The 144,179-nt window shown below is 44.0% G+C and overlaps 1 long non-coding RNA gene across 1 annotated transcript; it reads right to left on the bottom strand.

Annotated features, from left to right (window-relative positions):
• Positions 1 to 79,187: 79,187 nt before the first annotated feature.
• On the bottom strand, positions 79,188 to 141,985 carry LOC141059004 (uncharacterized). The gene is made up of 3 exons (XR_012222364.1): positions 141,810 to 141,985; positions 82,472 to 82,617; positions 79,188 to 80,301 (listed from the first exon to the last, which is right to left on the bottom strand). It is a non-coding gene; the product is annotated as an uncharacterized lncRNA (long non-coding RNA).
• Between the last annotated feature and the right edge of the window lie 2,194 nt (positions 141,986 to 144,179).

Genomic DNA, 144,179 nt, shown 5'->3' with positions numbered 1-144,179 from the left:
GCATGAGCTCTCACACAGCCCCTTTATATACAGTATGACCCCCACATATCTCTCTATATATACCGTATGACCGGTCTCATAGCCTCCTTTTATGAGCCCCACATAGCCTCCTATATACAGTTTGAGCCCTCACATAGTTTCTCATATACAATGTGAGCCCTCATATAGACCCCTATACACAGTATGAGTCCCTACATAGCCCCTACATACTGTGTGAGCCCCCATATAGCCTCCTATATACATGCAAACATCTCATATACATATGTTAATAAAACCAATGTATGCTCACCTTGCTTCCATTACCCCGGCTCTTTGCTCTGATCCCTGAGGATCCACTTCATCTTGTGGCCAGTTGATGATGTCATCCTGCTGGCAGACCACAGAAGAGACGAGAGCTCCCCTGGAACTGTGCTGCCATTCTGTAATGCCGGCAGCATAGCTAAAAAAAGCTCCCTGCCTGAAGATGTCTGCCGCCAATGGCAGTGGACAAAACGTTATAATGGAAGTAGTTTGGCTAGGGGCACCCACGGAGGCCCGAGACCTTGGCGGTAGCAAAGATTTCCCTTGTTATAATACTCCTATGAACTGACCAAACTCTAATGAAACTCTGATCAAAAACACTGATGAAATCAAGATGATTGTGGAGTACAAGAAAATGAGGTGAGAAGGAGCCCTTGTATATACAGGATTGTTGGTGGCAGATTTTTTGCTGAAATTATTTCTCTGTTCTAAAGGCAATTTCTCTTAACAGGGTCAAGTGCTCTGGGTGTGGCATAAAACTGATTTCAGACAGATGGAGTGTGAGGCTGAGTTCACATTGTTCTTGCCACCTCGTTTAGTGGCGTAACTTGAAGGTTATTGAGCCAAATGCAAAAACCCCAACAGTACCCCAGCCGCCACAAGTTTGTATTAGTATTGGTCTTCTCTTATGGACCAAAGGGAGTTTTTGAACCACTCTTCCACTATATTCCCAGGCGCATTAGGTATGACTGCAACCTCTGTACTTACTATGTTATATAAGGGGGTGACCGGGACGGTCACAAACCTGTTCTTCTGTAAATCAACTGATGCAGAATGTTCAGACATGTGATTATATTGTATTTGCATAACTGTGGTTTCATTGTATTTTTTATAGTAAGTTGAAATATCGAGGTGTGTGGCGCCCCTGAGGGTTCAGCCGCCACAGAGGTACCGCACCTCCTCCTGAGGTGTGGTACCCCACCATTCAGGTAAGGTGGAGACACCTGACCACACTCCAACACCTGCATCCCACACAACATAGTAGTATAGCAAAGCACCTTTGGTGGCTCCCTGCTTGGAACACGAAGAGTGCTGGGAGGTGGGTTGAGCTTAGCTTGCACCAAAAGAGCGGGAAGACATTAGGATTCGGGGAGTCTGACTCAGTGAGTGTGTGAGAGAAGATCCCCTGAGTGGGATGGATTGAAGAGAGTGCTGCAGCAGACCTCAGTGACCTGGGTCTGCTGGCACAGGAAAGAGATATTCAGAAAGCCTAATTCTCCATAAGAAAGATTGATTTGTACAGAACATAAGGAGAAGAAGAGAACTAAGGATTAGGGTTAGAGCAGAGCCCTTCCTCAAGTTCTCAGCGCATGGTCGGGGTCCGGTCCCCGAGGTTGTATGGATACTAATGGTCCTGCGACAGACACCAGAGGAATAGAAGTTGTCACCACTTTATTCCCACACAAGACTTGGGGGCACAACAGCAACAAGAGTGAGCCGGGACTTAGTAGCAGGGAGTCCCCGAAGCAGGCTACAGCTGTCTGCCATACAAGCAGAGTTCTAAGAACATCTGAAAGGAGGAACTCCAGTGTAACTCAGTACTGTGAGCACTTCAAATAGGTGCTAGAAGGGAGACATTCAGAAAAGGCACATATGTTGGCGAAGTGTTGGAACGGAGTACTTCATCTTGCCTGGAGGTTGACTGAGTTCCTGACCCGGAGGACACAGCATGGATGCGGGCACCTGTATGCACAACAGACTGTGAGTAAAGCTTTGGAACTACATGCCCTGGTGTCCTCCGCTTATTCCTGCGCCAACTCACTCAGCACTGCTACATCTCTGTGCTTAACACTGCACCATTACGCTCTCCTCACTAGCTCTCCATCTACACTGCCCTGGGACTACAGCCCTGCCTGTGGAGGGCTACACCATCAATGCTGCACCACACCATATGTCCCGGAGGATCTTTCTGCAGCGTCGGCTTAGCATCAACAATGCCAAACACCACAGGTGGCATCACGAATCATTCACTTATAAACTTTAAACATCATCATCCACTCTACTCCCCTTTTACAATGGACGCCCAGGGCCACGGACCGGGTCACAGCTACAGTGACATCCCCCAGTGAAATCAACGGGCCCGGCTCCGAGTACCCCACGGCCCTTGCCGCACTCGGTGGTGATCCATGTGCATATGACCATATAGGCACCAATGTTATATGATTAATGTTCAAGATTATTTATGTATATTGTATAAGGAAAATACAGTCGTGGTCAGAATAAGAAGCAGTGTTTAGACTAGAGATAGACAGTTACTGTAGGTACAGTAGAACAAGGTACGTTTAATATGTTTGGGACCAGCCCAGCATGAGAGTGTATATGGTCAGCTTACAAGAAAAGGCATTTCCTGGATTAGGCAGCTAAAGTGAGAGTGAGTGACTAAGACAGTGAGAGGTTCAAGTGGAAGTTTGTGTGCAATCTGCAGCGGGCAACACAAGCACATATCGTTCTGGCAGCATGAGGACACACTATAGTTCTTGCGGAAATCCCTGTGAGATCTGGGGTCTGTGGCCTGGAGTGGACACTGTAATGTGTGCGCCATCCTATTCGATGTGGAAGAGGTCTGATGGGGAAAAGTGAGAGGGAACAGTGATGAATCTCAGAGAAGCTGCGTTGTCGAATGGTCCCTAAGACCAACAGAGTCTGTTGATATAGGGGTTGTCCGGGCAGAACAGAAGCTGCGCCTCACGATGTATTGTGTGAAGGGAAGCACAATTAGAGGGTATTGTGTCTGATACCACATAGTGCATACTAGTGCATCTGAACAGTTCAGTAAAGCGAACTTTGTTGAAACGAACCAAGAGTCTCCCAATGTTTGTGTGACTGATCCCAGACCCATGGACATGGATGAAATGGAGGCCTCCGGCCTACAAGTGAGTACAAAGCAAACCTTACAGCACATGGAATAGGACACTGTTTGTTAGTGGGGTGCCAGGGAGCGGATAGGCAGCAGCAGGCCGCAAATACTGAACAGTTTAAACTGATATTGATCAGATTAAGAGCAAAAGATAGATATTAATTATGTCAAGGGTTTAACTATAAGGGGTGCAGAAGTGGTACCCAAACCTTAACCCTGGTGTCTTAGGGGAACTAAAGGCAACATAATAAGACAACAGTATTATAAATGCCATTTGTTAAGTGGGATCTTTGGTATAGGTTTTCAACTGAGAAATAGGAGCTTCAGTTATGGTTAAAAAAATGTATAACTGTGGCAACAAAATATTTTACCCTTAACTACCTAGAAAATATATTAGTTATGTCATTTTGGGTAATTTACACCCTGCTGTGTAATATTGTCTCTTTTTTTTACTCTTCCACAATGATGGTATTTGCAGTCCTTTTTTTCCCACTGTAATAGGAGCCAGAACCCACTGCTGGGAGTATTTAAATAGTTAATAAAAAAGTGCCCAAATCCATCAGTCTGTTGGCAGCCTCTGCAAGTCTGAAGCAGCAGTTTCAAGCAAGAACTATAACAAATCTTCCCCTTTGGGTTTTTCTGGAGAGGAAATGACACATTATAAATCCAGAAGAAAAAGATCTTTTTTGCACCTCCTCCTTCTTTCTTCCTCATCCTTCCATGTAACCCCCTCAATACATCCCCCATAAGACTGCTGGCACAAGATTTAACATCTAATTCAATATCTGACGAGCCAATTTATCACTGAGCCATCCGCTGGCCCTGGCCTTGAGTAGAATAAACTGTGCAGGATGAGAGAAGCACATGGGTACGGCCCGTATAGGCAAACCAATTCACACTAGCACTGGACCACACGTGAAGCAACCGGACAGGATATGGTTATGATCGATGTTTCCTGAAACCCATAATAGCACCAAAATATGCATTGTTTTACAAAAGGTAAATTCTTCCTGCTCATCCCTTCTACTTTGTGTCATCATTCACTGAACGGATGGCATTTTATTCATTGACCAGGAAGCTCAAAATGGACATTGTTGGGTAATTAAATAGCGCTAAAATAGATAAAGGTGTCTTAAAATTAGGAATTTAATGTCAATATGATGAAATAAAACCTATTTCTATGCAATGTGAATGTCATTTTTTTTTGACTCCTTCATAATTGAGCACGCTAGTAAAGAGCCTTTTATATGGGGTGAAAAACATCTGTGAATAAACCCCTAGATCAGACGTTCCAAATCATTGACAGGTGGGTAGTGATCAAACGATCAGTGATCACTCGATTGTCATTGATCGCATCTTCTGATGAGCTACAAATAATTATTTGTCAGTATTATATCTACAGGTGTAAAAATGAGAAGAGGAAAGATGGTGAGCTCACAAACGATCTCTGTATGGAAAAACAAGCATATTGTACCATATGAATGCAAGTATAACGATCGGTACAGAGTTCCTATATCATTAATCGACACTCATTTCAATAATTAAATCAATGTATAATGTTTATATTATTTTCTTTAAAAATGCTCAAAATAATATATAAACTGCAGAACATGTTCTCTTCCTCAGCACTATTTAGACATATCATCAATACATTTATTGGAGGCCGTAATGTATTCACTGGAAGACTGTCAACCAATGATATTTCTGTGAAAGCATTTTCTGCTATGGGACATGGAGATACGGGACCCCCAGAGAAACCAGGATGGGATTTTACCAACCTTGACTAAGAAGTGACCCAGGCCTTTTTGTTTTAGTAAAGTTCAATGAGATTTTTTATGATACCTTTTAATTTTGTTTATAGTGCTGCAAAAAATTAGAGGTGCAGTGTGAAAATCTTAGGCCAGATGAAAAATCTGTACGATTACATGGTAAGAATATTAGATAACGTGTGTTGTTATCCCCTATTTGTGCAGTTATAATATGTGGTCACAACCTTTGCACTGGCCATAAAAAATGGTGCTGTCATCTAATGGGGCAGAGGTGATTTTGTGCCTCCTTAGACCTCAATACCTTGGTGTGTGTAAACAGTGTGTATCTTATAGCTTATTTTGACTTAAAAAAAAGCAGTCTTCTGCAAAGCACTTTCTGAAAAAAAGAAAGGACCCTCAACAAACTCTCAAGAATAGAAGGCCACAGTAGTTAGTAGCCTGCCTTTCCCAAAGTTTAGGGACAGCTCATCTTCCTTCCAGCTTCTACCTGGACATCCATCCATACTTTCACATTGTAGAGGAACAAGGAGTTGCAGAGGAGTGAGGAACCTGATGACCACACACAGCCTCCTTAGACTTTCACATTGTAGGAGAACAAGGGGTTGCAGAGGAGTGAGGAACCTGATGACCACACACAGCCTCCTTAGACTTTCACATTGTAGGGGAACAAGGGGTTGCAGAGGAGTGAGGAACCTGATGACCACACACAGCCTCCTTAGACTTTCACATTGTAGGGGAACAAGGGTTTGCAGAGGAGTGAGGAACCTGATGACCACACACAGCCTCCTTAGACTTTCACATTGTAGGGGAACAAGGGTTTGCAGAGGAGTGAGGAACCTGATGACCACACACAGCCTCCTTAGGCTTTCACATTGTAGGGGAACAAGGGGTTGCAGAGGAGTGAGGAACCTGATGACCACACACAGCCTCCTTAGACTTTCACATTGTAGGGGAACAAGGGGTTGCAGAGGAGTGAGGAACCTGATGACCACACACAGCCTCCTTAGACTTTCAGGAAGAACAACTCTATAATAGAAAGAAGAATCCTTGTGACAAAAACCGTGGACAGTGAACGCACATAAAAATGCAAAATATTGGACTAGGCAAGATGCTCAGCAAATAGAGGTGAGAATGCTCAAAGGTAAGAAACTGAACTAAGTACAAAACTATACACCAATAAATGTATATTAGACTAGCTATATAAATGATGCTGTATTATGGGATCATGCAGATGCATAGCTTGTCACAGGGTAAGGCCATGTGTAGCAGATGCAGTCCAGGTGATGTATGATCATATTGTGTGGAAATAGATCTGTGCAGTTTTGTAATACTGTAGTAGCACTTTTTTACAGGTGAAAAAAAAATGAAAACATGTATTGATCTGTATATATGGGGCACTGTTCATGGAGTTCTGGCAACTTCACAGACAGCCTTGGCAGGTAACAGGAAATACTTCATTCTGCTGTGCTCTAGCTGCTGGCCGGTGTTGTGAGTAGGCTGCATAATGATCAGGTCAAAGACAAAGGAACAACAACAAGGATAAAATTGGAAGAAAACAGTGTTCTACTATTTTATTAGAATAAAAGGACCTAGAGCACATGTAAGGCTATGCTCACACATTGCTTTTGCTGCTGCTTTTTGTGCAGCCAAATCCTGATCTCCTGGCAATAAAAAAGCTGCAGACAAAAAGCAGGTTTTGCTGGCTTTTTTGCTGCTTTTCTTACTGCATTTTTGCTGCAGTGTTTGGCCACCAATGCAAGACATGTGAAACCATAAAATATTTTTCAAAAAAGGGCAATTTAATCAAATTATTTAGTTGAAAAATAGTTTGTTATGTCTGAACAAATAAATTAATATGAGTTCATGAAAAAATATCCAATTACAAATGTAAAAACAGTGGCTGGAGTTGAATTGGTTGGCATGGTTTACCTAACACATTGGCAGTGCATTGAGATGGCAGGCACTGTATACAGTGCCACACTGTATATTACACACATTGTAGGGCCATTGAGTTGGACAGGTACTGTTCAATTTCACACATTAGTCAATGTAAATACTTATGTCACAAAAAGCAATTTTTTGGGACATAAGTATTTATATCGATTTTTCTGGCTAACACAGTACCACAATATTATTTTGTATTGTACATCAAAACACATTAGTCAGGAATTGTTTTCCTTAACACATTGGTTGGGCAATGAGTTGGTCACAGGTTTTGTTTAGTTCAACCCCTTACTGACATCGGACGTACTAATACACCGATTTCAGTATCCACCTCTTTAATGTGGGCTCCAGCGGTGAGCCAACCTCAAAGCTGGGACAAGTCAGCTGTTTTGAACAACTGACATGTGCCCGTAATAGTCGCGGGTGGAATCGCGATCCTCCCATGGCTATTAGCTAGTTAAATGCCGCTGTCAAACTCTGACAGCGAGATTTAACAAGCGCTTCCAGCCATCTGGCCAGATGGCTGCTGGATCATGCGGCCAGGAGAGCTGTGTAATCACTGCTAGTGATGAGCGAGTATACTCGTTGCTCTGGTCTCCCTGAGCATGCTCGGGTGGTCTCCGAGTATTTTGGCATGCTCGGAGATTTCGTTTTTGTCGCCTCAGATACATGATTTGCGACTGCTAGGCAGCTTGAATACATGTGAGCAATATCTCTTTGTTAGGGAATTCCCACATGTATTCGGCCTGTCTACAAGTCGGAAATCATGCAGCTGAGACTATGAAAACGAAATCTCCGAGCACGCCAAAATACTCGGAGGACACCCGAGAAACGATGCTACTCACCCATCACTAATCACTGCTGAAGGTAGCAGTGAAGAAAGTGCTAATTGAAAAAAGTGAGGGTGTCCTCTCCCTCCTGCACTTCTGTGTCAGCTGTTGTCGGCACTAACAGGAGGGGGAGGGGAGGCTCTGGGGAACACAGTGCTGACCTGAAGTGAGTACTGGATCTTCCTGTATTATGTCTCTAGCCTCACTACTCCCTCCTGTCCTCCACTCCCAACAAAAGCTGTTTTTTCCTGTTTTCCCCCCACAGCTGCACTCTCCCTGCCCCCTCTGCCCTTTTTGCCCTATGTTGATATCACAATGTGTCCCCCCACTGCAGTTCTGTGATGGAGACAGAGGGCCCCCTTCCTCTTTATGGTGCTTCTTGTCAGATATAATGCCATCTTATTTCTGTGTGTGTATAAATTTATACACAAATGTATCCATATATATACACTATATAAATAAACTAGCTGAAGAGCCCGGCGTTGCCTGGACATAGTAACCAACTGTCCTTAGTTATAACAAATTATAATGATTATATTGCACATGAAAACATTTCACATCATATATTCAACATTACAGATTTGCAACACAAATTAACTAAACGATTACCCAAGGACTGATAGTATTTTATTTTCAACTCTTTCAAGAGCCTTTTGATAAACAACATGTGTATCTGTGTATCTAACCCTATCCTGTGTGATAATGTCTGCTGAGCTGTGTACCTTATCCTCTCCTGTGTGATACTTTCTGCTGAGCTGTGTATCTAATCCTATCCTGTGTGATACTGACTGATGAGCTGTGTATCTAATCCTCTCCTGTGTAATACTGACTGCTGAGCCATTTACCTAATCCTATCATGTGTGTTACTGACTGCTCAGCCGTGTATCTAATCCTATATCGTATGATACTGCCTGCTGAGCTGTGTATCTAATCCGATCCTGTGTGATACTGACTGCAGAGCTGTGTATCTAATCCGATCCTGTGTGATACTGACTGCAGAGCTGTGTATCTAATCTTATTCTGTGTGATACTGTCTGCTGAGCCGTGTATCTAATCTTATTCTGTGTGATACTGTCTGCTGAGCCGTGTATCTAATCCTATCCTGTGTGATACTGTCTGCTGAGCCGTGTATCTAATCCTATCATGTGTGATACTGTCTGCTGAGCCGTGTATCTATTCCTATCCTGTGTGATACTGACTGCTGAGCTGTGTATCTAATTCTATCCTGTGTGATACTGACTGCTGAGCCGTGTATCTAATACTATCCTGTGTGATACTGTGTGCTGAGCCGTGTGTCTAATCCTCTCCTGTGTGATGCAGACTGCTGAGCCGTGTGTCTAATCCTCTCCTGTGTGATACTGACAGCTGAGCTGTGTATCTAATCCTATCCGGTGTGATACTGACTGCTGAGCAGTGTATCTAATCCTATCCTGTGTGATACACTGTCTGCTGAGCCGTGTTTCTAACCCTATCCTGTGTGATAATGACTGCTGAGCCGTGTACCTAATCCTATCATGTGTGTTACTGACTGCTCAGCCGTGTATCTAATCCTATCCTGTGTGATACTGACTGCTGAGCCATGTATCTAATCCTATCCTGTGTGATACTGACTGATGAGCCATGTGTCTAATCCTCTCCTGTGTGATACTGACTGCTGAGCTGTGTATCTAATCCTATCCTGTGTGATACTGACTGCTGAGCCGTGTATCTAATCCTATCCTGTGTGATACCGTCTGCTGAGCCGTGTATCTATTCCTATCCTGTGTGATACTGACTGCTGAGCTGTGTATCTAATCCTATCCTGTGTGATACTGACTGCTGAGCCGTGTATCTAATCCTATCCTGTGTGATACTGGGCTCCCCCTGCAGTCTGTGTCAGAGGGTGGTCTGTGTTGGCACGGTAATAAATTGTGTTATTTCCAGCTTTACAGGAGGATGATAACACCATAGAAATGATAAGAATAATAGGCCAAATTGTTTCGTGAATTGGAACGCGCGGGGTTAAAATTTCGCCTCACAACATAGCCTATGACGCTCTCGGGGTCCAGACGTGTGACTGTGACAAATTTTATGGCTGTAGCTGCAGTGGTGCAGATGCCAATCCCGGACATACACACATACATACATATACTTTTTCCCCATTATGTACTGTACATAGGGGCAAAATTGTTTGGTGAATTGGAACGCGCGGGGTTAAAATTTCGCCTCACAACATAGCCTATGACACTCTTGGGGTCCAGACATGTGACTGTGCAAAATTTGTGGCTGTAGCTACGACGGTGCAGATGCCAATCCCGGACATACACACACACACACACACACACACACACACACACACACACAGTTAGGTCCATATATATTCGGACAGAGACAACATTTTTCTAATTTTGGCTCTAGACATTACCACAATGAATTTTAAACAAAACAATTCAGATGCAGTTGAAGTTCAGACTTTCAGCTTTCATTTGAGGGTACCCACATTAAAATTGGATGAAGGGTTTAGAAGTTTCAGCTCCTTAACATGTGCCACCCTGTTTTTAAAGGGATCAAAAGTAATTGGACAGATTAAATAATTGTAAATAAAATGTTCATTTCTAGTACTTGGTTGAAAACCCTTTGTTGACAATGACTGCCTGAAGTCTTGAACTCATGGACATCACCAGACGCTGTGTTTCCTCCTTTTTGATGCTCTGCCAGGCCTTCACTGCGGTGGTTTTCAGTTGCTGTTTGTTTGTGGGCCTTTCTGTCTGAAGTTTAGTCTTTAACAAGTTAAATGCATGCTCAATTGGGTTGAGATCAGGTGACTGACTTGGCCATTCAAGAATATTCCACTTCTTTCCTTTAATAAACTCCTGGGTTGCTTTGGCTTTATGTTTGGGTCATTGTCCATCTGTAGTATGAAACGACCACCAATCAGTTTGGCTGCATTTGGCTGGATCTGAGCACACAGTATGGCTCTGAATACCTCAGAATTAATTCGGCTGCTTCTGTCCTGTGTCACATCATCAATAAACACTAGTGACCCAGTGCCACTGGCAGCCATGCATGCCCAAGCCATCACACTGCCTCCACCGTGTTTTACAGATGATGTGGTATGCTTTGGATCATGAGCTGTACCACGCCTTCGCCATACTTTTCTCTTTCTATCATTCTGGTAGAGGTTGATCTTAGTTTCATCTGTCCAAAGAATGTTCTTCCAGAACTGTGCTGGCTTTTTTAGATGTTTTTTAGCAAAGTCCAGTCTAGCCTTTTGATTCTTGATGCTTATGAATGGCTTGCACCATGCAGTGAACCCTCTGTATTTACTTTCATGCAGTCTTCTCTTTATGGTAGATTTGGATATTGATACGCCCAGGGGTGAACCTAGCCTCTCTGCTGCCTGAGGCGAACAGCAAAATGACGCTCCCCCCTCCCCCTCCGCACACAAAGTAGATTTTCATATCTATACTGTAAAACAGAGTACAATAGTGGACATTCTGATTTAGATAAATAGAAAAAAAGGTGTCCAAACACAAGGATGTCAGCGGCATCACACGCACATACAAGAACAACACGTAAGTATCTAGAACAAGGGTCAATAATGGCAATGGTAGGCCTGGCACAGGGCCGGACTGGGACAAAAATGCAGCCCTGCCACACAAATCCCACCAGCCCACAAACTATAGCACGCATCACCCCGATCAGTGAATTTTTGCTATACTTTGTCGTCCCCTCATCACTCTCTTTAAGGAGTTATTTGAAGAGCCACATGTGAATGGCGACAGAGTGCGTATGATTGACCACAGCCCCATTTACATGATGCTCTTCAAAGCTACGTTTCCCAGGATCATGGTGGTCCCAGCGGTCTGATCCACAACAAACAGAAAGTCATCCCCTATACCCACATAATGCTCCATACAGTATTATGGGCCCCATATATTACTGCTTTCAGTATATTGGGCCCCAAATATTATTTCATACAGTATAATGGGCCCCATATATTACTTCATACAGTATAATGGGCCCCATATATGACTTCATACAGTATAATGGGCCCCATATATGACTTCATACAACATAATAAGAACCATTTATTACTTAATACAGTTTAATGGGCCCCATATATGACTTTATACAGTATAATGGGCCCCACATATTACTTCATACAGTATATTGGGCCCCAAATATTATTTCATACAGTATAATGGGCCCAATATATTACTTCATACAGTATAATGGGCCCCATATATGACTTCATACAACATAATAGGAACCATATATTACTTAATACAGTTTAATGGGCCCCATATATGACTTTATACAGTATAATGGGCCCCATATATGACTTCATACAGTATAATGGGCCCCATATATTACTTCATACAACATAATAGGAACCATATATTACTTAATACAGTTTAATGGGCCCCATATATGACTTCATACAGTATAATGGGCACCATATATTACTTCATACAGTATAATGGGCCCCATATATTACTTCATACAGCATAATAGGCACCATATATTACTTCATACAGTATAATGGGCCCCATATATTACTGCATACAGTATAATGGGCCCCATATATTACTGCTACAACATAATGGGCCCCATATATGACTTCATACAGCATAATGGGCCACATATATTACTTCATACAGTATAATGGGCCCCATATATGACTTCATACAGTATAATGGGCCCCATATATTACTTCATACAGAATAATAGGCACCATATATTACTTCGTACAGTATAATGGGCCCCATATATTACTTCATACAGAATAATAGGCACCATATATTACTTCGTACAGCATAATGGGCCCCATATATTACTTCATACAGTATAATGGGCACCATATATTACTTCATACAGCATAATGGGCCCCATATATTACTTCATACAGTATAATGGGCCCCATATATTACTTCATAATATACTTACATATATTACTTACATATATTACTTCACGAGAAGTGGTGAGTTCTCCTTCAATGGAAGTCTTCAAACAGAGGCTGGACAGACATCTGACTGGGATGATTTAGCGAATCCTGCTTTGAGCAGGGGGTTGGACCAGATGGCCCAGGAGGTCCCTTCCAACTCTACGATTCTATGATTCTATGATTCATACAGTATAATGGGCCCCATATATTACTTCATACAGTATAATGGGCACCATATATTACTTCATACAGTATAATGGGCCTCATATATTATTTCATACAGCATAATGGGCCCCATATATTACTTCATATAGCATAATGGGCACCATATATTACTTCGTACAGCATAATAGGCTCCATATATTACTGCATACAGTATAATGGGCACCATATATTACTTCATACAGTATAATGGGCCCCATATATTACTTCAAAGAGCAAATGGGCACCATATATTACTTCATACAGCATAATGGGCCCCATATATTACTTCATACAGTATAATGGGCCCCATATATTACTTCATAATATACTTACATATATTACTTACATATATTACTTCACGAGAAGTGGTGAGTTCTCCTTCAATGGAAGTCTTCAAACAGAGGCTGGACAGACATCTGACTGGGATGATTTAGCAAATCCTGCTTTGAGCATGGGGTTGGACCAGATGGCCCAGGAGGGCCCTTCCAACTCTGCGATTCTATGATTCTATGATTCATACAGTATAATGGGCACCATATATTACTTCATAAAGTATAATGGGCCCCATATATTACTTCATACAGTATAATGGGCCCCATATATTACTTCATATAGCATAATGGGCACCATATATTACTTCGTACAGCATAATAGGCACCATATATTACTGCATACAGTATAATGGGCACCATATATTACTTCATACAGTATAATGGGCACCATACATTACTTCATACAGCATAATGGGCACCATATATTACTTCATACAGTGTAATGGGCCCCATATAATTCTTCTACCCAAGCCCCGCTGTTCTTGTCTCCTCCGTGTATTCTGATCAACCGCAGTGCTTCACACAGGGACATCATTAACTTTACCTATATAATTGTCCACTTGGACTGATTGTAATAATGATTTGCTTGTACCCTGTTGTCTGGCACTGGCCCACTTTATGGGGGTGCTCAGGGCATATGATTATACACCAGTAAAAAGTATGAGAGGCTCAATGTGACCAGTGCCACCTAGTTTCCTACCCCTCTTATTCGACTGGTGCTGTGGGCACACTGACTTGTACTGAGGAAAAGAAAGAAAGAACAGAGAGAAAAAGAAAACAGAGAGAGAAAGAAGGAAAGAAAGAAGAGAGAGAGAAAGAAAGAAAGAGGGGAAAGAAAGAAGAGAGAGAGAAAGAAAGAGGGGAAAGAAAGAAATAACAGAGAAAGAAAGAAAGAAAGAAAGAAAGAAAGAAAGAAAGAAAGAAAGAAAGAAAGAAAGATTCTATAAAGATACTACAGCAGCCCGGCTCCCACTGTAGTGCCCACCTGAGCCTCCTGATGCAGGACATATCATGATCCGCTCACATGGCCGGCATCCCGAGTCCACGGCGATCCTGCTGTCCGCGCTGTTGGGGGAGGATACGGTGATGGATCTGAAGCACTCCCTGAAGTGCCTCCATGGTTCCGTCACAATCTCCTCCCGAAATTACCTAATTTCCAGTCAGTTTCTAGCATGTCACTTCCGATGGAGCGTCACGTGCGAATTTTAAAGTGCTCCTCGCGGCTCCGCCGTGTACTCCTGTGTCCGTGGGAAAAGTAAGCTCCCAGCCGGGGCAGTGGGGCAGAATATCACTCAAAATCGGGACTGTCCCGCTGGAAGGTATGAATGCTCCCCACCATACACCTTGTACACGTATGGCTCCGCATACGTCATACACACACGGTTCTCCTTTTTATGCCTCCTACACACACGGCTCCACTCAGTACACACATGGCTCCACTCCGTAAACCTCGTACACATGCGGCTCTGCTCCGCACACCTTGTACACACATGGCCATGCTCTGTAAACCTTGTACACAAATGGCTCCACTCCATAAACCTTGTACACATGCATTTTTGCTCCATACACCTTGTACACACGCGGTTCCGCTCCATACACCTCACACATGCGACTCTGCTCCGTACACCTCGTACACGTGCTGCTCTGCTCCGTACACGTGCGGCTCCGCTCTGTACACCTCGCACATGCGCTACTCCGCTCCATACACCTCGCACATGCGCTGCTCCGCTCTGTACACCTCGCACACGCGCTGCTCCGCTCCATACACCTCGCACATGCGCTGCTCCGCTCCGTACACCTCGCACATGCGCTGCTCCGCTCCGTACACACGGCTCTGCTCCGTACACATCTCTGCTCCTTACACCTCGCACACACGTGGCTCCGCTCTGTACACCTCGCACACACACAGCTCCGCACACCCCACACACTCGCGGCTCTGCTCCTTACACCTCGTACACACACACGGCTCTGCTCCGTGTACACACACAGCTCCACTCCGTACACATCTCTGCTCCGTACACGTCGTACACACACCCAGCTCCACTCCGTACACACACACAGCTCCACTCCGTACACATCTCTACAACGTACACTTCGTACACGTGCAGCTCTGCTCCGTGCACCTCCCACACACGCGGCTCCGCTCCGTACACCTCCTATACACACGGCTCTGCTCCTTACACCTCGTACACACGCGACTCTGCTCCTTACACCTCGTACACACGCGGCTCCGCTCCTTACGCCTTGTACACACGCGGCTCGGCTCCTTACATCTCGTACACACGCGGCTCTGCTCCTTACACCTCATACACACAGCTCCGTTCCGTACACACTCGCGGCTCTGCTCCGTACACCTCGTACACACACACGGCTCCACTCCGTGTACATACACAGCTCCACTCCGTACACATCTCTGCTCCGTACACCTCGTACACACATACAGCTCCACTCCGTACACATCTCGGCTCCGTACACCTCGCACACTTGCAGCTCTGTTCCGTACACCTCACACACTCGCGGCTCTGCTACATACACCCTGTAACCCCCCTGACCCCACAAATAAACTTCCTTCATCCAGGACGATGACAGCCAGCACAGACAGTAGAGTCCTGCATAAAACAAGGGCTGATGTGCACAGGACCTGTGATGAGGTCACAGGAGGGGAGGAGTCAGGGGTCACATGATCAGGGGGCCCCTGACTCCTTCCCTCCTTGATCTCCTCAATTACAGCCTCTTGCACGACCGCAGCACCAGCATGCAGAGGCTAAATTGTAGGTGCTGCAGGTAGAGGAGCGCATAATGCCGCCCCCTGCTGCCTGCCGCTTCAGCACCTGGCTCAACTTGGCTCATTATAGCTGCGGCCCTGGGTACGCCTACCTCCTGGAGAGTGTTGTTCATTTGGTTGGCTGTTGTGAAGGGGTTTCTCTTCACCATGGAGACTATTCTGCGATCATCCACCACTGTTGTCTTCCGTGGGTGCCCAGGTCTTTTTGCATTGATGAGTTCACCAATGCTTTCTTTCTTTCTCAGGATGTACTAAACTGTAGATTTTGCCAGTCCTAATGTTGTAGCAATTTCTCAGATTTTTTTTTCTGTTTTTGCAGCTTAATGATGGCTTGTTTCACCTGCATGGAGAGCTCCTTTGACCGCATGTTTCCTTCACAGCAAAACCTTCCAAATGCAAGCACCACACCTCAAATCAACTCCAGGCCTTTTATCTGCTTAACTGAGAATGACATAACGAAGGGATTGCCCACACCTGTCCATGAAATAGCCTTGGAGTCAATTGTCCAATTACTTTTGGTCCCTTTAAAAACAGGGTGGCACATGTTAAGGAGCTGAAACTCCTAAACCCTTCATCCAATTTTAATGTGGATACCCTCAAATGAAAGCTGAAAGTCTGAACTTCCACTGCATCTGAAGTGTTTTGTTTAAAATTCATTGTGGTAATATCTAGAACCAAAATTAGAAAAATGTTGTCTCTGTCCAAATATATATGGACCTAACTGTAAATACACACACACATTGAGCTTTATATATTAGATACAATGTATATGTCTGCATGTATGTGACTGAATGTGTATACGGGTGACATTTTTAGAGATAATCAGATATTAAAAAGCATATACACTTTAGCTACAAGCGCCCCTCCCCCCCAAAAAAGCTAAAGCACATATACTTTAAGAAAAAAAACTGGCATTTTTATGCAGACTATAATGTTGTTTATACCAAATGTAATAGGAAAAAAAATTACCACCTCCCACGCCCCAAGAAAGTTAATAAAAGTAGATCATTAAAAGGGTTGTCCCATTTCAAAAAATAATCCATAGGGTCAGGGGTATAAAAAAAACTGAGGTTTTACTCTTTTTATCTTTGTTGATTGGCTGCAGCTGTGAAGTGGTCTGCAGCACTGTAGTCAGTCACTGAACTCAGAGTCTGATGTAGACGTCACAACAAGCCACTGAGCTCGGTGCTAGATTACAGCACTGTAGGCATGAAATCACTGCTGCAGCCAATCAACAAAGGCGACAACAGTGGCATTGTTGGAGCCGGATAGCATAAGGTCCTGTACAAATTGTGTCCTTTTCAGGGTTATTTTGTTTGGAAAACACCTGAAAAAGTACAAAAAAAACCTGCAAATGATGAGCAATGTAAAGATGACTTGTGCATAAGTTCACTCATTTTCAGCTTCTTCTACGGGTACCGTCACACCTGGCGACGCACCAACGATCCCGACAACGATGCAACCTGGTAGGGATCGCTGGTGTGTCGCTACGTGGTCTCTGCTGAGATGTCAAACAGTCAGATCTCAACAGCGACGCAGTAATGATACGGAACAATACGACGGTCGTTGGGACCCTGTCTCTCACACCTGTAGTATTGAGGTCGTTCGTCATTGTCCCTGTCAAACACAGCGATGCATGCTGGCCAGCGGGACACCAGCGATCAAAAAATGGCCCAGGACATTCGAGCACGATCAGCGACATCGCAGCAGGGGCCTGATTGCCGCTATGTGTCACACGTAGCGAGATCGCAGGTGAGATCGCTGTTGCGGGGGCTTAACTGCTTTAGGTTTTCAAAGATGAAAAATGGTTAAAAAAAAGTCAGCAAGAAGCTCACTATTAACACACACAATATAGAGAAAAAGAAGATACATATATACAAAACAATCTAAAAAGATGCTTCAAGAAAAACACCTCTCTTGTTGTCCTGAAAACTCTTCCCATAGCCAAAACAAAGTGGGTAGGTCAGCGTCTAAATGTCGTGTGGGCCATCCATAGAAGCTCAATTGTTATGGGTTTTTTTGTGTCCTGAGTCTACTGGTAAGGCTGGAGTCACACACAACGTATAAAAGTATGGTCCGTATTTTACGGTCGAAATATGCAGAAATGTTCCCTGAACGGTGATTCGTAAGTCATCCGTTGGCAATGAGAGGATGCGATTTTTGCGCATGTAAGCATCCATATGACTTCCGGATGGCATCCGTATATCGTTTTTTTTCTCGCAACCTTGAGGCCTGAAAATAATTTAAGTCATCATCAGCAACACTATTTATTTCCTCTATATCAGGTGGCAGCCTCCAATCTGGCCATTTTGGTGCTGTGCTTGTGTTGGTGTATTTGTGGTTTGTGTGAAAATGTCAGACAGACTTAGTTTCAACCCAACTGAGTCGGTGCTTTACAACTGGGTTTTGTCATGCCGCTTTGGCCAGCCATACCCAGTGATTATGGACCCGTGGAGGAGGAGACGAATGTGGGTCTGTCCGTTTTTGAGGCAATGCCTCACTAAAGGCCATTTCCACCATCTCTATGCATCTCTGTGGACCCATCCCAACAAGTTTTACCAATATTGTCGCATGAGCCTTGCCACCTTTGATATTTTGCTGGAGACAGTGCACCCTGGGATCACCTTTCAGGGCACCAGGATGCGCAAATGTATATCTGCTGAGGAGAGCCTTCTCCTTACGCTACGATATGTATTCCTCCACCTCATACTCTATGTAGATGATGTTTCTAAATGTAGTATATATTTCTGTTCAAAATTTTTAGTGTATTTTGCTTGAATTAAATTCAAAATTTCAAACTCTCATTAATCATAACATTTAGTTGTTTTTAATATCACATAGCCATTGGAACTCTTTTAATGTTGTTATGGCATGGCTTGAAAGGTAGACACTGTAACTTTGAGTAATGTGATTTTGTTTTAACCTTGAAAATGTTATCTAATTTTTTTCTTTTTTTTTCTTTTAGCTCCCTCACAACTGGTCTTTCATATGCAGCACTGCATCATGAATTTTGAATTGGGAAATCCACATTATCAGGTATAGGCACTCTACCTGTTCAGAAATATGGTCACGACTTCATCAAGTGGTCATGCCTGAGCCAAAGATGGAAGACTGGTTGCAGATTTCCCATGGATTTGAGGAGACCTACCAGTTTCCAAATTGTATTGGAGCCCTGGATGGGAAGCACATCTGTGTGCATAAGCCGCCCAACTCAGGGTCCCACTTCTATAATTATAAACAGTATTTTTCTGTAGTTTTGTTGGCCCTGGTCGACAGTCACTACAGGTTTATAATTGTAGATATTGGGGCCTATGTAAGAACTGAAGACTCCAGAGTCTTCAATTCTTCCATTATGGGTCGGCGGCTGCGCAATAATCAGTTGGACCTAACACCACCACGTCAGCTCCCAGGGTCTACAATGTTATGGTTGGAGATGAGGTGTTCCAATTAGCTAGTAACTTCATGAGGCCCTATCCCTGTAGAGCCCTGAACCACCGGCACAGAATATTTAACTTACGCCTATCCCACGCACGACGACTGGTGGTGTGTGCCTTTGGCATTCTTTGCGCAAAATGGTGAGTCCTGCAGTCAGCCATTCAGCTGAATGAAGACAATGTGATAAAAGCGTGTGTGATCCTTCACAATTTCACTAGAACACATGACTGCTCCTCATCTGATGCTGATGAAGTTGTGTTACCAAATGTTGTGCTCCCTATTCCACATGTAATTCCTCTCCGTCGTCAGCCATTTGCCAGAAATTATATACAACATAAAAGTTAAATAATAGACCACAAAAATATAAGCCAGTCACAATGCTAGAGAAAAAAATTCTAACCTACAAGTGATGGTAGGTCGGGGGTGGGGAAGGTGGGAGTCCTGCTTGGGTGTTTGCCCTTGGTTGTTGGGCAACCTCACTGTCACCCAGTGTGCTGGCAGAAGTTGCTTGTGGCTGTTGCATCATGGCAGGATCCTGTTGTGGGTTAGAGTAGGGGTAACCTGCATATTGTTGTGGGTATTCCTGACTGTAGGGCTGCCCAATTTGAGCATAACCACCAATATGGCCATGTCGACCATACCCATGTTGGGACCAGCCTCCAACATTGGGTCTGGTAAATTGGCCATATTGGGCAGGTGCTCTCTGAGCCATATATTGGACCTGTTGAAGCCAATTTTGGGTTGGGGCGGGCTGTGACGGAGGTGTAGGCATCCGGGGAGGAGGAGGCTCAGAGCCTGATTGACCCTGCACTTCTTGTCTTCCCAGCATTTGTATTTGGTTATTACTGGAAAGCTGCCACCTTTCCAAAAATGCAAATACTGGGTTGAGATTATAGGGTGGTGTGCAGGCGTCAATCACTATCTGGATTGCCCCTCTGGCACACAGCCTTAACTCACGGGGAATTGGCCTGAGGTACCGTGCCAGACAGCGGGCATAAGGCTCCTCCCCATCATCATGAGCAGCTCTCGCAAAGTAGTCCAAGACACCACTGTCCATCTGCCTCCTGGTTCCAGTAGCTGCTCCTTCTCTCCTGCGCTGGCCACATCGTGGGATGGCTGGAGCCTGTGGAGAGGTATCCAGAGACAAGGTGGGGCTACTACTGTTGCCCTGGTCCTCTAGATTTGCATCCTTGGTTGCAGATGCCGGTGGTGGTGGTGGTTGGGTGCAGCTTGACGGTGCTGAAGATGGGCCATCCCCTTCAGCACCATCACCCACTGGATCTATCTGACCCTTGGAGTCGAAACCTGTCTCCCTCTCCGTAAGGTTTGACTCCGTGCTTTATTAAAAAAAAAAATACTATTTGAGCAGAACCGCATGACTAGAATGCTGTTTAAAGGCATGCACTTATGGTCTCAGATCCATAACAGGTGCTAGGAAATTGAGCCTGTCAAAGTATATATATTTGCGCTTTGTGGGTGCAGCATCTCCACTCCTGGTCCACAGCTGTTTCTCCCACCTATATTGGTCCCTACAGCTGTGCCAACGTCTTGTCACATCAGCCACTGCAATGTAACACAAAACACAAGTGTTCAGTCAAACAATGTGATTATATTGCCTAAATATTCAGACATTACAATGTGGCGTAATACTTTGTGTTCTGTCCCTACATGAGGCAAATGGAGGTGTAGTTGATTGGGGCTGGGAGAGATTCCTACCTTCCAATACCTCAATGCAGAGCAGACAGGACCAATGCTGTTTGGCGTCCAGAGAAATGATGCACATCAGGGCAAGTCCGGACATACAACATATGATTGGTAATACAGTACTTCTCCAGAAATGCAGGTGTAACAACCAAGGTGGTACAGCAAAGTGGTCGAAAACTGATGCTCGGTACAAGCATGTCTCTCCCAGAGAAAGTGAAACTAAGAATGACTGCTTGGAGGAAGAAGAAGGCGTGACCACTGAACCGGAAGTGAAAGGCATGTACAAGAATTAATTAACTGCAAGTTGCTATATAGAAAAAAGACCAGCAGATGGCAGCAGAGCATATGCAAGGCTAGATTATAAACAGCATGGAAAATAATACAATCTATGGAAACCAAAGAAGCATAACTTAGATGAAACAGCACACTTTGCAAGTGTTAACTGTAAAGGAGGCCACATATTTTGTTTACAATATACCATAGGAAGAGTTTGAATGTTATTTTGCTGTTACATTTGATAATTTTACTTTACACATTTTAGCATTATTGTACTTACTAATTTGCTCTTGCCTCATAATCCCGGAACATCTGGGTAGAGATTCGTCTCCACGCTGCCTCCTTGCGTGCCCGGTCCGCATAGGGGTCGTCCCTCTGATCTCATAGTTCTGGCCTCTCTTGGACCAGAACTATGAGCATCTCTACATTTATAAGTGTGGACATGATGGAGGAATCCGTGGAGGCGTTCTTCTTGGTTTTTTGTACTGGTTGACAGTGAAATTTGCATGCCAAAGCTTCCTGACAATGCCTGATTCAATTTACTGTCACCTGGAGAAGTTTTTCGTATTTCTCGCAAGTCACACTTGTGGTCCGTGTGTAATCCGTTTTTTTCTCGCACCCATAGACTTGCATTGGCGAGTCTCGGCCAAAAATCGCTGACAATCACAGCATACTGCGATTTTCTCAGCCCATTTAAAACAGGCGAGAAAAAAAATCCAATGATGGGAACTGCCACATAGATTAACATTAGTCCGAGTGCTATGCGGCCTCAATAGTAAAAGATAGAATGTTAAAAATGATAAAAAAATAAAAAATCGGGGTATATTTACCTTCCGACGTCCCGCGCTGCCATCCCGGACCTCAGCGTTCCCAGCGATGCCTTGCGAGACCTGTGATGACGTTGGTCTCGCGTTACTATAGCGATCTCGTGAGACCGCTAGAGTCTCGCGAGACCACGTCATCACAGGACCTTGCCGCAAGGCATTACTGGGAACGCTGTGGCCCGGGATGGCAGCGCGGGACGTCGGAAGGTAAATATACCCCGATTTTTTATTTTTTATTCTTTTTTTTACAGGGGTATGGTACCCAGGGCCTGGAGGACAGTCTCCTCTCCTCCACACCGTGGGTACCAACCGCACATGAGACGCTTAACTTCCCGCATGGTGGGCATAGCCACATGCGGGAAGTAAGCGATTCTCATGCATTCCTATGGGTGCGGAATCGCGGCAATTCTTTGCGATTCCGCACAAAAGAATGATCATGCTGCGATTTTTTCCGCAATGCGATTCCGCCGCGAAAAAAAGCGCAGCATTAGCACAGCATGTGCGGAATGCCATAGGAATGCATGGGGGGCATTCTGTACACGATTTTTAAACGTTTTTGCGCCGAAAATCGCGGCAAAAATGCTTAAAAATCGCATCGTGGGCACACAGCCTTAATGAGGCGACAAATACATTTTGGATTAAACTTGGGGAAAATAACAAAAATAAATGGGTTTCACATCCTTCTGTACCTGCTCGTTTTCCACTAAAAACGAAGCAAAAACTGATGGCAATGTTTTATTGCACTTACTAATTGCTGAAAAAACAGGGCAAAAAGTCTGAAAGAAGTGACATGCTGCAGTTTTCAAAAATGCAGCAGTTTTCCAACTCAGTCAGGATAAAAAAAACAAGCACGTGCATGAGATTTCTGAAATGTCATATCTTTTGCTGGTACTGTTAAAGAAAAGGAGCTTTTAATTTGCTTAAAAAAAACAAAAAGTGTGAACATAGCCTAACACAGGCATAATGACTAGGACTCCATACTGGCATGTGCATCATATGCTATTGCCGAATATCCTTGAGACATATCTCTGTTACATTGCACTACACCACCAATAATACAAAAGAAAAATAAATCTTAAAACCGGACATCAAATCTGTCAAATTTGTTGAGCAGTCTCTCATCACCTGTCATCCAGTCTGAAGCCTTGACAGTGAATAGTTCTCATTACCTTGAATTTAGTGCTATGGCTTCAAAACTTTGTACAACCATGCGAATTCTTCAAAGAAATAACTGAGCAACTTATTCAAAATATCCATTTAAAGTTTTTTTCTTCTGGTGAAGTTACAAGACAATATCATTATGAACATGATAAACGATTGCTGAATTTAAAGATCATGTTTCATTATATCTGGACTGAAACTTATCCGGACAGGATCAGCAGACATTGGTGTAAAGATCATGCCTCTTTTAATGCATCCCGTTATTTTATTTGCCTTTGCAGCAGCTGCCTGACACTGGCCACTAAATGTGAGTTTGTCGTCCACCCATACACCCAGGTCTTTTTCAGTGACAGTTTTGCCCAGTGTACAAAACTTATTTCTTCTACCCAAGTGCATAACCTTACATTTATCCCCATTAAAGCTCATTTGCCATTTATCAGCCCAAGCTTCTAGTTAACATAAATCTTCCTGTAATATTAAAATGTTCTCCTCTGTATTGATTACCCTGCAGAGTTTAGTGTCATCTGCAAATATTGAAATTTTACTCTGTATGCCCCATACAAGGTCATTAATAAATATGTTAAAAAGAAGCGGGCCCAAAACTGACCCCTGCGGTACCCCACTGCTAACCGTGACCCAGTCCGAGCATGCTCCATTAATAACCACCTTTTGTTTCCTATCCCTGAGCCAGCTCTTAGCCCACTTACACATAGTTTCCTCTATCCCCATTGTTTTCATTTTATGTATCAACCATTTGTGTGCACCGTATCAAAAGCTTTTGAAAAGTCCATGTACACCACGTCCACATCGTTCCCTTGGTCCAGTCCAGAACTTACCTCTTCATAGAAGCTTATCAGATTAGTCTGACAGGAATGGTCCCTCGTAAACCCATGTTGATATTGGGTCATGAGGTTATTCTTCTTCAGATACTCCAGTATAGAGTTGAGCGACTTTTGTTTTTTTAGGGTCGCGTTTCGTTTCGTGAAACCCGACTTTTCCAAAAGTTGGGTCGAGCAAGATCGTCCGATTATAGGGAAAAGTCGGGGTCGTCCCGAAACACGAAACCCAATGTAAGTCAATGGGGAATAAAAGTCGGCAGTGAGAGGAGGACAGGAAACACACCTACAGTGCCCATTTGAATGCCAAAAGCATCAATTCTTCTTACTTAAGCTTGTCAACCTTAATTAACTTCATAATACAAGTTACGCACTGAAAAATGGGGGTTATTTGGCTACAGTTGTGGGGGGGGAGGGCTGGATCCAGGTTTTCATGTGCCCTGGGCGAAAGAGCTCCCCTTTAACACATACCACAACTCATCATGCTCCGATACGGCAGAGAAATAGCGGTATAGTACAATGAAAAATACTTCACTTTTTACATCTCATGACGAGGCCCATCTATTTCTCCATACAGAATCATTGGTCCCATATAATGTTTGAAACAGTATATGATGAGCTCCACATAATGCTACAGTATATGTTGGTCCCCATGGATGAAGCTCCACTGTCTTATGGGCCCAAATAATGCTCCAAACATAATGGGCCCCATTTCTAATGCTCTAGTGTATAATGGGCCCTGTAAATGCTGCTCCAGTGTCTGATGTCCACCTTTGGAATGTTCCAGTGTATGGAGGGCCCCATCTATCATTCTCCAGAGTATAGTGCTCCCCAAAAATTGCTGTCCCAACATTGAAAACAATCAAATAAGTCTCCTCGCTAGGGAATCCCTGTACTTGTCTGGACTCCTCGTCGTCCCCATCTTCCATCTCACTGCACAGTATTTCAACTTTGCAAGTGCTGTGATCCTGAGCAAGCAGGGGGGGGCCCACTCGTTGGCGACGGCACTGGCACAGGGCCCCTGATAGTACGGTGGTGTGTCTGATGGCGGGTGGGCCGAACCTGCACTTTCATCTGCAGCTTCCTATTTGTCACCGTGTAAGATGGAACTGTATATGGGAAGGGTAACCTGAGTTTCATCAGGGTCAGATTCAGGCCGTGTAGTGTGCGAGGGGAATGTAGTGGTCTGGGTCAATGTACCAGCAGATTCATCGAGCAGTGGCTGGGCATCAGTGCACTTGTGTCGCCCCCAGGAGTACGGTCACCACAGTGGCATTACCTTCCTCCTAGGGAGTGTGATGTCATGCTTGGGAGCAACGAACGACCTCTCTAGCAGGTTAACTGATTGGGCGGCGTTATTCCCACGAGTCATGACCCTCCAAACAGCATTCATGAAGGCAAAGTGTTTGTTTTACGTGGGCAGTATGGTTGCAAAGCTGAACCTTAAAGGAATGTCCAGAAGGGCACCACCAGGAGTGGAGCCTACGGTTAAATTCGACTCCACCTGGGAAACCTCAAACATGCCAGCTACAGAACAGATGCACACATTGCAAGCTTAATTCCGTTAACGAACGAGACTCCGTCATGCCCCGCGGTCCGAGTCCGGCTTACTAGAGGGACACGTGAGGCTCTGGCACATGAGATTGGCCAATAACTGGTGTGTCATGCCCTTACATGTCCGTGGCTGCATGTGCGCTACACTGAAAAGGCCAGCATTTGTTGCTTACAGGTGCAGATAACCCGCTGAACAACGTTAGTGATGGGGATCACTGATTACAATTATTACCCGCGAACAATGATTTCCCAGTAAGTGCAGGTCAACCGCAGTTCCGGAATTAGGCCTAATCGTCATTCCTGAAAAAATGAAAAACTTACGTGTGCAAACCACAGGTGCTGTAGCTTGCTTAACAACTCGCCAGCCGTTCTCACGCCCAGTATGGATTACACGTGATTGCACAAAGGTGAGAAAGGGTACCGTATCCCCAGATAACATGTATGGATAGCGTACACATTCAAAATATATGTCTATACATCAGGAGGCAGGCTCAAACGGTGTCAGGCCCAGTATGGATTGCACGTGATTGCACAAAGGTTAGAAAGGGTACCGTATCCCCGGATAACATGTATGGATAGCGTAGACATTCAAAATATATGTCTATACATCAGGAGGCAGGCTCAGATGGTGTTAGGCCCAGTATGGATTGCACATGATTGCACAAAGGTTAGAAAGGGTACCGTATCCCCAGATAACATGTATGGATAGCGTACACACTCAAAATATATGTCTATACATCAGGAGGCAGGCTCAGATGGTGTTAGGCCCAGTATGGATTGCACAAAGGTTAGAAAGGGTACTGTATCCCCGGATAACATGTATGGATAGCACAGTGTACACATTCAAAATATATGTCTATACATCAGGAGGCAGGCTCAGACGGTGTTAGGCCCAGTATGGATTGCACGTGATTGCACAAAGGTTAGAAAGGGTACCGTATCCCCGGATAACATGTATGGATAGCGTACACATTCAAAATATATGTCTATACATCAGGATGAAGGCTCAAACGGTGTCAGGCACAGTATGGACTTAACGGCCCAGACTACACAGCGGAGGAGCAGGGAGAGGTAAAGATTGCAAATGCTGGGGCCCTGCCCAAGCAAGGGGGGCCCACTCGTGGGCGTCGGTACTGGCACTGGGCCCCTCATAGTACGGCGGTGTGTCTGACGGCGGGTGTGCACCACCACCGTCAGAGACACTTGATTGCACTATGAGGGACCCTGTGCCAGTGCCCGCGCCCAAGAGTCGGCCTACCCACCTGTCCAGGGCAACGGCACTCGCACGGTGTCGTGCGCTAGGTGGTGACCCCGGCCATGGGGGGGGCAGTACAGTTAGGGAGTTTTAGAAAGTGGCATATGTTGATGTTGGACATTCAGCTGATGCAAAAGGTGAAATAGGTCAAGTCCCAGGAAGAGGTGGACCAAAGCAAGCCATTTTTCTGTCACCCTATGTGTCATCAGGGGAAGGTGGGACAAAATCCTTGGAAACCCATGCGTGGTTCATTTTAATGAAGGTTAGATCATCCACATTTTGGGTTGACAGACGGGTCCTTTTTTCTGTCAGGATTGATCCAGCTGCACTGAAGACTCTTTCCGATAGCACACTTGCAGCTGGGCAAGCGAGCTCCTGTAAGGCATATTGTGCCAATTCAGGCCAGGTGTCCAGTTTAGCGGCCCAATAGTCAAAGGGGAATGACCTGTGTGGGAGAACATCGATATGGGAGGAAAAGTAGTTTGTAACCATAGTTGACAACTGCTGTCTCCTGTCACTTTCCATCGATGCAGTATTACCAGTTGTGTGAGCGGTACTTGAAAAATCAGTCCACAACATTGTCATGAAACCCCTGTTTCCAACGCCACTTCTGCTGTGTGCACCACGAACACCTCTGCCAAGCTGCCCTCGGCCCGTACGGCTCGTGTGAGAACCATCACCGCTGCTGTGTGCTGGGAATGCCTCAAGCAACCGATTTACCAGAGTTGCTTGTTTATTAGCCAATATTAGGTCAAGGTTCTCCTGTGGCATGATGTTTTGTAATTTGCCTTTATAGCGTGGATCCAGGATGCTGGCCAACCAGTAGTCGTCATCATTCATCATTTTGGCAATGCGGGGGTCCCTTTTTAGGATCAGCAAGGCATAATCTGACATGTGGGCAAATGTTCCCGGTGTCAATGATGCACTGCGAGTGCTGGGTGGAGGAGCACTTTCTGGCAAATCCACATCCCTCCAGTCACGCACAAACCCTGTACCAGACCTTGCCACGCCAACATTTTCACTTGCCCCACGAGATGCATCCTCCTCCCCTAAGTAATCATCCCCATCATCCTCCTCCTCCTCCTCCTCTTCTTCCTCCCCCTCGTCCAGGAGAGGTCCCTGAGCAGACAATGGCTGAATGTCATCAAGAATTCCCTCCTCCTCTTCCTCCTCATCAACATTGGCTGCAGAAGCCTGCTCCTTAAGGTGCGTCAAAGTTTGCATGAGCAGACGCATAAGTGGGATGCTCATGCTTAGGATGGCGTCGTCTGCGCTTACCAGCCGTGTGCATTAGAGTTGAGCGAAACGGGTCGAAAAAATTCAAAAGTCGCCGACTTTTGGCAAAGTCGGGTTTCATAAAACGAAACCCGACCCTAGGATGAGGTCGGCCACGAGGTCGGCGACTTACGCGCCAAAGTCGCGTTTCAAAAGTTTGTTTTGCGCTCTTTTTCAGCCAATCAGGATCCACGGACACTGTGGGCAACGTGATGACATAGGCACGGGTCACCACCATCTTTCAGAAGGGCATGCAAGTGATTGGCTTGCTTTGGTGGGCGTCACAGGGGGTATAAAAGGGCGTGCACGCCGACCGCCATCTTACTTCTGCCGATCTTAGTATAGGGAGAGGTTGCTGCTGATTCTGTAGGGAGAGCGTTAGGCAGGGAAGAAGACAAAAAAACTGCTTCTGCTGCTAGCGATTTGGCCTGCACAACACACCAGTCACTGTGTGTGCAGTGCAAGGGGAGGCTATATAGTGGTGTATCAGTGGTGTTGGTTGTTGGGCTGCCTTTTAAGGCTTCCTGACAGGCTGGCATTGCTGTTTACCCACTGCTCCGCAAACTGCTTTTTTAAAAGCAATCCCAATTTTTTTTTTTGTCCTGCTGAGAAGAAAAAAAAACTGCTTCTGCTGCTAGCAATTTGGCCTGCACAACACACCAGTCAATGTGTGTGCAGTGCAAGGGGAGGCTATATAGTGGTGTATCAGTGGTGTTGGTTGTTGGGCTGCCTTCTAAGGCTTCCTGACAGGCTGGCATTGCTGTTTACCCACTGCTCCGCAAACTGCTTTTTTAAAAGCAATCCAATCTCCCTTATCCTCTAGTCACTTTTGTCACAGCTGTGCCATCGAGCCTGTCACATAGCGCTCAGATATTCATTGGGCCTCACACAATCCAAAAGTGTCCAGTGTCCAAAAGTGTGTGCAGAGATTCAAAATCTCCATTATCCTCTAGTCACTTTTGTCACAGCAGTGCCATCGAGCCTGTCACATAGCGCTCAGATATCAGTGGGCCTCACACAATCCAAAAGTGTCCAGTGTCCAAAAGTGTGTGCAGAGATTCAAAATCTCCCTTATCCTCTAGTCACTTTTGTCACAGCAGTGAAATCGAGCCTGTCACATAGCGCTCAGATATCAGTGGGCCTCACACAATCCAAAAGTGTCCAGTGTCCAAAAGTGTGTGCAGATATTCAAAATCTCCCTTATCCTCTAGTCACTATTGTCACAGCAGTGCCATCGAGCCTGTCACATAGCGCTCAGATATCAGTGGGCCTCACACAATCCAAAAGTGTCCACTGTCCACAAGTGTGTGCAGAAATTCAAAATCTCCCTTATCCTCTAGTCACTTTTGTCACAGCTGTGCCATCGAGCCTGTCACATAGCGCTCAGATATCAGTGGGCCTCACACAATCCAAAAGTGTCCCAGTGTCCAAAAGTGTGTGCAGATATTCAAAATGTCCCTTATCCTCTAGTCACTTTTGTCACAGCAGTGCCATCGAGCCTGTCACATAGCGCTCAGATATCAGTGGGCCTCACACAATCCAAAAGTGTCCAGTGTCCAAAAGTGTGTGCAGATATTCAAAATCTCCCTTATCCTCTAGTCACTTTTGTCACAGCAGTGCCATCGAGCCTGTCACATAGCGCTCAGATATCAGTGGGCCTCACACAATCCAAAAGTGTCCAGTGTCCAAAAGTGTGTGCAGATATTCAAAATCTCCCTTATCCTCTAGTCACTTTTGTCACAGCAGTGCCATCGAGCCTGTCACATAGCGCTCAGATATCAGTGGGCCTCACACAATCCAAAAGTGTCCACTGTCCACCAGTGTGTGCAGAAATTCAAAATCTCCCTTATCCTCTAGTCACTTTTGTCACAGCTGTGCCATCGAGCCTGTCACATAGCGCTCAGATATCAGTGGGCCTCACACAATCCAAAAGTGTCCAGTGTCCAAAAGTGTGTGCAGATATTCAAAATCTCCCTTATCCTCTAGTCACTTTTGTCACAGCAGTGCCATCGAGTCTGTCACATAGCGCTCAGATATCAGTGGGCCTCACACAATCCAAAAGTGTCCAGTGTCCAAAAGTGTGTGCAGATATTCAAAATCTCCCTTATCCTCTAGTCACTTTTGTCACAGCAGTGCCATCGAGCCTGTCACATAGCGCTCAGATATCAGTGGGCCTCACACAATCCAAAAGTGTCCAGTGTCCAAAAGTGTGTGCAGATATTCAAAATCTCCCTTATCCTCTAGTCACTTTTGTCACAGCAGTGCCATCGAGCCTGTCACATAGCGCTCAGATATCAGTGGGCCTCACACAATCCAAAAGTGTCCAGTGTCCAAAAGTGTGTGCAGATATTCAAAATCTCCCTTATCCTCTAGTCACTTTTGTCACAGCAGTGCCATCGAGCCTGTCACATAGCGCACAGATATCAGTGGGCCTCACACAATCCAAAAGTGTCCAGTGTCCAAAAGTGTATGCAGATATTCAAATTCTCCCTTATCCTCTAGTCACTTTTGTCACAGCAGTGCCATCGAGCCTGTCACATAGCGCTCAGATATCAGTGGGCCTCACACAATCCAAAAGTGTCCAGTGTCCAAAAGTGTGTGCAGATATTCAAAATCTCCCTCATCCTCTAGTCACTTTTGTCACAGCAGTGCCATCGAGCCTGTCACATAGCGCTCAGATATCGGTGGGCCTCACACAATCCAAAAGTGTCCACTGTCCACAAGTGTGTGCAGAAATTCAAAATCTCCCTTATCCTCTAGTCACTTTTGTCACAGCTGTGCCATCGAGCCTGTCACATAGCGCTCAGATATCAGTGGGCCTCACACAATCCAAAAGTGTCCAGTGTCCAAAAGTGTGTGCAGATGTTCAAAATGTCCCTTATCCTCTAGTCACTTTTGTCACAGCAGTGCCATCGAGCCTGTCACATAGCGCTCAGATATCAGTGGGCCTCACACAATCCAAAAGTGTCCAGTGTCCAAAAGTGTGTGCAGATATTCAAAATCTCCCTTATCCTCTAGTCACTTTTGTCACAGCAGTGCCATCGAGCCTGTCACATAGCGCTCAGATATCAGTGGGCCTCACACAATCCAAAAGTGTCCACTGTCCACAAGTGTGTGCAGAAATTCAAAATCTCCCCTGCCCTATAGACACCTTGTACCTTGTTTTACATTACTATTTAGTTTGTTGGATTTTGTCTACATTTCTACCAAAAATGAGGAAGGCTGGTGGAAGAGGCCGTGGAATTGGGCGGGGGTTGGTAGCTGGTAATGATGGTGTTGGTGGTGGATCTGATGGTAGTGGCAAGAGCAAAATAGGACCGAATGCAGGAGGTGCTGACCCTGCGTCATCGTCTGGCTACATAAGGCCTCGAACGCTTAGTTTTCTAGGAGTTGGCAAACCGCTTTTAAAGCCAGAGCATCAGGAAAAAGTTTTGTCTTACATTGCTGACTCAGCCTCCAGCTCTATCGCCTCCTCTTCTTCAGTTGTAAAAAGTAAAAGCACTGAGTCGTCATTGGAGGCTCATGTTCATGAACCACACCTTTCCTTGTGTCCTTCACCCCAACCAAGATTGAAGGATGGCGCAGGCCATACTACTGATTACTCCATGGAGCTGTTTTCACATACCATGCCTGGATTATCAAGTGAAATGGTGAATTACCCAGGCCAAGATGAATCTGACATGGAGTGCACTGATGCACAGCCGCTGATGGATGATTCTGCTGGTACATTCACTCAGAGCACTACATTGTCCTCGCAGTGTACAGAGCCAGATTCTGACCCTGATGAGACTCAGGTGCCCCTTCCCGCACACTATACCACCATACACGGTGACACAGAGGAAGGTGCACATGACATAGAAGAGGAGGTGATGAATGACCCAGTTGTTGATCCAGATTGGCATCCATTGGGGGAAGAGGGTGCTGCTTCCAATAGCTCAGATGAGGAGCATCCACAGCAGACATCGACATCGCAACAGCTGTTATCTGGCAGGCCCGGAGCACTCCAAAGACAGGTTCCAAACATCAAAAGAGTTGCTGGACAGCTTGTCCAGAGGGTCAAAAGATCACAGCGTGCTAGGCCGCAAAATGTCTGCCAAAGTAGGAAGAGTGCAGTGTGGCACTTTTTTGAACAAAATCCTCATGATCAGGCCAAGGTTATCTGTAAGAAGTGCGCAAAGACCTTTAGCCGAGGGAAAAATCTGAAAAATTTGAATACCAGTTGCATGCTTAGACATTTAACCAGCATGCACTTGCAAGCGTGGACACAACACCAAACCTCAAGTGCCACATGTGCAACTGATCACAACGAAGGTAGTCAGCAACGCTACATTGTTTCCCCCACTGTAAGCCCACCGGTTAGCACAGCAGCAAATGTTGAGGTGTCGTTGCAAGACCACAGCAGTCAGGGAATCCCACTGTTATATCAACGAAATACTGATTCTAGGCCATCAGAAAGAACACCAACTCCATCACCATCATCAACCCTCTCTCAGTCCGCCCTGTCCACCGCTACTTCCACCATATGCAGCTCTCAAGTCCAGCTCACCCTCCCAGACACTATGAGTAGGTCAAGAAAGTACTCAGTCTCTCATCCGCGTACACTGGGTTTGAACGCCCACATTGCCAAACTAATCTCGTTTGAGATGATGCCCTTTCGGTTGGTGGAAAGCACAGCTTTCCGTGAACTCATGGCCTATGCAGTACCACGCTATGACCTACCCAGTCGCCACTTCTTCTCTCGCAAAGCCATCCCAGCCCTCCACCATCATGTGAAAGACCGCATTGTCCATGCACTCAAGCAGTCAGTGAGCGGAAAGGTGCACCTCACAACTGATGCATGGTCCAGTCGGCATGGCCAGGGCCGTTACGTGTCCATCACTTCGCACTGGGTTAATGTGGTGGATGCAGGGTCCACAGGGGACAGCGGTGGTGGGACAGTGCTGCCTAGCCCACGGTATAGGAAACAGTTGGCTGTAGGCGTTCGACCCTCCTCCTCCTCCTCCTCCTCCAGAAGCGAAAGCTCGTCCACAGAGCGCAGTCGTACGAGCACTCCATCTGCAGCTGCCACTGTTGCACACGATGTGTCCCCCTATCGAGCAGCTAGTGGAAAGCGTCAGCAGGCTGTGTTGCAGATGATGTGTTTGGGCGACAGACACACCGCCGAGGTGCTGGCCGAGTACTTGAAGCGACAAACTGAGTCATGGCTGGGCAGTGTACATCTTGAGGCAGGCAAGGTAGTTAGTGATAACGGCCGTAATTTTGTGGCAGCCATAGCCCTTTCAAAACTCAGCCACATACCTTGCTTGGCTCACACCTTGAACCTGGTGGTGCAGTGCTTCCTCAAAAATTATCCGGAGTTAACAGCCCTGCTGCAGAAGGTGCGAAGACTGTGCGCGCACATCCGCCGGTCGCCTGTACGCTCCGTTCGTATGCAGAAGCTGCAGCGATTGCTCCACCTTCCCAACCACCGCCTCATTATCGACATTGCAACAAGGTGGAACTCCACCCTGCACATGGTGGAGCGGCTGTGCGAGCAGAGGCAGGCCATAATGCATTTGTGGGAGGATACACGGCCAGGCACTTTGAGAGCAGACATGGAGTTGACAGGTGTGCAGTGGTCGAAGCTGAAAGACCTTTGTAAAGTCCTTCAGTGTTTTGAGGAATGCACACAGCTGGTAAGCGCAGACGACGCCATCCTAAGCATGAGCATCCCACTTATGCGTCTGCTCATGCAAACTTTGACGCACCTTAAGGAGCAGGCGTCTGCAGCCAATGTTGATGAGGAGGAAGAGGAGGAGGGAATCCTTGATGACATTCAGCCATTGTCTGCTCAGGGACCTCTCCTGGACGAGGTGGAGGAAGAAGAGGAGGAGGAGGAGGATGATGGGGATGATTACTTAGGGGAGGAGGATGCATCTCGTGGGGCAAGTGAAAATGTTGGCGTGGCAAGGTCTGGTACAGGGTTTGTGCGTGACTGGAGGGATGTGGATTTGCCAGAAAGTGCTCCTCCACCCAGCACTCGCAGTGCATCATTGACACCGGGAACATTGGCCCACATGTCAGATTATGCCTTGCGGATCCTAAAAAGGGACCCCCGCATTGCCAAAATGATGAACGATGACGACTACTGGTTGGCCAGCATCCTGGATCCACGCTATAAAGGCAAATTACAAAACATCATGCCACAGGAGAACCTTGACCTAATATTGGCTAATAAACAAGCAACTCTGGTAAATCGGTTGCTTTAGGCATTCCCAGCACACAGCAGCGGTGATGGTTCTCACACGAGCCGTACGGGCCGGGGGCAGCTTGGCAGAGGTGTTCGTGGTGCACACAGCAGAAGTGGCGTTGGAGACAGGGGTTTCATGACAATGTTGTGGACTGATTTTTCAAATACCGCTCACACAACTGGTAATACTGCATCGATGGAAAGTGACAGGAGACAGCAGTTGTCAACTATGGTAACAAACTACTTTTCCTCCCATATCAATGTTCTCCCACACAGGTCATTCCCCTTTGACTATTGGGCCGCTAAACTGGACGCCTGGCCTGAATTGGCCCAATATGCCTTACAGGAGCTCGCTTGCCCAGCTGCAAGTGTGCTATCCGAAAGAGTCTTCAGTGCAGCTGGATCAATCCTGACAGAAAAAAGGACCCGTCTGTCAACCCAAAATGTGGATGATCTAACCTTCATTAAAATGAACCACGCATGGGTTTCCAAGGATTTTGTCCCACCTTCCCCTGATAACACATAGGGTGACAGAAAAAATGGCTTGCTTTGGTCCACCTCTTCCTGGTACTTCACCTATTTCGCCTTTTGCATCAGCTGAATGTCCAACATCAACATATGCCACTTTCTAAAACTCCCTAACTGTGCTGCCTCCCCCCCCATGGCCGGGGTCACCACCTACCGCACGACACAGTGCGAGTGCCGTTGCCCTGGACAGGTGGGTAGGCCGACTCTTGGGCGCGGGCACTGGCACAGGGTCCCTCATAGTGCAATCAAGTGTCTCTGACTGTGGTGGTGCACACCCGCCGTCAGACACACTGCTGTACTATGAGGGGCCCAGTGCCAGTACCGACGCCCACGAGTGGGCCCCCCTTGCTTGGGCAGGGCCCCAGCATTTGCAATCTTTACCTCTCCCTGCTCCTCCGCTGTGTAATCTGGGCCGTCAAATCCATACTGTGCCTGACACCGTCTGAGCCTGCCTCCTGAGACATATATTTTGAATGTGTACGCTATCCATACATGTTATCCAGGGATACGGTACCCTTTCTAACCTTTGTGCAATCACGTGCAATCCATACTGGGCCTAACACCGTCTGAGCCTGCCTCCTGAGACATATATTTTGAATGTGTACGCTATCCATACATGTTATCCAGGGATACGGTACCCTTTCTAACCTTTGTGCAATCACGTGCAATCCATACTGGGCCTAACACCGTCTGAGCCTGCCTCATGCTGTATAGACATATATTTTGAATGTGTACGCTATCCATACATGTTATCCAGGGATACGGTACCCTTTCTAACCTTTGTGCAATCACGTGCAATCCATACTGGGCCTAACACCGTCTGAGCCTGCCTCATGCTGTATAGACATATATTTTGAATGTGTACGCTATCCATACCTGTTATCCAGGGATACGGTAACCTTTCTAACCTTTGTGCAATCACGTGCAATCCATACTGGGCCTAACACCGTCTGAGCCTACCTCATGCTGTATAGACATATATTTTGAATGTGTACGCTATCCATACATGTTATCCGGGGATACGGTACCCTTTCTAACCTTTGTGCAATCACGTGCAATCCATACTGGGCCTAACACCGTCTGAGCCTGCCTCCTGAGACATATATTTTGAATGTGTACGCTATCCATACATGTTATCCAGGGATACGGTACCCTTTCTAACCTTTGTGCAATTACGTGCAATCCATACTGGGCCTAACACCGTCTGAGCCTGCCTCCTGAGACATATATTTTGAATGTGTACGCTATCCATACATGTTATCCAGGGATACGGTACCCTTTCTAACCTTTGTGCAATCACGTGCAATCCATACTGGGCCTAACACCGTCTGAGCCTGCCTCATGCTGTATAGACATATATTTTGAATGAGTACGCTATCCATACATGTTATCCGGGGATACGGTACCCTTTCTAACCTTTGTGCAATCACGTGCAATCCATACTGGGCCTAACACCGTCTGAGCCTGCCTCCTGAGACATATATTTTGAATGTGTACGCTATCCATACATGTTATCCAGGGATACGGTACCCTTTCTAACCTTTGTGCAATCACGTGCAATCCATACTGGGCCTACCACCGTCTGAGCCTGCCTCATGCTGTATAGACATATATTTTGAATGTGTACGCTATCCATACATGTTATCCAGGGATACGGTACCCTTTCTAACCTTTGTGCAATCACGTGCAATCCATACTGGGCCTAACACCGTCTGAGCCTGCCTCATGCTGTATAGACATATATTTTGAATGTGTACGCTATCCATACATGTTATCCAGGGATACGGTACCCTTTCTAACCTTTGTGCAATCACGTGCAATCCATACTGGGCCTAACACCGTCTGAGCCTGCCTCATGCTGTATAGACATATATTTTGAATGTGTACGCTATCCATACATGTTATCCGGGGATACGGTACCCTTTCTAACCTTTGTGCAATCACGTGCAATCCATACTGGGCCTAACACCGTCTGAGCCTGCCTCCTGAGACATATATTTTGAATGTGTACGCTATCCATACATGTTATCCAGGGATACGGTACCCTTTCTAACCTTTGTGCAATCACGTGCAATCCATACTGGGCCTAACACCGTCTGAGCCTGCCTCATGCTGTATAGACATATATTTTGAATGTGTACGCTATCCATACATGTTATCCAGGGATACGGTACCCTTTCTAACCTTTGTGCAATCACGTACAATCCATACTGGGCCTAACACCGTCTGAGCCTGCCTCATGCTGTATAGACATATATTTTGAATGTGTACGCTATCCATACATGTTATCCAGGGATACGGTACCCTTTCTAACCTTTGTGCAATCACGTGCAATCCATACTGGGCCTAACACCGTCTGAGCCTGCCTCATGCTGTATAGACATATATTTTGAATGTGTACGCTATCCATACATGTTATCCGGGGATACGGTACCCTTTCTAACCTTTGTGCAATAACGTGCAATCCATACTGGGCCTAACACCATCTGAGCCTGCCTCCTGAGACATATATTTTGAATGTGTACGCTATCCATACATGTTATCCAGGGATACGGTACCCTTTCTAACCTTTGTGCAATCACGTGCAATCCATACTGGGCCTAACACCGTCTGAGCCTGCCTCATGCTGTATAGACATATATTTTGAATGTGTACGCTATCCATACATGTTATCCAGGGATACGGTACCCTTTCTAACCTTTGTGCAATCACGTGCAATCCATACTGGGCCTAACACCGTCTGAGCCTGCCTCATGCTGTATAGACATATATTTTGAATGTGTACGCTATCCATACATGTTATCCAGGGATACGGTACCCTTTCTAACCTTTGTGCAATCACGTGCAATCCATACTGGGCCTAACACCGTCTGAGCCTGCCTCATGCTGTATAGACATATATTTTGAATGTGTACGCTATCCATACATGTTATCCGGGGATACGGTACCCTTTCTAACCTTTGTGCAATCACGTGCAATCCATACTGGGCCTAACACCGTCTGAGCCTGCCTCCTGAGACATATATTTTGAATGTGTACGCTATCCATACATGTTATCTGGGGATACGGTACCCTTTCTCACCTTTGTGCAATCACGTGTAATCCATACTGGGCGTGAGAACGGCTGGCGAGCTGTTAAGCAAGCGATAGCACCTGTCCAGACAAGTACAGGGATTCCCTAGCGAGGAGACTTATTTCATTGTTTTCAATGTTGGGACAGCAATTTTTGGGGAGCACTATACTCTGGAGAATGATAGATGGGGCCCACCATACACTGGAACATTCCAAAGGTGGACATCAGACACTGGAGCAGCATTTACAGGGCCCATTATACACTAGAGCATTAGAAATGGGGCCCATTATGTTTGGAGCATTATTTGGGCCCATAAGACAGTGGAGCTTCATCCATGGGGACCAACATATACTGTAGCATTATGTGGAGCTCATCATATACTGTTTCAAACATTATATGGGACCAATGATTCTGTATGGAGAAATAGATGGGCCTCGTCATGAGATGTAAAAAGTGAGGTATTTTTCATTGTACTATACCGCTATTTCTCTGCCGTATCGGAGCATGATGAGTTGTGGTATGTGTTAAAGGGGCGCTCTTTCGCCCAGGGCACATTAAAACCTGGATCCAGCCCTCCCACCCCACAGTTTGTAGCCAAATAACCCCCATTTTTCAGTGCGTAACTTGTATTATGAAGTTAATTAAGGTTGACAAGCTTAAGAAAGAAGAATTGATGCTTTTGGCATTCAAATGGGCACTGTAGGTGTGTTTCCTGTCCTCCTCTCACTGCCGACTTTTATTCCCCATTGACTTACATTGGGTTTCGTGTTTCGGGACGACCCCGACTTTTCCCTATAATCGGACGATCTTGCTCGACCCGACTTTTGGAAAAGTCGGGTTTCACGAAACGAAACGAGACCCTAAAAAAACAAAAGTCGCTCAACTCTAGTGTGCATTCCTCAAAACACTGAATGACTTTACAGAGGTCTTTCAGCTTCAACCACTGCACACCTGTCAACTCCATGTCTGCTCTCAAAGTGCCTGGCCGTGTATCCTCCCACAAATGCATTATGGCCTGCCTCTGCTCGCACAGCCGCTCCACCATGTGCAGGGTGGAGTTCCACCTTGTTGCAATGTCGATAATGAGGCGGTGGTTGGGAAGGTGGAGCAATCGCTGCAGCTTCTGCATACAAACGGAGTGTACAGCCGACCGGCGGATGTGCGCGCACAGTCTTCGCACCTTCTGGAGCAGGGCTGTTAACTCCGGATAATTTTTGAGGAAGCACTGCACCACCAGGTTCAAGGTGTGAGCCAAGCAAGGTATGTGGCTGAGTTTTGAAAGGGCTATGGCTGCCACAAAATTACGGCAGTTATCACTAACTACCTTGCCTGCCTCAAGATGTACACTGCCCAGTCATGACTCAGTTTGTCGCTTCAAGTACTCAGCCAGCACCTCGGCGGTGTGTCCGTCGCCCAAACACATCATCTGCAACACAGCCTGCTGACGCTTTCCACTAGCTGCTCGATAGGGGGACACCTCGTGTGCAACAGTGGCAGCTGCAGATGGAGTGCTCATACGACTGCGCTCTGTGGACGAGCTTTCGCTTCTGGAGGAGGAGGAGGAGGGTCGAACGCCTACAGCCAACTGTTTCCTATACCGTGGGCTAGGCAGCACTGTCCCACCACCGCTGTCCCCTGTGTACCCTGCATCCACCACATTAACCCAGTGCGCAGTGATGGACACGTAACGGCCCTGGCCATGCCGACTGGACCATGCATCAGTTGTGAGGTGCACCTTTCCGCTCACTGACTGCTTGAGTGCATGGACAATGCGGTCTTTCACTTGATGGTGGAGGGCTGGGATGGCTTTGCGAGAGAAGAAGTGGCGACTGGGTAGGTCATAGCGTGGTACTGCATAGGCCATGAGTTCGCGGAAAGCTGCGCTTTCCACCAACCGAAAGGGCATCATCTCAAACGAGATTAGTTTGGCAATGTGGGCGTTCAAACCCAGTGTACGCGGATGAGAGACTGAGTACTTTCTTGACCTACTCATAGTGCCTGGGAGGGTGAGCTGGACTTGAGAGCTGCATATGGTGGAAGTAGCGGTGGACAGGGCGGACTGAGAGAGGGTTGATGATGGTGATGGAGTTGGTGTTCTTTCTGATGGCCTAGAATCAGTCTTTCGTTGATATAACAGTGGGATTCCCTGACTGCTGTGGCCTTGCAACGACACCTCCACATTTGCTGCTGTGCTAACCGGTGGGCTTACAGTGGGGGAAACAATGTAGCGTTGCTGACTACCTTCGTTGTGATCAGTTGCACATGTGGCACTTGAGGTTTGGTGTTGTGTCCACGCTTGCAAGTGCATGGTGTTTAAATGTCTAAGCATGCAACTGGTATTCAAATTTTTCAGATTTTTCCCTCGGCTAAAGGTCTTTGCGCACTTCTTACAGATAACCTTGGCCTGATCATGAGGATTTTGTTCAAAAAAATGCCACACTGCACTCTTCCTACTTTGGCAGACATTTTGCGGCCTAGCACGCTTTGATCTTTTGACCCTCTGGACAAGCTGTCCAGCAACTCTTTTGATTTTTGGAACCTGTCTTTGGAGTGCTCCGGGCCTGCCAGATAACAGCTGTTGCGATGTCGATGTCTGCTGTGGATGCTCCTCATCTGAGCTATTGTAAGCAGCACCCTCTTCCCCCAATGGATGCCAATCTGGGTCAACAACTGGGTCATCCATCACCTCCTCTTCAATGTCATGTGCACCTTCCTCTGTATCACCGTGTATGGTGGTATAGTGTGCGGGAAGGGGCACCTGAGTCTCATCAGGGTCAGAATCTGGCTCTGTACACTGCGAGGACAATGTAGTGCTCTGAGTGAATGTACCAGCAGAATCATCCATCAGCGGCTGTGCATCAGTGCACTCCATGTCAGATTCATCTTGGTCTGGGTAATTCACCATTTGACTTGATAATCCAGGCATGGTATGTGAAAACAGCTCCATGGAGTAATCAGTAGTATGGCCTGCGTCATCCTTCAATCTTGGTTGGGGTGAAGGACACAAGGAAAGGTGTGGTTCATGAACATGAGCCTCCAATGACGACTCAGTGCTTTTACTTTTTACAACTGAAGAAGAGGAGGCGATAGAGCTGGAGGCTGAGTCAGCAATGTAAGACAAAACTTTTTCCTGATGCTCTGGCTTTAAAAGCGGTTTGCCAACTCCTAGAAAACTAAGCCTTCGAATCCTTATGGAGCCAGATGATGACGCAGGCTCAACACCTCCTGCATTCGGTCCTATTTTGCTCTTGCCACTACCATCAGATCCACAACCAACACCATCATTACCAGCTGCCAACCCCCGCCCAATTCCACAGCCTCTTCCACCAGCCTTCCTCATTTTTGGTAGAAATGTAGACAAAATCCAACAAACTATATAGTAATGTAAAACATGGTACAAGGTGTCTATAGGACAGGGGAGATTTTGAATTTCTGCTCACACTAGTGGACACTGGACACTTTTGGATTGTGTGAGGCCCACTGAATATCTGAGCGCTATGTCACAGGCTCGATGGCACAGCTGTGACCAAAGTGACTAGAGGATAAGTGAGATTTTAAATTTCTGCAGACACTGGACACTTTTGGATTGTGTGAGGCCCACTGAATATCTGAGCGCTATGTCACAGGCTCGATGGCACAGCTGTGACCAAAGTGACTAGAGGATAAGTGAGATTTTGAATTTCTGCAGACACTGGACACTTTTGGATTGTGTGAGGCCCACTGAATATATGAGCGCTATGTCACAGGCTCGATGGCATAGCTGTGACCAAAGTGACTAGAGGATAAGTGAGATTTTGAATTTCTGCAGACACTGGACACTTTTGGATTGTGTGAGGCCCACTGAATATATGAGCGCTATGTCACAGGCTCGATGGCACAGCTGTGACCAAAGTGACTAGAGGATAATTGAGATTTTGAATTTCTGCAGACACTGGACACTTTTGGATTGTGTGAGGCCCACTGAATATATGAGCGCTATGTCATAGGCTCGATGGCACAGCTGTGACCAAAGTGACTAGAGGATAAGGGAGATTTTGAATTTCTGCAGACACTGGACACTTTTGGATTGTGTGAGGCCCACTGAATATCTGAGCGCTATGTCACAGGCTCGATGGCACAGCTGAGACCAAAGTGACTAGAGGATAAGTGAGATTTTGAATTTCTGCAGACGCTGGACACTTTTGGATTGTGTGAGGCCCACTGAATATCTGAGCGCTATGTCACAGGCTCGATGGCACAGCTGTGACCAAAGTGACTAGAGGATAAGGGAGATTTTGAATTTCTGCAGACACTGGACACTTTTGGATTGTGTGAGGCCCACTGAATATCTGAGCGCTATGTCACAGGCTCGATGGCACAGCTCTGACCAAAGTGACTAGAGGATAAGTGAGATTTTGAATTTCTGCAGACACTTGTGGACACTGGACACTTTTGGATTGTGTGAGGCCCACTGAATATCTGAGCGCTATGTCACAGGCTCGATGGCACAGCTGTGACCAAAGTGACTAGAGGATAAGGGAGATTTTGAATTTCTGCAGACACTTGTGGACACTGGACACTTTTGGATTGTGTGAGGCCCACTGAATATCACAGCGCTATGTCACAGGCAGAAATTGGCTAGTGTATCACAAACTACAAGGTGTATGTAGAATTGGGCAGAGTAGGAATCTCCCTAGAGTGCAGGTCTGTAAGAACGGAACATGTCCTCGACTTATTCTCACAGAGTGACACAGATACAGTCATATGTAAAAGTTTGTGCACCCCTATTAATGTTAACCTTTTTTCTTTATAACAATTTTGGTTTTTGCAACAGCTATTTCAGTTTCATATATCTAATAACTGATGGACTCAGTTACATTTCTGGATTCAAATGAGGTTTATTGTACTAACAGAAAATGTGCAATCTGCATTTAAACAAAATTTGACCGGTGCAAAAGTATGGGCACCCTTATCATTTTCTTCATTTGAACACTCCTAACTACTTTTTACTGACTTCCTGAAGCACTAAATTGGTTTTGTAACCTCATTGAGCTTTGAACTTCATAGCCAGGTGTATCAAATCATGAGAAAAGGTATTTAAGGTGGCCACTTGCAATTAGTTCTCCTATTTGATTCTCCCATGAAGAGTGGCATCATCGGCTCCTCAAAACAACTCTCAAATGATCTGAAAACAAAGATTATTCAACATAGCTTTTCAGGGGAAGGATACAAAAAGTTGTCTCAGAGATTTAACCTGTCAGTTTCCACTGTGAGGAACATAGTAAGGAAATGGAAGAACACAGGTACAGTTCTTGTTAAGCCCAGAAGTGGCAGGCCAAGAAAAATATCAGAAAGGCAGAGAAGAGGAATGGTGAGAACAGTCAAGGACAATCCACAGACCACCTCCAAAGACCTGCAGCATCATCTTGCTGCAGATGGTGTCACTGTGTCACATCGGTCAACAATACAGCGCACTTTGCACAAGGAGAAGCTGTATGGGAGAGTGATGCGAAAGAAGCCATTTCTGCAAGCACGCCACAAACAGAGTCGCCTGAGGTATGCAAAAGCACATTTGGACAAGCCAGTTACATTTTGGAAGAAGGTCCTGTGGACTGATGAAACAAAGATTGAGTTGTTTGGTCATACAAAAAGGTGTTATGCATGCGCTGTATTGTTGACCGATGCACAGTGACACCATCTGCAGCAAGATGATGCTGCAGGTCTTTGGAGGTGGTCTGTGGATTGTCCTTGACTGTTCTCACCATTCTTCTTCTCTTTCTTTCTGATATTTTTCTTGGCCTGCCACTTCTGGGCTTAACAAGAACTGTACCTGTGTTCTTCCATTTCCTTACTATGTTCCTCTCAGTGGAAACTGACAGGTTAAATCTCTGAGACAACTTTTTGTATCCTTCCCCTGAAAAGCTATGTTGAATAATCTTTGTTTTCAGATCATTTGAGAGTTGTTTTGAGGAGCCCATGATGCCACTCTTCATAGGAGAACTACTTGCAAGTGGCCACCTTAAATACCTTTTCTCATGATTTGATACACCTGGCTATGAAGTTCAAAGCTCAATGAGGTTACAAAACCAATTTAGTGCTTCAGGAAGTCAGTAAAAAGTAGTTAGGAGTGTTCAAATCAAGAAAATGATAAGGGTGCCCATACTTTTGCACCGGTCAAATTTTGTTTAAATGCAGATTGCACATTTTCTGTTAGTACAATAAACCTCATTTGAATCCAGAAATATAACTGAGTCCATCAGTTATTAGATATATGAAACTGAAATAGCTGTTGCAAAAGCCAAAATTGTTATAAAGAAAAAAGTTTTACATTAATAGGGGTGCCCAAACTTTTACATGTGACTGTAGCTTCACTGTGGCTGTGATAACAGCCGTTACACGGTACTGTGTGAGGAGCGTACACCGCTGTATGGTGTGAATAAATGCACGCTCAGTACCTCAGCAGGACAAAAAAAAAAAATTGGGATTGCTTTTAAAAAAGCAGTTTGCAGAGCAGTGGGTAAACAGCAATGCTGCTGTCAGGAAGCCTTAGAAGGCAGCCCAACAACCAACACCACTGATACACCACTATATAGCCTCCCCTTGCACTGCACACACAGTGACTGGTGTGTTGTACAGGCAAAATCGCTAGCAGCAGAAGCAGTTTTTTTTTCTTCTTCCCTGCCTAACGCTCTCCCTACAGAATCAGCAGCAACCTCTCCCTATGCTAAGATCGGCAGAAGTAAGATGGCGGTCGGCGTGCACGCCCTTTTATACCCCCTGTGACGCCCACCAAAGCAAGCCAATCACTTGCATGCCCTTCTGAAAGATGGTGGTGACCCGTGCCTATGTCATCACGTTGCCCACAGTGTCCGTGGATCCTGATTGGCTGAAAAAGAGCGCAAAACAAACTTTTGAAACGCGACTTTGGCGCGTAAGTCGCCGACCTCGTGGCCGACCTCATCCTAGGGTCGGGTTTCGTTTCATGAAACCCGACTTTGCCAAAAGTCGGGGACTTTTGAAATTTTTCGACCCGTTTCGCTCAACTCTACTCCAGTATAGTATCTCTTAGAAAACCCTCCAGGATTTTACCCACAGTAGAGATTAAGCTTACTGGCATATAAATTCCAAGTTCAGTTTTTGTCCCCTTTTTGAATATTGGCAGCACATTTGCTATACGCCAGTTCTGGGGTACAGACCCTGTTATTATGGAATCTTTAAAGATTAAAGATAATGGTCTATCTATGACTGTACTTAATTCCTGCAGTACTCGGCGGTATATCCCATCCGGGTCCGGGGATTTGTCAATTTTAGTGATTTTTAGATGTCACCAGGCTTCCTGCTGGGTTAAGCAGGTGACATTTAATGGAGAATTTTTGTTATCACTGATCATGCTGTCTGTCATGGGATTTTCTTGTTTAAATACTGTTGAAAAAAAGTCATTAATCATACTGAATTTTTCCTCATCCTCATCCACCATTTCACCCAGACTATTTTTAAGGGGTCCAACACTATCATTTTTAGTTTTTACTTTTTATGTAGTTAAAGAATATTTTGGGATTATTTTTACTTTCCCTGGCAATGAGTCTCTCTGTCTCAATCTTTGCTGCCTTGATTTGCATGTTACAGAATACATTTAATTTTCTGTATTTATTTAATGTCTCATCACTACCTACTTGCTTTAATTCTCTAAATGCTTTATTTTTGCCACTTATTGCTCCCCTTAGGTTAGTTTCACACTAGCGTTACCAAGCACAGTGCAGGGCCGCCACTAAGCTTCGCCTCCGGCCGCGCCCCCTCCAGTCAGCTTCTCCTCTGGGCGCATGACACTGCATGCAACCAGCGTACCCTATATATAGCGTTGGGTACGCTGGCCATGCACTGGTATGGTTTTGCCAGCGCATGCGCCCTTTTTGTGCTTCACCAAGCACACAAAAATGCAACAAAGTGCGTTTGGTGCACGTCGGCACAGCGCAAAAAAGGTGCACGCGCTGGCAAAACCATACCAGCGCACGGCCAGCGTACCCAGCGCTAAATATAGGGTACGCTGATTGCATGCAGCACAATGCGCCCAGAGGAAGAGCTGACTGAAGGAGGTGCGGCCGGGGGTGGAGCTTAGCGGTGGCCCTTCGCTGCGCTTGGTAATGCTAGTGTGAAACTAGCCTTACAGCTTAATTTTGCCATAGTGGTTTCCTCGTATTTCTAGACGTTTATTCGGATAGGGTATACTGTATATTGTGCACAGGTCCCATTCAGGATGCTAATAAACGTCTCCCATTTTCCTTGTGTACTTTTATGACTCAGGATATCATTCCAGTTAATTGCACCAAGATCATCTCTCATCCGTTGGAAATTTGCCTTCCTGAAGTTTAGTGTCCTTGTAAACCCTCTTCTACGCATCTTACTAAAGGATACATGAAAACTTTTTATTTTGTGATCACTATTACCCAAGTGACCCCAACCCTTACAGTATATTCGTTATGCGGTCTGACCTGTTGGTTAATATTAGGTCTAGCAGTGCCCCCCTTCTTGTTGGTTCCTGAACTAGTTGTGAAAGGTAATTGTCTCTCATAGTTGTCAAAAACCCATTACCTTTGCTGGAAATGCAGGTTTCGGTTCCCCAATGTATTTCGGGGTAGTTGAAGTCCCCCATAATAATGACTTCTCCTTGAGTCGCTGCTTCATCTCTTTGCTTTACGATTATAGTCTCCATTGCTTCCATTATTTTTGGAGATTTATAACAAACCCCTATCAGTAATTTATTATTTTTCCCCTTCCCCTTATTTCCACCCACAGCGACTCTGCATTTTCATTAGATTCACATATATTATCACGCAAGATGGGTTTTAATGATGATTTTAAATGTAAACACCCCCCTTGCTTATTTGTACGGTCATTTCTGAACAAACTAATTAAATTAACAGTCCAGTCATGGCTCTCGTCAGCCATGTCTCAGATATCCCCACCATGTCATAATTATGTTCCAACAAAGTTAATTCTAATTCCTCCATTTTGTTGGTGCGGCTTCTGGCATTAGTATACATGCACTTTATGTATCTCTCATTACCTCTATTCTTCCCTAAAATCTTAACTGTTCTAACCCCACCCCCCACACCACCCCCAATTTCTTTATTTGTGCCCAGGGCACAATCTGCACTATCATCCCTGTTATGAATGGGTCACCGAGGAGGAACAACAAAAAGCCAAGTCCCAGAAAACCAGAGAGGTTGGCCACTATGCAGATTGCAGATCCCTGATCTTAACCACACAACTAACAGTAGCAGTGGAGCGTTCCTACATTGTTCCTAGACGCCTCGTCACTGCCGGAGGACTACATAAACCTAAAGCAAGAAAAGGGAAAACTAACTGCCCCAGAGCAGACCCCAAAGGAAAAGACAGCCCCCACACATGTATTGACGATGAAGCAAGATGAAAACACATACACAGGCAGGAAAATAGGCTGAGCAAACGATGGGGCTCGACTACCAACTAGAAAGGACAGGAAAGGAAAGCCACTGTCTGCAATCAGCCAAAAAACCCTACCAAAAATAATGTCCAACACGTCTGATAGCAAAATTAACCCTGAAGTCACTAGACTTCTCCCACTATATCAGCACTCTGAAATATTCTGAAACAGAGCAAAAAGAGGCCAATCTAATAAGGGACAAAAAGGCAAATTGGCAAACACAGATAAATAGGAGTGGAAGTTCAGCATAGCCCCAGCAGGGGCAAGCTGACCACACAAGAAACTGAATTGACCAACAAGCACAAGTGTGAACATTAGCAAAAAACAAACTTAACTTAAGAAGACTGGAAGAGAGCTGAAGTCCAAGACCTGAGAAGCAGACTGAATCACCAGCAGCAGGATAGGGCGTCGGCTGTCTTATATCCAGTCTGATACTCCAGAGATCCAATCGTTATCCTTCTCATCAGGTGGCAGATCACTACCACTTAAACCAACCTCACTACCTCCTGTCACCACCAGAGGGAGAACGGAAGGAGAACTCTCAACTGGAGGAGCAGAAAATGAGCTCATAACACATCCCCTCCTATAAATTGAATACCCTCCCCCCACCCTCCATAGTTTAAACATTAATCCAACCTCTCTAACCATTTTCTCCCACGGCACAGCTGCACCCTCCCCACTGAGGTGCAGCACTCTCTCACTTCCTCTAGATTAGAGATGAGCAAACCCGAACTTCACCTGGAAGTCCAATTTACAATTCGGGGAGGAGAGAAGGAAACAAGTATTTTCCAGCTCCAAAGTTCGGGTCTTCATTGATTTCTATGAGGTTTGGGATTAAGTTAGAGTACAGTTTTGGTACCCGAACAGAACTTTGGACTAAAGTTTGGTCACACCCAAAGAAACCGAACTTCCACAGGTCTACTTACCCCCAATCTGGATGCATGTGATTTGTCCAAAGGCAGGGATAATGAAGCCAGTAGTGACTGGCCACAGGGATCGCCGGGAGAGCCAAGCACCTACACCGCTTGAACAGAGGTGAGCATAGGTGTTTTTATTTTACAAGGGGGAAACAGGAATTAAGAATAGGTTGTCCAAGTAGTGGACATCCTCTTTAATCCTGCATATAGATGTTTACTAGCATGGATCTGATAAATTGCTCCTGGAAAAAGGCAACAAATCTTAAGGCCCCATCTCACATAGCGAGATCGCTAGCGAGATCGCTGATGTGTCACCGATTTTGTGACGCAACAGCGATCTCGCCAGCGATCTCGCTAATTGTGACACATAGCAGCGACCGGCCCCCCCCGCTGGATATTGCTGATCGTGCTCGAATGTCCTGGGCCATTTTTTCATCCCTGGCGACCTCATTGGCGATGCAGAACTCAGGGATGCTGGCTGGAATCGTTCAGAATAGCTGCTGTGTGACAACGCACCAGCGATCCTTACCAGCTCATATCGTTTTCGGGATCGCTGGTGCGTCGTTGAAGAGATCTGCCTGTTTGACAGCTTACTAGCGACCATGTAGTGACGCAGCAGCGATCCCTACCAGGTCGTATCGTTGTCGGGATCGCTGGTGCATCGTTATGTGAAACGGGACCCTTAAGGTTTGTTAGGTATGGCGTGGCTGTTTTTATCAGTAGTTTGCACCTGAGCTTCCCCTTTCCTCGATTCGTGGAGGCCAGCTGCATCCTGCTATATGTGCATTTGTCATCAGACATGGTTCTGGTAAGGCCATATCTTGTTGTGTGAGGTTTTTTGCATCGCTAAATGGTCGCTAGTGAGCTGCCAAACAGGCAGATCTCACCAGTGACATAGCAGTGGTTGGCGGTCGCTGCTTACCTGTCAGACGCGGCGATGAAGACGCCCGCCCGCATCCATGCGTCGCTCGTCACCACAGCAGGAAGCCTAGCAGGAAGCAGCTGACGAGAAATGGGCCAGGCCGTTCTCGCGTGATCAGCGATAACCAGCGGGGGAGCCGGTCGGAGGTAAGTATCACACATAGCAATAGCACTAGCAATACTGCTGCTGCGTCACAAAACCAGTGACATTATAGTGATATTGCTAGCGATATCGCTTAGTGTGACGGGCCCTTTAGGCTCCAGGAAGAGTTTGCAAATTTCTGGCAGCCAGAGATGCCTCCCTGAACCTCCCAGAAAGCAGCATTACCTGTTGTTTATAGTGCCAGTCTGTTAATACTTTATTATCAGACTGAACCACAGCATCCAGACATACATTCAGAGGTCAGGAAAAGGTGTTAGACAAAAGAGCGAAAAAGTAAATTGGAACTGGACTCCCCACGTTTATTTTGTTAATGGAGTAATTTTTATTGAAGGATTGCTTTTTAATGGAGGGATCTATAAAGAAGTACTTTCCACATATATCCCACTCAAAGCCTGAGAAAGGGTGCATTACCTCACCTTGCATAACATATAAATTGTAAGGTAGCGCTGTCTTTCAAGGTTGGGGACACTCGCTTGGCTGCCAAATAATCATGTTCGGCACGGGTATTCCATAAAACAATAACAATCCATGCGGTTTATTCAGGCATCATAAACCCACAGCAGCAACATAAAGTTCTTATAATCAGCATAGCGTTCATGACAGAGCTTCCCTCTGTTAAGCCTGTGGTCACACAGGTTACGCAATGTCCAGTACTCAGGCTCTTCAGCCTCACAGATATCTCACCCCGTCAGGGTTACCTCATGGCTGCATCAGCTCACTGCAGACGTTCATTCCCTTTCCCTAGGAACTATCAGACGCTTGCAGCCATTATTCAAAGCATTCACGTACTGTCAGGCAGGAAGCACCATCTCCCAGCGGGACCTTCCACAACGGACCAACCGGGTCCAAGCATTCACTCATGTGACCTACCCTGGTCATCTTATATGGTCCGTAGCCACGCCCACCGGGTCACATGGCTATGACCTCATCACAGGTCCTACAAGCATTCATACATTCTTTAGTATGGCATTCTAGACACACCCCTGGGTCGATTTGTAGGTAGCTCTCCCTAACACATTGGCACAAAAGATCAGCTCTGCTGATCAGCACATAATCAAACCTTCATCCCAGGGCCACCCATCTTGAGATACATTACGATCATTCAGCATCCTACTCTTATCAGGACACTGGAAATGCTTATAGGCCTGTCCTGGGACAACCACACAGTGCCCCCTAGCGGACACAGTGGTCAATACACCACATACCTCCCCCCTCTGTTCAAACTTGTGGGGTTAAACACACAACATTACCTCGGGATCTCGAGACCGGGCACCCATGTCACCTTGTCCAACAGGTCGAGAGAACCGTCTCTGTCTGTTTCATCTGTCATATGGCCTCAGCTCTACGTTAGGCCTCCCCTGCTCCCAGCGGTCAGAATATCGGACTTGATCTTTGGCCCTCCAGTCACAGTCTGTCTGTGTCATCAAACACTGTTTAGTCACCATCCTTTCTCTATCTATGCATCTTGTAACAAATGGTAGCCCACCACGTCTAAGTTTGCTTTTCAGTGCATTAACCTCATGGTTCATTGCATCTGTTGTCTCTGTAGCATCCTCCAGTTCACGCTGTAATCTACGGTACAACGTATTGGCACGTTGAGCCTCTTTCTTTGCTTCTTCCACCTGGTGCTTCAACTGTTTCAGACGCACATTATTTCCCTCCACCAGGCCTTTGTACTGCTCAGAATTACGCCTTTCATCATCCATTTGCATTAGTACATCCTTCAGTTTTTTCTCGGTACGACGTAGTTGTTTGCTTGCAGATTGTCGCTCTTTAGTTTCCGCATCAAGCTGTTCCTCCAGTTGTGCAACCTTTGCTTTTAACTCCCTATTCTGGCGATCTAATTGCTGACGGGCATTCTCGTTCTTCTGAGCCTTATTACATTCTGCATTCAGATCAGCATTCATCTGGTCAACCTGAAGTGTGGCCTTTCTCAGCCTGTCATTAGCTAATTCAACGTTGCCTTGTTCTTCCTCCAATTCTTCTTCAAGCTGTGCAATGCGAGACTCTAGATGCCTCCTTTCTTCCAAAGCCAGAGCATCTTTACCACTGTTGTTGGCAATGACATCAGCCAGTTCATCTCTTTCCTGCTGTGCTTGCCTTTTAGCACACTCCGCAGCCGCAAGCTTCTTCTGCATATGGATCATTTCTGCTTCCATACTCTACAGTTTCTTCTTGTCTTCACACTGTTCATCACTCGGGCCTGGCCACTGTAAGTCTTCGGCCCACTTCTTCTCCCACAGAAGACCTCTTACAGTTTCTGTTAGTACTCCTACTTCTTCTCTGAGGGACTTATTCAGACCTTGCCACGATACCAGGTGACCTTTGAGCTCAGAGACTTCTTTCTCTAGCTCTTCTAGTCTGTGCTCCCTTTCTCTCTCAGAGTCACAGTAACCCCTAGAGTCTGAGTCACGCCGATCATCCAAGAGAACCCTCCAGTTACCCTCTGACCGTGTGTCCACTCCAGTCATCTCATCTGCCAGCCCATCATCCGTCATGTCATGAGACGTCAGGTCCATAAGTTGAGCAGATGTACCCTTTCCTCCAGTCACTTCTACAACTGACCTGTCCAGCTTAGCAGGCGTCACCGTCACAATGTCTGCTAAAGCAACAGTAGGAAGGTCTCCATCCTCCTGCCATATAACATCAAACAAGACAAAGTCCCGGTCCCTCTCAAAGGGATGCACTAAGTTTGGTGGCATACTACCACCTTGACACTTAACTCCCTTTGTCATCTCAATCATGACTCTGTCCACTGTATAGTTCACAATGACCCCATGGTCGCAGCGAATCCTGACGTTTTTCTCGGTCAGAGATAAAATGAGAGGAGTTCATGTCAGAGTCACCTGACTCTTTGAGTCCAGCCTACCAGAGACTCCTTCACAGTGCAGCATCATGGTACACACCTGTGGCCCGTCGTTATCTGGAAAATACATGCCGCACTCCTCAAAAGACATACACACACACTGTGGTTCCCCACACATGTCCACTGAGGTACCCAGTGCTGCCCCTTTTGCAAACTCGGCCCCTTTCTGGATCACCATCCCAATTTGGGCCACCGCCTCCCTCTGGGACTCCACCTCTCTTTGGGTTACCACCCCAATTTGGGTCACTGCCCCCTTCTGGGACCACACCCCTTTTTGGGTTACTTCCCATATTTGGGTCACCGCCCCCTTTTGGGATTTCCCCATGTCCTTTTTACAGGTCTCCTTAGACCACAGTTCACACAACACAGTTTATGTCTCTTTAACGATACCACACAAGTTCTTGTTGGCACCACCACAGCTCCTGCTGTCACCGATCTCCGACACCTCCGGCTGCCGTTCACACACAGCTGCTGGTGTCACCTTGGTAACCCCGCCGAGTTACAGCAAGTCGCTTGTCACCTTCGTAACCCCGCGGAGTAACAGCAAGCCGCTTGTCACTTTTTTGACTCCCCTGAGCCTCCGCAAGCTGAGTTGAGAAAAGAGAAAAAAAACACACCACACAAAACTCACGTGTCCTGTCAGCACGTCCGTCACCTCCTGAGACCGTCCAACACACAGGGCGCACCGGGTGCTATTCAGGGAGCCGACCCTCCTCCCAGGGTTTCCCAACACACTGGCTTCACCAGGTCCAGGGGCTTGGCGGGTGCTATTCAGGACATCCGTCTCCACCTGAGACTGTCCAACACTTACGCCTCACCAGGCCAAGGTCATACCACATGCTCCAGGGATCCGATTCTTCTCCCAGAACCTCCCAACACTGACCCTCCAGGACCTTGCTCACTGAACCCTCCAGGTACACAATCTTTCACTGACCCAGGTCAGCACAACATGAACACCTGTCCATTACCTGTGTCAGCTACACAGGTCCTCGGGTCCCTCTTATCCACAGAGGCACCCTATCACAATCCACAGTCTCTTTCTCTGACCCCGGTCAGCATATCACACTGTTTTCACGACCGTCACCTGCTGGCCGCGCAGGTTCTTGGACCCCTCTACCTCAGAGGTATCCTATACGTCTCTTCCACAGACTCCGGTCAGTATATCACATGGCTTTCAAGACCGTCAGCCCTCCTGGCTGAGCGTTGCCGGCACTGCACCATGTGCCTTTGGAAACCGTTGCCCTTAGTAATCGAATTTCGCAGTCCTCTTCCATTGCTCCTAGCAACAAGGCTACAACCCTGCCAATAGCACTCCACCAATTGTAAGGTAGCGCTGTCATTCAAGGTTGGGGACACTCGTTTGACAGCCAAATAATCACATCTGGCACGGGTATTCCATAAAACAATAACAATCCATGCCGTTTTTTTCAGGCATCATAAACCCACAGCAGCAACATAAAGTTCATATAATCAGCATAGCGTTCATGACAGAGCTTCCCTCTGTTAAGCCTGTGGTCACACAGGATACGCAATGTCCAGTACTCAGGCTCTTCAGCAACACAGATATCTCACCCCGTCAGGGTTACCTCATGGCTGCTTCAGCTCACTGCAGACGTTCATTCCCTCTCGCTGGGAACTGTCAGATGCTTGCAGTCATTACTCAAAGCATTCACGTGCTGTCAGGCAGGAAGCCCCATCTCCCAGCGGGACCTTCCACAACGGACCAACCGGGTCCAAGCATTCACTCATGTGACCTACCCTGGCCACCTTATATGGTCCGTAGCCACGCCTGCCGGGTCACATGACTGACCTCATCACAGGTCCTACAAGCATTCATACATTCTTTAGTATGGAGTTCTAGACACACCCCTGGGTGGATTTGTAGGTAGCTCTCCCTAACACATTGGCACGAAAGATCAGCTCTGCTGATCAGCACATAATCAAGCCTTCATCCCAAGGCCATCCACCTTGAGATACATTACGATCATTCAGCATCCTACTCCTATCAGGACACTGAAAATGCTTATACGCCTGTCCTGGGACACCCACACAGCGCCCCCTAGCGGACACAGTGGTCACTACACCACAATATATATATATATTGAACCCAATCGAGATGGTTTGGCAAAAGGGCCATCAAGTGCTAAGCATCTCTGGGAACTCCTTCAAGACTGTTGGAAGACCATTTCCGGTGACTACCTCTTGAAGCTCATCAAGAGAATGCCAAGAGTGTGCAAAGCATTAATCGAAGCAAAAGGTGGTTACTCTGAAGATCCTAGAATATAAGACATATTTTCAGTTGTTTCACACTTTTTTGTTAATTCTATAATTCCACATGTGTTAATTAATAGTTTTGATGACTTCAGAGTGAATCTACAATATTCATAGTCATGAAAATAAAGAAAACGCTTTGAATGAGAAGGTGTGTCCAAACTTTTGGTCTGTACTATATATATATATATATATATATATATATATATATGTATAAAGCATTCCAAGAAATGATCCTTTTTGTGTCTATACATGGTATGCTATTGCTTTATACACTATCAATTTTCTGGGAAAAGGGTGTTGACAGAGTGTGGTCTGTAAAATGAGCTTGGCTATGAAAACATTTTGTTAGGGCACTTCACACTATGCAATCTCCCATTTTTTTTTTTTTTTTTAAATACCAAGTATATTCATGAGAAAAACTATGTACACCAACTTTGAATTTTTTGATTTTACATATCAATAAATAACGAAAAATCATCAGTTTTTTAGAACGTATTAAAATTAGATAAGTACAATCTCAGATGAACAATTGACAAATTACAATGTGACTTTATTTATTTCTGAAAAACTAATCCATAGGGCAGAAGCAGTGTGTATAAAATTAAGTACACCCCATAAATCTGTACGCAGAACCAGCAATAGCAGCAATAACTTGAAGCAATCATTTTCTGTATGACTACCAGTCTCTCTCATCATTCTGGAGGAATTTTGTCCCACTCTTCTTTACAACATTACTCAAGTTCATTAAGATTGTAAGCATTCACTTAGGCACAGTTGTCCTAAGGTCCGCAGCATTTCAATTGGGTTGAGGTTTTGATTATGGCATCATGAAATGTGAAAATTCCCACAGGATTATGGGTCACAATCAGGCCCGGATTGGTAATATAACCAACCGGGCATTTTCCCACTGGGCCGCTGACATGTGGGCCGGGGACGGCAGTGCCTGCTCATCTGACCGCTTGCCAGCTGGCTGGTGTTCCTGCCGCCGGCCCTCTGCAGGCACGGCGGTTATAGTTTCCAAACCTCCCACACTGCAGGGAGATAAGCCACCACGCCTCCCCTCGCTCCCCATCCTCACCCTAGCTTGAGACCTCACCAGCCCCCCTCCGCAGCCACTCACAGCGTCGCTTACCTGCTCTCTTCTCTGTACACAGGACCTGTGAAGAGGTCACAGGAGGGGAGGAGTCAGGGGGTCTCATGATCAGGAGCCTTTGTCCAGACCCCTGATCATGTGACCCCGGACTCCGCCCCTCCTATGACCTCATCACAGGTCCTGTGCGCTCAACCTTGCCTCTTGGTGTCTGCCGGACTCTGCTGTGCTGGTTGTCATGGTGCTGGATGAGGTAAGTATGTGTGGGGTCAGGAGGGGCTTACAGGGTAAATGTGGCAGAGCCGCGCGTGTACTAGGTGTACGGAGAGGAGCCGCGCGTGTACGAGGTGTACGGAGAGGAGCCGCGCGTGTACGAGGTGTACGGAGAGGAGCCGCGCGTGTACGAGGTGTACGGAGAGGAGCCACGCGTGTACGAGGTGTACGGAGAGGAGCCGTGCGTGTACGAGGTGTACGGAGCGGAGCCGGATGTGTACAGAGAAAAGCCGCGCGTGTATGAGGTGTACGGAGCAGAGCCGGATGTGTACGGAGTGGAGCTATGTGTGTATGAGGTGTACAGAATGGAGCCGCGCGTGTACGAGGTGTACGGAGACGAGCCGCATGTGTACGAGGTGGAGCCGTGTGTGTACGGGGTGTGCGGAGAGGAGCCGTGTGTATACGAGGTGTATGGAGCAGAGCCGTGGGTGTACGGAGAGAAGCCGCGTGTGCACGAGGTGTACGGAGCAGAGCCGCATGTGTACGGGGTGTACGGAGAGGAGCCGCGTGTGTACGAGGTGTACGGAGAGGAGCCGTGTGTGTGCGGAGCTGGATGTGTACGAGGTGTACGGAGCGGAGCCGCGTGTGTACGGGGTGTACGAAGAGGAGCCACGTGTGTATGAGGTGTACGGAGAGGAGCTGCGTGTGTACGAGGTGTACGGACCAGAGCCGTGTGTGTACTTGGTGTACGGAGCGGAGCCGCATGTGTACGGGGTGTACGGAGAGGAGCCGCGTGTGTACGAGGTGTACGGAGAGGAGCCGTGTGTGTGCGGAGCTGGATGTGTACGAGGTGTACGGAGCGGAGCTGCGTGTGTACGAGGTGTACGGACCAGAGCCGTGTGTGTACTTGGTGTACGGAGCGGAGCCGCATGTGTATGGGGTATACAGAGCGGAGCCATGTGTGTACGGAGCGGAGCCATATGTGTATGAAGCATACAAAGCGGGATTTTCCCACGGACACAGGAGTATGCGGCGGAGCCCCGAGGAGCATTTTAAAACTCACACATGACGTTCCACCGGAAGTGATATGCTGGAAGCTGACCGGAAATTAGATAATTTCATGAGGAGATTGTGACGGAACTAGGAATGCTTCAGTTTCGTCACCATGTCCTCCGACAGCGCGGACAGCGGGATTGCCTTGGAGTCAGGGATGCCGGCCATGTGAGCGGATCATGATATGTCCTGCATTGGGAGGCTCAGGTGGGCACTACAATGGGAGCCGGGCTGCTATAGTATCTTTATAGAATCTTTCTTTATTTCTTTCTCTCTTTTTCTTTCTTTCTCCGTTTTTTCTTTCTCATTCTCTGTTCTGTCTTTCCCTCATTTTCTTTCTCTCTCTCTGTTCTTTCTTTCTCTCTCTAATCTTTCTTTTTTCTCTCTCTCTCTCTCTCTCTGTTCTTTTTTCCCCTCTTTCTTTCCTCTCTTTCTTTCTCTGTTCTCTTTCTTTCTTTTCTTTACTTCTTTCTTTCTCTGTCTCTGTTCTTTCTTTCCCCTCTTTCTTTCTCTCTCTGTTCTTTCTTCTTTCTCTGTTCTTTCTTTCTCTCTCACTCTCATTTCTTTCTCTCTCTCTCTCTCTCTCTCCGTTTTCTTTTTTCTCTCTCTCTGTTTTCTCTCTTCCTTAGTACCAGTCAGTGTGCCCATAATGCCAGCCACTGTGCCCTCAGTACCAGTCAGTGTGATCAGCAGTGCTAAATGGGTGCGGTTGGGCATGGACATGGGTGTGACTAGTTGCGAAATGGATGTGGCTGGGGCGTGGACTAAAATTTGCAGCTGCGCGCACCGCTGTCTTTCTCCCTCTTTCCCTTCTTCAAAAGTTGGGAGGTATGATAGGGGCGGCTATGACCAGGGGGTCTGGTTGCCCAATGGATAACAGTTCTGCCAGGAATTCTGTCACCGTGCGTACAAAAGGGGACAGAGCTTTGGGAGGAGTACTGCAACTAAAAGCAATAAATAGGACAGAGCTGAAATACTGGGCACAGCTCTGACTACATGTTATACAGTCGTGTTAATCTCCTCTCACTTCTTGTAACCTACAAGTGTACAAAGATATGACCATGTGACTAGTGGGCTTGTGTAACTTGAAATGCCAGGGCTGAATTTTAGTCCCAGGCCGGCCCTGGTCACAATGTGGTCTGAAAGCTGGGTTTGTATCCTAGGTCATGGGTCTTCCAGCAGGAGAATGAGCATACTTAACCCCTTTCCTACATTAGACATACTATTCCGTCCATGTGACCTGGGACCTAAGTCCCAAGGACGGAATAGTACGTCTAATGCGATCAGCTGCGCTCACGGAGGGAGCGCAGCTGATCGCGGCCAGGTGTCAGCTGATTATCACAGCTGACACCCGGCACAATGTGTCAGGGGCTGTCACGGACTGCCCACGACACGTTAATCCCTGGCACACCACGATCAAACATGATCGCGGTGTACCGGGGGTTAACTGAAGCATCGGCAGGGAGGGGGCTCCCTCCGTGCTTCCCTGCGACCCCCACAGCAGCGCAATTTGCAGCGCCGCTGCGGGGGTCGCCTTCCCTGCAGGTCCCCGGATCCAATATGGCAACGGGGACCTTCGGGGGCCTGCAGGGAGCTGGCTTCCTCACTGCCCGCAGAGCTCAGGCATGAGGAAGCCTGCAGCATTGCCTGTGACAGATCGCTGATCTGTCACAGCGATCTGTGATGTGACAGATCAGCGATCTGTCACAGGACAGTGATGTCCCCCGTGAGACATTATAATAAAGTAAAAAAAAAAAAAAGTGTAAAAATAATTTTAAAAAGATCGCTACATAAATAAAAAAAAAATATATTCCCTAATAAATTCATTTTTTGAAAATAAAAAAACAAAAAAACAATAAAAGTACACATACTTGGCATCACCGCGTCCGTAATGACCCACCCTATAAAACTGTCCCGTTAGTTAACCCCTTTAGCAAACCCCTTAAAAAATAAAAATAAAAAACGAAGCAAAAAATAATGATTTATTATCATACTGACGAACAAAAAGTGCAATAACGCACGATCAAAAAGACACATATAAATATCCATGGTACCGCTGAAAATGTCATATTGTCCCGCAGAAAACGAGTCACCACACAGCATCATCAGTGAAAAAATAAAAAAGTTATAGCTCGCAGAATAAAGCAATGCAAAAATAATTATTTTTTATATAAAATTGTTTTCATTGCATAAAACCGCCAAAACATAAAAAATTACATAAATGAGGTATCGCTGTAACCGTACTGACCCGAAGAATAAAACCGCTTTATCAATTTTACCGCACGCGGAACGGTGTAAACGCACCCCTCAAAAGAAATTCATGAAACGCTGGTTTTTGTTCATTCTGCGTCCCAAAAATCGGAATAAAAAGCGATCAAAAACTGTCACGTGCCCAAAAATGGTACCAATAGAAATGTCAACTCGTCCCGCAAAAAATAAGACCTCACATGACTTGGTGGGTCAAAATATGGAAAAATTATAGCTCTCAATATGTGGTGATGCATAAACTATTTTTACAATAAAAAGCGTCTTTTAGCATATGACAGCTGCCAAAAATAAAAACCTGCCATATATAGTAAATCAACCCCCCCCCCCCGTTATCACCGCCTTAGTTAGGGAAAAATAATAAAATAAAAAAATTGTATTTATTTCCATTTTCCCATTAGGGCTAGGGCTAGGGCTAGGGGGTTAGGGTTAAGGCTAGGGCTAGTGTAAGAGTTGGAGTTAGAATTGGGGTGTTTCCACTGTTTTGGCACATCAGGGGCTTTCCAAACGCTACATGGTGTCCGATCTCAATTCCAGCCAAAAAAGTTAAATGGCGCTGTTTCCGAGCTCTGCCATGTGCCCAAATAGTGGTTTACCCCCATATGTAGGGTATCAGCGTACTCAGGACAAATTGGACAACTTTTGGGGTCCAATTTCTCCTGCTACCTTTGGGAGAATAAAAAATTGGGGACTAAACGATCATGTTTGTGGAAAAAATATGATTTTTTATTTTCACACCCGAGCATTATAAACGTCTGTGAAGCCCTAGGGGGTTCAAGGTGCTCACCATACATCTAGATAAGTTCCTTAGGGTGTCTAGTTTTCAAAATGGATATGAAAAATAATCTGGCACTCAAATGATTGCTACAGCAAAAAAGTTTTTTATTTATTTCTCACAATCCAAAATATAACGTTTCGGTCTGTTCAGCGACCTTCATCAGACTGGAATAAGCAAACAAAATAGAACAATAAAGTCAATGCATGACCTATATCCAAAGAATATACAAGAACAAAACCATATATATATATATATATATATATAAAAAAATAAGCAGTACACAATTATGACTGTATATGTGAATGTCAAGAAAAGATGCACTAAGAAATAAATAAACAAAAAATAGATCCATCACATGATGTTAACATAGACCCTTATAGAGATTCAGTTCATATTAGAATATTCAAAATTTACATAAACACATAGTAATAGAAATTCCGCTTGGAACTTGTTATCAAACTGCAGTATCAAAGAAATAACCTCGCTTACCAGTTTATGCAAATGTGAATGAGCTCCATAAACATAATGAACTGGAGCATCTAGAAATAATAAGACCGCCTGTGAGAATACCATCCAATATAAGTAACAAACCACAAGAAAAAACGGCCCAGAAAGCGTCTTACCAGTGGAGAATCATATGAAGAAAACCCTGTAAACGGAGCGCTGTGTGGTAGCGGTATAAGCCGGTGAGAAATGCGCCCTGCAATAACGGTGCCGGTGATGCTCTCAAATAGCGGTATACCCGGAAGTGCGATACCGGAAGACTCGTGCGCCATGTTAGTGAGACGCTATATGAAAGCGCCGAAGGACAAACCGGAAGTGCGTCACTGGGACCTTTCTGAAAGGAAGTGTTCAGTGAAATACACTGGTGAAACGCAAACAGGAAGAAGGTAGTGCAGGAGGCAGTCCAGGAATCTCAATGAAAGATGACTCATCGCTGGAAAATGTGTAAACAGAGAAACAAAGGATATCAAGACGGGACCTAGGAAATATCAAAAAGGATCACATTAAATTAGTCATAAGTACACAAGATTGTTACACATATATCTCCAAAGTCAAAGTCGGTTCAGAATAGACCTGTGACATCATATTCTCTACTATATTCATTACTTACAGAGTCTTGAACCTATGGGATTAAATAGAGAATATGATGTCACCGACTTTGACTTTGGAGATATATGTGTAACAATCTTGTGTACTTATGACTTATTTAATGTGATCCTTTTTGATATTTCCTAGGTCCCGTCTTGATATCCTTTGTTTCTCTGTTTACACATTTTCCAGCGATGAGTCATCTTTCATTGAGATTCCTGGACTGCCTCCTGCACTACCTTCTTCCTGTTTGCGTTTCACCAGTGTATTTCACTGAACACTTCCTTTCAGAGAGGTCCCAGTGACGCACTTCCTTTTTGTCCTTCGGCGCTTTCATACAGCGTCTCACTAACATGGCGCACGAGTCTTCCGGTATCGCACTTCCGGGTATACCGCTATTTGAGAGCGTCACCGGCACCGTTATTGCAGGGCGCATTTCTCACCGGCTTATACCGCTACCACACAGCGCTCCGTTTACAGGGTTTTCTTCATATGATTCTCCACTGGTAAGACGCTTTCTGGGCCGCTTTTTCTTGTGGTCTGTTACTTATATTGGATGGTATTCTCACAGGCGGTCTTATTATTTCTAGATGCTCCAGTTCATTATGTTTATGGAGCTCATTCACATTTGCATAAACTGGTAAGCGAGGTTATTTCCTTGATACTGCAGTTTGATAACAAGTTCCAAGCGGAATTTCTATTACTATGTGTTTATGTAAATGTTGAATATTCTAATATGCACTGAATCTCTATAAGGGTCTATGTTAACATCATGTGATGGATCTATTTTTTGTTTATTTATTTCTTAGTGCATCTTTTCTTGACATTCACATATACAGTCATAATTGTGTACTGCTTATTTTTTTATATATATATGGTTTTGTTCTTGTATATTCTTTGGATAGAGGTCATGCATTGACTTTATTATTCTATTTTGTTTGCTTATTCCAGTCTGATGAAGGTCGCTGAACAGACCGAAACGTTATATTTTGGATTGTGAGAAATAAATAAAAAAATTTTTTGCTGTAGCAATCATTTGAGTGCCAGATTATTTTTCATATTTATTATAAGGGAGTGGTAACCCTTATCTGAGCACCTGAAAAAACAAGGAGTGACGTGTTACTCTTATTTATTAAGTTTACCTTTTTCGCGAGCACCCTTGATTCAACCTATTTCTTTCAATTTTTTCAAAAAAATTTTCTCTATAGTGCATAAGAGATGTCCACTGTTGGCTTCTCATATAGTGATACACAAGTGGCTGAAATGATATCACAAGTCACAACATCAGGTGATTTTTTGCAAATTTCGGGAAGTGAATTTAAATCTCGTGATCTTGAATGAGAATCTCGCCATCTGGTGAGTCTGGAACTTCATAGCATTACCATTGCCGAGTATATTAAAACTCAGAGGATCCGAAGAGGCCTTCGTGTATCCCTAAGACCTACATTGTTTCAAGAGAATACGGATTTTTGTCAGAAGTTTGAACAGATTCTAAATAAATGTTCACTGGATTTAATGACTTTGACATTGGAGCATCTGAATAAAGAAATTAAAAGTAGTCAAGAAAAAGTATCTAGTGTGGAAACACAATTGAAAGATTCTCTGTCAAAAGAAGAATTTGATACAGTAAAATCTCGTACCAAAGAAAATATAGATATTTTCAGAAAAGAAACTGAAAAACGGAAGAGACAGAAATTCATCCGTGATACTCAGGACTATTTATACAAAAGGGTATACAAATGGCAAGGCTCCTTCTCTCGTCCGAACTATCGATATCACAGAAATATGGAAGGATCTTCAGCTTCCAGCTCAGACAGCGAACGTACAGATTCCAACAGGTCTTTTTTAGGCTTCGGCAGGAGATTCCATCAAAGAAAAGGACGAGGAGGGGTGGGCAATGTTTCAGAAACCAATCGGCACGGGATGTACACCAGATCCCAGGTAATGCCAATTTAGTGGTCAATATTTCTTCTAAAAGTTTAAATTCTTCTCAAATACGTTTATTGCAAAAAGGTTTATCGTTCTGCCCTACTTACAGATTTAATACTTTTTAGCTAGATATTGACCTGCAGAGATTCTATAGAAATCTAAGATTGAAGGCTCATTTTAGTAATCCTAATATTCTAACAGTATCTGAGACGCACTCAACACCAATAAATTTGACTGATCTAGGTTTGAAACTACGTAGTACTTTTACACCACCTAAAAATAGCCACCCGATTGAGACTTTTATTACATTAATCAACAGAGAAGTATCTGATTATTGTAAGAGTATTATTAGAGGTGATTTCATGGTTCGTTCTAATCTTGATCATACAGATCAAGTAGCCTTAAGAACATTAACAGAGGATAAGGATATAATAATAAAGCCTGCCGACAAAGGGGGAGCTACTGTTATCATGGACCGTTCATATTATATTAATGAAATTCTGTCTCAATTATCCAATTTGGATGTGTATCGACCCCTTCTCAATAATCCCACCACATCGATCAGAGAGAAGGTCAAGGAAATTGTAGATAAAGCATTTGCATCACATATTATAGATAACAAAACCAGAGATTTCCTGATCAAAAAGAATCCATTGATTCCAGTCTTTTATGTATTACCCAAAATACATAAAAGACTGGACAGGCCCCCTGGCAGACCTATTGTTGCATCAACAGACTCAATTCTTTCTCCTCTAACACCCCTCATCAAAGATACTCCATCTTTTCTTCTTGACACAGGGTCTTTTTTAAAACTTATACAAGGGTGTGGTAGATTACCGGAAGGTACTTAGCTAGTGACCTTTGATGTGGATAATTTATATACGTCAATTCAACATCAAAAGGGCATGGAAGCTACGAAAAGATTATTGGAAGGTTCTTCCTTTGATCCGATAGTAATTTCATTTCTCATGGAACTATTGGAACGTGTTCTTAAAGAAATTTTTTTTAATTTTGAAGATAATTTTTATCTTCAAGTTCAGGGTACAACGATGGGGTCCAATGTGGCCCCCCCATACGCAAATTGTTTTATGTCATTTTTTTGAATTAGATCACATTTATCCTAATATATTATATCAGTCCCATTGTCTATTATGGCGTCGCTACATTGATGACGTTTTTTGCTTATGGCAAGGCACCAGTGATAGTTTACAACAATTCTTTGCAGAAATTAATCAAGTTTGGCCCGAACTAACCTTCTCCTTAAATTTTGACAAACGTGAGATCAATGTTTTAGATACCAAAGTTTTACAGGATGACGAGGGAAATTTGACATTAGACCTCTACGTGAAAGACACGGATCGCAATAATTTATTGCTTTATCAAAGTTGCCATCCGAAAGCTACTAAAAAATCGGTTCCACTCTCTCAGTTTGAGAGAGTACGTAGGATAGTTAGTGATCCTGTAGTCCGTACACAAAGAATGAACGAGATGGAAGAAAAATTTATAGAGAGAGGTTATCCTCGACAACTACTCCGACAATGTCGTTATAAAACAAACATGTCTAAAAAACTTTCTACTTCACGGAGAGTCCCTTTTATTCATACATTTCATCCTTTGATGTATAAAATACATAATAAAATACGTAAACATTGGCATATTTTGCGGGATAGTTTTCCAAATATTGAAGAATTTCAAGTTCCATTTCTTCCTTGCTTTCGTCGACCGAGTAACTTGAGGAATAAGATTATTAGGGCTGATATTGGTTCCACTCTTATAGTTCCTAGACAACCTTTCCTTCAAACTCAATGAAGGGGTACACTCCCATGCCTTCAATGCGCTCAATGCGAAAACGTTCTTAAAGGTCCAAAAGTTTCCCATCCACTCACAGGCTTGGATATCCCGATTCAGGGTTTCCACACCTGTGAGTCCAAATCTGTTATATATGCCATAAAATGCCCTTGTGGCAAAATCTATGTAGGGGAGACTACCCAGGCAATTAAGGATCAGATATCACACCATAAATCGGATATACGTTGTAAACGAAATCACCTTCCGGTACCATATCATTTTAATACTACAGGACATATAGTAGCACAGTTACGTTTCTTGGTGTTAGAGCAAGTCAATATTAACAAAAGTGGCGGGGACCTAGTAAAAAAGCTTCAACTAAGAGAAGCATATTGGATTCATTACTTACAGAGTCTTGAACCTATGGGATTAAATAGAGAATATGATGTCACAGGTCTATTCTGAACCGACTTTGACTTTGGAGATATATGTGTAACAATCTTGTGTACTTATGACTATTTGTAATTATTTGTTATGATTTGGTCTGCAATCGCTGTAATACGTTGTTATATTAATATGGCGGTTTATTTGCCGCTTGTAAGGTAATTATCTTTGGCTCTTATTGTTTTACTTTTAGACACATCAAAATAATATTTCTTTATAATATGTTTTTATTTAATGTGATTCTTTTTGATATTTCCTAGGTCCCGTCTTGATATCCTTTGTTTCTCTGTTTACACATTTTCCAGCGATGAGTCATCTTTCATTGAGATTCCTGGACTGCCTCCTGCACTACCTTCTTCCTGTTTGCGTTTCACCAGTGCATTTCACTGAACACTTCCTTTCAGAGAGGTCCCAGTGACGCACTTCCGGTTTGTCCTTCGGCGCTTTCATACAGCGTCTCACTAACATGGCGCACGAGTCTTCCGGTATCGCACTTCCGGGTATACCGCTATTTGAGAGCGTCACCGGCACCGTTATTGCAGGGCGCATTTCTCACCGGCTTATACCGCTACCACACAGCGCTCCGTTTACAGGGTTTTCTTCATATGATTCTCCACTGGTAAGACGCTTTCTGGGCCGCTTTTTCTTGTGGTCTGTTACTTATATTGGATGGTATTCTCACAGGCGGTCTTATTATTTCTAGATGCTCCAGTTCATTATGTTTATGGAGCTCATTCACATTTGCATAAACTGGTAAGCGAGGTTATTTCTTTGATACTGCAGTTTGATAACAAGTTCCAAGCGGAATTTCTATTACTATGTGTTTATGTAAATTTTGAATATTCTAATATGCACTGAATCTCTATAAGGGTCTATGTTAACATCATGTGATGGATCTATTTTTTGTTTATTTATTTCTTAGTGCATCTTTTCTTGACATTCACATATACAGTCATAATTGTGTACTGCTTATTTTTTTTATATATATACTGTATATGGTTTTGTTCTTGTATATTCTTTGGATATAGGTCATGCATTGACTTTATTGTTCTATTTTGTTTGCTTATTCCAGTCTGATGAAGGTCGCTGAACAGACCGAAACGTTATATTTTGGATTGTGAGAAATAAATAAAAAAATTTTTTGCTGTAGCAATCATTTGAGTGCCAGATTATTTTTCATATTTATTATAAGGGAGTGGTAACCCTTATCTGAGCACCTGAAAAAACAAGGAGTGACGTGTTACTCTTATGTATTTAGTTTCCAAAATGGGGTCACTTGTGGTGGGTTTCCACTGTTTGGGCACATTGGAGGCTTGTCAAACGCAACATGGCGTCCAATCTCAATTCCAGCTAATTTTAGGTTGAAAAAGTCAAATGGCGCTGCTTCCCTTCCGAGCTCTGCCATCTGCCCAAATAGTGGTTTACCCACATATATGGGGTATCAGCCTACTGAGGACAAATTGGACAACAACTTTTTTGGTCCAATTTCTCCTGTTACCCTTGGGAAAATTAAAAAATTGTTGCTAACAGATCATTTTTGTGACTAAAAAGTTAAATGTTAATTTTTTCCTTCCATGTTGCTTCTGCTCCTGTGAAACATCTGAATGGTTAATAATCTTCTTGAATGTAGTTTTGAGTAGCTTGAGGGGTGCAGTTTTTAGAATTCTGTCACTTTTGGGTATTTTCTGCCATATAGACCCCTCAAAGTGACTTCAAATGTGAGGTGGTCCCTAAAAAAATGGTTTTGTAAATTTTGTTGTAAAAATTAGAAATCGCTGGTCAACTTTTAACCCTTATAACTTCCTAACAAAAACAAAATTTGTTTCCAAAATTGTGCTGATGTAAAGTAGACATGTGGGAAATGTTATTTATTAACTATTTTGTTTCATGTAACTCTCTGGTTTAAGGAAATAAAAATTCAAAGTTTGAAAATTGCAAAATTTTCTAAATTTTCGCCATATTTCCATTTTTTTCATAAATAAACGCAAGTTATAGTGAAGAAATTTTATCACTATAGTGAAGTACAATATGTCACGAGAAAACAATGTCAGAATCGCCTAGATCCATTGAAGCGTTCCAGAGTTATTACCTCATAAAGGGACAGTGGTCAGAATTGTAAAAATTGGCCGGGAGTTAACGTGCAAACCACCCTTGGTAGTAAAAGGGTTAAAGAAGCACCAAGAAATAAATGGAAACAAAACATTCGAGAGTTCATACGTGGCAATTCCAGCTCCAGTAGTGTGGTGTCCCATCACTACCTCTTACATACAGATGCTAGAGATAAACTAGTTAATTTTGCTTGCTTGAGAAATTTCTGAGAACATAACACCATAAAATCTTAAATCGGTCAATGAGTCCATGGAAAAAGTAGCAGCAAGGCTTAGAATTAAAGGCCCCATCACACTAAGCGACGCACCAGCGATCACGACAACGACACGACCTGGCAAAGATCGTTTGTGCATCGCTACATGGTCGCTAGTTAGTGCCAAACAGACAGACCTCCTAAACAATGCAGCAGCGATCAGCGATCTGTATAACGACCTTGTCACACAGCATGTAGTGTTTTAATGATTCAACCTAGTCCCGCCTGCGCCGCAGAGATATAAGTCGCAAGCGAGGTCGCTCATCGTTTATAAAGGGTGTCAAACTCAGCGATTCAGGCGCACCAGCGGGACACCAACGATCAAAAAATGGCCCAAGACGTTCGAGCACGATCGGCGACATTGCAGCGAGGGCCACATCGCTTCTGCATGTCACACATAGCGACATCGCTGACGATGTCGCTGTTGCGTCATCAAATCGGCGTCGCTTAAGCGATATCGCTAGCGATATCGCTTTGTGTGACGGGCCTTAAGGCTATAGTCCCTGACTAGATGCCTGTCATACACCATACCTACAGTGAAACACCTCACCGTAGATGAACTGTAGATAAGGGAGGTATTATTGTAGATAATAGTAGGGATTTGAACTGGTCCTGAAAATATTTTTTCATGTAAGTTGCAGCAACAAACTGGAAGGACGCAAGTAATACTGGCAGCTTTGATGAATTTCTGAGTAAAGATCACTGCAAAAAAAATGAATCAGTCAATAAGTCCATGGAAAAAAGCAACAGCAAGGCTTAAAATTTACGAGGCAATAATCCCTGACTAGATGCCTGTCATACGTTTTACCTACTGCAACACCTCAGCGTAGATGAAGTGAAGATAAGAGTGATATTATTATAACAGCCTAGAATCTATTTGAATTAGCACTGAAAAAAGCAATTAATTTAATGTAGCAGCATCAAGGACTGTTATTTCATCATCCCTACTGGGGAATATAGTGGAGCGATTAGCATCTACTCAGCCTGATATGGAGGATACCGTGATCTTCTGTGTTACTGTGCAAATTCTTCTGTCCCGGCTGTGAAATCCTGTATGCACTGTGAGAACTCCCTATGAGATGACCGCCTGACAGCCAATAACAAGGCACTGGATCATAAACAAGTACAACTAACCGGCTCTTTTGGTTTAAAAAAAATTTCCCTCAACTAGAAGGTGGATCCTCAGAAATGCATTTTTCCCATTACTAAGGAGTGGGCCTCCTAGACTCGTAAAACATATGCACTAAGTGCAAGGGATGCCAAAAATTAGAAGGAGGCACTCCAATAACCCTATAACCCTTTGAAGAGACATAGTGGAGGACCTCAAAAAAAATTCCCAATATTAAGAAGTGGGTATGCTCGACTGGTAATGCCCATGCAAAAACATTTACCCCTGGGGGGGTATACATATATATATATATATATATATATACACACACACACACAGTTGTGGCCAAAAGTATTGACACCTCTGCAATTTTGTCAGATAATACTCAGTTTCTTCCTGAAAATTATTGCAAACACAAATTCTTTGGTATTATTATCTTCATTTAATTTGTCTTAAATGAAAAAACACAAAAAAGAATGAAGCAAAAAGCAAAGCATTGATCATTTCACAGAAAACACCAAAAATGGGCCAGACAAAAGTATTGGCACCCTCAGCCTAATACTATACTCTTTGATATATACTCGTATATATCAAAGAATGTTCGAACTAGACCTCTAAAAATTGTTAATGCAGCATCATAAACACTCAAAATTTATAGAGAGGATAGTATGATCACCATGTTTATATGGGGTGTAGGAGGAGGGGTATGACGACCCAAAAAGACAAAATCCTGAAGCGTATATCAGTGTTTGGGTGGGAAGGGGTGCATGGGAATACACCAGAAAAAAACAAGAAAATACGGCATTTGAGTTTATGTTCCACTGCAGTCATCTGGTGGTGTAGAGAAGTATGACTCAATCCAGCCCTTGTTCATTTTGATAAGTCAGCCTGTCAGCATTTTCAGTTGACAAGCAGATGCGCCTATCGGTTAAAATATCCCCATGGCACTAAAAACCCGCTCTGACAAAACGCTAGCGGCAGGGCAGCTCAGAACCTCCAAGGCATAGAGAGACAGTTCATGCCACATGTCGAGCTTGGATACCCAATAGTTGTAAGGCATGGAGGATGCTGGTATGGTCAGCAAGGTACTCCTTCAGCATCTTCCAAAAATGTTCCCTCTTTGTCAGAGTACCCAGTGCATCAGGGTCTGGGTGATGGGAAGGTCTGAGAAAACTGTCCCAGACCTTTGATAGTGTTCCCCTGCCTCTGGTGCATCTTGTGTCTCACTAGTATCTACTCCTTGGTTGTCCAAGGAACTGTGACCTCTGCCGCCGTGTTGTCAGATGGAAATGTTTTTCATAATTATTCAACTACGGCCTTCTGGTACTTCAACATTTTATTAGACCTCTCTACCACGGGAAGGAGAGATGTAAAGTTCTCCTTGTAGCGTGCATCTGGATGGGTAACCATCCAGTAATTAGTGTTGGCCAAAAGGCATACAATATGAGGGTCACGGACATTGGAAAATAAAATATTTTCCAAGACATTGGAAAATAAATTCAGCCATGTGTGACAGACTGCCAACAGCCAAGACTTCCTATCTCCACCAAGAAGATGACTGTCCATGTTGTCCTCCTCCTTGTCCTCTCTCTCCTCCTCATTTTTAGGCCATCCATGCTGAACAGTTGGGATGAAAGTGGTGTGGGTACTACAATCTGTAATGCAGGCAACCAGCTCCTGTTCCTCCTCCTCATCATCACCCAATTCACATTGAGAAGATATGAGGCTGGGCTGTGTAGCATCACCCAGTATAGTTTCTTGCTCCATCTCAACTTGCTCTGCCTGCAAAGCCTCCTCTTTAACTGTGAGCAGCGAGAGCTTCAGTAGACAAAGAAGAGGGATGGTGATGCTGATTATGGAGTCATCACCACTCATCATCTTGGTCGAGTCCTCAAAGTTTTGGAGGACAACACAGATGTCAGACATCCATGCCCATTCATCAGCTATTATGTATGGAAGCTGACTGGATTACTGCAGACAAGGTGTAGCTGCTATTCATCTACTGCCCTCTGCTGCTCACAAAGCCTTGCCAACATATGTAATGTTGTGTTCCCACATGGTTATATTGCAAACCAGTCAGTGAGCTGGAAGTTGCAAACACTGCTGCAGCACTACCAGGGCAGTGACAGCTGTGGCCATCTTGCAGAAATGTGTACACATACGGTATACTATCACAAGTACTACAGGCAGATATGGGTAGATAGTGAGAAACCGCTGAACCACTAAGTTGAGCACATGGGCCAGGCATGGCCCGTGTGTGAGGTTGCCAAGTTTCAGAACTGTCACCAGGTTATGGCCTTTGTCACACACGACCATGCCTGATTTTAGGTTCAGGGGTGAGAGCCACAGATCATTCTGGTTTGTTAGATTTTTCAATTCCATGGCAGTTTGCCGCTTGCCCTAGGCAGTGCTGCAGTGCTTCCAACTTGCGACTGATGTTGACATTTCTGAGGAGGTGCAGGAACTGCTGTAGAAGGTGAGGAGGGCAACCCTGATTTAACCAGGGCCCACATTCCTTGGTGTTGCTAGCACGTGTTCCGTCCGACTGTCCCGTCTTCCAGAATATTCACCCAGTGTGCCATCAGGAAAATGTAGTGTCCCTGACCACAAACACTTGTCCAGGTATCTGTGGTTAAGTGGACCTTCCCAGTCACAGCATTGGTCAGGGCAAGACTAATGTTATGGGACATGTGCTTGTGTAAGGCGGGGATGGCATATCGGGAGAAATAGCGGTGGCTGGGGACCGAGTACTAAGGGATGCCTGCCACCATGAGGTTGCTGAAAGGTGATAGAGAAGAGGGATGGTGAAGCTGATTATGGCATCATTGCCATTTACCATCTTAGTCGAGCCCTCAAAGTTTTGAAGAACCGCACAGATGTCAGACGTCCTTGCCCACTCATCAGCTTTTTTGTACGGAGGTTGACCAGAATACTGAGGTGCTTATTGTAGCTGGTATTTAACTACTGCCCTCTACTGCTAATAAAGCCTTGCCAACATGTGTTACTTTGAGTTTCAACACATGACATCACACACCAGTCGGTGAGCTTGAAATTGCAAACACTGCTGCAGCACTGCAAGGGCAGTGGCAGGGGCAGCCAACTTGCGGAAATGGGCACACAAGTAGATAGTCAGATCTGGGTAGGTTTTGAGAAATCACTGAACCATTAAGTTGAGCACGTGGGCCAGGCATGTTACATGTGTAAGGTTACTAAGCGTCAGAGTTGCCACCAGGTTACGGCCATTGTCACACACGACGATGCCTGTTTGTAGATTCAGAGGTGATAGCCATAGATCAGTCTTGCCTGTTAGACATTTCAACAACTCCACGGCATATTCGGTTTGTCACTTAAACAGATTTGTTTCGGCACAGCTTGTTGTCTGGCCGAGGCAGTGCTGAAGTGCTTCCAGTTTGCAATTAATGTGGATGTTTGTGAGATGGAGTGTGAGGAAGAGGTGCAAGAACTGCTGTAGAAGGTGGAGGCAATGCTAATTCAACCAGGGCCCACATTCCTCGGTGTCAGTAGCACGTGTTCCGTCCCAGGATGCTACTGGGTCCTGGCTTCCATAATGTATATCAGTGTTTGGGTGGGAAGGGGTGCATAGGAATACACCAGAAAAAAACAAGAAAACACGGCATTTGAGTTCATGTTCCACTGCAGTCATCTGGTGTAGAGAAGTATGACTCAATCCAGCCCTTGTTCATTTGATAAGAAACCAGATGTTTACGTTGGTAACCAACGTGCAGTGTCGCTCATCGCTGGCTCCCGCTGCCACACGCAGCGATGCGCGCTGGCCAGCAGGAGACCAGCAATGAAAAAACGGGCCAGGACGATCCAGCATGATCAGCGATACCCCACGGGGGGGCCAATCGCTGCTGGATGTATACAGCGATCTCGCTGGAGAGATCACTGATGTGTCACAAAATCAGCGATCTCGCTAGCAAGATCGCTGTGTGTAACGGTCCCTTCAGCCGTAATAAATTCTTGCTAATCTAATCAGATTTTGTGATAGGGGTTTGTTATTAATAGATATTTCCGATAAGGGAATTATACGATCACCCCCCCACCAGTGAGGTCGCCGGAGGAAGTTTATGAATCAGGGAAAGAACTTTTCTCAAAAACTTAATCTGACCAGAATTTGGTTCATATAAATTACATAGGATGATAGATCGGCCCCTCAGAGAAGCCTCCAAAATGATGAATCGACCCCCAGAATCAATGCACGATTTATTTAACTGTAAAGGGCAACCTGATGCAACTAAAATGTCTACTCCCCCTCTCTTATGATTGGTAAAAGCAGAATAAGAGACAGGGAAAGAGTTGAGTGCAAACTTGAAAGTACCTGTCCCATCGTAATGTGTATCCTGAAGGAATGCAATGTCGGCCCTCTGGGATTTCAGTTCCTGAAGGGTAAGCCTCCTTTTTCTAGGGGAATTAAGCCCCTTAACATTCAAAGATATTAATGTATGTCATTTTGCATTATTTAGTTTACTCATACACATATGACCCCCAGAGGCTCTCTCCCTCCTCACTTCTTTTAGGATAGAGCAATGAGTCATCTCTTCAGGGATAATCTGTATTTGTTGATCTTGTTGATTCACCCAGATAAATGGAAGGGAAAGAAACATTAAGGTACCGTCACACATAGCGACTCACCAGTGATCCCGACAACGATATCAGGCATCGTAGGGAAAACAGAATGATATGCTATCACAAGGATGTGGTTGCTGATGGTGATTGAAAGTGTGCAATGACAGGTGCAGCGTGGGAGGCATCTTCACCTACGTCATGGACAGGGGATTGACGTGTACGTACAACAGAGGAAGAGGCAGTGGTGTCATCCACAGACACTGTTTCTGGACCCTGTCATTCGGCATAATAGTTGTGTATTTTGCTTGCATGTGCCTGAGCATGCTGTTGGTGGTCAGGCTGGTAGTTAGTTGTGCTGCCCTTACTGATGCTGACATGGCAGATGTTGCAAATGGCCTTTTTTTGGGTTAACTGGACTGTCTTTAAAAAAGCACCAAACTTGGGAACACTGAACCTGTGGCTTGGCAACTTCACCTGGGTTGGTGCTCTGGGGAGCAGTTGCCCGCCTTGTGTCTCTTCCTGCCTGTTGTACTGCAGAGCCCTCCCCCTGTGCGCTGCTGTCCTATCTCTGCATGTCACCTTCCCATGTTGGGTCAATGACTTCATCGTCCACCACCTCATCTTCCACTTCCGCACCCTGGTCCTCCTCCTGACTTCTGGATGTCAAAACACCACTTGTTGGCAATTATGTCTCATCATCATCCAGTAATTGAATTTTCCCATCATCACCTTCTTGAGAGCGTAGGTGCCCAAATATTTGGGCATCACTACATGCGATTTCCTCATGTATCGCTTGAAACGGGCAGGCAAGAGGCCATAATCTATAAATGGAAATTTTAACAGCTCTTTGGGTCTAATGTTGGATCAAGTGTGGGATCACTTGTCTTCCGGCACTCAGCATGATAGGAAGAAAAAGGATCAGGGTGAAAACTATGTGGTCCAGAATCACAGCTAGACTGGACCATGTGGAAGATAGGCTGGTGCTACCCAAGTGACTGGAAACATTATCTGCTATCCATCCAACAACCTTTTTACACTGGTCTGACTTCAAGAGTAGTGTTTTGTCAGCCCCCCCCCCGTATTAAAGAATAAAATATAAAGGGGGGGGTCCCATGGCCATACAGGCCGTAGATGGAGTATTACAATTATTTATTTTAAGTCAGATTTTCTCCTCATAAAGTTATAATTTTGTTGTGGTAATCGGATTTTATGCAAGGTTTCTGAGAGGAATTCTTGGCGCCGTTTTTACGGGCCCTGATTGGTGGATTCAGATTTCAGGTGTATTTTCATTGATTGATTTTGCTTTGACAGCTGTGGTGATAATATATAAATCCCTGTTTGGCAGTTTTTTCCTCACACAGCATTTCTCTGAAGAAAAAGAAGATTCCTGAGACGATATGGATGTGCTACTTCAGCAGCTAATGGCAAGAGCAAATGAAGAGGGGGGCATGGAGTGGCTTAAGAATTGTTTATCTATGAACCCAAGCACTGCACTTTTGGACGCTACCCACAGTGCCTCTTTTCCTCACTCTCAGCCACAGAATCCGGGTCCACCGTCAACTTCCACTTTTGAAGCGGCTCCCGGCGGAAGAATTAGGAAACCTCCAGCGGCCTACTCTCCCTCTCCTTCTCCCAGAAGCCGGAGGACCACGGGACGCGAGATTAACAGGAAGCCTCGCCGCCTTCCGGTGAGCAAATCCCGCAGCCCTGCCCAAGATTACGGGCGACGTCATCACCGCAAGATGCCCTCTTCAGCTGGGGAGGCTGACAAGGCACAAGGGCGTTGCGGTCGTAAAAGCACCGCAGTGGCCGCAAGTGGGATTAACCCAGCGCCTCTTGCATCAGTGCCTCCACCTCAGCAAGAAATCACCTCTGAAGAGGAAGAAGTCAGCTGACTCCTTATCGTTTTCTTTCTCAGTTCACGATTCGGCAGCTTGTGCATTGATTTTTGACTCACATTGGACTGTGCAAGTTCTTCCTTTGCCTTGGATGTCGATCGAGGTAAAGAAGAATAGATTTGTACTTGAATTACTTTCAGTCTTTATGGGTATTTATATTTGGGGCTCTTTTTTTAAGAACTCTAGAATCAATTTGCTATCCGAAAACCAAGGCTTCCTTATGTCAATCAACACTTTGTCTTCAAAAAACAAATGGGCTGCACATGTTTTGAGGCATCTGACGTTACTATGCTTGAAATTGAACATTTTACTTAAAGTGAGTTTTGGTTCCAGCCGTTTGAAATTAGCTACAGATTCATTATTTTCAAGCCAACGATTAATTTTTTCCCAACAGGTTCCAAATGTAGACATCGAGGCAACCCATTGTCCACAAGACTTCTAAGACTTGATATCAGTTTGATACCATACTTTATTGAGCAATCTTTGTCGGAGAGATCATGGGCCGATTATTTGGCAGCATTGGCTTTAATGGTTTAATTTTTGTAACTTATCGAATATTGATCAGAAAACATCGAGCTCTTCATCTGGTCTAAGATTTGCGGAATATTTACCTTATTCGGCTGTAATGAAATTTCAGGTGTTTCATTTTTTCAAAAATGTTTTGAGTGCCAACCTCTAACGTCATTTTTTCCACTAAAACAGTTTTTAAAAGGTTTTAAAAGAGCTAATTTTAAACCGGACTCTAGATGTCCGATTTCTCACACTTTACTAAAGGACCTTTATGCTTTTCTTCATAAGGTTTGCGTAAATCATTATGAAGCTTGTTTGTTTTCTTCTGCCTTTGTAATTGCCTTTTTTGGTGCTCTAAGAATAGGCGAGTTAATTTCCTCAAGAAAATCGATGCCATCCGGTTTAATGGTATCTGATATTGAATTGCACGACAATTTCTTAATTTTGTCGGTGAGAAGATCAAAGACTGACCAAAGCGGTTCCGGGGCTAGACTTAAGATTGCCGCTTTTCATGACACAGATATTTGTCCGGTTAGAATGTTAAGAAATTGGATTAAGTTACGTCCTGTTGTTCAAGGCCCTTTGTTCTTGCATGCTGACTTGTCTCCTGCTATGATTTTTCAGCTCAATTTTTTATTAAGAAAATGTTTGAAATTTCTGGGCAAGGATCATCTGAATATTACCTCACACTCTTTTAGAATAGGGGCCGCCACAGAGGCAGCCAGAGCTGGCCTTTCAGATTATAAAATTCAGAAATTGGGTAGATGGAATTCTAAAAGATTTAAGATTTATATTCGTCATAATCTATACAAATACTAATATTTTATTTATTTCCAAGACCCGTAGTCGTTTGGATTATCGGCCATTCTTTTGTATATTGGGCCCAGAAGAGGGCTAGGATGCGAAATTATTCAGAGAACTTATCTTTTTGCCCTGAGCTAATCCAAATATTCTGGCACGGTATACGTGGAATGTACTGGTCAAACTTTATCTTATAGTTTAAAAAATGTGCTAAGTTTTTTCCTCTTCCAAACCTAGTTATATTTCATGTGGGAGGTAATGATATTGGGAAGATGAAAACTCTTGACTTGATAGCTCTGATGAGAGTAGACATTTCGACTTTAAAACAATCTTTTCCTAGTACTGATTTCATCTTCTCAGAAATCATTCCTAGATTGTTATGGAAGGAGACCAAGTCTCATTTTATGAATAGAATACGCATAAGGGTTAATCGGGGTTTACAGAAGTTTTTACCTTTAGTCAACGGTTTTTCTTTCAGACATTTGGACCTTGAAGATTTTATCCCGGGTCTTTACAGAAAAGATTTGGTCCATTTGTCTGACATAGATCTCGACATTTTTAATATAAATTTGCAAAATATGGTTGAAAAATGGCTGTGTGTGGAAGGGCGGGGCCAGGTCTTTATGAGCCCTGGCTCGTGGGAAAATCGCCCGTTAAGGGGAGCATTATTTCTTCTGTGTCATTATTTTGGGTATTTAATATGGATTTATTTATGAATGGATTGGTTAATATTTATTTATTTAACCCAAAATAAACTCACGGCCATTTCTCATCCACTATTGTTGTGTCTGTGTTATTCATTTTAGTTATTTAATTAAATCGGTCTTGCATGGCCATGTCAGCCCCCCCCCCGTAATAAAGAATAAAATATAAAGGGGGGGTCCCATGGCCATACAGGCCGTAGATGGAGTATTAAAATTATTTATTTTAAGTCAGATTTTCTCCTCATAAAGTTATAATTTTGTTGTGGTAATCGGATTTTATGCAAGGTTTCTGAGAGTAATTCTTGGCGTTGTTTTTACGAGCCCTGATTGGTGGATTCAGATTTCAGGTGTATTTTCATTGGTTGATTTTGCTTTGACAGCTGTGGTGATAATATATAAATCCCAGTTTGGCAGTTTTTTCCTCACACAGCATTTCTCTGAAGAACAAGATTCCCCTCCCTCCCTCCCCTACTGTTCAAATCGAATGTCGTGAGGCTTATTTGTGGGAAAATCACCCGCTAAGGGGCGGGTTGTTTCTTCTGTGTAATTATTTTGGGTATTTAATATGGATTTATTTATGAATGGATTGGTTAATATTTATTTATTTATTTAACCCAAAATAAACTCACGACCATTTTTCATCCACTATTGTTGTGTCTGTGTTATTCATTTTAGTTATTTAATTAAATCGGTCTTGTATGGCCATGCACCCCTACAAAGTGGGACAGGAAGCTAAATCAACATGATATCTGTATTTGTTGTGCTCCCACATTTTCACCTTGCCCACAGCCTCGGCCTCTGTGCTCACCATCAGCATCACGTCCATTTCCCCTTCCCTTACCACGCGCCCAGGGGTGAACCTAGCCTCTCTGCTGCCTGAGGCAAACTGCAAAATGACGCCCCCCTCCCCGTATTAAAATCAGTACAAGTAAATCTGGTTTAAACTTTACTAGCCTAAACGTACATGTAAAATACATACACTTTTAAATAGGAATAAATTTGAAACATCGATCTTTGCACTTGTCTTCAGGGACTCAATGATTCCTGAGGCGAAGTGATTCAACTTTAATTTTAGGTGCACCCCTGGTCAGGGGTACTGATGCGGCACACCGTTGCCATACGTATTACACACACGGACACGGATATCTCCATTACAGGTTTTTCCAGTACCGGAAATATCAGGATGTGTGAAACCAGCCTAAATCCACATTCTCACGTTCAGTATTTGGTCAGTATTTTACATCAGTATTTGTAAGGCCAAATCAGGAGTGGGTGATAAATCCAGAAGTGGTGACGTGTTTCTATTATATTTTTCCTCTGATTGTTCCTCTCATGGTTTTACAAATACTGAGGTAACATACTGAACATGTGAACGTGGCCTGATAGTGTGTTTCTGTTACTTCTGACTTCCAGCAGACAGAAGTTGCAGTCATAAGATGGCACCGATAATAGGTGAAGACGGCAGCAGGAAGTATAAGAGCAGGACAGGGACTATAGGTTAGAAGCACCATGCCAGGGCAGCCCCCCCCCCAAATAAACACAAAGTGGTGCTTAGAGTGCAGAATCCCAGCATTAAAATCTACATCAAAAATACATACACTGGGAAACCAAAAAAATACAGCAATGACCCAATAATCGGAGCAGATTGTTAAGAACAATATATAGATATATATATTAAAGGCGAAATGTGGAAAAACACAGTGTTTCTGCATTTAGGACCATGGCACAGGGGCAGACAACCTGGATATTTTGTATTACACAGAGAGAAATGGAGTACGAGTCCAATATCATAAAAAATGACAAGATTTATTTAACATGTAGTACTGACAAATTACATACATATATGACAAAAATGAAGGATCAGATAATGTCCGCTGCTTTTAGTCCTACAGATTTCAATATAAAGTGCTTAGTGCTTATGACTGTAAGCTTGCGAGCAGGGCCCTCACTGCTCTTGTTATTTGTTATAATCTACTGTATGTGATTATTGTTATGCTGTAATGTCTATTGTCTGTACAAATCCCCTCTGAAATGTAAAGTGCTGCGGAATATGTCGGCGCTATAAAAATAAAATTTATTATTATTATTATTATTATGATGGATATGGGCCATACATTAGGGATAAAGAAGTATGGAGAGATCCAAACAGGTGCGCATCCTGATAAAATCCCACTATCCCATGCAATAGTGCTTACCCATATTAAACTCCACCAGGACAACAGGCAGCGCTGCCACCGACGCGCATTTCGCCTCTTTCTCAAGGTGCCGTGATGTGTTGTGTAAGGGACCGGGTTATATATCCTGTTAGCAGGTGCTCAATCATGCGGCACGTGTGTCCAGTATCCTGCCCCGGAAACTGCATCACCACCGGCGACAGCGTGGCGCCGCGCATCAGAAGACGTCACTGTGAAGTCACTGAACCGCAAGCGTCACTGGTGCGCCTCAGCAATGCTCCACGGGCACACACCGCAGACATGCGCACTAGAGCCACAATCTAAGCAATACATCTAAGGAGGGGGAAATGGATCCTAAGAGTGGTGACTGTGCAAAATGAATATGTGTATGTACGAATGCTAAAATATTGCATGAACACAATCTGATAACATCTATACCATTATTAATAAATGTGAACATTAGTGATCAATAAAATATTAATCCATTATAATAGACATTTATGTGATTGCACTATCCACTATGTCATTTTTTATATATATAAAAGAGTGCATGTGAAGTACTTCATGGAAGTACACACATAATAAAACAAGACATATGTGACATATATATGTGAATAATATGATACACCAACGTGAATATTATGAATATTATTTTTTATCTTCTTTTCTTTTTTGTCTTTTTTTCTTTTTTCCTTATTGACTTATACTCCCATTCACCCAACTTGATATGATGTTCTTGAGCCAGGATATAACACCAAGGGTCCCTCCAGATCTTCCCCACTCAAACGTCCTAGAAATTACGGTGTCCAATTAAAGATAACTGAATAGGGAAACAAACCAATACAATAAACATACGTATACATATATGAATAAAAACACAAAAAACTCATATCACAACACAAAATTTACAAATATGAGCTAAAACTCAACTGCTCATTGAGTCCAGCCGGTGTAATGGTATCCAGAACCGTAATCCACTGGCATTCCCTTTGAGCTAACGCACGTTTCATGTCACCCCCTCTTATTCCCGCACGGATCCTGTCAATACCCCACGCTTGTAGCCCATTCGGATCACATTTGTGTTTCAACCGAAAGTGTCTAGGAATGGGTTTGAGAACATTAATATCCTCCACTTCACGGGCGGACATTATATCTCTCACATGTTCTCTTATGCGGACACGTAGTTCGCGTGTAGTTAGTCCAACATATATTAGCCCACACGGGCAAACTGCATAATAAACCACATATGTGGTATTACATGTGATATAACCTCTAATTTTAAATTCTCGACGGCCATCCGATGAAGTGAATGATGATGATCTCCTAAGATTCTTACATGCTAGGCACCCACCACATGGAAAAAATCTATTTATGGGTGTGCCAGCCTGAAAGAAGTCTGTACTTTTAGTGGTATAATGACTTCTAACTAACATATTCTTAAGGGTGTTACACCTCCGCGCAGTCATAAGGGGACGTTCAGAAAGGCACTCACGTAGAATTGGATCAGTCCTCAGAACCGCCCAATGTCGATTCAAAATGGATCTCATCAGGTCCCATTTATGATTGTACGTTGATATATATCTTACTTCTCCATCCGTTTTGGGTGTGGATTTTTTCCACCTGTTTCCCAAGAGATCAGCCCTAGAAGACTTTTTGGCCCGCCAGTAACCTCTCCTAATACATTTCCCACTATATCCTCTTTGGACAAATCTTTCCCCAAGGTCCACCGCTTGTGTCTCAAATAAGGCTTCAGTTGAGCAAATCCTCCTGGCACGCAGAAATTGTCCGACTGGAATGGACCTGATCGTGGAATGCGGATGTGACGAGGATGCGTGCAAAAGGGCATTCACAGAAGTCTCCTTTCTATATAAGTCAGTATGAATAAAACCATCATCCTGTACTTTTAACATAACATCAAGAAATGTAATTTGACGATGGTGAAAGACATACGTGAGATGGATGTTGAAGCTGTTCTGGTTCAGAACACCCACAAAGTCATGTAATTCAGAGACAGGGCCTTGCCAGATGAATAAAGCATCATCAATATATCTGAACCATCCTGCAATCTGGGGAGCGGCCTGTGCGCCATCCAAGAAAATCTCCCTCTCCCAATAACCCAAAAATAGACTAGCGGAAGATGGCGCACAAGCCGCTCCCATTGCGGTGCCCTGTCTCTGTAAAAAGTATCTATCCTTAAAAGTAAAAAAATTGTGGGTAAGAACGAACTCCAACAGCTCCAAGACCAACTCACGCATATCCGGATCTAAATTACTTGTTTCCAGGAAAAATCTGGAAGCCCTCAGTCCATCCACATGACGAATACTGGTGTACAGCGATTCGACATCTGTGGTCACCAAAATCATATCCGCATCCACAAACAGACCATCCAATCTCCTAAGGACATCATTCGTGTCTCTGACATAGGAGGGCAGCGTCTCAACCTGTGGAGGTAAATAGTATTCAATAAATTTGCAGGCTGGGTCGCATAGCCCCCCCATGCCAGACACAATAGGACGTCCAGGAGGAAACACAGGATCCTTGTGGACCTTGGGGAGAAGATAAAAAGTGGGAACCACCGGGGTATGAACCAACAGGCCTTGCAAAACTTTTTTTGTTATAATGCCTCTTTCATATGCCATTTCAAGAATATTATGTAATTCATTCTGAAAGATCTTAACAGGATTATTTGGCAGCTGAGAATAATTTTCTTTATTTCTCAATTGTCTAAAGGCCTCTTTTTCATATTTATCTACAGGCCAAAGCACCACGTTTCCCCCCTTGTCAGCCGATTTAATAACTATGTCATCCCAACTTCCAATCTCACATAGGGCCTCTCTTTGTTGTGGAGTCAAATTATCACTTTTTTTATAATTAGTGATAGTTTTAAGGTCTTCAGTCACCAACCTTGTAAATATCTCAACTTGGGGACATAGTGAAAATGGGGGAAACGTGGTGCATCTGGCTGCAATAGGGGGCAAAGATCCACTTACCAAATCTCTGTTAGATTCACTCTCCAATTCTTCCAGAGTGCGTATTGCCTCAGCTTCTGAGACCGATAGACTTTGATCTGACAAAGGGCGTGAATGTAATTTTCTAAGGATGATCTTTCGGGAAAACAGATGGAGATCCTTTACCGCTGTAAAATAATCAAAATTATTTACTGGAGAGAAGGATAAACCAAGTTGTAATACACTTTTGTGAAGATCAGAGAGCGCATGTGAAGAGAGGTTAATTACCTCTAATGTATTTGTACGAGCTTTTTTATCACCCTTTGGCGAATTAACCATTTTTCTTTTGTTGGTTTTTCCATTCTTCCAATGTCCATCTCTCACATGATCCCTCCTATCCCACAAAGGCCGTACACCATCTGAAGCGTTCATGGATTCTTCCAGTGATGATACCGATGAAAATGAGGTGGACCTTCCTCTTATGGGATTTTTATTATTACTATTCGTTTGGCGGGCACGCCATTTATACATCCGATCTTGTTGTCGATCAGTAAGATCACGCTGATATTTTTTAGTTTTTCTCTGAACAATCTCCGTCTCCCATTTTTTTAAAGATGTCTCCACCTCAGATTTCACCTTGGCTACCATCTCACCAGTAAGATTTTTATTCACCTCATCCTGTATAGATCCGATTTCTACATCCAATTCATTCAGTTGTTTTTCATTATATTTAGACAGTAAATCAATATATTTCCTTGAACATGTGGAAGCAGCATCCTCCCATTGATTAACAAAATCACTGTCATTGATATTGAAAGATGGAAACACCTGTATCCGTAAGCCTCTAGGTATGAGGCCACAGATCAGGTATTTATCCATGAATGCCTTATTACACCATAACTGTGTACGTTTGTTGAGTAGCTCTTTATATTTCATAATCAATGTACTAGTGTCACCAAGTTTACAATCCGTATTGATACCAGATCCTTCATTAAAAACTTTATCAAGTTCAGTCTGCCACGCTTTCTCGCGTTCACGGAAATCCATATGTTCCTTATTGGTAACTGTGAAAACACAGATAGCAAGCATATAAAACAACACCATACGGAACCAAATATATATCCCAATAGAGTCGCCCACTTTATAATGTCGACTCAATGGGAATGGAAAACGGACACTCCAGCATAACATATTACACAGAGAGAAATGGAGTACGAGTCCAATATCATAAAAAATGACAAGATTTATTTATTTAACATGTAGTACTGACAAATTACATACATATATGACAAAAATGAAGGATCAGATAATGTCCGCTGCTTTTAGTCCTACAGATTTCAATATAAAGTGCTTAGTGCATATGATGGATATGGGCCATACATTAGGGATAAAGAAGTATGGAGAGATCCTAACAGGTGCGCATCCTGATAAAATCCCACTATCCCATGCAATAGTGCTTACCCATATTAAACTCCACCAGGGCAACAGGCAGCGCCGCCACCGACGCGCGTTTCGCCTCTTTCTCAAGGTGCCGTGATGTGTTGTGTAAGGGACTGGGTTACATATCCTGTTAGCAGGTGCTCAATCATGCGGCGCGTGTGTCCGGTATCCTGCCCCGGAAACTGCATCACCACCGGCGACAGCGTGGCGCCGCGCATCAGAAGACGTCACTGTGACGTCACTGAACCGCAAGCGTCACTGGTGCACCTCAGCAATGCTCCACGGGCACACACCGCAGACATGCGCACTAGAGCCACAATCTAAGCAATACATCTAAGGAGGGGGAAATGGATCCTAAGAGTGGTGACTGTGCAAAATGAACATGTGTATGTACGAATGCTAAAATATTGCATGAACACAATCTGATAACATCTATACCATTATTAATAAATGTGAACATTAGTGATCAATAAAATATTAATCCATTATAATAGACATTTATGTGATTGCACTATTCACTATGTCATTTTTTTATATATATATAAAAGAGTGCATGTGAAGTACTTCAAGGAAGTAAACACATAATAAAACAAGACATATGTGACATATATATGTGAATAATATGATACACCAACGTGAATATTCTGAATATTATTTATAATCTTCTTTTCTTTTTTGTCTTTTTTTCTTTTTTCCTTATTGACTTATACTCCCATTCACCCAACTTGATATGGTGTTCTTGAGCCAAGGAAATTACACTAAGGGTCCCTCCAGATCTTCCCCACTCAAACGTCCTAGAAATTACGGTGTCCAATTAAAGATAACTGAATAGGGAAACAAACCAATACAATAAACATACATACATATATGAATAAAAAAACACATGAGTTTTAGCTCATATTTGTAAATTTTGTGTTGTGATATCAGTTTTTTGTGTTTTTTTATTCATATATGTATGTATGTATGTATGTTTATTGTATTGGTTTGTTTCCCTATTCAGTTATTTTTAATTGGACACCGTAATTTCTAGGACGTTTGAGTGGGGAAGATCTGGAGGGACCCTTAGTGTTATTTCCTTGGCTCAAGAACATCATATCAAGTTGGGTGAATGGGACTGTAAGTCAATAAGGAAAAAAGAAAAAAAGACAAAAAAGAAAAGATAAAAAATAATATTCATAATATTCACGTTGGTGTATCATATTATTCACATATATATGTCACATATGTCTTGTTTTATTATGTGTGTACTTCCTTGAAGTACTTCACATGCACTCTTTTATATATATAAAAAAATGACATAGTGGATAGTGCAATCACATAAATGTCTATTATAATGGATTAATATTTTATTGATCACTAATGTTCACATTTATTAATAATGGTATAGATGTTATCAGATTGTGTTCATGCAATATTTTAGCATTCGTACATACACATATTCATTTTGCACAGTCACCACTCTTAGGATCCATTTCCCCCTCCTTAGATGTATTGCTTAGATTGTGGCTCTAGTGCGCATGTCTGCGGTGTGTGCCCGTGGAGCATTGCTGAGGCACACCAGTGACGCTTGCGGTTCAGTGACGTCACAGTGACGTCTTCTGATGCGCAGCGCCACGCTGTCGCCGGTGGTGATGCAGTTTCCGGGGCAGGATACCGGACACACGCGCCGCATGATTGAGCACCTGCTAACAGGATATACAGTATAACCCGGTCCCTTACACAACACATCACGGCACCTTGAGAAAGAAGTGTAACGCGCGTCGGTGGCGGCGCTGCCTGTTGTCCTGGTGGAGTTTAAAATGGGTAAGCACTATTGCATGGGATAGTGGGATTTTATCAGGATGCGCACCTGTTAGGATCTCTCCATACTTCTTTATCCCTAATGTATGGCCCATATCCATCATAAGCACTAAGCACTTTTTATTGAAATCTGTAGGACTAAAAGCAGCGGACATTATCTGATCCTTCATTTTTGTCATATATGTATGTAATTTGTCAGTACTACATGTTAAATAAATCTTGTCATTTTTTATGATATTGGACTCGTACTCCATTTCTCTCTGTGTAATACAAAATATCCAGGTTGTCTGCCCCTGTGCCATGGTCCTAAATGCAGAAACACTGTGTTTTTCCACATTTCGCCTTTAATATATATATCTATATATTGTTCTTAACAATCTGCTCTGATTATTGGGTCATTGCTGTATTTTTTTGGTTTCCCAGTGTATGTATTTTTGATGTAGATTTTAATGCTGGGATTCTGCACTCTAAGCACCACTTTGTGTTTATTTGGGGGGGGGCTGCCCTGGCATGGTGCTTCTAACCTATAGTCCCTGTCCTGCTCTTATACTTCCTGCTGCCGTCTTCACCTATTATCGGTGCCATCTTATGACTGCAACTACTGTCTGCTGGAAGTCAGAAGTAACAGAAACACACTATCAGGCCACGTTCACATGTTCAGTATGTTACCTCAGTATTTGTAAAACCATGAGAGGAACAATCAGAGGAAAAATATAATAGAAACACGTCACCACTTCTGTATTTATCACCCACTCCTGGTTTTGGCTTACAGATACTGAGGTAAAATACTGACCAAATACTGAATGTGTGCACATGGCCTAATAGAAACATGTCACCACTTCTGTATTTATCACCCACTCCTGGTTTTGCCTTACAGATACTGAGGTAAAATACTGACCAAATACTGAACGTGTGCACATGGCCTAATAGAAACACGTCACCACTTCTGTATTTATCACCCACTCCTGGTTTTGGCTTACAGATACTGAGGTAAAATACTGACCAAATACTGAACGTGTGCACATGGCCTAATAGAAACACGTCACCACTTCTGTATTTATCACCCACTCCTGGTTCTGGCTTACAGATACTGAGGTAAAATACTGACCAAATACTGAACGTGTGCACATGGCCTAATAGAAACATGTCACCACTTCTGTATTTATCACCCACTCCTGATTTGGCCTTACAAATACTGATGTAAAATACTGACCAAATACTGAACGTGAGAATGTGGATTTAGACTGGTTTCACACATCCTGATATTTCCGGTACTGGAAAAACCTGTAATGGAGATATCCGTGTCCGTGTGTGTAATACGTATGGCAACGGTGTGCCGCATCAGTACCCCTGGCCAGGGGTGCACCTAAAATTAAAGTTGAATCACTTCGCCTCAGGAATCATTGAGTCCCTGAAGACAAGTGCAAAGATCGATGTTTCAAATATATTCCTATTTAAAAGTGTATGTATTTTACATGTACCTTTAGGCTTTTTGTCATATATGTATGTAATTTGTCAGTACTACATGTTAAATAAATCTTGTCATTTTTTATGATATTGGACTCGTACTCCATTTCTCTCTGTGTAATATGTTATGCTGGAGTGTCCATTTTCCATTCCCATTGAGTCGACATTATAAAGTGGGCGACTCTATTGGGATAAATATTTGGTTAAGTATGGTGTTGTTTTATATAACCTGGATATTTTGGTAGTACCCAGGGTGTATGATTTGGGATCATTTTGCTGACACAAATTACTTGTGAATAAAACTGGCGATAAATCTTATAAATTAGTGCTTAGTAATGGTGTAACAATGCTGTAAGAACAATGGAGATTCCTCTTGCTTTGTCGCGGCTCCGCACCTTCCTGGGAGCAAACATTGCCCATTTGCACACAGATAGGGCTGCCAATAGGAATTTTGGGGCCCCATACTGACAAAATTTTCGGGCCCCCTTGAGACTCCGCCCAGGCTCCACCCCAGCCCTGCTTCCACCCCTCAAACTGTCCACAGTCCCACCACTCTCTCTTGGAAAAACTCCACTTCTCACCAATCACATATTAACAGTACCCATCACCAGGTCACACATATATTCAGCAGCTTTTGTTTTGACCAAAAGACTTTTTAAGCCGCCACCACAACAAGGTAGACTCTCTTAGCTGGGCCCTACTCTAATCTAACCTATTAAACATTTGTTAAAATATCCAATACAATTTAGGTATATTTTTATTTATTTTTCAATTTTTAAAATGATCAATAATATCACATACAGGGGACAAATACCACCGCACCATGACCAGACACCATATTACCAGCACATAGTGACCTATAATATCACATACAAGGAACAAATACCACCACACCATGACCAAACCATATATTACCACCACATAGTGACCTATAATACCACATACAAGGAACAAATACTGCCACACCATGACCAGACAATATATTACCACCAGTGTGACTGAATAATACCACATACAAGGAACAAATACCACTACTCCATGACCAGACTACATATTACCACCACAAGGTGACCAAATAATAGCACATACAAGGAACAAATATCGCCACTTGGTAGCCGGACAACTTATTACAGCCACATAGTGACTGAATACTACAATGCTGATCATTAACAAAAAACACAATACTAATATCAGCTTAAGCGCCATTATACACAGGAGATCTGTACTTAGTATGCAGTATCTGTGTACAGGTAATATAGTGATCACCAGTGACATTATACAAAGGAGCTCTGTATATAGTGTACAGGTAATATAGTGATCACTAGTGACATTATACAAAGGAGCTCTGTATACAATGTCATATACAATGTCAGTGTACAGGTAATACAGTGATCACCGGTGACATACACCGGACCGCTGTATATAGTATGCAGTGTATAGTGTCAGTGTACAGGTAACACACTAACTCAACAGTCACGTCTCTAGGTGAAGTCCTTCATCTTTGCTTTTCATCTTTAATCCAGCACAGACTGCCATCACGTCTTCCAGCCAGTGCTCATCTCTGCAGGAAATAACAGTTATCTAGAGCACCGCTGGCAGAACACATTACTTAATTTTATCCCAAAATCTAAACTAAACCAGATGAAGAAAAACAGTGACAGTGTTGTTCTGCACAGTAACAGGACCGCCTCCCCCATTTAATACAGTATCCTCAAAAAATAAATATATGACTGCAGTAATAATATCCCTTAATTAGCATATAAAGCAGGGATAGAACAAGCCACAAAATAGATTATCTGTGTACCAAGGTTGATATTAAAACTTAACCTTTATTAGGTAAAATTGTAAAAAGCCAAATTAGTCAAACAACATAAACAAAGGGGTACCACAGTGAAGGAAGTGCCCTATAACCAACAGAAAAAAGGAGCAGTTGTTAAAAAGGTACTACTGGCCTCTGTGAGGCAGTGATCGGTGTCATATGCGAGGGTCGCTATGTGTCCCCCAGGATATGCTCTGAAAAATATTAGATCCGCTGGAGTGCCTGCTTTACATATGGTGGAGAATGCAGGCATATGTAATGCAGTGGTGTCCATGCTGTGCAGTTATGAGGCAGTGACCCAAGCAAGTTCAAAACAAAAAGGTTTTTAATGTCCAATAAAAACTCACTCAGTGCACAGCATGCTGTATCTTCCGGATCGCAGCCGGGTAAACAAAATGCCGGTCCAGGGCAGTTGCCATGAGCGACATATGCAGTGAGGGTTGCCAGTACCTTTGGCTCCGCTGGCCCTGTGTTAACTCACACAGGGCGTGCTCTGCAGATCACCTGCTATGTTTCCTCACCAGAGCAACACTGACCAAATCAACCCTCCCAACAGGGTTTTTTTTTCCCTTTTCCAATCTGTGGCCATAGGCCACTCATAAGACCCGGACTGGAGGAAACAGACCGGACCCCACTACCTTCCTGCAGTCCGTTTAAAAAATAAAAGCCCTACCTGGTTTTCCTAAGCAAACTCCTTGGTCCAAATAGCTTGACCAGGTTCAAACTTACTTTTATTCTGCCCTGCGAGTCACAGACACGTTGCTGTGATCACAAGGCACTCCAGCGGATCTAATACATTTCAGAGCACATCCTGGGGGACACATAGCGACCCTCACATATGACACCGGTCATTGCCTCACATACACCAAGGCCAATACGAATCGTGCCCATACTGAGGGGATATCTCGGAAGGAGAGTGTAAACCGCCCCGTGTCCCCTAGCGTAGCCCCAAGGTTCCCTCAGGCCCCAGTCCTTAAGTGTTGGCGATGCCGATAGCCTGGACATGTGATTGCTAACTGCCCCCTAACAACGGAACCCATGAACTGCCAGTATACCCGCCGGGTATCTATGTATGCCCAGCCAGTCTGCACTGCCACTACAGACCCTGCCAGTACCGAACCTTAGCGGTGCGAGGTACTCGTCAATGGGTACCAGACAGGCACTCTCTTGGACTCAGGGAGTTTGGTGACCCTGATACACAGGTCCCTGGTTGCCGGGGATAGACCTAATGGATGGAAGGTGGGGGTAGTGTGCATACATGAGGACCTCCATGAGTACCCGACTGAGGAGGTCATGTTCTCCACCCCATGTGGGGAGATAAAACATGTGGTGAGAGTGGTAAAGACTGTTCCGCATGGGACTGTATTAGGAAGAGACTTTCCCCTGTTCTGGTCCCTATGGGAGACCAGGGTTAACCCTCTCAGGGTAAAAAGTAATCCGGGCGCTGAACCTGAAGATCCCGGGTCAGGGATTCCTGCCATAAGGGGTCACCAATATAGGGACAGAGTGTTTCCCCGATACGTATCCCCTAGTGGTGTTGGCAGAAGAAGTTGAAGAGAACTCACCGACTCCTGAACTGGAGTTGTCCTCTGGTAAGTTCGGGAAAGAGTAATTGAGATAAATGGGGTGGCTCAGCAACCGGGTGCGGAGATGTAGTTCCCACGGATGGTAATCAAACAGGAGCTACTGTACAGGGTGGATAAAATCAGGGGTGAGATGGTAGAACAGCTGGTAGTGCCCCAGCCCTACCGCCGGGTGGTGCACAACATGGCTCACACTCACATGCTGGGAGGGCATTTGGGAGCCAAAAAGACTCAGGAGCGCATACTGCAGCGGTTTTTCTGGCCAGGTTTCTACGCTGAGGTCCAAAGGTATTGTGAGACGTGCCCAGAGTGCCAACTGACCTCACCCACCACGAACTACCGGAGCCCATTGGTGCCTCTGCCCAATATAGAGGTACCTTTTGAGTGGATTGCGATGGATCTCGTAGGGCCGATAGTAAAATCCGCCCGGAGTCAACAACACATATTGGTAGTCGTAGACTACGCTACCCAGTATCCAGAGGGGATACCACTCCGCCACACCTCGGCTAAATTAATAGCCAAGGAACTGTTTTCCACGTTTTGTCGCCTTGGGCTACCCAAGGAGATCTTGACAGATCAGGGAACCCCTTTTATGTGTAAGGTGACCAAGGAGCTGTGCAAGTTGCTCCAAATTAAACACCTACGTACATCGGTGTATCATCCACAAACCGACGGGTTGGTGGAGAGGTTTCATAAGATCCTCAAAGCCATGCTAAAAAAGTTGGTCGCCAAGGATGGAAGGGATTGGGACATGTTACTGCCCTATCTCATGTTTGCCATCCGCGAGGTACCGCAGGCATCCACGGGGTTCTCCCCATTTGAGCTACTGTATGGCAGGCACCCGAGGGGACTGCTGGATGTAGCCAAAGAGATGTGGAAACAGGAGCCCATTCCCCATAAGAGTGTCATCGAATATGTGGCAAAATTACAGGATCGGATTGCGGTCATGCGGCCCATAGTAAAGGAGTATCTGTTGGATGCGCAGGCCGCTCAGAGCCGTATGTATAATAAAAGGGCCACTGTCAGGATCTTTAAAGAAGGGGACTGGGTGTTGGTACTAGTACCCACCCCAGAGAGTAAACTCATGACCAAGTGGCAAGGGCCTTATGAGATGTGGGGGAAAATGGGGGAAGTGAACTATAAAGTTTACCAACCTGGAAAAAGGAAATCCGAACAGCTATACCATGTAAACCTGCTAAAGGCCTGGAAGGACTGGGAATGTTTGGTCACGGAGGAGACGCCGGTCGTACCAACAGAGGCCCCTCTGGCACTGGCCAAGGACACAGCCGGGAGACAGGTTAAAATAAATGACTCTCTCACCAAACAGCAGCGGTGGGAGGCTCCGGCTCTCGTGCAGAGGAATACGGACGTATTCTCAGAGCTGTCAGGCCGGACCTCGGTGATACGTTTAGTAGAAAACACCGTGTGCACTACTGTAGTGGTGCACTACTGTAGTGGTGCCAAGTTAGGTTCCCAAACCATATATGATAAAATGAAAACCTGGCACTCAACTTAATGCTTGGTGAGGCAGTTTATTGTAGTACCGTAAAACGTTTCGGTCAATATAGACCTTCATCAGTTACTACAGTGTGAAAAAATAAATAAATAAACAAAAATAAATAAAGTATGTACAAAAATCACATAGAATGCAATTCGGTCGTGGATATATACAATATTATCCAAGAAATACTACAACAGAGACCAAAAAATATATCTTGGGTGCTCAGATTGAAGGAGAAAAGGATAAGACATACCGTGCTAGTATGTTTGAAAGTAGCTTGAAGGAGGGCGCTTTTTATGTTATTCACTGATAATGCCTAAAAAGAAGTGATTAGCGCTGTTAAAGTGTATACATAAGGTCAATTAGGTGGTGTTACAGGATGGTACATACCAGTAATCAAATGGTCAGAATGCTGCTGTAACGCAGGATAATGTGTAAAGTAAACGTCATGTAGGATGACATAAGACAGCGGTAAAGTATGTTGTATATCAAAGTTGTGAGTGTCGCTATAAATGGCGAGGTAGTTACCTTAATAGTTGAGAATATCAGTGCAGCCTGTTCCTCCTGGACGTGGTAAACACCACTTGTCAGTGGAGACAGAGGCGAGCTGAGCTTAAGTGGAGGAAGGGCGGGTGTATGGCCTTGACGGACAGGAGGGTAGGGCCAATGGGAGTGAGCTGGGTGGTGACGTCAGCTGAACTAAGATGGCTGCACGCTCAGAAGCAAAATAGGATGCATTGTAGTGTAATAAAAGGGTTATAGAGTCAGGATGCACTGTTTTTCTGTGTGAAATTCATAGCGGTAAAAGAGGGAGACTATGAGGAATGTAAGGTAACTACCTCGCCATTTATAGCGACACTCACAACTTTGATATACAACATATTTACCGCTGTCTTATGTCATCCTACATGACGTTTACCTTACAGATTATCCTGCGTTACAGCAGCATTCTGACCATTTGATTACTGGTATGTACCATCCTGTAACACCACCTAATTGACCTTATGTATACACTTTAACAGCGCCAATCACTTCTTTTTAGGCATTATCAGTGAATAACATAAAAAGCGCCCTCCTTCAAGCTACTTTCAAACATACTAGCACGGTATGTCTTATCCTTTTCTCCTTCAATCTGAGCACCCAAGATATATTTTTTGGTCTCTGTTGTAGTATTTCTTGTATAATATTGTATATATCCATGACCGAATTGCATTCTATGTGATTTTTGTACATACTTTATTTATTTTTGTTTATTTATTTATTTTTTCACACTGTAGTAACTGATGAAGGTCTATATTGACCGAAACGTTTTACGGTACTACAATAAACTGCCTCACCAAGCATTAAGTTGAGTGCCAGGTTTTCATTTTATCATATATGGTTTGGGAACCTAACTTGGCACCACTACAGTAGTGCACACGGTGTTTTCTACTAAACGTATCTCCTTTACGTGTTTGCACACTGCCTGGTCATGACCACTTCCTCCACCTTCTTTTACAACATTGATGAGACCTCCAATATCTTGGCTCAATCCAAATTTTCTAGTGAATTTCTTAAGGTACCACCTCGCGAAACACGGGGTAGAGACCTTGAGCGAGAGCTACGTCACCACACCAACTTAGAACTGCACTGCGCTACTCTTTCTGAGTACCTTCGGGTACAAAGAATCCCACGGGGCCTACGAGTTTCTCTCTGGCCAACACTATTTCGGGACACCCCTGAATATTGCACCAGATATGAGCAGATTCTTAATAAATGTTCATTTGATTTAATGACCCTCACCATAGAACATCTACAGAAGGCCATTGAAACCAGCACCGAAAAAATCAAGAACATTGAATCACAGCTATCTACTCTTGGCACTCCCGACGAACTGAGTTCCCTGAAAGCTCAGATCAAAACTCACGTGGACCAACATCGCAAAGAAACAGAGAATAGAAAACGCATCAAATTTACCAGAGACACTGAGGACAACCAATCCAACAGAGTTTACAGATGGCAAGATTCCTTCTCCTCCCGCCGAACCACTGGTCGCCCAAACACACGTATCTCCACAGACTACTCCACGTCGGGGTCCGACCAGGATCAAGGACTTTTCCCTTCCAGTTCTATGAATTTTTTAGCACAGAGACGTCGCTTCCCCCAAAGAAGAGGACTAGACGGGGGCAGGGGCGAACAACAAAAGAACCGAGATCCAGGACGAGTAACGAGATCACAGGTACCTACCCATTGGTGATCAACATTTCTTCTAGACAATTGGGTATTTCTGAATACCACGTACTTCAAAAAGGACTCTCCTTTTGTCCTACATACCGGTGCCACACCTTTGATCTTGAAATGGATTTGCAACGTTTTTTTCGCTCCCTAAGATTGAAAGTTCATTTCTCTAAGATTCCTCCCCCCCATAGTGTCTAATCCCTCTACTTGTGACCAGCCTAAATTGTTGTCATCTCAGAGTTTAGGCCTACACACTAAAAGCCACTTTCGACCGCCTCATGCATCACATGCAGTGGAGATGTTCATAGATTTTGTGCAAGACTCTTTCCAGACCCTAAGGACTGACATTGATAAAGGTAGATTACATTATCCACCGAACCTGTCTTCTACTGAACGCCAAGCCCTACAGTCCCTTCAGGAAGATAAGCATATAATTATAAAACCGGCGGACAAAGGTGGTGCTATTGTAGTTATGGATAAATACAACTACCTTTCTGAGATTCTACGCCAACTTAACGACAATACCATCTATCAGTCACTGACCAGGGACCCCACTAGTTCCATAAGAAACAAGATTTCTGATGTACTCCATAAATACTCACTTCTAGGTGTCCTTGAGGCCGGAATCACACTAACCAACGCAAAATACGGTCAGTATTTTACATGCGTAATACGGATGAATGACCCCTAAATAGTTCTCCGTATGTCATCCGTAATCAAGGTGTGGTCGCGTATTTTGCGCATGTAAGCATCCGTATGTAATCCGTATGGCATCCGTATGGTGAGATTTTCTTGCAGGCTTGCAAAATGGACATATAATGGAGCCCTATGACAGTTTTAATAAAGAAATGAAAGAATAGATATAGACACATAGAATGTATATATATATATATGTATTCTATGTGTCTATATCTATTCTTTCGTTTCTTTCTTAAAACTGTCAGTGTGAGTTTACTGTATAGTGCACTGAATTGCCGGCTTTGCTAAAAGACACCGGGTGCGTATTTCTCACAAGTCACATGTGTGGTCCGTGTGTAATCCGTATTTTTTGCTCACCCATAGACTTGCATTGGCGTATTACGGCCGTAGTACGCTGACAATCGCAGCATGCTGCGATTGGCACGGACTGTAGAATACGGATGAGAAATATACGGCTGGTGCGAGGGACCCCATAGAGAATCATTGGTCCGTGTCTAATGCGTGTTTTTTGCGCATCTTATGTGCCCGTATTCCTCGCCAGTGTGACTCCGGCCTGATACTAAAACTTGTGACTATCTCACCAATACCAACCCAGTCACACCAGTTTTCTATACATTACCAAAAGTTAACAAAAATTTACAACATCCACCCGGGAGACCGATTGTAGCTTCAAGCGACTCTATCCTGTCACCTATTGCCATCTTTCTAGAAAAAATTCTGACTCCATTAATCCGCGAAGCCAAATCTTTCATACTAGATACAGGAGCTTTCCTAAATACTTTAAAGGAATTGGGCACCATCCCTACAGACGCCATTTTGGCTTCACTAGATGTGAAGGACCTATATACTTCTATTCCACATATTGAAGGCATCAACTCCATCCACCGTCTACTATCCAATTCTGACATGGACCCAGACCAAGTGAACCTCTGTATAGAACTTTTAACACTTGTTCTAACCACTAACCATTTTTTATTCCAGGACACCTTTTACTTACAGATCCGTGGCACTGCGATGGGCTCGAACGTAGCACCCCCGTATGCAAATTGTTACATGGCAGATTTCGAAGAAAACATCATCTACAAAAATGACTTATTCAAATCCAACGCTCTTCTGTGGAAACGCTATATCGATGATGTATTTTGCATATGGGGGGGCACGTTGGAGTCCATTCTCTCCTTCTTTGATATACTCAATTCCTCCTGGCCAGGTATTTCTTTTACAATTAGTCACGATTCACACAAGATGAATTTTCTGGACACCATGATCATCAAGGATCCTAACGGCATACTGTCCTCTGACCTATATACTAAATCCACAGACCGTAACAGTTTGTTACATTATCAGAGTCTACACCCTTCATCCACAAAAAATGCGATTCCAAGATCTCAATTTCATAGGGTGTCCAGGATTGTCTCTGATAATACTAATCGTTCAGTACGGCTTAATGAGATGTCTGCACGATTTTCAGAAAGGGGTTATCCCCCTTCAGTACTAGATGAAGCAAGGTCTGAAAGAACCTCCTCCCAAAATAGACCCACCAACCGGATCCTGTTTGTCCATTCCTTTCATCCTTTCTCCTATATCATCCACAAGTCTATCAGGAAAAATTGGCATCTTCTCTCTACCGCCCACCCTGACATACCAGAATTCCAGCATCCTTTTCTACCCTGTTTTCGGAGAGCACCAAACATCAGAGACAGCCTAGTCAAAGCTGACATAGGCACTACCATTCATAAAACACAACGTTTTCTACAGAGACCAAAGACAGGTACTTTCCCCTGTCTGCATTGTATGCAGTGCAGCAACGTACTTAAAGGCAATAAATTCCATCATCCCCTTACAGGAAAAAGCTTCCCTATAAATGGATTTTTCACATGCGACACCTCATTTGTCGTGTACCTTATAAAGTGTCCGTGCGGACGACTATATGTTGGCGAGACTACCCAGGCCATTCGGGATAGGATCTCGAAACATAAATCCACCATTCGGTGCAAGAACCTTCTGCTTCCCATTCCTTCTCATTTCATCACTTTTGGCCATAATATCTCCCAGTTACAGTTCCAGATGATTGAACATGTCCCTCAACCCAGACGAGGTGGCAATAGGATCACCACTCTAAAACGCCGTGAGGCCTTTTGGATACACACCCTTGAGACACTTGAACCTAAAGGTTTAAACCGAGATTATGATTTATTATCTTTTGTATAATAATTTTGTACATAAGAATGTTGATTATGATTACATTTCAAACATGACTAACTTTTATCTCTTTTTTATAGAGTCACTTATATTGATGTGATCTGCACCTATGACTCTGTTGGACTGCACCCATCTCATACTTTATGCTTTCCATGGAAAATTTCATCTCTATTCTTGGATCCATCCTCAGTATCCTTGTTTGGTGTATTTATTTATTCATCCTCTTTCCCACTTGTTTCCATATGTAATAATGTCTCTCATGTATTCATGTACATATATTTTCTTCCCCCACATAGTGATACATAATCACCCATCATAAGGATAAAAACAGTGTCACATAATTAATACATTCTGAGGTATGCACATTCCTCATAGTCTCCCCCTATACCGCTATGAATTTCACACAGAAAAACAGTGCATCCTGACTCTATAACCCTTTTATTACACTACAATGCATCCTATTTTGCTTCTGAGCGTGCAGCCATCTTAGTTCAGCTGATGTCACCACCCAGCTCTCTCCCATTGGCCCTACCCTCCTGTCCGTCAAGGCCATAGACCCGCCCTTCCTCCACTTAAGCTCAGCTCGCCTCTGTCTCCACTGACAAGTGGTGTTTACCACGACCAGGAGGAACAGGCTGCGCTGATATTCTCAACTATTAAGGGAACTACCTCGCCATTTATAGCGACACTCACAACTTTGATATACAACATACTTTACCGCTGTCTTATGTCATCCTACATGACGTTTACTTTACAGATTATCCTGCGTTACAGCAGCATTCTGACCATTTGATTACTGGTATGTACCATCCTGTAACACCACCTAATTGACCTTATGTATACACTTTAACAGCGCTAATCACTTCTTTTTAGGCATTATCAGTGAATAACATAAAAAGCGCCCTCCTTCAAGCTACTTTCAAACATACTAGCACGGTATGTCTTATCCTTTTCTCCTTCAATCTGAGCACCCAAGATATATTTTTTGGTCTCTGTTGTAGTATTTCTTGTATAATATTGTATATATCCACAACCGAATTGCATTCTATGTGATTTTTGTACATACTTTATTTATTTTTGTTTATTTATTTTTTCACACTGTAGTAACTGATGAAGGTCTATATTGAGTGAAACATTTTACGGTACTACAATAAACTGCCTCACCAAGCATTAAGTTGAGTGCCAGGTTTTCATTTTATCATATATGGACCTCGGTGATACAACATGACATTATCACTGAGCCCCAGGTAAGGGTGCGGATGAAACCGTACCGAGTGCCAGAAGCCAGGAGGCAAGTGATAGCGGCAGAAGTGAAGCAAAAGCTTCAATTGGGAGTCATTGAAGAGTCCCGGAGTGAGTGGGATAGCCCCATTGTGCTAATCCCGAAACCGGACGGGTAGTTACGCTTCTGTAATGACTTCAGGAAGGTGTCAAAATTTGACCTCTACCCAATGCCTCGGGTGCATGAGCTAATTGAAAGACTGGGAAAGGCCCAGTACTTCACCACGCTCGGCCTCACTAAAGGCTACTGGCAGGTTCCCCTGACAGAATCAGCTAAAGAGAAGACCGCATTTATCACGCCAGAGGGTCTGTTTCACTATGTTGTCTTACACTTTGGGTTACATGGGGCTCCGGCCACATTCCAGATGCTGATGGACATAGTATTAGAACCTCATTGGAAGTACGCATCGGCCTATTTAGATGACATAGTCATCTTTAGTACCAACTGGGAGACCCACCTGTCCCAGGTACAAGCCGTGATAGACTCGCTCCGAGTCACGGGGTTAACAGCAAACCCAAAGAAATGTGTGATAGGGCTCATGGAAGCTCGGTACTTGGGTTACGTGATCGGTCGCGGGGTGATCAAACAACAAGTAAACACGATTGAGGCCATCCAAAACTGGCCCAAGCCCTTAAGTAATAAGCAGGTGAGGGCATTCCTTGGCATCATTGGTTACTACCGCCGGTTTATACCCAATTTTGCGGGGGGAATCAGCACCCCTAACGGACCTCTTAAAAGATAAAAGGACCGTGATGGTCCAATAGAATCCTCAGGCAGAAAAAGCATTCGAGTCCCTTAAGTCAGCCTTGTGTGGACAGCCGGTCCTCATCAGCCCCGACTTCAAAAGAGACCCTTTATTGTACCGATGCCTCGGAGGTAGGTCTAGGAGCGGTGCTGTTGCAAGAGGTGAACGGGGATGAGCATCCAGTCATCTACTTGAGCAGGAAACTGACCCCGGCAGAGAAAAATTATAGCGTAGTGGAGGAGTGCTTGGTGATTAAATGGGCCTTGGAGTCCCTACGCTATTATTTGCTCGGATGTCAGTTTTGTTTGGTAACAGACCATACCCCCCTCGTCTGGATGAGAAACGCTAAAGAGAGGAATGCCCGAGTCACCAGACGGTTCCTGTCCCTACAAAACTTCAGTTTCTCAGTGGAACATAGGGCGGGGAAAGCACAGGTAAATGCGGATGCCCTGTCACGGGCCCCCTGTATGGTGACAAATATTCAACCCCACAAGCTTGAACAGGGGGGTATGTGAGGCAGTGACTGGTGTCATATGTGAGGGTCGCTATGTGTCCCCCAGGATGTGCTCTGAAATGTATTAGATCCGCTGGAGTGCCTTGTGATCACAGCAACGTGTCTGTGACTCGCAGGGCAGAAAAAAAGTAAGTTTGAACCTGGTCAAGCTATTTGGACCAAGGAGTTTGTTTAGGAAAACCGGGTATGGGCTTTTATTTTTAAAAGGACTGCAGGAAGGTAGTGGGGTCCAGTCTGTTTCCTCCAGCCCAGGTCTTATGAGTGGCCTATGGCCACAGGTTGGAAAAGGAAAAAAAAACCCTGTTGGGAGGGTTGATTTGGTCAGTTTTGCTCTGGTGAGGAAACATAGCAGGTGATCTGCAGAGCATGCCCTGTGTGAGTTAACACAGGGCCAGTGGAGCCAAAGGTACTGGCAACCCTCATTGCATACCCGGCAGTACGTCGCTCATGGCAACTGCCCTTGACTGGCATTTTGTTTACCCTGCTGTGATCCGCAAGATACAGCGTGCTGCGCACTGAGTGAGTTTTTGTTGGACATTAATAACCTTTTTGTTTTGAACTTGCTTGGGTCACTGCCTCATAACTGCACAGCGTGGACACCGCTGCTTTACACCACTCAGATCCTCAATATTAATCTAACCTGATAGCGAATGACTATAGTTGCCTGGAGCAGGCATTTCATTTGTGAACACAGATGAAAAGTGCCTGTTTAATCTCTCAGCCTTTTCTTTGTCCTCTGTAATTATATTGTTAATTATCATCTTTTAAGGGACCGATACCATCTGTTTTTTTCTTTTTGACTTTGATGTATTTAATAAAATTTTGGGGATTTATTTTAATGTCACTGGTAATTTGTTTCGCTATAGATAACTTTTCTAGTTTGATTTCTTTTTTACTATTCTTATTTAGATCTTTATACTGCTGAAATGCTATTTCTGAATTCTCAGCTGTTTTTGTCTTATTAAATGTTGTACTGTCTTATTTATCCATAATTGTTTGTTTTTATTCATGGAAATTTTATTACCAGAGGGTATAAGCTTTCTACAGGATTCTAATAGTATTTCCATAAACATGCCCTTTGGTAGGGGAACCTGGCACACTCTCCCAGCTCTGGTAATTGTATTAATTACGATATCAATTATTACTTCACCTTTACTACTACTTTGCTATCATAGGTACTGTGCATAATTTTCTATAGAATGTCCATTGATCTTCAGTAATACCACTGTTTGGCACTACTTTTACTGGTCTTCCTTTGCATATGTATGTTCAAATAATCAACTTTTTGCTCAATTTGCACATTGTGTCAAGCAATCTATATTTATTTACTATTACACCACGTGCTGGGACTGGTGTCTTTTTAATCTTTGATCCAGCTGTATTTTAAATTCATTCAATAAAGAGTTATATTTTTTATTACTATTCTGTTATATGGGCCTCATTGCACCCTTTTTCTCTATGATCTCATGACATGGTAAGGTTCTACCTGATTAAGCTCTTTCCTTAATTTGTTGAAACCAGCTTTCCTAAAGTTTCAGGTTTTTGCATTTCACCTTTTGAATGTTTGATTGAAAATTACATTGAAACTTTCCATATTATGGTCACTGCATCCCAAATGATCAATGACCTGTAGATCTGAAATTGTATCTGTCTCTACTTGACAGAACCAGATCCAACAGATTATCTCCCCTGGTTGGTTCATCTACCAACTGCGAAAGGTAATAGTCTTCAATTGCGGATAAAAACTTTTAGCACAACCAGAAGATTCTATGTCCCATTGAATGTCTGGATAGTTAAAAAATCCCCCATAATAAGGGCCCTATTATTTTATACTGCCTTTTTAATTTGTTGCAGCATTTCATCTTTTACCTGTTCAGCTATATTAGACAGCTTGTAACAAACTCCAATTAACAGCATTCCATTATTGCCATCCCCATGTACATTTACCCACACTGACTCTACATTGTTACAGCTCCACCCAATGTTGTCTTTGAGCACAGGTTTTAAAGTTGGATTTAACAGAAATACACACACCAAACCTTTTTCACCTTTCCTGTACTTTCTATATGTAGCGTAACCCTGTATGTGTGTCACCCAGTCAGTGTGTCATGGCTTTCATCCAGCTAGGTTTCCGTAATGCCCACCACATCGTATTCTGTGACTGACATAAGAGTTTCCAGTTCTTTAATTTTGTTTGCAAGACATCTTGCATTTGCCAGCATATATTTAACCACTTAGTGACGGAGCCAATTTTGTACTTAATGACCAAGACAGTTTTTACAATTCTGACCACTGTCACTTTATGAGGTTATAGCTCTAGAACATTTTAACGCATCCCACTGATTCTGAGAATGTTTTTTTTTCACATATAGTGCTTCATGTTAGTCGTAAAATTTCTTCAATATAACGTGCGTTTATTTATGACAAAAAATGGAAATTTGGCAAAATTTTTGCAATTTTCAAACTTTTAATTTTTGTACCCTTAAATCAGAGAGTGGTATCACACAAAATAGTTAATAAATAACATTTCTCACATGTCAACTTTACATCAGCACAATTTTGGAAACAATTTTTTTTGTTAGGAAGTTATAAGGGTTAAAAGTTGACCAGTGATTTTTCATTTTTCCAACAAAATTTACAAAGCCATTTTTTTAGGGACCACCTCACATTTGAAGTGAGTTTGGAGGGTCAGTATAACAGAAAATACCCAAAAGTGACACCATTCTAAAAACTGCACCCCTCAAGGTGCACAAAATCACATTCAAGAAGTTTATCAACCCTTCAGGTGCTTCAAGAGAACTAAAGCAATTTGGAAGGAAAAAATGAACATTTTACTTTTTTCACAAAAAATTTACTTTGGTACCAAATTTTTTTATTGTCACAAGGGTATCAGGAGAAAATGGACCAACAAATTTGATGTGCAATATCTCCTAAGTATGCCAATACCCTGTATGTGGGGGCAAGCCACCTTTTGGGAGCATGGAAGGACCCAGAAGGGAGGGAGCACCGTTTGACTTTTTGAGCACAAAATTGGCTGGAATCAATAGTGGTGCCATGTTGCATTTGGAGACCCCCTGATGTACCTAAACAGTGGAACCCCCAATTCTAATTCCAACCCTAATCCCAACACACCCCTAACCCTAATCCCAACCCTAACCATAACCCTAAACACAACGCTAACCCCAATACAGATCAGAGGAGAGAGAAATTAAAAGGGAAAATCAGACTTTTTTTTGCGGTTGCTGTTATTCTGTTAATAACGGCGATTGCAACACTGGGGTCAGTATAAACTGACCCGAATCGAGTTCTCTGGGGGCTCAGCTATTTCTCAGCGCCGTTAAAAAGCGGTACTGAAGCATAAGTACCCTTAACTGCCGCCGTTAAAAGGCGTACCAGCAGTCATTAAGGGGTTAATACCATTTATTATTCTTCCTCACCTTCCTATGTTCCTTGCGTCTCCCAGCACCTCTAGATCCTCATTAACCCCAACTGCCTCAGTCTATTCTACCTATCCTCTTGTTAGCACAACTATCCTTCCTCCCGTAGATCCTAGTTTAGAAGCGTCTTCATCTGTCTGACCACTTTTTCCCACCAAGCACAGCAGCACCCTCCCCATTAAGGTGCTGCCAGTCCTTAACGTAGAGTCTGTAGATGACAGAGAAGTTAGCCCAATTCTCCATAAACCCAAACCCTTCCTTCCTGTACCAATATCTTACTTATCTCCCTAAGCTACTGCTGTCTTTCTAGTGACAGTCCTGGCATCGGCAGTATTTCTGAAAACACCACCTTGGAGGTCCTGGCCTTCAGCTTCCCTCCCACATTTTAATAGGAACGGTCTCTTGTCCTTGAGCTTAGCCCCTCCCACTCAGGGATAGTCCCAAACATTAACAGTCGCTATCCCTACTGTCAAACTACACACATTATCACTATTATTAACACATGTCACAATTCACATTATACATCAGAGTTCACATTACACATTATAATAATTTAAATATTCTCCAGCTGTTTTTCTCCGTGTTTCTCCATTTTGAGCATGTTGTGAGTGCTTTTGCTGTCATTTTTTTTTTCATAAAGGAGCTGCTATAACATACCCCTTAAGCATCTTTTTCCCCCAAAGTAGCTGCATAATTATGTGTGCTTTTTCTTATACTGTACATGGTTTAGAAAGCAAATGACTCTAGCCAGGGGTAGGACTCCTATTTCCAAAGGCCCCATAGTAGCTACATGGTCCAGCTTTATGGTATGTATTGCTTCGCTACAATCATTTTATGGCTTAATATGCAAAGTTTGGCTGAATATCTTCATATACCCACCCTTGATGGTAATGCTGCATTGTACAGTCTTTAATTAAAACAATTTAATTTATATAATATGATTTCACAAATCATTTGTAATAGAGCTCTCTTCATGTTCCTAGTATCCGTCCTCAAAACTGGACAACAGTCACAATGAGCCACATACTGAACAGCATTCATTCTTTATACACAGTGAATGCCGAACTCTGGCCAGAAACAAATGTGTTACTGTGCAATTACAATAAGTGTGCTCATTTATAAAGATTGATTAGCAATCCTGCCTTGTTATTACTAATTGTGGTAATTATTTGAGTGGAAGACTTTGGAAGTGCCGTAATTTTTAATGTGTGCGAAAAACAGTTCAATTGTAAAGGCACCAGGAGAAATGAGATTTTAACTACCAGATGTGGTTGTAATCATTGCATTCATCTCCAGTATCCTTCTATCTGGCCAGTTTCAGATGGAAACAGTTTAAAATTATAATAAATCTTTGTTCAGAGAATTATCACAATGATGTATATTTTTCAGAACTGTACTGCAGATCTTTAGCATGGTGAGCATATACTTTTCGTGAGGAGGTGTGATAGTAGATAATTTCATGGACAGAATCAGCCATCAGCAAAAGTAATACATTGCATTATACCTATTGGAGAAGAACATGACAGTCATCTAAGGAACACCAAAGAGAGAATCCCTTTGTTCTGCATGTGCTTTGAAGCACACATACCAACTGTCCTACATTTTGTGGACTGTCCTGATTTTGGGGAGCTGTACAAGGAGGTTGGGGATATGTCCTGACTGAAGCTACATTTTTTGTCCTAAAGGACAAAGACACAGCTGAATAAAACAGTGGAGCAAGGAGTTCCTGCTGAACTTGCCAGACTTCTGTCGGCTACAGGCTCTACGGTAGGGATTGGTTACATCTCAATGGGGAAGGGTGCAGCTGTGCTTGGGCAAAAAATGGTCAGATGGATGGAGGAGTTTTAAACTAGGATCTAGGGGAGGGAGAGTAATTATGCTAGTAAGGGGATAGATAGAGTAGAAAAAGAGAGTCAGTAGGGGTCAATGAGGATTTAAAGGGGCTGTGATATGTAAGGAAAGAATGGAGCTACGCGTAACAAATGTTCTAATAGTTTTAAATGTCTGCTGACAAACAAAATGAATGAACTAGAAACTCTCCTGTCGGTCACAGAATACAATTTGGTGGGCATTACGGAAACCTGGCTGGATGAAAGCCATGACTAGGTAATAAATGTAGAGCGTTGTACTACATTTAGAAAGGACATCAAAGACAAAAAAGGTGGTGGGTTGTGTATTTTCAAAAAAATCCAACTTAAAACTTGTGCTCAATGACGACATTGGGGGTAGTTGTAGCAATGTAGAGTTAGTATAGTAAATGAACATGGTGATGGCAATAATGAAATGCTGTTAATTGGAGTTTGCTACAAGCCTCCTAATATAGCTGAACAGGTAGACGACGAAATGTTGCATATAATAATAGGGTTCTTATTATGGGGGATTTTAATTGTCCAGACATTCAATGTGACATAGAATCTTCTGGTTGTGCTAAAATCTGCATGTTCTTATCCTCAGTTCAGAAAAATTACCTCTCTCACCTGGTAGATGAACTACCCAGGGGAGATAATCTGCTGGATCTGGTTCTGTCAAATAGATACAATTTCAGATCTACAGGTCAGGGAGCAATTTGAAAGCGTGACCATAATATGGTAAGTTTCAAAGTAATTTTCATTTAAACATTCAAAAGGGGAAAAGCAAAAACCTGGAACTTTAGCATAGCTGATTTCAAGAAATTAAGGGAAGGTCTTAATCAAGTTCTGGGATCATATCATGATAACTGGGGATACCAAACATAAATTTGGCACGTTTAAGAAAATACTATAATGTTTGTAAAGCGCTGTGTGGCAAAAATTAAGAGACCGCTGCAAAATTTTCAATTTGTCTGATTTTTCTCTTTATAGGGATATTTTTGAGTAAAATGTAAATTGCTCTTTTATTCTATAAACTACTGACAACATGTCTTCGAATTTTCAAGCACTAAATTTTGTATTTATTTTCAGAAAGTGAGAAATGGTCAAAGTAACAAAAAAATGCAGTGCTTGCAGACCTCAAATAATGCTAAGAAAACAAGATCATAATAATTTAGAAACAACAATACTAATGTTAACTCAGGAAGAGTTCAGAAATCAATATTTTGTGGAATAACCATGATTTTTAATCACAGCTTTCATGCGTCTTGGCATGCTTGCCACCAGTCTTTCACACTGCTTTTAGGTGACCTTATGCCTCTCCTGGTACAAAAATTTGAGCAGTTTTTCTTTGTTTGATGGCTTGTGACTATCCATCTTCCTCTTTTTTACATTCCAGAGGCTTTTAGTGGAGTTCAGGTCGGGAGATTGGACTGGCCATGACAGGGATTTGATATATTGGTCCTTCATCCACACATTGATTGACCTATCTGTGTAGCATGGTGCATTGTCCTGCTGGAAAATCCAGTCCTCAGAGTTGGAGAAGATTGCATGAGCAGAAGTAATCAACTGTTTTTCCTGGATTAACTTGTATGTAGCTTGATTCATACGTCCTTCACAAAGATTACCCTGCCCAATTACAGCCTTGCTGAAGCATCCCCAGATCATCACCGATCTTCCACCGAATTTCACAGTGGACGCAAGACACTGTGGCTTGTACACTTCTCCAGTTTTGCAAACTATTAGGAATCTAAGTCAATTACCAAAGGGAACTCCATTGGCAACTTTGGACATTAATAATTTGCACGCTACTATACAACATAATAGAGGTATCAGAGCAATCAAGCAACTATTAGAACGATCTTCTGTTGATTCCAATGTAATTACCTTTTTAATTGATTAATTGAATTTGGTCCTAACGAAAAAAAATTTCCTCTTCGAGGATACATTCTACCTTCAAATTCAAGGCACAGCTATGGGATCCCATGTGGCCCCGCCTTATTCAAATTGCTTTATGGCCTTTTTTTAATCAGAATGTTGTTCCTATCTTCAAAAAGGGGAAGAAGGTGGACCCAGGCAACTATAGGCCAGTGAGTCTGACTTCTATACCAGGAAAGATCTTTGAACAAATTATTAAACAACATGTATGTCAGTACCTGGATAAGAATGAATTTATTAAACAGAGTCAGCATGGGTTTGTAACTAATAAGTCATGTCAGACTAACTTAATTTCCTTCTATGACGGAATCACTGATTGGGTGGATCAAGGAAATGCTGTAGATATAGTATATCTTGACTTCAGCAAAGCATTTGACAAAGTATCTCATACAATCCTTATTGAAAAAATGACTAAGTATGGAATGGACAAGGCAACTGTTAGGTGGATTCATAACTGGCTTAGTGATCAGACCCAAAGAGTGGTCGTAAACGGCTGCACATCCAGTTGGAAGAATGTCTCAAGTGGGGTACCACAGGGCTCTGTCCTGGGCCCTGTATTGTTCAACATCTTTATCAACGATTTAGATGAAGGAATTGAGGGTAAACTGATTAAATTTGCTGATGACACAAAGCTAGGAGGGATAGCTAATACTAGAGAAGAGAGAAAGAGGATTCAAAAAGATATAAATAAACTGGAGAAGTGGGCAGCAACTACCAGAATGGTTTTTAACATGGAAAAATGCAAAGTACTACATCTGGGCAATAAAAGTGAAATATACAGAATGGGAGGAATAGGGCTAAGCAACAGCACATGTGAAAAAGACTTGGGTATACTAATAGATCACAGACTGAATATGAGTCAACAGTGTGATGCAGCAGCAAAAAAGGCAAATGCAATTCTAGGATGTATTAACAGAAGCATACAGTCTAGATAACGTGAAGTCATTATTTCCCTCTACTCCTCTTTGGTCAGACCTCATCTGGAATATTGTGTCCAGTTTTGGGCACCACATTTTAAAAAAGACATCAACAAACTGGAGCAAGTTCAGAAAAGAGCGACCAGAATGGTGACCGGTCTGCAAACCCTGTCTTATGAGGAAAGGTTGCAGGATTTGGGAATGTTTAGTTTGCAAAAGAGAAGACTGAGAGGAGACTTAATAGCTGTCTACAAATATCTAAAGGGCTGTCACATTGTAGAAGGATCATCTTTATTCTCATTTGCACAAGGAAAGACTAGAAGCAATGGGATGAAACTGAATGGGAGGAGACACAGATTAGATATTAGAAAAAACTTTTTGACAGTTAGAGTTATCAATGAGTGGAACAGGCTGCCATGAGAAGTGGTGAGTTCTCCTTCAATGGAAGTCTTCAAACAGAGGCTGGACAGACATCTGACTGGGATGATTTAGCGAATCCTGCTTTGAGCAGGGGGTTGGACCAGATGGCCCAGGAGGTCCCTTCCAACTCTACGATTCTATGATTCTATGATTCTATCCTAATGAATTATATCAATCACATTGCCTATTATGGCGTAGATACAAAGATGATATTTTTGGTCTATAGAGAGGGACCCCTGAAAAATTAGATCAATTTTTCCATTATCTCTATAGTAAATGGCCTGAGCTTACCTTTACTTTATGTAGTCATCCTAAAGAAATAAGTTTGCTTGATACCAGGATTATTCAGGACACCCATGGTAATTTGACGGCTGATCTTTTTATCAAACAAACCGATCATAATAACTTATTATTGTATCACAGTTTCCATCCTATTGCAGTAAAAAAATCAATCCCCTTTTCACAGTTCGAAAGAGTCAAAAGGATTGTCAGTGATCCCTCTAAATGTTCTCAACGGTTGGATACAATGGAGAGAAGATTTTCCCAGAGAGGTTATCCCTTGATGGTTATTACAACACTGCCGCAACAGTATACGTTCCCCACATAATCGAAAATTAAGCCAGAGGATCCCATTCATCCACACTTTTCACCCTTTTATATATAGACTAGAACATTCGTAAAAATTGGCCCATACTTAGAAATAGTTTTCCGGATGTTCCCGAATTCCAAGTACCTTTTCTTCCGTGTTTTAGGAGACCGAGTAACCTTAGAAACAAAATTGTTCGAGCTGATATTCGATCTACCCTCAAAATATCTAGACAAATGTTTCTCCAGACACAAAGGAAGGGCACATTTCCTTGTTTGAAATGTGTACAATGTGTGAATGTCTTGAAAGGACCTAAAATTTCACATCCTCTCATGGGTGTAAATATCCCAATCAAAGGATTCTACACCTGTGAATCAAAATTTGTGGTATATACAATTAAATGCCCGTGTGGCAAAATCTATGTGGGTGAAAAACTATAGGCTATAAAGGATCGCAATTCACACCACAAATCGGACATATGATGTGGACGTCATCATTTACCCATTACTCATCATTTTCACAATGCTGGACATACAATTGCGCAATTAAAATTCTTAGTCCTAGAACAGATTCACATCAATAGAAGAGGAGGTAACCAGATCAGACAACTCAAATTCAGAGAAGCCTTTTGGATTCATTTTCTAAAGAATATGGAGCCCAATGGGTTAAATAGGGAGTATGATCCTATGAGTTTTTATTGATTGTATTGCTCATAAGTGAAGTTTTTATGATATCATAACCCATGCTATGTTTTTTTCCAGCAACAACATTCACGCTAAAGATTACACTGTGTAACTAAGGTTTTGTCCTTCGGACAATTTTGAGTGTTCCTGATAGATATTTTCATGCTGATTTCAGAAATTACTTCAGATTTTTCCTATCATGTAAGGTTATTGAGAAATGATACGAAACATTATAATATTCTGTTACGATTCTAAAAACTCATATATAAACTTTTTCTGAAACAGTATATTCTGAATGTTCCACTGAAATAACAAATCGCTGATCTACACATATGTAAGCACTTATTATGCGAATTCTGCACAGGCGCAGTGAATCATTCGGCTGACCGTGTACGGAGCATACCACATCTCCTGGGCAGGGGCAGAATCAAAAGACCATACTGACATACTTAGAGCATGGCTGAATGGATCACGACCTTCGATGCTGTTCGCTGTCCCAATGATATGGAGAGAGCCGAGAGATCATGTAACAGATTGCTACTTCTGCCTTACAAATGTAACAGGATATTCAGCAAAGAACAAGAAATCAATAGAATATCATAATCTTCCTTCAGTCATAGGATCAGTGCCACATGATAAAAGTCTTCGTGTTCCAAAGCCACCCAAAGTATGGACTATGGAGGACAACGAAGATGAACTAACAATGTCAGTGGAAAATGAAAATGCTGCAGACCCAGACTTTGAGCCTTCTACATCTAATCCACATCTGTTCAGTCAAGCTGATCTGAGTGACTTGGTCAGAGATTTGAAATTGTCAAAGAGGCAGGCAGAATTATTGGGATCAAGGCTACAAGAACAGAATTACCAGGAACAAGAGTTTCTGTTTTTTGTAGTCATCAAGAAGACCTTAATCAATTTTTCAACCATGTTGACAGATTAACCTTTTGCAATGACATCTTGGGGTTGTTTGGTGCTCTTGGATGCAAACATCACCTGAAGAAATGGCAGCTGTTCATTGACTCTTCAGTTTTAAGTCTGAAGGCTGTTTTACTACAAAACGGAAATATCTATCCTTCTATACCTATTGGACATACCGTACACATAAAAGAAACATATGAGAATATGGAGTTACTGTTGACTCACATTATAGAAATTATAACTGGAACATATGTGGTGATTTAAAAGTTGTTGCACTTCTTCTTGGACTGCAGCTTGGATATACTAAGTATTGTTGTTTTATTTGCGAGTGGGACAGTCGTGCATGAGAAATGCACTATTTCAGAAAGGACTGGCCACTCCACGAAAACCTGGTTGCTGGACAGAAGAATGTTAAACATAATCCTTTCGTTAATCCAGCAAAGATATTTCTCCGTCCTTTGCATATTAAACTTGGGCTTATGAAGAATTTTGTCAAAGCAATGAACAAAGAATTGGAAGCCTTTTTTTACTTGCAACAGAAATTTCCAAGAATAAGTGATACAAAGATTAAAGAAGGTATTTTTATTGGCCCACAGATCAGAGATAAAATGAATGACAGTAGCTTTGATGGTCTTTTGCAAGGTGCTGAACAAGTGGCATGGATAGCCTTTAAAGATGTGACCTTCAAATACCTTGGCAACAGCAGGGCACCAAACTTTGAACAACTCATGGACAACATGCTCACAGCATATAATTTGATGAAATGCAATATGTCACTAAAAATGCATTTTCTACATTCTCACTTGGACTTTTTTCCAGCCAATCTTGGTGTCATTAGCGATGAACACAGTGAAAGATTTCACCAAGACATTGCGCTGATGGAAAAAGGAACCAGGGAAAGTGGAGTACGTCAATGCTTGCTGACTATTGCTGGAATCTTATTCGAGAAGCATCTGACACGGATTATAAACGAAAGTCGTCTGAAAAACACTAAAAATTGCTTTTGCTATTGACATCGATGCACATGTATGTAGTGTCTTAGATGTCATAATGTAGACTATAAACTGTTGTTTCTTAAAAACATTACGTGATACAGACTTTTGGAGCACATATTCGTGTTCAGCATATCAAAATCTATAAGCTACAATAACATTTTCTCAGGGGACAAGAACTTCCCTGAAATTTGTTGCACAGTGTTATATGATAAGGATGATATAAACACAGAGGGGTATGGATTTTTCATCATTCCTTTTTATTTGTGTTTTTTTTATTTATACCAATTTTGTCTTTTTGACAAGATACTAATCATAATCTCTCATTATCTCCTTAGACGATGTTTTTACAGAAGGTTTCTTTTCACTTATTGTACTTACCTAATCCCTGCACTCCAGCAATGCGTTCTTGTGTGCACTATGGATTGATGTCAGCGTACATCACTACATACTTCCAGTTTGCTTTCAACACTTGTGTTCCACCATACACTTCCGTTCGCGATAACATATAATGACGCACTTCCGGCACACTGGATCTCGTATGTTCCAGCAGAGATTCTGTTTCTTTTTTTGGCACTCACCTTCCGGTATCATGAACATGTTGCCAATATATAATCCCATGAATGACACAGCCTTTTAGCGCTCTTTTCATAGCACCACTTGCATCACTGCTCTCATAGCGCAGACCTCACTGGAGTCCTAGCTATTCAAGCTGCACAGTAAGTAGTCATATGTACTCCTTTTTAGGCTGTTGATACTAGAACTATAGTATGCATATGTAAGAAGGTCAGGGACTAGCCCAGTAAATGTTGTTGCTACTAGTTACCTGTATATGATTGCCATATTTGTATGTGTCATGTATATATATAATTGTGACATATTTACGTATCTGTGTATTATATGTAAGTTAGGGACAGTGCAGTTAGGGAAAAAGCCACTAGATGGGAGCACTGAGTACATAGCATAGTCGGCTTTAGTTGTAAGAAGTTTAGAGGTTAATTCTAGGAGTCGCAGCTGGGAATAGGGGAGAGAGTCTTTTCGGAATACAGTCAGTCAGGGGTAGACCCCTGGTGCTACTCAGATGGTCTTGTGCCTGAGCTACATAGCTGCTACACAATGTGTGAAGTGGAACCACTAGCCTTCCATAGTAGACAGTGGGAGAATTGAGCAGAGAAAAGAAGAGTAAAGTGTATGGTATCTGCAGCAACGTAGTGAAGAAGTTACTGATGAAGTGTCAGTAGAAGTCAGGGTGCTGAAGAAGTAAAAGAGTGGGCCACTAGCAAGTGCGCAGGCAGGATAACCAAAAGGGGGTGGATGACCTAGTAGATGATTATTTCCATGTCTGGGCTGAAGTCCGTTCGAGGGAGATAGGTTGAAGTGCTGCTTTCACCGGGCTCCTCGTCACGTTGTAACTTTGTGGCCTATTCCAGTGAAGCAGAAGAAGCTAGGGAAAGCTGAAGAAAATGTATTGCTGGTACCATGTCAAGTGTGCTAAAGGTGTATTGGATGTGCTGTGTCCTGAAGAGAATAAATCTTTATTGTTTGAAGTTATCCTGAGCTCTGCCTCCAGTCCTTTGAACTACAGGAAGAATGTGGGACACACCAGGGAAGAAGCAGAAGACAGCACAGTGAGTACGGAATGTGCTGATGTGTCTACCCCCCGGCCGTATTATTACATATATTTATGCATCTATTCATACCATTTATGTATTTGCATATATGCCGTTACTTCACAGCACTTTTGATTGGGTGTTTTCCTTTTTATGTTATGCCAAGTATACAAGGTCGTACCACAGGCTCATTATTTGGTAAGCAGTGCTACTTTGGGTTACTCTTCATTTTGTGATTTTTATTTTTTATTTTTCGAATAATGATACCTCTGCTCAAGGTGAACCTAATTGTAGCCTTATCATTTCCATACCCCTTGTTAAGGGCTAGCGGAACGCACCAAATAATTATGATGGTAAGAGGTGCGTTCGCAGCCCAGGGTTCACCGTGCAGAGATGTAACCTCCTGCTAGGTAATTGTGGATAATATCACACTCGGGTTACCTCACCCAGAGTGTACGAGACGAACCCTGTTACTTCAGAGGATCCCACTAATAAGATAATGTGCGCAAGTGATGTGGTCACAGATCTCTGCCCAGAGGCACGGAGTCAGAGTCCTTCTAGACCCACTTGCGCACGGAGCCGCTGCAGCGAGTGATGTTAGGATAATGCTGTGCCCTGTTAGCTGTCACAGGGTGTAGCGGATAGACTTGTACCACCCAGAGGTACAGGAGATATGGCGGCACTATGGTGCTAACCTTTGTGGTTTGACTGGAGCACTGTGGCACTTGCTTTGCCACCATGAGGCGCTGACTCTAGCTAAACTAACCCTAACACATACGTATCAAAGGGAGGGGTTATTTAATGAGTCAATCACCAGTTCCATGCATCCATCATTACTCAAACAAGTCTCAACAAAAGTCTATCTTAGTGCATGGCTGAGCAGCCATGCGACCCTTTTATAGCAGCGTCCTTCCGGGACCTTCCTGATGGTCCAATCCGAGCTGGAGAAGGACCTGAGCTTGTGACCTCCGATCTCCAATGAGAGATCATCCCACGGGCATGCTCAGTGGACCGAAAGGAGGACTTAGTCCCTGGAGTAGCGTTGCTATAGCTGGACCAGAGGTGGCAGCAACAACTAAACCCACAGTGCTGGTCTGAGCAGACTGCCGGGATCGACGAGTCTGCTGAGCAGCCTTCTCTGCAGCTGGAGAGGAATGGGAGACTGCCGAATGCAAGGCTCGGGATTCCTGCTGTTCAGCGACAGGAACCCGACGCCTAACACCCCTCATCTTAAAAGTCAGTATATGCCGTATATTATTATAATTTGTAACTGTTGTATATTCCATTTATTATCGTTTCTGTCTCTCGCAGTACTAAGTTGTAGTAAAATAAAATGGAGTTATTCTAGACCATTGTTAATTTTCTAAGGTCACTAAGTTTGACTTTTAACTATGTTAAGCCTCTTTGATCTATTTATCATGTTTGTAAATTTTCCTGTATGTAAGTCAGTGATTTATTATAACTGATCATATACAATATTTGTTTTGTTGTTTCACATCCCAGTCTGAAAATCTAAGTAAAGCCGGAAATGTTACACAACTTGTGGGACTGTTATACTTTAGTAAAATACTTTTTTTTATGCTGAATTGGAGTGCCAGATTTTTCTTCAAATTTTAGGCTGATAATAGCATCATCAGCGCTCACCATCTTGTACAGGACTCAAAGTTTTGAAGAACCTCACACATGTCAGCGATCCACACCCACTTGGCAGTTCTTATGTGTGGGCTTCCCTCTGCTGCTCACTATGCCTTGTCAACATAAGAAAGGCCGAATTCCAGCGTGTGGGAAGATCACAAATCAGTCCATGATGAGGCAAATTAAAGTGCTGCTGCAGCAAAGCTAGACCATCAAAAGCCTGATGTGACTTTCGAAAATGTGTGCTGACACGTCTTACCTTGGCAAGTAGGTCCGGAAAGTCAGGGTATGCTTGTAAAAACCACTATACAACCAAGTTCAGCACACGGGCCATGCTTGTAACATGTTTACCATCTTGTCGAGCTTTAAAGGTGCCACCAAGTTACACTCATTATCACACACAACCAGACCTCTTTTGGAGGTTCAGCAGGGAGAGGCTCTGATTGGTCTGTTCATTTGTTTCAACAGCTCGGCTGTGTTGTGAGCTTTATTACCTAAACAGATGAGCTTCAGCAGAGCATGCTGCCGCTTCACCAAGGGAGTGCTGCAGACTTCCCAGCTGGGGAGTGATTGGGAGGCTAGTTCCGCTGAGGAGGAGGAGGAGAGACAGGAACTGGAATATGAGGAGACTGATACCTTGATGTAAGATGGGCTCGCTATTCTTGGTGTGGGTAAGATGTATGATGTCCGAACGTCTGACTCTGTCCCAGACTCCTCCAGGTTAAACCAGTGTGCAATCATGGAAATGTAGCATCCCTGTCTACAAGAACTTGTCCACGTGTCTGTGATTATGTTGGCCTTCCCTGTGACTGTGTTGGCCAGGGCACGGCTGATATTGTGTAACACGTGCTTATGTAACTTGGCGACGGCGCGCTGGGAAAAATAGTGGTGGCTGAGAATCGAGCATTGCGGGGTATTGTCGCTTCGACTCAGTTCCCACAAGTTGAAATGGCAACATTTCCAGGGCTAGCAACCTGGTAATGTGGGTGTTTAATGTTTGGACTTGTGGGTGGATATTTCTGCTTTCTGGGACAGTGGAGGGACAACTGAACGTTGTGATGGGACAACGAACTGGACGTGGTTGCTGACTGTTGTACCTGTGCAACTGCAAGTTGTGGGTAGGAGGCATCAGGACCTGCTTCATGGACAGCACATTGGGAAGGCCATAACACAGGGGAAGTGGCAGTGGTTTCACCCTCAGACACAGATTTTGTACCCAGGGTGTTCTACCCCACCTACTGGGGTGCTTTGCTGCCATGTGCTTTTCCATGCTGGTGGTGCTCAGGTTGGCAGTGTTGTTGCCTGTTACCTAGCCGAGTGGGGGGCTTTGAGGAACAGTTGACAGAGTTCTCCCTCTGGTCAAACCATTACCTCTTCTTGCCTGTTAGTATTTTTTTTTTATATTGCTTTGCTGACATACTGCAACAGGGAACTAATGAAAATTATTGCCACTGGTAAATTGTCACATTTGCTTATCTCTGCCCGAATTGTGCCAGTAGCACAACTGCTAGATAAAGATATGCTATTTATTAAACAATAGAAATTTCTTTAGATTTTTTAGATTGCATTTATGATCCACGCCAGCAGCAGACTCAGGGAAATTACTGGTAAATAGTGATGTTTCCGTAGCTAGGTAAAATTTTCAGCTTCCTCTTTTCCGCAACAGCTGTGGCATGGCACTCTCTCCCACACGACTTTCATCACAATCAGCCACAGCCGGACGCCTCACTGCCACATTCACAATACAACATTCACACATACAGTGACCATGTTTCTTACCAGGCTGACTGCGAGGTCCACTCGGGAAAAGCCATTACGTGCGTCCCCCAAAGCTCCACGCCTGTCTCTTCATCAGATGACACTGTCCCCTCTTCTTCCTCGCTGTCATCTCCATCACCAGCAACCTGGATCACTCCAACTGAATTTGGACTGTCACTGAGTTGTCCTGTGGGTGTCGATGGCTCTTTGGCTGCATGCCTGCAAATCCTCTAATGCCATGCTCCTCCCCTTCACCATGTCGTCACCATGTTCTCCTTGCTACAGTCAGTGTCCTGCGGTCTCCCTGACTTGTCTGCCACCTGCCAGTGCAGGTGCCCTGCTGCTGATCTTCTTTTGTCAGTGCTGTGTCCTATATCCAGTACATTTTGAATCTCCAGTGCCGACACGTGGCCTGAAGACCCAGCCTCTCGCAGTGATGAAATAGCTGCTGCCCCGCATGGTGACATCATTGTCTCTTCTCGTGGGGATGCATCTGGGTGAGCACGCCCTGCATCTACTTGTAAGACAAGGGGCACCAGGGTGGTAGTCTGGACCAAGCTTACCCACTAAACGCAGTCTGTAGACACCCTGGCCCCTTGTACATGCAACTGGAATGGATTCAGTCTTTCCCCCCAAACAGAGTTACCTTCTCTTTCTTCTGATCACAGCAGTCCAGGCAATTAAGAGTCCAGGGATGCAGCTGTATTTCAACAGGGAACAGTAAATTTTTTATTGAACAAAGATGAAGAATGGACATGAAAGACAAATACAACATGGGCTTTTCTGCCCCTTCCCTGATGTTTGTTGCAGTCATACCCACGACAGCCGCAGCAGTCCAAGTTCACAGTAATCCACTCGCTTGAATCTGGGCACCTGAGACCCCTTCAGCGAAGGCCCCTTCATAGTCCTGAGTGCCTGTGTTGCAATCCTTTATTCTGTTAAAGTTCTTCCGGCTGTCTAGCAATGCCCCTCTTGTTGTCTACGACTGCCCTGGCTTACACACCAGGCACAACTCATGAAGCAACAGATTCCTCTCTTGGCTGCAGGTCCATCCCCCTTACATTAACCATTGCTGTCCCTAAATAGACAGGCATTTAAAAGAGAACACTACATTACAATATAAGACAATTTGATTCACATGATATAACATAACACATTGCAAAACATTACAGAATGTAACATGGGTACATAGGAAGTGCGTAGGGGGGACACATTGCAGAAGGAGGGAGTGTAACTGAGGGGACCGACCATCTCCTTACATACTCTCTGATGGTGCAATGCGCTGATGCGGATGCCTCAGAGCTCTATGAGAAGCAGGCCGGCGTGGACAGGTCAACTCCTGCGCTAAAGAATCCCTTGTCGGGCTCATCTGCTTCTGCCGCACAGTCAGGGTTGCCTCTGGCCTCATCCTCTTAGGAGGCCAGAACCTCCTAGAGCATTTGGAGGGCACTGGTAACACAGTCATCTACCTAAGCCCATTAGTAAGTGTCCGTAGCTGCTCCTGCAACCAGTTCAGGCCCTTTTCTTTGGTTAAAGCCCTGACACTGTCCAAAAGGGACTCCATTTCACGATGACAGAAGATCCTACATGCTGCTATTTCAATGGACTGACATAGGATCAACCATGGAGCCCTATATAGCAGGAGTACAGTGACCAATCAGGTATGGTCATATCCCCTGACGTATACCCCTAAACTATGTGACTGTTCCCCTACTTTAAACTTGTCCCAAACCCCTACACCACAATAAAAACGCCATCTTATAATTTTGTCACACCTGACATTAACTGAGTTCACTGGCATAAATCGCAGTCATGGGTTCCTCCTTTTAAAACCCCTTTGGAATCACTGTCCGGGTCTTACTTTCAAAAAAATGCAAGAGACGGAGAAGAAGGAAACACAGGAAAATTGTAAGGAATGATTACTCGATACATGAATATCCAAGCTATTGCAATGCCATGCATATGGGGTAAGCATAGCTAATCAAAAGAACAATAATACATTTTAGATCTTGGAGCTGGGAATAACCCTTTAATTTAAAATCTGCAACAGGACTCGATGACGGACAGGGAAGCGTGAAACGGCCTTTGTATATGCAGAGTCACATTCGGGTTCTGCTGCTTTGTTTTAACCTTTTCTAATAAAGGAGAATTTTAAAGGGAAGGTGAATGCCATATCTCTTTTTCTCATATTCCACAAACTGTCTTCTTTTTTGATTGACACCCAAGATCCCGATTGTATGGAGGTTTAATCTAAGATTTAGCAGACAATTAGGTCGAACACATGGTGCTGGACTTTTCTGAGTATTTTTTCAAAATCTGTAACTGGGCCTCACATCTATCAAATACCAGTTCATAATACTGAAGTCTTCCTTAATAACCTGATGCCTTTGACCACTTTTATATCAATGGAGCTTGGTGTTATCACTATCTTTGACCCCCTCCCATTCCACCATAGCTATGCCTTTGCCGCACCTTAATACATGCGTTACAGCCAAAGTTAAGCCAATAATAACTAAAAGCGACATCCAGGATTGAGTGGTTGGTCTTTTGAGGTGTTTCTTTTAGGTTTCCTTATTTCACTTTTGCAGTTGCCCTTTAATGTGTATATTTCAAACAATCTACAGTGCAGGCAGTGTAGCAAATAAAGTTTGCCGCTTACATTATCTCCCCCCAGATTTACTTCCACATTCTGCAGAATCAGTCAATGTAATTGGGAGTTTGGATACCCTAGGTTCCCCTATCAGGCTACTGAAGGCTTCACTGCCCTTAATCTGCAGGGAGCCACCTCTGCTGGCCTCTGCTTCCTTGATACCTTGCACCTCATCCATCATTTGTGCACCAATAGCCAGGTATTCAGGCCTGGAAGCAGAGCTAAGTCTGCATAGCCAGGTACTTTTTTTTCTTACACTCTTAGTGGACGCAAATAAATAAGGCCTCGAGGGCCAAAGAACCTTACTGTAGTGGTCCAGGGGCAGTGACCCTTCCAGCACTTGACCCCCTTCATGAAAGCATCACCTGATTAAGGCTCTAAGTTTGAGGAAGGGTTAAAAGTATGTGCGCCTAAGGCCAAAATGTAATGGATTATCACACGTTCCTCATTATTTACACATTCTACATTTACTGCTATTCGATAGCCAAGGTCAGAAAGCCGGAAAATAATAAACCACAACTGTATCTCAAATCAGTCACCACAAAGTCCCTGTCTATAATATCAATAAGCATATGTATATGAGCAAACAGCATGTTAAGAAGCACAGCAGCTAAATGATAGCTGAGGTTTTAAAACTCTGAAGTCCTTTATTTCAGAGTATAGTTTACATGCTGCGTTGTCTCCTATTCCAATACAGATTACATTGGGCTAATAGTGGTTATAAAAAGAAGCCATGAAAACTGTATAAAAGTAAAAAGTAAAAATTTTCTTCACTTCTCATAATAACCAATCATAGCTCAGCTTTCATTTTATATTTTGACCTTGAAAAGCGAAAACTGCACTGTAATTGGTTGTTATGAACAGGGTCGTAACAATCACGATAGCAGAGGGTGCGACAGCAACCGAGGCAGTGCGGGAGGGGGGCTCTGGCATCTATATCAGCTGGATGGGGATGGGCATCCATGAACGTACATTCTGCTGAAATGTATTGCGGTTCAAAGACCCCTCCGAGTCTCTGCATAGAAATACACACCGCCAGCCAATTAGAGGCCAACAACTGATGTTCGCAGGTGGCACATGGTAGTGATGTCATTCGTCGCCCACAACGGGCAAAACAATGTGTTACGGGCTGGCGGAACGCACCAAATAATAAAGATGGTATTTAGGTGCGTTCGCAGCCCGGGGTCCACCGTGCAAAGGTGTTAACTGCTGCTCGGTAATGGCGGACGCGATATGGCGGTATAATAACGGAACACACGGGGTTAACCTCACCCAATGTGTACAGAGGCGGACTCTGTTATCTCACAGAGCCGCACAACCACCAAATAATAAATGCCGTAGCCTGTTATTGCTCACAGAGCTCGGCAGTGTGAGCGCTAGAGTATAGTCACAGAACTCAGCCTTTAGACCGCAGGACTGAAGTCCCTCTAGACCACTAGCGCTCGGCGCCACGACTGCGATGCTAGCAAGGGTTAAATAAACAACGCGTGCAAGTGTGCACAGTGCCGCTCATATGGACACCACTAATCACCCTGGGTTGGGCCCGATAAGCGCACAGGTTGCACAAGGCATTGCACCGGCGTGGCTGTCACTTGCCACGGTTCGATAGTGCCTTGCAGTGGGCGACACCATCAGACGCTAGTGTGCAGATGGCTGGTATGCACTGTGGCCTATAGACTAGCTATTGACAGGCGCTGACTCGGACTCTAAACCCTACCAACATACGTATCAAAGAGAAGGGGTTTCATAATGAGTCAGTCACCCGATACATGCATCCATCACCATACATCATACACTTCTTGACCTTTCTGATGGTCCAATCGGAGCCAGAGAAGGACCTGAGCATGTGACCTCCGATCTCCAATGAGAGGTCATCCTACGGGCATGCTCAGTGGACCGAAAGGAGGACTTAGTCCCTGGAGCAGCTCGCTGCTGGCCAGTATGCATTGCTATAGCTGTACCAGAGGTGGCAGCAGCAACTAAACCTACAGAGCTGGTCTGAGCAGAGCGTTGGGATCGACGAGTCTGCTGAGCAGCTTCCTCTGCGGCCGGAGAGGAATGGGAGACTGCGGAATGCAAGGCTCAAGATTCCTGCTGTGCAGCAACAGGAAACTGACGCCTAACACAATGTTAGCTGTTGGCCTCTGTGCTGACTATAGAAGAGGACGAAGCACGTGGGGGGGAGCAAAGGAAGGTGAGTAGAACTTTTTTATTTTTTAATCCATTAGAGAACAGCGGCAAAACGAAAGCAAATATTCCGAGAAAGGGCCTAGGATGGGGGGGCATATATACTGCGCCAGGAAGAGGTCCAGAATGGGTGGCATATGTATCAGGATCTGGCCCATAATCAGGTTAAGGGACATATATACCAGAATAGGGGACATGGTATATATAGCAAGGGGAACAGGATGGGAAACATATATACCAGGAAATGTTCCAGGATGGGGGACATATATACGTAACTGGAAAGGGTCCAGGACGGGGTAGATATAACTCTAGTTATGCCACTGGATACCAATAAAGCTCAGTGACAGTGCTAGAAATGCAAATCGGAGAGCATAATGTGGTACGGAGAAAATGGCCAAGCTAAGGGTGCACCAAGGCACCTTCATTTGCATATGGATTACCAGTGAATTTTTGTGCAACTACACCACTAAAATATGTTTCATTGGTGTGATTTTTATAGGGGCTAAGGAACTGAATTTACAGTTTGGGGACAAGATAGTACTTTTAATATTAAGTCTATCTTTGCTCTTTGGTCCATAAAAAAGATATCTTAGAACTAGAAAGTTTAAAAAAATAATCAACTGAATTAGTATGAAATATGGAAGATTTCAGTTCTGAAGAAAGTAGTCACTATCTGTGTATGAATAAGCCCCTATAAAATCTTTGCAATAAGTTTAACCCCTTCGCTCATGTGAGTGAGCCCACTTCCCTGGATAAAAAGCATCGCTACCCATGAATGGTCTCAGAATGCTTTATTGTTGATATGCCACAGGACTCATGGTAGTACTCACATTTTCTTTTTCGGGAAATCATTCTTCCTGAAGTCCCAAACAGTCTGAAGTTGTGTAAATCTAGAAGTGGGAAACAGAGCGCACAATAGGGCGATATCCTATGGATTACCTAACAAACGATCCGACTTTTAGCGGCAGCGGGTCACCGGTTTTGCCTGCTTAGCCCCTAGTCCATTCAGCTGCCATGCAAGAGAGTGGAGTCCTCCACAACCCTCCACTCATCATGCATTTCTTTGCACACCCGCCGGTACTTTAGAGTTCTAGCCACACTCATCCAGGATCTCTACTTTGCGGCCTATCCCTCCCCACAGTCCAGCAACAGTCCTCAGTCACTGTGCTCTCCAGCGGGAAGCCCCTCTCAGACCCCCTTATACTCCCCTGACTCACCATGCCCCCTCTCTTCAGGTCATGGGTCCACTCTGTTCTCAATTTTCTTCCCCCCTGCAGCAAGAGGCGTGGCCCCAGCAGTTCTGGACCCGGTGCTCTGTCAGCACCCAAAGCCCGGTCTTCTTCCTTACACCCCCATCCTCCTTTAACTTGCCATACCACGGGCGAGAGCTCTTTCACCTGACGTTCACATTCTTTCAATCCTTGAATGATGCTTTGCCAGATGAACTGATATTGTTCATAACGGGTGGGGGGGCACTCCGGCACAAGACAAGCAAGCCCCGAAACAGAAGAAATGCTGTAGATGTGGACAAGATTTCCCTCACCACCTGAACAAATGTCCAGCTATAGGACAAACATGCAGTAAATGTGGAAAAGAGAACCATTAGGCAGCTGTCTGCAAGTCAGTGCACAACAAGTCTCCTCTGTCTATGACAAAGCCCACGAATATAAAAATAGTAAATCAGGATACAGAAGAAATGCCTGTGGCTGAGAACTATGTGTTCACTACCTCTGCCCCTGGCTCCGTGCCGTCTCCCTGTATCACGCTCACCATCTGCGACACGGATATCACCTTTACAATAGATACGGGAGCTTCAGTGGATATCATAGACAGCAATGTATATGAACAATTGAAAACAAAGCCAGTCTTACAGCAAGTGCATACTAAAATCTTTCCATATGGATCTAAAACACCTCTTATTACAATGGGACAATTTGACGCTGAACTTAGTTATAAAGAGAATAGGCAGAAAACCACTTTTCACACATTACAAGGATCGGGAGGCTGTCTTCTCAGCTATCACACTGCCCTGAAGCTAGGACTCATCCAGATTATTCATACTATAACTGACCCAGCGGATCTGGATGTACAAGCCATGGTGAACAGCTTTCCCTCCTTATTTAGTGGTTTGGGAAAACTAAAGAACTCTCAAGTGCATCTTCAAGTAGATGACAGTGTTCGTCCAGTAGCCCAGGCTCACAGGCATATTCCATTTCACCTGAGAAAGAAGGTAGAAAAGGAACTCCAATTGCTCATGGATGAGGACCTTATTGAAACTGTTACTGGTTGCACTCCGTGGGTCTCTCCACTTGTGGTAGTTCCAAAACCAAAGACTCCAGAGCAGGTGAGACTGTGTATTGACATGCACCTGCCCAACACCGCTATTCAGAGAGAAAGACATATCTCACCAAGAATTGATGACATCATTCGTTTTTTCAAAGCTTGACCTCAATTATAGTGATAACATACTGGTTTTTGGGAAAACTCAAGCTGAACACAATCATGCACTATATGCTATCTTCGAATGCCTGCTCTCTGCTGGACTTACATTGAACAAAGAGAAATGTGAATTTGATAAAAGTTCATTGGAGTTCTACGGTCACATCTTCTCGGTGGAAGGAGTACGACCTGATCCCAAGAAAGTGGAATCCATCAGAGCAGCCTCAATTCCACAGAAAGCCAGTGAAGTGCGCTCTTTTCTTGGAATGGCCAGCTACTGTGCTAGATATATTCCAAATTTTTCAACAATCAGCACTCCATTAAGAGAACTTACAAAACAAAGTTGTGTCTTTCAATGGTCCCAGGACTGTCAAGTCTCTTTTGACACTATTAAATATGAACTCTGCTCAACAACCACCATGGCCTATTTTGATCCAGCTCTTCAAACTGAACTGATTGTGGATGCCAGTCCTATGGGACTGGGTGCTATTTTAGCGCAATACAAAGATGACAATCAAAGTCCCCACATCATTTCTTATGCAAGCAAAAGCCTAACAAACACTGAAAGAAAATATTCACAACCTGAAAAAGAAAGCTTAGCAGTTGTCTGGGGATGTGAACACTTTCACTTATTTCTCTATGGAGCTCCCTTCACCATTGTCACGGATCATCAAGCTCTCCTTACAATTTTTGGAAATCCCCAAGCTAAATTGCCTGCATGGATCGAATGATGGGGTCTATGTCTACAGGACTACAATTATAACATTGTTCACAAACCTGGAAAGTATAGCAATCTGGCTGATTATCTCTCAAGACATCCTGTGAATGATGATATACCTGGGCATTCCTCCATTCAAGAATACATATGATTTGTTGCAGCTCAAGCTGTGCCAAAAGCACTTTCTGTTGATCAGTTTGTGAATGCAACAACAAGTGAGAAGACACTCTGTGCCTTAAAACAAATCATCCAAAATCGAAGGTGGCATGAAATTCAAAAGGAAAAATTTCCTGATTCTGGGATTGATCTGAAGGAATTAAAACTATTTTCAAATGTACGTGAGGAATTGTCAGTCACTGAAGAGCACCTCATCCTTTGAGGTACCAAACTGGTTGTACCTAAGGCCTTGCACAACTTAGTCATACAGATAGCACACGAAGGTCATCTAGGAATTGTTGGTACAAAAAAGTTACTCAGAGAAAAAGTGTGGTTCCCAAATATGGATCAATTGGTGGAAGAGAAGATTAGACACTGCTCCACTTGTCAATTAATTACGCCATCATCAAGGTTAGAGCCACTACAAATGTCTCCGTTATCCACTGCTGTCTGGGAGGAAGTGGCCGTCGACATATATGGACCATTACCAAATGGCCAATACATTCTAGTAACAATTGATGGATATTCTAGATACCCTGTTATTTAGTACATCTCTTCAACGTCTGCTAATAGTGTCATACCAGAACTGGATAACATTCTCTGCATATGGCATTCCTGTCATGCCGTGCTCACCAGGAGGCGGGGCTTCGGCCCCGACGTCACTCCCTCCGGTACGGCGGTCCCTCAGGGGTCCCCGTCGGGTGCGCATGCGCAACTCTCGTCCCCGGGTCTCCTCCTCCATACCACGTTTGCGCTTGCGCACTCCTGTCAGTGCTGTATAGGGCTCGGTCCTCTCTATGGTATTGGAGGACCTGACCCGGAACCACTAGTGGTCATGTGCTTTCTGGCTAGGTCCTGACCCGGAACCTGTAGTAGTCATGTGCTATATCAGACGACCTCCCCCTAGGGGAGGTGCCTGATTATTGTTTTGCTTCCTGGCTGGGTCAGCTGTGTCCCAGCCTGGCTGTGCGCTGTTCTCAGGTCCTCTGCTCTGTCTGCTATTCTGTGGTGCTCCTAGCACATGCTCTGAACCCTTGTTGCTTCATGCTCAGTTGTGCCTCCTGGCACATCCTCTCGTATCCTGTCCCTTGTTTCTTGCTCCGCCGTGCCTCCTGGCATTCACTCTATTCCTGTGTTCTGTTACTTGCTACACGCCTTATGTGCCCACGTGTACCCGTCTAGCACTACCCTGTACTCAGCGCACTCCCGTGTACTCTCCTGTGTTCCCTAGTATCCTGCACCCTCCAGTCACACAGTCTCGTATCTCCTGTGAGCCGGCCGCCTGGTGCCAGCAGTCGTGGTATCGTATCCCCTGGGGCTTGCTCCTGACACTCCCTGTATAGGGGGTGGTCCTCTAGGCTAGCTCGCCCTGGGAGGGTTGGTGCCGCGACCCAGAGGGTCCACTCCAGGAGTCGCTAACACTCTAACACTCTAACAGTATAATCAGGCCATGGACCCCGCTGGTACTGCGACTTCCGTCCAAAAGGAGCTGACGTTCCTCCGGGAAAACCAGATTAGGATTATGGCATTTCTCAAGTGCATGGAGTCCGGTTTATCTGCCTCTCAGTCCTCTGAGCCTGGGAATGCTGCCCAGTTGGCTAGTCTCCAGCAGGAACTTGCGCAGCAACGCGACTCCCAGGCTCAGATTCTCAACTATATAGCGTCGGTAGATAATCGGCTCCTTTCCATACAATCTGCCCAGGCCATGCTTCCACACTCGCTTCCGCGCCTATGCAAGCCACCCCAGTATAGTGGTGACTAGTGTTGAGCATTCCGATACCGCAAGTATCGGGTATCGGCCGATACTTGCTGTATCGGAATTCCGATACCGACTTCCGATATTTTTTCAATATCGGAATTCGGCATCGGAATCGGAAGTTCAGTTGATTGACGGCCTGACGTCATCATGATGCGCGGTGTGTGCGCATCATGATGCGCCGTCATTTCGGGCCTTCCGGGGGTCTCTGCCGGCCTGCCGGGGGGCTGTGCCGGCCTGCCGGGGGGCTGTGTGGACTGCCCGGGGTCTGTACCGGCCTGCCGGGGGGCTGTGCCGGCCTGCCGGTGGTCTGTGCACCCTGTGGGGGTCTGTACCGGCCTGCCGGGGGGCTGTGCCGGCCTGCCGGGGGGCTGTGCTGATGTCCGGGGGTCTGTGCAAGCATCGTCCGATGGGACTACAAGTCCCATCGGGCGATGCCTGCTACCATGACAGTGATTGACACATTAGCCAATGATGGGACAGTAGTAGTCCCATCATCCGGCTAATGTGTTAAATGTTAAAAAAAAAAAAAAAAAAAAAAAAAATACTACATGCATGCTACATACATACTACATGCATGCTACATATATACTACATACATACTACATACATGCTACATACATGCTACATACATACATACTACATACATACTACATACATACTACATACATACTACATATATACTACATACATACTACATACATGCTACATACATACTGCATGCTACATACATACTACATACATACATACTACATACATACTACATACATGCTACATACTGCATGCTACATACATACTACATACATACTACATGCATGCTACATACATACTACATATATACTACATACATACTACATACATGCTACATACATACTGCATGCTACATACATACTACATACATACTACATGCATACTACATATATACTACATACATACTACATACATGCTGCATGCTACATATATACTACATGCTACATACATACTACATGCATGCTACATACATACTACATATATACTACATGCATGCTACATACATACTACATACTACATATATACTACATACATACTACATATATACTACATACATACTGCATGCTACATACATGCTACATACATACTACATACATACTACATACATACTACATGCATACTACATATATACTACATACATACTACATACATGCTGCATGCTACATATATACTACATGCTACATACATACTACATGCATGCTACATACATACTACATATATACTACATGCATGCTACATACATACTACATACTACATATATACTACATACATACTACATATATACTACATACATACTGCATGCTACATACATGCTACATACATACTACATACATACTACATGCATGCTACATGCATGCTACATGCATGCTACATGCATACTACATACATACCACATACATACTACATGCTACATACATACCACATATATACTACATACATACAATACATTCATACAATACATACATAGACATACAGTACATATAACATAGAGTAACATACTTACCAATACTTGTCACATTGTTCCCCGAAGCCATTGTCTATTCCGGGATAAATATTAACATAACAAACCACAAAAATACTCACCCACGATCCGAAGCAGTCCACGAGTGTGTCCCACGACGATCTTGGGTAGAGAACTGCAGCATCAGATGATGCTGCCGTTCTCTACGGGCTGTAGGAATCCAATGACGGAAGGTAGGTATCCTTCCGCACTGTATTCCTCCGCCACTTAAAAAAAAAAAGTCCCTAGTCTCACTTTATGCCATTGCTGTGTGGGAATTTCCCACACAGCAATGGCATAAAGTGAGACTAGGGACTTTTTTTTTTTTAAGTGGCGGAGGAATACAGTGCGGAAGGATACCTACCTTCCGTCATTGGATTCCTGCAGCCCGTAGAGAACGGCAGCATCATCTGATGCTGCAGTTCTCTACCCAAGATCGTCGTGGGACACACTCGTGGACTGCTTCGGATCGTGGGTGAGTATTTTTGTGGTTTGTTATGTTAATATTTATCCCGGAATAGACAATGGCTTCGGGGAACAATGTGACAAGTATTGGTAAGTATGTTACTCTATGTTATATGTACTGTATGTCTATGTATGTATTGTATGAATGTATTGTATGTATGTAGTATATATGTGGTATGTATGTAGCATGTAGTATGTATGTGGTATGTATGTAGCATGCATGTAGTATGTATGTAGCATGCATGTAGTATGTATGTAGTATGTATGTAGTATGTATGTAGTATATATGTAGTATGTAGTATGAATGTAGTATATATGTAGTATGTATGTAGCATGTAGTATGTAGCATGCATGTAGTATATATGTAGTATGTATGTAGTATGTATGTAGCATGCATGTAGTATATATGTAGTATGTAGCATGTAGTATGTATGTAGCATGCATGTAGTATGTAGCATGTAGTATGTATGTAGCATGCATGTAGTATATATGTAGTATGTATGTAGTATGTATGTAGCATGCATGTAGTATGTATGTAGCATGTAGCATGCATGTAGTATATATGTAGTATGTAGCATGTAGTATGTATGTAGCATGCATGTAGTATATATGTGTTATGTATGTAGCATGTAGCATGCATGTAGTATGTATGTAGTATATATGTGGTATGTATGTAGCATGCAGTATGTATGTAGCATGCATGTAGTATATATGTAGTATGTATGTTGCATGTAGTATTTATGTAGTATGAATGTAGCATGTATGTAGTATGTAGTATGAATGTAGCATGTATGTAGTATGCATGTTGTATGTATGTAGCATGTAATTTTTTTTTTTTTTTTTTTTTTACATTTAACACATTAGCCGGATGATGGGACTACTACTGTCCCATCATTGGCTAATGTGTCAATCACTGTCATGGTAGCAGGCATCGCCCGATGGGACTTGTAGTCCCATCGGACGATGCCTGCACAGACCCCCGGAGCCTGCACAGACCACCGGCAGGCCGGCACAGCCCCCCGGCAGGCCGGCACAGCCCCCCGGAGCCTGCACAGCCCCCCGGCAGGCCGGCACAGCCCCCCGGCAGGCCGGCACAGCCCCCCGGCAGGCCGGCACAGCCCCCCGGAGCCTGCACAGCCCCCCGGCAGGCCGGCACAGCCCCCCGGCAGGCCGGCACAGCCCCCCGGAGCCTGCACAGACCACCGGCAGGCCGGCACAGACCACCGGAGCCTGCACAGACCCCCTGGCAGGCCGGCACAGCCCCCCGAAAGGCCCGTACAGACCCCAGAGAGGCTGTACAAGGGCAGGAAAGGGTTTTTCTTATTCCGATACCGGAAGTCCCATAGACTTGAATGGGACTTCCGGTATCGGAATCGGCGATACCGATACTTTTTTTAAAGATCGGCCGATACCATCCGATACGATACTTTGAAGTATCGGACGGTATCGCTCAACTCTAGTGGTGACCCTGTGTTGTGTCGCGGATTCTTGAACCAGTGTCGTTTGCATTTTGAGTTTTTGCCGCAGCATTACCCCACCGATCGTGCTAAAATAGCATTTATTGTTTCTCACTTAGAGGGTAAGGCGCTTGCGTGGGTGAATCCCCTTTGGGAGCGTGATGACCCGCTCGTCGCTCAGCTTTCCATCTTTTTGGACACTTTCCGTAAGGTGTTTGACGAGCCGGGTCGCCTTGCTTCCACCACCGAGTCCCTCTTTAATCTTCGTCAAAGTTCTCTATCGGTTGGACAATACGCGATATGTTTTCGCACTTTGTCCTCTGAGCTAGGTTGGAATAATGATGCCCTCGTAGGGGCCTTTTGGCGTGGTCTGTCCGGTCGGATCAAAGACGAACTGGCGGGCCGAGATACCCCTACCAATTTGGAGGATCTTATCTCTCTCGCGACACGCATTGATTTGCGCTTCCAGGAGCGCACCCGCGAGTCAGCCAGAGAGAGAGGGTCCTCTCGCCTCTCTTCGTCCACTCGCAGTTTTTCTCATCCGTTACCCGAGTTATCTGCGGCAGATCCGGTACCTGAGCCTATGCAGGTGGATCGCCTCCAGATAGCTCAACGGCGTCATGTGAAAAGGCAGGCACAAGGGCTCTGTTTCTATTGTGGGGATGCCTCCCACTTTCTACGCTCATGTCCCAAGAGACCGGGGAAGTCTCTCCGCCTGGGACTGTTAAGTGAGGTCTCCCCAAGTGTATGTGATTCCTCTCTACCCCTGACCGTGCCGGTCTCCCTGAATTTTGGTTTCGAGACTTTTACTGTGAAAGCTATTGTGGACTCTGGCGCAGTGGGTAACTTTATTAGTCTCGAGGCAGTTAAGAAGTTTCGCATCCCTGTCAGACCCCTGGAGTCTCCTAGGTCAGTAGTTCCGGTCGACGATAAGCCCTTGCAGGACACCGTTAACCAGGTCACTGAGGAAGTTGAGTTGCAGATTGGCACATATCATCAGGAGCGGATCTCCTTCTACGTATTGCCGACTTCGCCTCATACCCTTCTTCTTGGCCTTCCTTGGTTACGTATTCATGGGCCGACCCTGGACTGGCAATCTGGTGATATACTCCGTTGGGGACCGTCCTGTCAAAAGAGTTGCCTGCTGTTCATTCATCAGAAGAACCCTGCTTTCTCGTCTTCGACGGTTATAGGTCCGCCGTCCACCATCCCGTCTGTGACTTGTGACATTGTCGAGAAGGTGGCTGAGAGTCAGTCTCCACATCCGTCAAGCATCCCGTCTGTGACTTGTGACACTGTCGAGAAGGAGGCTGAGAGTCAGTCTCCACATCCGTCAAGCATCCCGTCTGTGACTTGTGACATTGTCGAGAAGGAGGCTGAGAGTCAGTCTCCACATCCTTCAAGCAACCGGTTTGTGACTTGTGACATTATCAACAGGGGGGCTGAGAGTCAGTCTCCACCTCCGTCAAGTGACCGTCCCAAGGTAATTACCGTGGCTTCCGTCAAGTTGACGCCCCAGCGTCCAGGGGAGACCTTTGTGTCTAAAGGTAACCGTAAAGGTGTGTTATCCTGGGGACATTCTTCTCCGGCTGCTGGTCATGTTGGTGCCAAGAGGACACTCTCCCGTTTATCCCACGATTACTGGTGGCCGTCTATTGCTCAGGACGTCAAAGACTTCGTGGCTGCTTGCCCATCGTGTGCCAAGAAGAGACTCCCCAAGCAACCATCCTCCGACAGCTCGCCTCCTAAGGATGACTTCCAATGACTGCACCACCACTTCGGCCTCCAAGCATGTCTGTGTGCCTCTGCCGGTTCGACCTGTCTCGGGGATACCTGCCTCTGACTCTCTGTCCGTGGAGTTCTCCAGGGTATGGCAGGAGACCGAATTTTCTCGTATTGAGACTTTGGATCTCATTGGTCCTCATGCAGTTAGGAAGTGTCTGGATCCCGCTCCTAGTGTCAAGGTGCTATTTTCCAGTTCTAGAGAGAGGGGGCTTAAAGGAGGGGGTACTGTTATGCCGCACTCACCAGGAGGCGGGGCTTCGGCCCCGACGTCACTCCCTCCGGTACGGCGGTCCCTCAGGGGTCCCCGTCGGGTGCGCACGCAACTCTCGTCCCCGGGTCTCCTCCTCCATCCCACGTTTGCGCTTGCACGCTCCTGTCAGTGCTGTATAGGGCTCGGTCCTCTCTATGGTATTGGAGGACCTGACCCGGAACCACTAGTGGTCATGTGCTTTCTGGCTAGGTCATGACCCGGAACCAGTAGTAGTCATGTGCTATATCAGACGATCTCCCCCTAGGGGAGGTGCCTGATTATTGTTGTGCTTCCTGGCTGGGTCAGCTGTGTCCCAGCCTGGCTGTGCGCTGTTCTCAGGTCCTCTGCTCTGTCTGCTATTCTGTGGTGCTACTAGCACTTGCTCTGAACCCTTGTTGCTTCATGCTCAGTTGTGCCTCCTGGCTAGTGTTGAGCATTCCGATACCGCAAGTATCGGGTATCGGCCGATACTTGCTGTATCGGAATTCCGATACCGACTTCCGATATTTTTTCAATATCGGAATTCGGCATCGGAATCGGAAGTTCAAAGTTGATTGACAGACTGACGTCATCATGATGCGCGGTGTGTGCGCATCATGATGCGCCGTCATTTCGGGCCTTCCGGGGGTCTCTGCCGGCCTGCCGGGGGGCTGTGCCGGCCTGCCGGGGGGCTGTGTGGACTGCCCGGGGTCTGTACCGGCCTGCCGGGGGGCTGTGCCGGCCTGCCGGTGGTCTGTGCACCCTGTGGGGGTCTGTACCGGCCTGCCGGGGGGCTGTGCCGGCCTGCCGGTGGTCTGTGCACCCTGTGGGGGTCTGTACCGGCCTGCCGGGGGGCTGTGCCGGCCTGCCGGTGGTCTGTGCACCCTGTGGGGGTCTGTACCGGCCTGCCGGGGGGCTGTGCCGGCCTGCCGGGGGGCTGTGCTGATGTCCGGGGGTCTGTGCAAGCATCGTCCGATGGGACTACAAGTCCCATCGGGCGATGCCTGCTACCATGACAGTGATTGACACATTAGCCAATGATGGGACAGTAGTAGTCCCATCATCCGGCTAATGTGTTAAATGTTAAAAAAAAAAAAAAAAAAAAAAAAAAAATACTACATGCATGCTACATACATAATACATGCTACATACATACTACATACATGCTACATACATGCTACATACATACTGCATGCTACATACATACTACATACATACTACATGCATGCTACATACATACTACATGCATGCTACATACATACTACATGCATGCTACATGCATGCTACATACATACTACATGCTACATACATACCACATGCATACTACATACATACTACATATATACTACATGCATGCTACATACATACTACATGCTACATACATACCACATACATACTACATACATGCTACATACTACATACATACTACATACATACTACATGCATGCTACATACATACTACATGCATGCTACATACATACTACATGCATGCTACATACATACTACATGCATGCTACATGCTACATACATACTACATGCATGCTACATACATACTACATGCATGCTACATACATACTACATGCATGCTACATACATACTACATGCATGCTACATACATACTACATATATACTACATGCATGCTACATACATACTACATGCTACCTACATACCACATACATACTACATACATGCTACATACATACTACATATATACTACATACATACTACATATATACTACATGCATGCTACATACATGCTACATACATACTACATACATACTACATGCTACATACATACCACATATATACTACATACATACAATACATTCATACAATACATACATAGACATACAGTACATATAACATAGAGTAACATACTTACCAATACTTGTCACATTGTTCCCCGAAGCCATTGTCTTTTCCGGAATAAATATTAACATAACAAACCACAAAAATACTCACCCACGATCCGAAGCAGTCCACGAGTGTGTCCCACGACGATCTTGGGTAGAGAACGGCAGCATCAGATGATGCTGCCGTTCTCTACGGGCTGCAGGAATCCAATGACGGAAGGTAGGTATCCTTCCGCACTGTATTCCTCCGCCACTTAAAAAAAAAAAAGTCCCTAGTCTCACTTTATGCCATTGCTGCGTGGGAAATTCCCACACAGCAATGGCATAAAGTGAGACTAGGGACTTTTTTTTTTTTTTAAGTGGCGGAGGAATACAGTGCGGAAGGATACCTACCTTCCGTCATTGGATTCCTGCAGCCCGTAGAGAACGGCAGCATCAGCTGATGCTGCAGTTCTCTACCCAAGATCGTCGTGGGACACACTCGTGGACTGCTTCGGATCGTGGGTGAGTATTTTTGTGGTTTGTTATGTTAATATTTATTCCGGAAAAGACAATGGCTTCGGGGAACAATGTGACAAGTATTGGTAAGTATGTTACTCTATGTTATATGTACTGTATGTCTATGTATGTATTGTATGAATGTATTGTATGTAGTATGTATGTAGTATATATGTGGTATGTATGTAGCATGTAGTATGTATGTAGTATGTATGTAGCATGCAGTATGTATGTAGCATGCATGTAGTATATATGTAGTATGTATGTAGCATGTAGTATGTATGTAGCATGCATGTAGTATATATGTAGTATGTAGCATGTAGTATGTATGTAGCATGCATGTAGTATATATGTAGTATGTAGCATGTAGTATGTATGTAGCATGCATGTAGTATATATGTAGTATGTAGCATGTAGTATGTATGTAGCATGCATGTAGTATATATGTAGTATGTAGCATGTAGTATGTATGTAGCATGCATGTAGTATATATGTAGTATGTAGCATGTAGTATGTATGTAGCATGCATGTAGTATGTATGTAGCATGCATGTAGTATGTATGTGGTATGTATGTAGCATGTAGTATGTATGTAGCATGCATGTAGTATATATGTGTTATGTATGTAGCATGTAGCATGCATGTAGCATGCATGTAGTATGTATGTAGTATATATGTGGTATGTATGTAGCATGTAGTATGTATGTAGCATGCAGTATGTATGTAGCATGTAGTATATATGTAGCATGCAGTATGTATGTAGCATGCATGTAGTATACACTCACTGGCCACTTTATTAGGTACACCATGCTAGTAAGGGGTTGGACCCCCTTTTGCCTTCAGAACTGCCTCAATTCTTCGTGGCAGAGATTCAACAAGGTGCTGGAAGCATTCCTCAGAGATTTTGGACCATATTGACATGATGGCATCACACAGTTGGCGCAGATTTGTCGGCTGCACATCCCTGATGCGAATCTCCCGTTCCACCACATCCCAAAGATGCTCTATTGGATTGAGATCTGGTGACTGAGGAGGCCATTTGAGTACAGTGAACTCATTGTCATGTTCAAGAAACCAATCTGAGATGATTCGAGCTTTATGACATGGCGCATTATCCTGCTGAAAGTAGCCATCAGATGTTGGGTACATTGTGGTCATAAAGGGATGGACATGGTCAGCAACAATACTCAGGTAGGCTGTGGCGTTGCAACGATGCTCAATTGGTACCAAGGGGCCCAAAGAGTGCCAAGAAAAAATTCCCCACACCATGACACCACCACCACCAGCCTGAACCGTTGATACAAGGCAGGATGGATCCATGCTTTCATGTTGTTTACGCCAAATTCTGACCCTACCATCCGAATGTCGCAGCAGAAATCGAGACTCATCAGACCAGGCAACGTTTTTCCAATCTTCTACTGTCCAATTTCGATGAGCTTGTGCAAATTGTAGCCTCAGTTTCCTGTTCTTAGCTGAGAGGAGTGGTACCCAGTGTGGTCTTCTGCTGCTGTAGCCCATCTGCCTCAAAGTTTGACGCACTGTGCGTTCAGAGATGCTCTTCTGCCTACCTTGGTTGTAACGGGTGGCAATTTGAGTCACTGTTGCCTTTCTATCAGCTCGAACCAGTCTGCCCATTCTCCTCTGACCTCTGGCATCAACAAGGCATTTCCGGCCACAGAACTGCCGCTCACTGTATTTTTTTTCTTTTTCGGACCATTCTCTGTAAACCCTAGAGATGGTTGTGCGTGAAAATCCCAGTAGATCAGCAGTTTCTGAAATACTCAGACCAGCCCTTCTGGCACCAACAATCATGCCACGTTCAAAGGCACTCAAATCACCTTTCTTCCCCATACTGATGCTCGGTTTGAACTGCAGGAGATTGTCTTGACCATGTCTACATGCCTAAATGCACTGAGTTGCCGCCATGTGATTGGCTGATTAGAAATTAAGTCTTAACACACAGTTGGACAGGTGTACCTAATAAAGTGGCCAGTGAGTGTATATGTAGTATGTATGTAGCATACATGTGGTATGTATGTAGCATGTAGTATGTATGTAGTATGTATGTAGCATGCAGTATGTATGTAGCATGCATGTAGTATATATGTAGTATGTATGTAGCATGTAGTATGTATGTAGCATGCATGTAGTATATATGTAGTATGTAGCATGTAGTATGTATGTAGCATGCATGTAGTATATATGTAGTATGTAGCATGTAGTATGTATGTAGCATGCATGTAGTATATATGTAGTATGTAGCATGTAGTATGTATGTAGCATGCATGTAGTATATATGTAGTATGTAGCATGTAGTATGTATGTAGCATGCATGTAGTATATATGTAGTATGTAGCATGTAGTATGTATGTAGCATGCATGTAGTATGTATGTAGCATGCATGTAGTATGTATGTAGCATGCATGTAGTATGTATGTGGTATGTATGTAGCATGTAGTATGTATGTAGCATGCATGTAGTATATATGTGTTATGTATGTAGCATGTAGCATGCATGTAGCATGCATGTAGTATGTATGTAGTATGTATGTAGTATATATGTGGTATGTATGTAGCATGTAGTATGTATGTAGCATGCAGTATGTATGTAGCATGTAGTATATATGTAGCATGCAGTATGTATGTAGCATGCATGTAGTATATATGTAGTATGTATGTTGCATGTAGTATTTATGTAGTATGAATGTAGCATGTATGTAGTATGTAGCATGAATGTAGCATGTATGTAGTATGCATGTTGTATGTATGTAGCATGTAATTTTTTTTTTTTTTTTTTACATTTAACACATTAGCCGGATGATGGGACTACTACTGTCCCATCATTGGCTAATGTGTCAATCACTGTCATGGTAGCAGGCATCGCCCGATGGGACTTGTAGTCCCATCGGACGATGCCTGCACAGACCCCCGAAGCCTGCACAGCCCCCGGCAGGCCGGCACAGCCCCCCGGCAGGCCGGCACAGCCCCCCGGCAGGCCGGCACAGCCCCCCGGAGCCTGCACAGCCCCCTGGCAGGCCGGCACAGCCCACCGGAGCCTGCACAGACCACCGGCAGGCCGGCACAGGCCCCCGAAAGGCCCGTACAGACCCCAGAGAGGCTGTACAAGGGCAGGAAAGGGTTTTTCTTATTCCGATACCGGAAGTCCCATAGACTTGAATGGGACTTCCGGTATCGGAATCGGCGATACCGATACTTTTTTTAAAGATCGGCCGATACCATCCGATACGATACTTTGAAGTATCGGACGGTATCGCTCAACTCTACTCCTGGCACATCCTCTCGTATCCTGTCCCTTGTTTCTTGCTCCGCCGTGCCTCCTGGCATTCACTCTATTCCTGTGTTCTGTTACTTGCTACACGCCTTATGTGCCCACGTGTACCCGTCTAGCACTACCCTGTACTCAGCGCACTCCCGTGTACTCTCCTGTGTTCCCTAGTATCCTGCACCCTCCAGTCACACAGTCTCGTATCTCCTGTGAGCCGGCCGCCTGGTGCCAGCAGTCGTGGTATCGTATCCCCTGGGGCTTGCTCCTGACACTCCCTGTATAGGGGGTGGTCCTCACTAGGCTAGTTCGCCCTGGGAGGGTTGGTGCCGCGACCCAGAGGGTCCACTCCAGGAGTCGCTAACACTCTAACAATTCCAAGAGTGGTTAAACCAGACAATGGACCTCCATTCAATGGACATATGTTTACACAATTTTCTGAATACTTAAGATTCAGCCACAGGAAAATCACACCTTGTTGGCCACAAGCCAATGGAATTGTAGAACGTTTCATGCACACTATGGGGAAACAAATCAAGGCAGCTAGTCTGGAGCACACCTTACTGAAACAGTCACTATACAAATTCTTGCGCAATTACCGAAATACACCACATTCCACCACTAACGTTGCTCCATCTCATCTAATGTTCAGCAGAACTCTTCGTATACGGATCTCTGATGTGACCAGCCATCCCCTACCAAGTGACTCTTCAATGTGATCAACAGATTTCTCTAACAAGCAAGCCATGAAACATTATGCAGACAGAAGGCAAAGGGCACAGCCAAGTGCCAGCAAAAGAGGTGATGTCGTTGTTGTGCGTCAAAGATCAACCAACAAAACCTCACCTGTGCAGAACTCCCACCGGTAGAGTTGGTACCCGAAGGTGGAGAAGGCCAACATGGGGTAGTTGATCCATCAGCAATGGACTCCCCCAATGAACCCAGACATTACCCTACACGGGAAAGAAGGGCTCCATCAAGACTTATTGAAGAGATGTAATTAAAATGCCTGATTTGAAATGAACAAATGAGACAGTACAGACATATGTTTTTGCTTGGATGTTCTTCTTTGTTTTTTTCTTTTTCTCTCTTTTCTTTTTCTTCTTTTCATGTTGTTGCCTTGTCAATATTTTTTTTAGAGTTTGTTAATATATAAAAAAAAAAAAAAGAAAAAAAAAGAGGGATGATGTAATGTATAATGATTTGACCTGTCTCTTTAAGAAAGGAAATCTTGTGACTGGAAGGTTATAGACAGGAAGTGGGTTGGTGGAGTTTCAGTTTCAGTTTAGCCTGATGAGGGAAATGTGATGCTGTGTGTTGGAGGGAGAACGTGTGGACATTACACAGTAAGCACAGGAATCAGACTGCATAAAACTGGGATAAAGTCATTTTCTCTGATGAAGCCCCCTTCACCCTGTTCAGATTATTTCCAGCATGATGGAGCACCATGTCAGAAGGCAAAACTGAAATCTAAGTGGCTCATTGAAAATGGTCAGGAAACTTGCCAGATATCAGTCCCATTGAGAACCTATAGTCAATTCTCAAAAAGCAAATGAACAAACAAAACAGAAATTGCAGAAATAGTAATGAACTCTAAACACTGATTAGGCATCTTCCACAATTGTACATGTGTAGTATGGGCCCAGATTGGGGGGTGATCCACTGCTTACCGCGACCAGACGACACAGACACCAGACAGAGGCAGATTTTGGTTGCAACAGGTCCGAGTTTATTGGCCGTCCTCCTGACGACCGTAGCCATACACAGCAGCTCCTTTACAGCTCTCCGTATTCAGGCCCGGGTACCTTCACCTTGCTTCAGTCATAGTGACGTTCCTCGCGGATCTTTCGCTGGGGCTGCCCTATGCCTGTCTACCGCCAGTGCTTCACCAGTCCGAGGTCGTCATCCAATCGGTACCCCCGGGGCCTCGTCTGTCCTGCGGTTCTTTGTGTAAGGCCACCCCCCTGACTATCTCTTCCTATCAGTCCCCTGGTCGAGCTCTCCACCGTTGTCAGTCCTCCGTACTGAGTCTTCTCCTCCTGAGCTCCTCCCGAGATTAGCCTAGCCTGAAACCCTGTCCTGTCCTATTTATCCCCTTCCTCAGGAATTTCACTCCTGGGTTCCTATCTCCCCGTCCCCCATGACTAAGCAGTTTCTAAAGCCCTAAGCTGCTGTCAAGTCCTGAGCTACGCTCCCCTGCCATCTTGTGGTGAAACTTAGGTATTGCACTCCTATTCCATTTTCCCCAGCAGTTTCCCTTCTGTCATTACAAACATCCGTCTACAGTGCACAAACCGTCCCTTCTGCCCTCAGCCAAGTCCATCCGTCAAGTCACCCTCCCCACACATGTATATCAGGGATCTCAACTTTTACCAGAAACCTCCTGAAGAATAAGGTGAGAGTCGGCAAGGGTGGGTCATGCAGAATGATAATTTATGGATTTATCTAATTCCTATTTAGTTTTTGCCTTTCTCTAAATAAACTGCGATTTTGTATGCATAATGTATTAATTAATGCACTCCACCTACGTAAGGGAGTTAGGGACTATTTGTTGCAAAATTTATACTCATTAGCAATCAGACATTGTGGAAGAGTGAACATGGTAGATTACAGAAATAACTAACACACAAAACCAAAGAAGTCATACAGTATAGTATTAATAGCAAACTCTAACAATTAATTAAGCACCATGTGCTGTCTGCTCAACAGCATAAGCCTGCAGCTGTTGTATATGCCACCACTGTTCACATCACGACCTTCACATGAGGCATCCACATTTGAAAACGTATCACTCAGTGGAGCAATGTATTTACTGCTCAATGGAGCAAAGGTATTCAAAGATATCACTCAATGTAGTAATAGACGGTAAAGGTCTCAGGTTTTGTTTTTTTTTAGAACTTTCAATATTTCTATATGTTTTATGGAATTGTAGAAAAGCACAATATGGTACAATTTTCTACAGCCTTAAGGCAGTACCTTTTTTTTCCAAATGTCTTTGCTTGGTGCATGGCGAGATAGTGATGTGAACAAACGTTAAGATCCACTAACAAATCACAATATTTATGCACAATGCTAGGATATGTACAAAGATTCATGGAATATGATTATTATAATGATATTACATTTACAATTAAAATACTTTAAAAAGCAAATATTTCTTCTTTAAGATCATGTGAAATGTTCTGCTAGCTTACATTAAATGGGATATATATGTGTAAAGCCTCAGATAAATAAGTAAATAACTCACAAATTGAGCAGCGGAGAAATGATTTATTAACAGGAGTTTAGTGACGAGAGAGGGCTCTCTTTAAGTGCAGGTGGAATGAAAAATTTACTAAACTGAGTGACATGAAAATTTTGCAGGACAGAATTGAAGATGAATTTTTCATAGGCTGGACTCCATTCACCTTGAATACACACTCCAAAACCACTATTAAAATTTTACGCCAGCTTCATGCCATCACAATCAAAGGTGCCACTTTTGTATTTGGCACATTAACTCTTTCCCTACTAGAGAAAGACAGATATGAAAAGAATGACTGAAAGCAATGAGAAATGAGGATTGTCCTTAGAAAGAAGTGAATTTTATTCTCTCATTACAGGTTCATTCAGTTATCCGATTTTCTCGTACAAGTGCCATCTGTGTTTTCCATGGATAGCACTCACAACTATGACAGTCTATAGACATTTGCATGTCCAGTTTTTAACTTGGATGGACTGGTCAATACAAAATCACAGAGACTTGTCCACTACTGATATAAGTGTCCGATCAAACTTGCAAATGTGAGGCTAGATCTGTCCAAAAATTGGACAGTACTTGGATGCCATCCATATGCTGTCTGTTTGTCAAGGACTTTTTGGTAGGAGACACTTGAAAAGCCATCATAATTTTTTTCCACCTGAGAAAAACTGTTATAATTCTGACCAATCTCTGATGGTAAAGAATGACACAGTGATTAAATGCTGGATATTCTGAGGAAACTCTGATGACAAAGAAGGGGTTTTTTTGAGTATGAGAAAAATCACTCATGTCTGAATGAGCCCTAAATCACATGGATTCAAGCAGTTTATTATGTGTGCAGTCTGTTATATTTGACTTACATGAATGCCTACAAGAAAAAACTCTTAGGTTGAGACATTACACAATAAGCCTACTACATCCAATAACAAAACTGATTCTACTAGGCAAAACAGTGCCTTTATAAGACAAAATGGATTCCATAGTTCCTTATGACCAGATGCCAGTGATCAAGCCCTGACCAGCAATTTTTTACACTTTAAAAATAAAAAAAGTATACATATATTCATAAATGATTAGACAAGGTTATATGTGGGCAATGTTTGTATGGATATTATGGTCTCACCTTGTGAGGTGGAGTATCTAAGCCCAGGTTAGGGTAGTCACACGGATCCCAGGCGATGATGCAGCAGGCTGGTAAGGCACGTGGGAAGCAAGGACTACAAGCACTAGAGGCCACAGACAGTACATTGGAAAGCAGGTATGCAGCAGGTAGTAGGAAGACTGCAGGCAGACACAGGAAAATTAAGATTCTTAATATCAAGACACAGGTGTGTGTCTTGGTGAGCCTTATATAGGCCTAGGTATATAATGTGGGGCAGGAAAGAACAAGCTAGTTAAAACCACCTGAGTCTGATGCGATTGGAAGTGGGAGTACACAAGTCACTCCAACTCCTACTACCACTCCCATCAGACTCAGATGGTTTTAACTAGCTGATTCCTTCCTGCCCTATAAATTGTAGGCTTTTAGTCCAAGAGAGGTGTCTTATCAGTTCAGGGACCCAACTATAAGGTATGCATTGATGGTGCAGTTGGGCTCATATACATTGGCCAACATATGGCCGTATATACTCATGTATAAGCCGACCCGAGTATAAGCCGACCCCCCTAATTTTGCCACAAAAAAAATAGGAAAACTAATTGACTTGCTTATAAGCCTAGGGTGGAAAATGCAGCAGCTACTGATAAATTTCAAAACTAAAAATAGATACCAATAAAAGTAAAATTAATTGAGACATCAGTAGGTTAAATGTTTCTGAATATCAATATTGAATCAGGAGCCCCATATAATGCTCCATGCAGTTCATGATGGGTCCCATAAGATGCTCCATACAAAATACACCCTATATAATGCTGCACAAAGGTTAATAATAGCTCCATAAGATGCTCCATAGAATAATATGCCCCATATGCTGCTCCATAAAGGTTATGGCCCCAGTTATTTAGTGTTACAAAAGAAGAGATATAGCTATCACTAAAAAATGATATGTGGTGCTGTACCCCATAGTCTGGAAGTTTTGGAAATTGAATGGTAAAGGCAAATATTGTAAAGCGCCGTGTCATGCTTTGCTGTTACCCTGTTGGTGACTGCCAGGTTACAGTTGAGCTGTATGCAATACAATAACAATTTTTTTTTTACTAATTGCCTTGATTTGAGAGTCAAATTAATGATAATTTTTCTATAGCTACTAGTGTTGAGCGCAAGTACTCGCTTCTCGTGTCTGCATCGGGTGATTGGGTATGCACAGAGTATCGCGGGTGCTGGAGTAACATGCTCAAGTCCCCACCTCTCGTGTTTTGCGACTTTTAGGCTACTTTCACACTAGCGTTTTTTTGCGCTGTGCTGCGTGCGCAGTCCAAACGCATACAGAAAACGCATCAAGCGTTTTGCATGCGTTTGCTTATTTTATGCGCATGCATTTTAACCAGTTTGACTCTTAAAACGCATGCGTTTTTAAACGCTGACGTGCGCATGTCCATGCGCACGCCAGCGTTCCCATAGACTGCAATGTGTTTTTTTGTGCATTTGTGCGCATGCATTTTTTTGACACAGGTTGGGCGCACAAAAAATGCAACAGGGTGCGTCCGGCGCGCATAGGCGCACACTGCAAAAAACGCATGTGCACAAAAACGCATACAAACGCTAGACAATGCGCACCCTTATTAAACATAGGGGCGCATTGCGCATGCGCATGTATGCGCACACAGCGCAGCGCAAAAAAGCTAGCTTGAAACCAGCTTTAGACAGCCAAAAAACCTGCAGGGATTGCCCTTGTATGGCAGGCAATCCCGTCATGTTTTTTTTGGCTGTCTAACAGCCGCAAAACACGTGGGGTGGGGACTTGAGCATGTTACTCCAGTACCCGCGATACTCTGTGCTTACCCAATCTCCTGATGGAAACTAGAGTAGTGAGCACTTGCGCTGAACACTAGTAGCGACTCAATGTGTTTGTGGTGCTACTTTAGGCTCCTCTTACAGAATTGGATATGAGATTCAAGCTAGGACGGATGTATTCTGACAAAAAATGCTGCCACTTTTGCAGTCAGGGAAGGATGCTATCAACAGAAAAGCTCCCTTTCAACTCATGGATTTTCCACCCTTGCATTGTTCCAGATGTTTATGAATGATAACTGTGATTAAAAAGGCACTGGAAATGTGATGTTAGCAAGAATCCACAGGTGGGTTGTTCCACAGCAAAAATAAGCCATTTTGGTTGCAGACATACACACTTAAGATATACCCATTCTTAGTATATGCATGCATTGAAACTGAGAAATCTCAATAATTACTTTTACTTCTCCTACATGGGAAACAGAGCTCCAGTCTTCCTGCATGATTCATCGAATGGTGACATGGAGGGTCCTGATCAGGGGCGGACCTACCGCCAGTGCAGCCCCTGCATTGCACAGGCCGGGGGAGAGCGGGCCTCTCCAG

This window comes from Dendrobates tinctorius, unplaced genomic scaffold, assembly GCF_039654945.1.
Source record: "Dendrobates tinctorius isolate UK_male_01 unplaced genomic scaffold, ASM3965494v1 ptg000223l, whole genome shotgun sequence".
In the NCBI taxonomy this organism is placed as follows: Eukaryota; Metazoa; Chordata; class Amphibia; order Anura; family Dendrobatidae; genus Dendrobates; species Dendrobates tinctorius.
The sequence above is the reverse complement of the archived record's forward strand: the minus strand, read 5'-3'. Positions and strand labels throughout refer to the sequence as shown.